The sequence below is a fragment of the Coptis chinensis genome, chromosome 8 (assembly GCF_015680905.1).
Source record: "Coptis chinensis isolate HL-2020 chromosome 8, ASM1568090v1, whole genome shotgun sequence".
Taxonomy (NCBI): domain Eukaryota; kingdom Viridiplantae; phylum Streptophyta; class Magnoliopsida; order Ranunculales; family Ranunculaceae; genus Coptis; species Coptis chinensis.
Window position 1 is genome coordinate 1,318,853 of NC_141463.1, and position 112,586 is coordinate 1,431,438.

General features: G+C 34.7%; 7 protein-coding genes, 2 long non-coding RNA genes, 1 other non-coding gene and 1 pseudogene across 15 annotated transcripts; 8 read left to right on the forward strand and 3 right to left on the reverse strand.

The window, feature by feature from the left end:
• Positions 1 to 784: 784 nt before the first annotated feature.
• Positions 785 to 14,632, forward strand: LOC147479216 (protease Do-like 7). Its single transcript, XM_086578378.1, is given in 25 exon segments — positions 785 to 1,213; positions 1,483 to 1,553; positions 1,627 to 1,761; positions 1,832 to 1,890; positions 2,506 to 2,542; positions 2,771 to 2,896; positions 3,276 to 3,365; positions 3,972 to 4,037; positions 4,253 to 4,309; positions 4,390 to 4,455; positions 4,620 to 4,727; positions 4,922 to 5,002; positions 5,763 to 5,812; positions 6,718 to 6,883; positions 10,055 to 10,540; positions 10,684 to 10,866; positions 10,942 to 11,047; positions 11,486 to 11,656; positions 11,756 to 11,835; positions 11,904 to 12,131; positions 12,878 to 13,093; positions 13,242 to 13,352; positions 13,355 to 13,401; positions 13,910 to 14,021; positions 14,105 to 14,632. Coding segments are annotated over 25 exon segments (3,330 nt in total). The 5' UTR covers positions 785 to 912; the 3' UTR covers positions 14,282 to 14,632.
• LOC147479217 (U1 spliceosomal RNA) lies at positions 6,327 to 6,485 on the forward strand. The gene has a single exon (XR_015207078.1). It is a non-coding gene; the product is annotated as a U1 spliceosomal RNA (small nuclear RNA).
• Positions 14,633 to 14,835: 203 nt separating the features above from the next.
• Positions 14,836 to 20,467, forward strand: LOC147479218 (TPX2 (targeting protein for Xklp2) protein family). The gene is made up of 11 exons (XM_086576416.1): positions 14,836 to 15,121; positions 15,885 to 15,957; positions 16,450 to 17,118; positions 17,489 to 17,599; positions 18,447 to 18,552; positions 18,681 to 18,724; positions 18,797 to 18,893; positions 18,971 to 19,074; positions 19,145 to 19,216; positions 19,434 to 19,547; positions 19,800 to 20,467. Exons 2-11 carry the CDS (start codon positions 15,922 to 15,924, stop codon positions 20,238 to 20,240), a joined length of 1,794 nt encoding a protein of 597 aa, XP_086432542.1. The 5' UTR covers positions 14,836 to 15,121; positions 15,885 to 15,921; the 3' UTR covers positions 20,241 to 20,467.
• A 4,211-nt stretch (positions 20,468 to 24,678) lies between these two features.
• Positions 24,679 to 27,694, forward strand: LOC147479219 (protease Do-like 7; annotated as a pseudogene). The gene is made up of 7 exons (XR_015203982.1): positions 24,679 to 24,901; positions 25,010 to 25,227; positions 25,303 to 25,408; positions 25,848 to 26,017; positions 26,117 to 26,196; positions 26,265 to 26,492; positions 27,170 to 27,694. The product of XR_015203982.1 is annotated as a protease Do-like 7 (transcript).
• Positions 27,695 to 33,992: 6,298 nt separating this feature from the next.
• LOC147479220 (protein FAR1-RELATED SEQUENCE 5-like) lies at positions 33,993 to 35,075 on the forward strand. The gene has a single exon (XM_086576418.1). It carries the CDS (start codon positions 33,993 to 33,995, stop codon positions 35,073 to 35,075), a length of 1,083 nt encoding a protein of 360 aa, XP_086432544.1.
• Positions 35,076 to 35,114: 39 nt separating this feature from the next.
• On the forward strand, positions 35,115 to 36,052 carry LOC147479221 (protein FAR1-RELATED SEQUENCE 5-like). Its single transcript, XM_086576419.1, has 2 exons — positions 35,115 to 35,733; positions 36,018 to 36,052. Exons 1-2 carry the CDS (start codon positions 35,115 to 35,117, stop codon positions 36,050 to 36,052), a joined length of 654 nt encoding a protein of 217 aa, XP_086432545.1.
• Positions 36,053 to 42,549: 6,497 nt separating this feature from the next.
• On the forward strand, positions 42,550 to 43,666 carry LOC147479222 (uncharacterized). Its single transcript, XR_015203512.1, has 3 exons — positions 42,550 to 42,675; positions 43,008 to 43,311; positions 43,529 to 43,666. It is a non-coding gene; the product is annotated as an uncharacterized LOC147479222 (long non-coding RNA).
• A 14,523-nt stretch (positions 43,667 to 58,189) lies between these two features.
• Positions 58,190 to 66,753, reverse strand: SOS4 (pfkB-like carbohydrate kinase family protein). 3 transcript variants are annotated; one of them, XM_086576103.1, is made up of 13 exons: positions 66,612 to 66,753; positions 66,394 to 66,526; positions 65,807 to 65,900; positions 65,547 to 65,651; positions 64,332 to 64,415; positions 63,917 to 63,990; positions 63,188 to 63,252; positions 62,398 to 62,461; positions 61,317 to 61,382; positions 60,270 to 60,326; positions 59,793 to 59,837; positions 59,631 to 59,684; positions 58,190 to 58,590 (listed from the first exon to the last, which is right to left on the reverse strand). In XM_086576103.1, exons 1-13 carry the CDS (start codon positions 66,671 to 66,673, stop codon positions 58,450 to 58,452), a joined length of 1,044 nt encoding a protein of 347 aa, XP_086432229.1. In that variant the 5' UTR covers positions 66,674 to 66,753; the 3' UTR covers positions 58,190 to 58,449. The 3 variants fall into 3 exon arrangements, with proteins under 3 accessions (XP_086432229.1, XP_086432230.1, XP_086432231.1); XM_086576104.1 differs by having other exon boundaries at positions 63,188 to 63,248; positions 63,913 to 63,990; XM_086576105.1 differs by having other exon boundaries at positions 65,752 to 65,900; positions 66,612 to 66,678.
• A 15,631-nt stretch (positions 66,754 to 82,384) lies between these two features.
• Positions 82,385 to 83,157, reverse strand: LOC147479224 (uncharacterized). The gene is made up of 3 exons (XR_015207007.1): positions 83,117 to 83,157; positions 82,928 to 82,960; positions 82,385 to 82,775 (listed from the first exon to the last, which is right to left on the reverse strand). It is a non-coding gene; the product is annotated as an uncharacterized LOC147479224 (long non-coding RNA).
• A 10,343-nt stretch (positions 83,158 to 93,500) lies between these two features.
• LOC147479225 (uncharacterized) lies at positions 93,501 to 99,889 on the reverse strand. 3 transcript variants are annotated; one of them, XM_086580074.1, is made up of 5 exons: positions 99,701 to 99,885; positions 98,112 to 99,453; positions 96,680 to 96,949; positions 95,602 to 95,757; positions 93,501 to 93,928 (listed from the first exon to the last, which is right to left on the reverse strand). In XM_086580074.1, the coding sequence occupies exons 1-5, from the start codon at positions 99,805 to 99,807 to the stop codon at positions 93,809 to 93,811; spliced, it is 1,995 nt and encodes a 664-aa protein (XP_086436200.1). In that variant the 5' UTR covers positions 99,808 to 99,885; the 3' UTR covers positions 93,501 to 93,808. The 3 variants fall into 3 exon arrangements, with proteins under 3 accessions (XP_086436200.1, XP_086436202.1, XP_086436201.1); XM_086580076.1 differs by having other exon boundaries at positions 99,736 to 99,882; XM_086580075.1 differs by lacking the exon at positions 93,501 to 93,928 and adding an exon at positions 94,739 to 95,015 and having other exon boundaries at positions 99,701 to 99,889.
• A 1,368-nt stretch (positions 99,890 to 101,257) lies between these two features.
• LOC147479226 (transcription factor MYB3-like) lies at positions 101,258 to 102,724 on the forward strand. The gene is made up of 3 exons (XM_086576947.1): positions 101,258 to 101,641; positions 101,807 to 101,936; positions 102,104 to 102,724. The coding sequence occupies exons 1-3, from the start codon at positions 101,494 to 101,496 to the stop codon at positions 102,399 to 102,401; spliced, it is 576 nt and encodes a 191-aa protein (XP_086433073.1). The 5' UTR covers positions 101,258 to 101,493; the 3' UTR covers positions 102,402 to 102,724.
• Positions 102,725 to 112,586: the final 9,862 nt, after the last annotated feature.

Below are 112,586 nucleotides of genomic sequence, written 5' to 3' on the forward strand. Positions count from 1 at the left end.
TTATGTAGATATATATAGACATAGTAGTATAAATTAATGACTTAAGTACTTAAGTAGTGAACTTCGTCAGTCCATATTCAATTGTTAGTAGTCAACGCACTATAGTTTTGTGAATTGAATAGGAACATGTCACTTTTGGAAAATGTTATAATATTGGTTATGATATTGGTAAAGCTTCCAATTCAATGGCAAAGTTATTTTGAGCAAGTAGCATGGACTTTAAAAAAACATCATTGAAAGTGATTCCCAATTCGCAATTAATTTTGTAAGTGATAAGTCTTCTTGTGCATGGATGTTTAAAAACTTGTATTGAGTCTAATCCCTCTTTTTTAGGAAGTTAAGTTTATATATGAATGTAGGCAAGCCAATACGGCTGCAGATCTGCTCTCTAGAAGTGCATTACTATATGAATGTAGGCAAGCCAATATGGCTGAAGATCTGCTCTCTAGAAGACCATTACTACCAGGAACTTGTAACCTGTTTTGTCAGTTGATCTTCTGGGGAGGGTTTTCCCCGGAACGGTAAAGCCCACTAGTCATTATTAATAGGAAGTAGAATTTTACCAATAAAATAAAAGCCCAATAATTAAACGCAGTAATCATGTATGTAGCAGTTGTGTATATTTGAAGGCATTGTCCAAGAGTATAATCATGGGTTAGTCCAGACTTTAAAACTGAGATAAAATCAGCAGAGATGAGAGCAGTATAATATAAACCCATAAAAAAAAAAGCCCACTAAAAATACGGCTTTAGAAAAGTCAATCGTCAGATGGTATTTTTTTTTATCTTTTTTTAATACAAGTGGACGATTCAGAACAAGCTGACGTGTACTCCTCCTCCTCCTCAACCAAAACAACTAGCCCAGACCTCAAAACCCATCCAAAACCTCAAAAGATCTAATCTTTACTCAAAAATGAGTGATCCATTAGAAAGATTGGGTGATTCCGGAGTAGTAGAAGTAGAAAAAAGTATGAAAGAAGATGAACTGAGTATGGAAATAGAGCCAGCATCATTTAAATGTAAAGAAGAAAGTATGGCAACAGCTGAAGATTGGAGGAAAGCATTAAGTAAAGTTGTTCCAGCTGTTGTTGTTTTAAGAACTACTGCTTGTCGTGCTTTTGATACTGAATCTGCTGCTGCTAGTTATGCTACTGGCTTTGTTGTTGATAAAATCAGAGGAATTATTCTTACCAATCGACATGTCGTTAAGCCTGGTATAATAAATGATCTTTATTATTATTTTTTGATTGGCAAGCCTGTTTTAAATGAGATCAGTAACTCTTTGATGCTGGCGGGGTTCGAGCCCCAGACCTCTGGTATCATCACCCAAAGATTTTACCGACTTTGCTAGTCGGAACCTGCAAAAATGTGTGGGCAAGCCTGTTTTTAAAGAGATCAGTAACTCAATTGTGTGTAGCGGGGTTTCGAAGCCCAGATTGTGTTGTTTGATTGTACTTGTTTTTTAATGGATTAATTTGTGTAGGGCCTGTTATTGCTGAAGCTATGTTTGTTAATCGAGAGGAAATTCCCATTCATCCCATATATAGAGATCCGGTAAATCAACTGTTCAATTGCAATGTAGCATTTCCTTCCTTATTATGTTGCTAATGGCTAATGTGTTTACTAGGTCCATGATTTTGGATTCTTTCGCTATGATCCTAGTGCTATACAATTTCTAAGCTATGAGGAGATCCCTTTGGCTCCAGAAGCTGCTTGTGTGGGGCTAGAAATCAGAGTTGTTGGTAATGATAGCGGCGAAAAGGTATGATAATCTTTTATCATTCCTCATGATAAATCTGTTCTTGCTGATTTGACAATTTTTGAGTTTGCAGGTTTCAATATTAGCTGGGACTCTTGCTCGTTTGGATAGGGATGCTCCACACTATAAAAAGTATGTCTTATCTGCATCTTTTACTCTTTACTGGTTATGTGATATACACGAAAACCAAGTCATATGTTACGACCTGAATATATCATTTCATTTCATGGATACCATTAGTTTTCATTATGGTTCGACGCCAGTATATGTTAGACATCGTGGGTCGGGTTTGGGATGGCTGATACAAAACCTAGTCCTATCTTGGATTCACTTATACTTTCTATATCTGTCCGGAACTCGAAAGTGTCCCAATATGTTTTGGGCAGGTCGGAAACTCGCCGGGTTGGATAGAATTGCTATCCCTATGTGTGAGTGTCTTTGCGGGTGTGATTACCTGTGTGGATGGGCAAGTACCAGTATCGCAGAATTAATATTAAAGTTTGAAATATTGCTTGGTTCTTGCAGCATCTGTTGTATATGTGAGTTGGCATACCAAACCACACGAGTTACTCTTCCTCAAAAAAGAAAAAAGAAAAAAGAAAAAGAAAAAGTCAGGGGCATAACTCAAGAACATCCTTTCATGAACAGCACCCGATTACACACCTCATCTTGCAAAATGGATCTTGTCTTATCCTATTTTTCCTTTATTGATGTTGACATACTGATAAAAATTGCTATTTTGGACAGGGATGGGTATAATGACTTCAATACATTTTACATGCAAGTAAGTGGTTTATATATAATGTGATTAATGTCTTGATAAATGATTTACTTTTCTCTGTTCTAGTGTCATATATTATTATTCATTTAGTCTGTCTCTATGAGTGGTATTTGCTTTGATGCTTATTGTAAAATCATTATTTTTGTTAATTTCAATCTATGTGAATTTCATTTACAATTCTTTCTTACCAGTTGGCCTTGTTTTGTTCTCTTCTTCTTTTCCTCATGTCAGGCTGCTTCTGGGACTAAAGGAGGTTCAAGTGGTTCTCCTGTCATTGATTGGCAGGGAAGAGCTGTGGCCTTAAATGCTGGGAGCAAATCCTCAAGTGCATCTGCATTTTTTTTCCCCTTAGAACGGGTGGGTTTTCTTATTCTCTTTCTCCATCTCTTTACTGTCTTCTTCTTCTCTTTCTTTTGGTTTCCTTATTTTGTTCAAATAAAAAAATCTTTATGAACTATGAAATAAGTTATGCAGAAATAATGGACAAGCGCGTTACTTAGTACACACTTCCCTGAGAGTTTGTTTTCCTCTGTTTCCCCCGCACATGTGCTTGTGGAGATAGATTCAGCTGGGTTTAGCAAACCATATCCCTTGTCATGTCCACCAAGTGGCTTTCATGCATGTCTATAGATGCTATATTTTTCTTTTTTGGGATTCATAAGACTGTTGGACACGTGACTATGTGAGCCACAAATCAGTTACAAATTCTTAATGCTAAATGTTTAAACTCTGGCAGGTTGTTAGGGCATTAAATTATCTCCAGAAGGGCAAGGATTCTTCTGGAAGTAAATGGGAAGAAGTAGCTATTCCTCGTGGTACGCTTCAGGTTTGTTTGTTCTTATACACGTATCACCTCACATAAATATCACCTAAGTTGAGAACTGCATTAAATGGTCTTTGAATTTCTTGATGAACTCTGCAATGAGACTTGCAAATATTGAATTCCTATAGATGGATCAAATGAAGATACTGGTTTGGCATCTTGAGGTGTACTCTGTGAATTGTATCTCAAGAGGCGAATCTGTTCTATTGGTTATCTAACCAGCAAAAAGCTCTAAGATTCATGTTCAATTTCTTTTGCTACTTGAACAGAATACATATTCCTACTGTGACTTCTAAAGATATTATTAGTTTTAAAAATGTAATTGCTCAAGTATTTCTTGACTAATAAAAATCTTGACTGGATAATTTTCGAGAAATCCAAAACTTCAACTAAATTTGTGATCAGTTATTTAGTGGCTCATATTTTGATTAGGTCCATTCTTCCTCGTCATTTCCTGAAGCTTCAAAACATTTTGTATTTTTGTTGTAAGACTTTTTACGCATAAGAACATCAAATTTGCAGTTTAGAAATGTCTTATATTCAGATCAAAATCTATCTAACACCATTAACGATTCGTTAAAATTTTCCTTGATGTTCTTTACACTACAGGCAACTTTTCTTCATAAGGGATTCGATGAGACGCGTAGGCTTGGTCTCTGCAGTGAAACGGAACAGGTAATTACTGATTCCTTGGAAATTAATTTCAGTATTTAGTTCAACTGTGGTGTTTTTTCACTTAAAACATGTAAACCACTGATACAATATCTCTATTCAATAAATAATAAGTGTTGTTTTTTTTTTCCCCATTTTTAGTTTTGTCCATCCCATAACTGAAGCCTTCCTCAGAATTCTTTTATTTTAATGCAAGACATTTTCTTGTTGTTGACTAGATGGTAAGACATGCATCTCTTGTTGGTGAGACTGGAATGCTTGTTGTTGATTCTGTGGTGAGTTTCTGTACATCCAGGTTTTCAAGTCTGGTTTACATTAATTTTGCAATTAAGTTGTGCTAATGCATTTACTGTAGGTGCCAGGGGGCCCAGCTCATAAGCAGTTGCAGCCCGGCGATATTCTCATCCTTGTAAATGGAGAGGTAAGGCTAACTAAATTTCCTTTTCATAGTTTACCCATGGCAATGTCTTCCCAGGGCTTATGATTTATGCTTTGATAGCTTATTTTCAAAGAATAAACATGAGTGTCTTAATTATTAAGATTCACTTACTGTAGGATCTCTAAATTGTTCACATTCCAGTGCAGGTCATTACTCAGTTTCTGAAACTAGAGACTTTACTTGATGATAGTGTGAACAAGAAGATAAGTTTGCAGATTGAAAGGGGTGGTGCTTCATCAACCGTAGAGTTAACGGTAGAGTTTTTACTATAAATAAGCTCTTCCTTACTATGTGAGGGTAAACTTAGAAATAATAGACAATTTTGGTATCATGCTTTTGGCTGATGTAACGCTTGGCTGATTTTTCCGATAATTCATGTTACATGCATCTAGTCAAGCAGTTTGCTTTATCATCACAAGTTTGACTTCTTTCTTTTGTGATGTCCCAGGTTCAGAATTTGCACTCTATTACGCCTAATTTCTTCTTGGAAGTAAGTGGAGCAGTTATTCAACCCCTTTCCTACCAACAGGTACTTTAATTAAACTTCATAGTTTCTTTGAAACAGTGTCCTTCAGTTGTGTGAAAATGTGCCTTTCCTCGACCTGATGATTTTTCCTTCAATGTCAATGTTTTATTCCATGTGAATAAAAAGGAAAAGCATGCTAATTATTGATAAAATTAAGAATTATCAGTCTGATGATTTATGTCATTTTAGTGAGAATGGGAAAGTTGTTTTAAAATTGTCTGAAGGAGTTCTTATTTATGCCCATGTCTTGGGAGTTGGGACCTGATGATCCAGTTTCCTTCAAATTATTTCAGACATAAGTCTATACTGAGAGACGTATTCATTCAAAATGATGCATGAAAATCATGTTAAATTTGATTGAATATGACTTCTTGCTTCTTTACATGCCATATGAATCTACTTACCTCTGAGAAAAGATATGTGGTTATTTTAGCCTTTTTAGGGAAAACATAAGAAGAAAATAAAACAATGAGTGGAAAAGATGAGACAGGTGGTTCTTGTGGTTTTGGACTTTGCTCATTTTGCAATTGGAAGAACTTGTGCATAACTGTGTTTCAGACATTTAAAAAGATAAAGTTGAATATTCAAGCATACTTTGCAAAACTCATTCATCATTATGTGTTGCTTTCCATTTTATCTGGAATGTAAGGATTAACTGTGTCATTGGGTTTTGTGTTGGGTATCTATTGTTTTATTTCTACTTACCTTTTTGTCATTAAAAGTCCAAACTAGCTTACTCTCTTTCTTTTCTTGTTATTAACAGGCTAGGAATTTTCGGTTTAATTGTGGGGTAGTATATGTTACAGAGCCAGGGTAAGTACAATGAAACTTTTTGTTAATTTTTATGGTTAGTATGTGCCCTTTTAGAAGTTCCAGTCTCTCTGCTGGATTTACTATCACTGATTTTTTCTACCAATGCCAAAGGATTCCAATATCGAAAAGGAGTCAGTGTCCTCTAGAGAGTTAGGCTGTTCAACACCATGAATCTCTAAACATAACCAGCAGTCTTCTGAGTTTTTGCCTATCCACCAGATGTGGATCAACAGTCAATGAACTGTCAACACTCAACCGCATCAATACTAAATCATGGCTATCAACGTTTTGCTTGAAATTTCAAATGTCCTTCATGATTACTTGATCACTCCCATTTATCCATGGAGATGTATCCACTCTTGCAAATTTTGATGTCCTCGAGTTTCAAGAATCTTTTTCATTTTTGGATGCATTTGAAAACATTGATCAATATTCAGAGTATCATACAGTTAAGAAATTTATTTCTCTATTAAGTTTTCCAACATATTTTTCAATAACGCATAGCTACTACTTCTAACCTACCTAGACGGGGTCAATGGGGCGATCAAGAAGGTCCATTGCCTAGGTATAGTGACCTCCATTGCACTTAGGAGGGGTGCTCGCCTAAGTATCTCCAATGTGGGATATAGTTTATGTCATAATTTGTTGTAGGGGGTGTGGTCCCTACCCCCTACCATTTTGTATCCAATAAAAAAAACGCCTAGCTACTACATGCGATTCAAAATTTGTTTTGTTATTCATATTAAGGAAATTGTGAATTATGTATTTTAAGAGTATTTATAGGGAAAAGGAGGAATCGTATGTGAAAGTCCAAGGGTGAATTAGTATTGCCATGTGCAGTTTATCTAGTTGCTTCAAGGCTGAGGCATTTTGGTATACAATAATGCTTGAATTACCAAATGCAGATATATGCTTACTAGAGCAGGAGTTCCGCGCCATGCCATAATAAAGAAATTTGCAGGGGAAGAAATATCACAGTTGAATGATCTAATTATGGTTATGTCTAAGCTTTCTAGGGGTGCTCGAGTGCCTTTAGAGTATGTAAGTTATGTGGATCGTCATCGCAGAAAGGTACATCTATATTAATTTGATCTGTAGCTTTTGGAGGTGTCCTTTGCATTTAAGCTTTTTTTTTTTGCAACTTAATTAGGATTTTAAAGACAATCTTACATGATAGTTCTAACTTGAAAGTTGTTTTGTTTCGTTGTTTTCTTTTGATGAAAATTAAGATGGGGTTAAGACAGATCCCCACCTGTATATAATCAAATCATAAAGGCATAAAGCTTACAAGCTCCCCAGAGTATAATCTTTAAAGGGATCACAACAAAACAAACCAAATAAACATTACAATACCATCTTTTATAGATAGTTAGCTAACCAGTCACCTACAAGGACTAATAACTTTTTGGAGTTATGATAGTTGTTCTTCTTGTTCTCAGGACCCTCTTCCCCCTTCCCCTCTTGTTGTTATCTGCAGCACTCCTTGAAGTCCTAGAGTTACTACCACCCATTGAGGTAACCTGTCCCCCCTGTCCCATGGTGATTATTGGCATATACAGAATCTACTGGCGCGATATGATCATTAAAGAACTCCGTTTCACTCTCCATATTATACCCTTGTGGTACATCTTGGAATTCAGTAGGATTTGGAATTCAGTAGGATTTGTTTCAAGTATCACCTTTTCTGAATCAAAAGGAAGAATCTGATCTGGAACTGGTTCAGTACAAGCACCTCCAATATAACCCAAATAATCGGAGTGGAGGCAACTGAACCAGAGGGGGGTGAAGCAATATACCTATGATTTGCTCTAGATATTGGTGCTCCAACTCCAAGAGCTTGGACACTGGCAGCTCTATGCTGAGCTCTGTTAGCAGAAACAACAAGTGAAGAATGAGCAGTCTCTAAAGGCTCGTGAGTAGGAGGGGGAGCCAAGCTCAGAAACCAATTAGTACAAACAACTGCATCAGAAGTAGTAACTGGGGTGGGTGTTGAGGTAGAAGACACTGCACCTATAGAAGAAGTTGCATTTTGAACCACAGAAATTGGAGCTAAACAATTAGATGCAGCTTGGACCTGTTGTAAAACCATCTCAACAGCTGTATGGCCAGTGACTTTAGTGATATGACCTTGAGAGTTGCTAGCCTGCTGGTTTATATCCATGCCTACAACATGGGAAAAATTCACTCCATTTCTAGCATGAGTTATATCAATAGTTATGGGACCTCTAATATTGCCAATTGCAGAGCTACATTTGATAGTACTGTGGCCAAACCTATTACAGTTAAAACAAACAGATGGCTTCCATGGATACTTAAGTCCAATTTGAACCCTCCTACTACCACATTTGATGTTCATAGTACTCGGGAAATCAAAAGATAGTGGAATTACTACACATGTGCAAAAGGTCTTCTTAGTGGAGGTGGCTTCATCCATACGGTTCCTTAGTTTTAGATTAGTTATGTTCTTAAATCTTAAATCTTTTTTCTCTTTTAGTTCTAATTTGACTCCATAATGGAAGTCTAGACTTGTCGTTAATTTTATGTTCTTGATGTTTATTAGTTAATAGAATTTATAAGTTCAATGATCAAATATGCAAATCTTTGTGAGGATTAACTCTATAATTTACTTTCTTCTAAATTTTTGTTGACTCCATAATGGAAAATGGAAGTCTAGTTTATAATCTTAAAATCTTGTTTGATTGATGTTTTAATCAGTTGTATTTATTTGATGCATCTTATTTAGTTCAAGTAGTATAAAAAAAATCAAAGGTCAAAAACCATAAACTCTTTCTCTCAATCCAAAACAAATTCTCCAAAGATTCAATCCAAATTTGTTTTCTATATTTCTCCACAAGTCTAGAGGTGGGAAAGACACCCTTGCTCAAGCTACAACAACAATCAAAAGAGTAAAATCATGAAAATAGGTTGTGTATTTGTACCTTACGATTTTACTCTCTTGATTGTTGTTGTAGTTTGAGTAGGTGTTTTTCCCACCTCTAGACTTGTGGAACTATGGTTACAAACAACTTGGTTGAGATTTTTGGGGATTTGTTTTGGATTGAGAGAGGATTTAGTTTTAAAACTTTGATTTTACTACTTTAACATGATTCAAACAATTTCAACTAATTAACACATGCATCAAACAAGCAATTAATGATTACACTAGACTTCCATTACGGAGTCGAATTAATCATATTGCAAGACAATTCAATAATTTATAGGAATTTAAAGTGTAAAGTTAATCCTCACAAAGATTTTCATCTTTGGTCATTGAACTTATAAAACTTATTTCTAATAACTAATAGCTATCAAGATAAGAATTAAAGAAGGATTAGAAGAGAAGAGTTTTAAGAATTTAAACTAGAATTGAAGAGCTAAATTTTTGAAGAACAAAATATAAAGAACTTAAAAGCTTTATTATTGGTGGAAAAATGGAAACTAAAAACTTAATTTTCTAAAACTAATTAATTAATTAGTTTTAGACCACTTTGTTAGCGTTAGACCACTTAATTTTCTAAAAACTTAACCGCTACTCTTGTGGAAACATTTCCTTAAGGCAAAGGTTCAAAACCTTTTCTTGCCACATTCTTCCATTAGAGAGAATTTTAGGGTTAGGCTCTCCAGGTGGACTGGATGAAATTGTGAAAAGAATTTTTCAGGTTCCCTAGATGGTTTAATGTAATCTGCACATCTGCACGTGAAAATAATTTCGTAGTGATTTTAGTGGGCAGTTAGGACCTGAAAATATAGGGTATGCAGAGCCCATTTAGGATTTTAATTTTGATTTGGGCACTAAATGAGGAAGGAGAATGCTATTAGCCTTTACAAAAACATACAACTTAGCCATAAAAAATACCTTAGTTATCGTCTATACCTCATGGGTAAGACATTTACTTTGAGCATTTTAATAACATTTGAAGTTACAAAGTCAAGGGTCCAGTGACTCAGTGGCCAAGCTTTGGGAGGCCACCCAAAGTCTTCTGATCGGGAATACCTTCATCGGAGGGGAGGGGAGGGGATTAAACTCAATAAATGTTATAAATTTTTAGAGAATGTATGTATGAAAGGTTCATGTTTTAGTTTTATGTCGGTGATGAAACCTTTAGAGGACTTCTTTCCTAATTTCAAGTGATGAACTAGGACATCTATTATCTTCTACAGTACATGAATATTGGCCTTGAGGCGTCATGATTTACCGTTTCTTTAAACACCGGTTGATTGGTTAATCTGCTGTTTTGACAGTCTGTCTTGGTTACAGTGGATCGGCATGAATGGTATGCCCCTCCACAGATATACACTCGCAATGACGGTACCGGTTTATGGACAATAAGACCTGCATTGCCATCTGGGTCCCTGCTTTTTTCTTCAAAAGTACAATGCGACTTAAATAACACAGCTATTACTGAAGTTAATCACATGGAAATTATGCTTCAAGAAACAAACAGAGATGGTGTAGATGGTTCTACTAGAATGCATACTAATGGTGAACATGTCAGTGAGGAAAGTATTATGGAAGGGTCTAACGTGGAAAACAAGAAACGACGAGTAGATGAGGACTCTGGTGATGGAATTCATACATCTGATCGGACCTTAGATGAGCCTGTCGAAGAGAAGTTGAAAGTTCTTAGAACCTCAGAGAGTACTTTGTATGCAGATGATAGAGGAACAACAGCAGCTAATGCTTCATTAGCTGAACAAGTGATAGAGCCTACTCTTGTGATGTTTGAGGTAATAAACACCACCACAACCCGGATAGTATAGCTTTATTTCAGAACTCAGGAATTAATACAACACATCTGTCTTCCACTTGCCACATTAGTCAACACTTGAGTTTGGCTATAGTCATTCAAGCTGACAAGAGCTGTATACAGGTTCATGTTCCGCCTTCATCCATGCTTGATGGGGTTCACTCGCAGCATTTCTTTGGCACAGGCGTTATAGTATATCATTCTGGAGACATGGGTTTGGTTGCTGTTGACAAGAATACAGTTGCTGTATCTGTTTCTGATGTCATGCTTTCATTTGCTGCATACCCAATTGAAATTCCTGGGGAGGTAAAAGTGCTGACCTGTTGCTAGATTTGCATCTAAGACCTCTATCTGGAGTTATGACTGAGATTTCTTCTATAGGTGGTTTTTCTTCACCCTGTTCACAACTATGCTCTTGTGGCATATGATCCTTCTGCTCTAGGACCTGCTGGTGCCTCTGTTGTCCGCGCCGCAGAACTTCTCCCTGGTAATATCATATACTTCTCTGGTTGCAGATTTATGTTACTGTTACTTTTCTGTAAGGGTCTAGCGCGTGTCTTTTTTATTAGGCAACTTAGTTTATGAGCCAAACTCGGTGCTTGACAAATTCCTGCTGAAAGCTTCTTGTTCCCAAATTTCTTGCTCCAACTGTTCTGGCTTGACATGACTGTCGAGAAAGATCAATATTGTCATTCCAAATTTTTTTCCAACCAGTGTAGTTGTTTCAGTTGGCTGTGATAGCAAGTGAGATAGTGGTGAGAACACTTAAATCAATGACTAGCTTTTTCAAATGTGTATCTTAGTTAAGTTCCCTAGAAAGAGCAAGACCAGGATGTCTCTGTTGTGATTATTTAAAATGAAATGATTCTATGAACCATATCTACTGCTCTGTCTTAATGTGTCTGTAAATCTTTCGGGATGACAGAACCTGCTTTGAGACGAGGAGATTCAGTCTATCTTGTGGGTTTAAGTAGAAGTCTGCAGGCTACATCTAGAAAATCCACTGTAACTAATCCCTGTGCTGCTTTGAACATTGGTTCTGCTGACTGCCCACGTTATAGAGCAACAAACATGGAAGTTATTGAACTTGATACAGGTACTTATATTTCCATGTCTTGGATTTTATCTAGGTGGTTGATTTCCATGTCTTTTCTATGATTAGTTTCAAATTGTTCTTATTTTCTTTTTGTTCCAGATTTCGGTAGTACATTCTCTGGTGTGCTAACTGATGACCGTGGAAGGGTTCAAGCAATTTGGGGAAGCTTTTCGACTCAGGTTTGCCTAGTGCTACTTCTTTTTCTGTGATACTTATTGGTTGGAAGGGCTAACATACCCGATTGCAGCTAAAATACGGTGGTAGTACATCTGAGGATCACCAATTTGTAAGAGGGCTTCCTGTATATGCAATTAGCGAAGTCCTCGACAAGATAATTTCTGGTGGTAAGGGACCTCGACTGCTGATAAATGGAATCAAAAGGCCAATGCCTCTTGTTAGAATATTGGAAGTTGAACTCTATCCGACACTGCTTTCAAAGGCCAGGAGTTTTGGACTGAGCGATGATTGGGTTCAAGTATGTTTTCAACTGTTTCCTTTTCCTTCAGAAATTCATACATATTTCGCAACATTTTTCACCTTTAGTATCGTTTACCAAAAACGCTGATTTATTGGTTCATATGTGGGAGAAAAAGTACTAGGAAGCCAATATGCTCATAGTTCAGGCAGCTAGAACAATCAGGTTCTGAGATACATCAGTGTTTTTGGTAAACCAGATCTTGGCACTGGGTGTTTGATCTTGGCTTAAAATGGAACTACCCTCTAGTAATTCATTCCTTAAACATCGCCTTCCGATAGCTGAGAGTTTTGTTGTTAAGAAGTCATACTTTTTAAGTTTATTTTTGTAATTGGTAATTCACAAGTGTTAAATACAGATGAAGCTCAGGCAGCTTAAGCTTATTGCTTTAGCTGTTCAAGTAGCTGAGTATTTTTCAACTTTAGTCAGTTTTACCAAGAAATCTGATTTATTTGGTTTATCCGCTGAATAAAAACAGTACAAGTAAGCCAATATGCTCCCTGTTCAACCAACCAATTCATACGGGTCCTGATTTTGAGTGGTTACTGTGTGGAACGAGATAGTATTTTGGCGTTATCTTACTTGCACTTTTGTTTTTATTGTTGTTTTGATCAATTACAATATTGTTGTTGCTATGATATCTATAAAACTACAAAGTGGTGTTTAGGTAGTGGATGATTCACATCTTGTTTTATCAGTTGGCCTTCAGAAAGGTGTCATTTGATCTTTAATGGCTTTTCATGTAGGCTCTTGTCAAGAAAGATCCAGTAAGACGTCAGGTTTTACGGGTCAAAGGTTGTTTGGCTGGATCGAAAGCTGAACACCTACTAGAACAGGGTGATATGATCCTGGCGATCAAGAAAGAGCCTATTACATGCTTCCGTGATATAGAACGAGCTTGTCAGGAGTTGGATGTGTCTGAAGAGAGTGCAGGGGAACTTAATATGACAATTTTCCGGCAGGTAGGCTCTTTTGTGTTCTTTCTTCCTTAGAACACACTTCTCTTTTTGTTCTTTAACTCCATCGCAGATTTTTCACGCTACTTGAAAATGGGTTAAGAAAGTAAAACTCGAAAAGATATCATGAATTTATTTGTGTGAGATCTGGCAGGGACAAGAAATTGAACTTGTTGTGGGAACTGATGTTAGAGATGGCAATGGCACAGCAAGAATGGTTAATTGGTGTGGATGTATTGTTCAAGATCCTCACCCAGCAGTGCGAAAGCACTTGGTTTTTCTTCGGAAGAAGGGCATGGTGTGTATGTGGCAAGGTGAGAGTTTCACTGTATTACTGAAGCCTTATTTTTCTTGATTTGAATATCTATAAATTGAATTGCACTCCATTTACATGGTCAGATGACCGTGTTATTTGGTCATACTGTCTATCAGAGGATATATTAGTTTCTCGAATATGTCTTCCTGATTCCTATATTTTTCCCAGTTGGAGAAGTTGTTGAATGATGTGTGATTGCTTTATACATATCTTTGGCACTACTCTTACATAACTAGTGGAAACTGACATTTTTTGTGAACCTTTGCATGAAATGGCACTGTACAGCTCTCTAGATGTGTCGCTTCTTTGTAATTTTTCCTTTTCCAGTAACCAAGGATATTCATTTAGTGATACCTGCAGATGCTCTTGCTTCTTACAAAAATGCGGAGTACTGGGATTTAAATAGATTCAAAATACATAAGTTATAGTTTATTAATCGTTTATGGGAAATCCATATATTGTGGAAGTCCATAACATGCTAATGCCATTTTCTTTTCCAATTACAGATGGTGTCATGGCAGTCCAGCGCACAGATATGGCCTGTATGCTCTGCAATGGATTGTTGAAGTTAATGGGAAGCTCACCCCTGATCTGGATTCCTTTGTTGAAGTTGCCAAGGTGTGTTTACATTTTGGCGTGTCATATGAACCTGACTAGTCTGCCCACTTCCGTCTTCCATAACTAATTATATGACTTGATAGGGACTGGAGCATGAAGAATTCGTCCGTATAAGAACAGTTCACTTGAATGGAAAACCTCGAGTGCTAACTCTGAAGCAGGATCTGCATTATTGGGCTACTTGGGAGTTGAATTTCGACCCAGAGACTGCCATGTGGCGTCGGAGAATTATCAAATCATTGGATGTAAGCACTGCATGAATCGATTGGAATATGGACCGAGTTTTACCTGTAAAAATCCCCGACTAGGCCCCATAGCATACTGTACTATACATTACATATTGCTTGAGGCAGTGCTGGGAGCCAATTGACTTGCAGTGTTCTTGTTACCCTTTCTGGGCAGAACCATTGGTGCCAATCATATATACTGCGATACATCCTTTATCACAAGCTACTACCAGAGCTTCATTATTTTGGACATTGTAAATCTATATATTTAACAACTGAACTTGGTTGTTAACGCAAAGATAAAGTTAATGTCTGCATTTGACGTTTTGAAATGTGATGATAATTAAAAAGTTGATCTGAATGAGATTTTAATTATGAGTTCAATATATTTTTTATGATTTTGTTACACGTGGAACCCAAGTAGAAACGAAAATGACAGATCTCCCACCAAAAACGACACTTCTCTAATCCAACGGTCATCTCAAACCCCAATGATCTCCACAACTAAATCTCAACCCTTCATTTCTCCTCCAATCACCAACGGTTATTTTAACGGAATATAACGAATTTTTTGAAACTGAAACAAAAGACAAAAAAAGGAAACTAGTTTAAGCCCCAATCAAACTGGTAATCATTTCGAATAAAAAAGTGTTCTTTTAAACCATACACGTATAGTAAAGAGATTCTCTGTTTCATTGGTTGAGTGATTAGTTGGGCTTTTTAAGATTCTCCTGATTATTTTTAAGTATAGTAAGACTGCATGGAGTGGTTTTGATCTAGATCTTTTGGGGTGGTGCATTTGGTGAACTTGGCAAACTTCTTTGAGGCCGGGCTTTTTTGTATACATGGGGAGTGTTTCTGCTTCTGGGAAAGGTAAAATTTCACAGTGATTAGAATGCATATGTATAGTTTGTGATTACTGCTTTTGAACTTGTTCTTGAGTATGATCATTTGATTCTGTTGGATCTTATACTTTATTTTGTTTATAAGTGTACAAGGAAATTTTTGCACCAATCAAAATGGTTAGTAGGCCTAGTCATTGTCTTTTGACTGATATATTGCAATGACATTTCACTTAATCACACAATTTGTAACTCATTTTTGCTATAATACAGTTACCCTTTAGCAATAAAATAAGTGACATTTCACTTAACATAGGAAATTGGAAGATCTGAGACTTTGCTCCTAGTTAAATTTTTGTTTTGGTCAGGAAAATTAATCTCAGTAGAATTTGCTTATGTGAGTGTGTGATATCAAGCAACCAATGGTGGAGGGTGTGCAGCGCATTTGGTGCCGAAACGTGTTAGTTTACATGCGTTTAGTTCTTAAATTTTCAAAGAAGTTGAATATATGGCTTATACAAATGATTGTTAGCTTTTGGAAGTGGCGGATGCATAGTGCTACCTTATATTGGATTTGTGACTGTATGTTTAGCTTGATTTGGGATTTGATATAGGTTTCTTTTGTGGTGCTTTTGGGTTTGAATTACTGAAGTAAGCATTATTGCAATTTGCGATATCCACTTGGTATAATCCTTAAGTGGTGATTATTTGCTTGAACCTATTTGATGATTGTGTATGTAGGTTTTTGAATTTAAATATGTTGATTTTCTAATATAAATTTATGATCACTATAGGTTTCTGGGGATGTGATGCTTCTTGATCGGGGTTCTCATGGCTGGAGAAATTGAAGAACCCGGTACCTTTACGGTGAGATTTCATGCTTCTGTAGTAGGGATTGCAGCTCTATAGAGACTAGGGATGTGATGATTCTTCATTGCAGTTAACGGTTGGAGATATCAAAGAGGCCGTTAGCGTTAGATTTGATTTTATGTTCATATTTGTAGGGTCTCAGCTGTTATGAGTGTCTCATGTTGATTATGATTGGCTTTAGTGTGCTTCTTTGCATTGTTATAGCTAATAAAAGAAAAGGAAATTTTTTATATCATTAATGGATTTGGGCGTAGGCTACTTGAACACCTACTTAACTAGAATGTATTTTGAGGTTCTCTCTTGCTGATATAGCAGCATCCGATGCATAAGATGCCTTCTTTTTTCTATAAGGTAGATTTCTAAGAGTTTACCTTATAGGTACTTTCTTCCATGAGATTAATTACTTTAAAAAGGAAGAATTGTGTACTTGGACATTAACTCTTTTTATGAAATTCATTGCTTTAAGTTTATCTCTGATGTGAATGGCAGGCAAGCTCTTTACACTCGGGTTCTATATCTTTTGGAAGGTTTGAATCAGAACCCTTATCTTGGGAAAGAAGGTCCTCTTTCTCACACAATAGGTATCTTGAAGAGGTCGAGAAATACTCAACACCTGGTTCAGTTACTCAGAAGAAAGCTTACTTTGAAGCTCATTTTAAGAAGAAGGCTCTTCTACGTCAGGGTTCAGAATGTGAAAACGGGATGGAAGATCAAACAAGTGAAAATGATAATCCGGACCAGGCAGATTCTGTAGAGGAAAGTGAACAAAATAATGAAGGGAAGCTTTTCACTTGCTATTACGAGAACATGGATGGTTTTGATGATGATGAGGGATATGAAGTAATGGATTGTGCAAAAGAAAGTAATGAAATTTCACCTGATGACTTTCATATGGATACCTCTGTGGTAAGTGCTGTTCCGACAAATTGCGGTGATCTTCAGCAAGTTGAGTGTGGGGAGTTACATCAAACTCACTTTGGAAGTGGCAGTGTGAAATTAGTTAGTGATGAATCCGAATTAGATGAGAAGCAGAAACTTAATGATGTTGCAGAAGGTATTGTTAGATTAGCTGATAGTCGGGATCAATCACTAAAGAGTCAAATGACTGGGAAAGATCGTTTAGTTAGCTTGCGGAAGTCTCAGAAACCTAAAGTTAAGGTGGTATATGTCGTTTACTTTGGTACCCAATTAATTAACTTTTATGGCTCTATGAAGACATTACAAGTGAATTTATGTAATTATGTTTCTATTTTTCATCTTGCTGTTTGGAACTTTGTTCTCCTTAAATCCTTTTTCCTCTATCTGGATCTTTATCGTGGTTTTCTTCTCCAAAGGTCTAAGCTTAAGAGGATTGTAGCCTGTTGGTCATTATAGCTTTGAGTTATGTCCCTATCTCTAGCTTTCACTTCATTGCAGGCTTATTGGATTTCTAGCTAGTACTGTGATTATCATTTTTCAGCTTATATCTTTACCACTAAATAGTTCATGCACTATAAATGAAACTGACTTTTCAAAGCCTTTAATTCAGGTATCTGCTTTGGTCCAGACAAAGATTACAAGTGGTACATCTGAAGATATGAGTAGAGTAGAAAAGGAGGGTATGCGAAAGATTAGGAAAGAAAAACAGTTCCCACAAAAGGTTAGTCCAATCAGGGTTTCTTAATCTATAACTTTAAAGGCTGAGGTAATTGGTTCTCTATATTAGTATATTCATTTACGCCATTTGCAAATTCAATTTTTATATCCATCATCCTCATGGAAATGCATGTGCTCATGTACTTTGCTAAGAGCATTTTATCTTTCTCATTCCTTACTTTGTTACAACAATTCCTGGACTATTGATGTACTTACAATTTAGAGAGATATAAGATACTCCATTTTAGAACAGTGAGCCAGCTGTGGGGATAGACAGCACAAGGCAACTATGGTAAGCATTAAAAGGATTTGCACTATTTTGAAATGGAGAAAGTGACACAGTGCTCTTGTGGGAATTGAAGCAATAGGCTGTTTAGAAAGATTTTTTTTTTCTTAAAGAAGAGAAGATGAACTTTAGAAAGACATATAACTACTATAGTATGCAAATGAACCATGGTGAGAAAAGAAGAAGTTGGTATATTGCTTTGAAGGAATATATATCCTATAAGCCAGGGCATATTATAAACCATTTTATGGCATTCAGGAAATTGTGCAAAAAAAGAGATTACAAGTATTTTCAAGAATCCAAATTGAATAGGGACAGTTGTTGGAATTCAGAAAAGGGTTCCTATTGGACAACCACAAACAAAAAAGGTACAAAAAAAGTATGTTTACCGGTTGACGGTTGTCGAGGTTTAATAATCTAAACATAGTACCAAAATTTCCGACATCAAAGAGGATTCATTTTCTACAAAATATATACATACTACTGCTGAGGGACAAAATACAATTCACTCCTTTCTCAGATAGAGAAAAAACAGACTGTAGTATTATTTTTCCTAACTGAGCAGTACATTCTTTTTACCATCCAAACCCTTCAATGTTACACTGTGATACATGTGTCACAACTGCACTGGAAGATAATACCTATAGTTCAAAATTGTAATAATGGTTGTGGTACTTTGTAAAGCATTTTATGCATGCGGGGTAAGAGTGTGGACTCAGTTTTTGCATATTAGAAAACAATGCTTTTTATAGTTTGCAAATTGCAATTATGTCTTTATTGATTGAATTTCTGTGCACAGGACCCCACAAGCTCGAAGGCCAAACCAAGGCAAGAAAACATAAGGTATTCTTAAAATGTGGTTTCTATATCTGCCATAATCCTCTGTCAACTCATGCACGTTGTATTTAATTCCAGCGTGAAAGATCAAAAAAAAAAAAAAATCAGGACGTGGTTTTCAAACTCATTGTTCTGATAAGACTGAATCTAAATTACAGCACCACTCTGCAAACAGGTATAAATCAACACTCTAATGAGTTTTCCTCATTGATTTCCATCTCTTTTTTCTGACAAAGTTTTGCGATAATGTAGGTCAAGAGGCGATTTCTGATAAAAGTGCAGCTAAGACTAATGTAAATCCCAGCACTCCAGTTTTTAGTTTGAGAAGTGATGACAGAGCAGAGAAGAGGAAAGAGGTATCCTGTTGTCTTGTTCTGTCTATATAACATGTGCTTAACTGTATAAAGCCTAACTCTTATGATTCAGTTCTATATGAAGTTGGAGGAGAAGTTGCATGCTAAAGAAGCTGCGCTAAACCAGATTCAAGCAAAAACACAGGTAAAATAAGCTTAATAAACTTTCATTTATATATATTTCCGGAAGAAGCGATTGTATTATATAAGGTTAATATTTTTCTCCCGTCAAATAAATGGTGTATGTAGGACCATCTATGATAGACCTAGATGCCTGATACTATGAGAATTCTGGTTGAGTTATCTTCGCCGCTCTACTTGTTTTTATTAGGACATTAATTGCTCAGCTTCTGCATTTGCAGGAAGAGGCTGAAGCTCATATCAAACAATTTCGTAGAAGCCTAAACTTCAAAGCAAAGCCTATGCCTTCATTCTATCATGGAGCTTTGTCACCACAAATCTTGGAAACCAGAAAGGTATTATGTCCATTTCCATCTGCAGTTTTGAAATATTATTTAAATTATGTGTGTAACAACGAAACCAAAGTAAGTTATTCTTTTTCGTGAAGAGGTGGTCAGCATAATGATTTTGTAAAGATGATTTTTTAGGAGGGGTAAAGAAGTAGTAATAAAGAAATTAATGATTGGTCAGCATAATGATTTTGTAAAGATGATTTTTTAGGAGGGGTAAAGAAGTAGTAATAAAGAAATTAATTATCTCCTCCTCAGGCTGTTGACAGTCGTGCGAAATCTACCAACCTACGGAGCAAGTCAACTAGTTCTAGGAGTAGTCAATCTTCATCATTTTTGGCACAGGGAAACCATCAAAGCCTATCAGCTAATAAACCTGTAAGAAGAACTGTTCAGTCACATTCTCCGAGCTGTTCAATAGGCCTTCCCTCTGAAGCTGGGAACAGTCTGCTAAGTCCATCAACCACCAAGCAGACTGGAAGAAGAACCAATGCAGCAGGTAAGAAAGAGGAAGAAAAACTCAAGAACAGTGATAGGAGGAATCAGCATGGTTCAGAGAGTATTAGTGTAAAAAAGGGGGAAAAGATTGAAAGAAAGCAAGTAGGAAAAAGTGGCAGTGAAATGATAAAAACGATGAAAGGAATTTCCATTGGTGAAAGTTCAGGGATGAGTTTGTCTTCAGTTGATGTTGCCTCCTGAGTAAACCTTTAGTTACTTTGTATCTACTGATAGTCTTTCTTAGCTTTTCCCATATCCATGTTTATTTTTCGTTATAATGAATGATACAAATTCTTAGTCAAAATGGAAATGTGTAGTGGTAGGGTCTCTACTCAGCCCTTTTTTTTTGTATCACAGTTATCATTGAAACACTTCTTATGTTTTCTATCATATGTTGAATGATTTAATCAGAGAATTTGCTTGCACAATTGAGACTCAAACTTTCTTCATGTAATCTGGTCCTTTATGGAAACACAGAACGCTGGAATGCTACAACGTTTAAGTTATGAAGAGGAAAAATGTTTCTTAAACAAACAAATGGCCCGGTCTGAAGAGAAAACCCTCAAGTGTACTCATTTTTTTTAAGGGTTAACGAGTATTACCTACTAGCTGAGCCAGTTAGGATTGAATTGCCGAATGCCTAATTGGATCACAAAGATTTTGTGAGGGGAATTCTCTAAATCAATAAAATTCTCTCTCAACATAAAATAGAAATATTACATGTTTTTTTAACAACTCAATGTCATTTGTTCTACAAGTTTATTTGGCCTTAAAATAGTATCTACAAACTCATTCGAAAAGATAAACTTGTAATGAGACATTCAGCTCCAGTTGAGGAGGAGCTCCAGATTTTCATTAATATAAATAATATATTGAATTATCCAAGTCGTTTCTTCTTCTAGTTTTTTATAGAATTTGTGCAATTTTAACATAACGCCATACGACATGTGGTGGTTTTAAGATTTGAGAGGAATTAGAATCGTATAGATAAATTTTGAATGCAAATTTTTTCTTCAACACTTCAAACTCTCTTACTACAATACTATTACTTATAACAGTTATAAGAGCCTCCATTGTGTCGTCTTTAAACAAAAGTATGTTTTTTTTTTCCATTCTTGAAAACACTTCAAAATCATCACGAAAGAGGTAGTACAAATAAACCATCATATATTGTAACCTGAAAACATAGTAATCAACAATAGACGCCCGCAAGCTCTATAACAAACAATTCGCTTTTACATGCCTAGGAGCAAGAGTCTTATAAAGCACGTCTCCACCACATATCGTCATCTTTTCAACTATTGATTGACTTTAATTAATAAAATCTAGATAAAGATTTATCATGTTCTCTCTCTATATCATTCAATTATTTTCTTTACAAATTTTTCATTCTATTTTTTTAAAAATCTTTCATTTTTATTTGTTTCAACAACATGAAAAGTCACAAATTAATAAATTTGTTAATTTCAAGTTTAGCACTAACATTAACATCTATCAATATGAAAAACTCTTGAATTTTATATCATTCTTAAAGAGTTTATTAATGTAAATGCAATTACAAATTGCAACTTTATAACAAACAAAAATACTCATAATAATAACTAATGAAGTTAGAATTTGTTATTTTTTTTTAAAACTTTTTCATAATGGTAGTTGAAGTTCTCGCTAAATGTCCCATGGTAGTGCAGCCAAACCTACAAACATAAATGGGTGCATCATTAATATTTATATGTTCTTTTCAATATAGCCAAGTTCAATTCAGTTTACCATAAATGAGATTATTATTCTTGTACTTATAGTATAGTACAAATCCACAAATAACACTGGGAAATACGATTTTATCTTCTCCACAACTCTTTCGTGCGAAAAATGGCTCCTTATCAATTGATTCTCGTGATCAGCGTCATTGACATGAGAGAAAATATTTCTAAAACCTCAAACAATTTCGGGAACATAATTGTTGTGCCATGAACCATGCTAAAATGTTGACCTAATAGCCTCGTCAAGATCATCAATAAGACCATCATGTTCTAGTAGACTGATTGTACTGAGTATAGTGTGTCGCCAACCAGTATAATTACGTAGTTGTCTAAACCAATCAGTTGCATATGTTCTATCAGCAACATGAGTATATCAACTAGTATGAGATTGTACTAGTAACATCTTCAACTGCTTCGGATTGCTAAATAGATGATGAACAAGCAAATTATTTTGATGGCTGAGAATATTTTGGGAGCCCAAGAGCCGGAGCATGCTCTCAAATTCATAATTTCCATGAAAAAAACCTTAGCAGTTATTCTCCACAATTATGTGTTCTATGAGATTTTTAAGTCATACTAGTGATATTACCGACCAAAAAAAAAAAGTTGAAGTTCTCATTTTATTATATGATTTATTTATTTTTTGTTTTTTGTTTAGCTAAAAAGAATGAGAGATTTGTGAAAAGAATGAAATGATTTGAAAGAAAATGACATAAATCTCTAGTTAGATTTTTATTAACTAGTATTAATCAATAGTTGAAAAGTTGTGGATATGCGGTGGATATGTGTTTAGGATACCAATACACGCCCCCTTCTAAAATTCTTGCTACGCTCCTGATTCTTAATAAAAAGATATAACCTCTGTTATAGTACAACTAGAGTGCGCCTGCGCCTTCTATTCCAGTAGATAGCTCTAAACTGTACTTGCACTGTTTGTACAAATCTTTGTTATTTGTTTATATTCTCCTATTCACGTGTATAATAAGATTTAGGAACTTGTAATCTCTATATAAACCATTGTATGAGACCTATAAATCAATCAAGTAAATATTCTCTCAAATCTATCTCTCTCTCTAATTTATCACATTTCTTGCTTCCTATCTTCATGTAATCTCTATGGGAAAGAATCCTCCCCACTTATCATACTACTTATATGATTAAACGGGACAAAAAAAGTTGTTTTTTTTAACTAAACAAAAAAAAAGTTAGTTGATAAGTCAGACTCAAGTGTAAGGACTCAAAAAAAGGGTTAACCCAAGCACTACTTATCATCTAAGGAATGTAAAACTACCAACCGATAGTGTAAGTGTGAAAGAGGGTCCTGCAGGTACTTGTATACCCTAGGCTCATAAGTCATACCCCTTTCTTTGGGTAGCAACAAGTCAGACTGTTAGAGGAAATGCAAGACAGGTTTGGTGGCTTGAGCTTCTCTTATTTGGGGATGAATGTAAATTATATTCCTAAATATTCACCTTCTTTACTGGGTTTTCTTTTAAAAGTATGTACACAAATAGTTTGCACCTATTTACTGTTGGATTTAGTATTTATCAACTTGCCTTTTAAATCCATACCAATTAAACTTCAAAGCAAAAATAGACAACATTTATTGTTGGATTAGTGTATTATTTATCAACTTGCCATTTCTAATACATGTCAATGAGCATAGGAAAGGAAAAGAGAAAAGAAAGAGACAATATTACCTTTTTAATTATTATCGGAAAAAAAAACATTACCTTTTTAATGGAACAATAGAAGAATTGGGATTCCGACGCACCTGGACCAATGCAAAATTACTAGCCAATGACCGGATGGACAACAAAAATGCCTGGCCAATAATTTTGTCACATTACTTGAAGAATAGAAAAGGTCGATTTAAGATTAAAATTCACAGTGATAACAGTTTTGTAATTTAGTTTCAAGTACTCGCTTGATCGATGTCCTTATGAAAGGCATATTGCAACTTGCAACTTGCAACACCGACAATGATTTTGGTTGTTATGAATTATACAATTCTTCGCATTGTTATTGCATTTCAACTATGATTCTATAACTTAACCAAAAAAATCTATAAAAACGATTATATTCAAACGTATTATCAAATTTAATTACTGATACTTAAAACCCCACTATGCAGTTTTTATTTTTTTTGAAAATAAAGTCTTTTTATTTATTTAAAGGGAGGAGTTCTAGGGACATATTTTATCTTGACACGTAAACAAACTCAAAATCGTTAAGACATTTATAAGTTTTGAATTAGACTAATTTTTTGTAGATATGATGATCTCCTAACTATTCTAAATATTGCCACAAATAATCAAAAAAATCAAAAAAATTTAAACTTGCCCAATATAGTATAAAAAATGGTGAAAATGAACGGTCTACAATTAGTCAAATTTTGTAAATTGTTAACTACATTTGGTAAGTTTGGAATTTTTTTTATTTTTTCGATTATTTGTGACAATGTTTAGAATAGTTAAGAGATCATATTTACAAAAAATTAGCCTAATCTAAACTTATAAATATTCTAACGATTTTGAGTTTGTTTACATGTCAACATAAAATATGTCCCTAAAACCCCTCCCTTATTTAAATATGGATAACATCATTACATAGAGACATCCTAATTGAACTTTTGTTTCTTACTTTCTATTGAACTTTTGCCTCCCTAAACAACTTTTGTCATTTTTTTTTTGTTTTCTTTTTAATACAATTTAATATACCCAGCAAAAAAAAACTAATTGAACTTTTACCAATATTATCCTCAAAAAACAAGTTTGTTTAGTTCAGCATTAAAAGTTGCCCCTCCACAGATATACACTCGCAATGACGGTACCGGTTTATGGACAGTAAGGCCTGCATTGCCATCTGAAGTTAATCACATGGAAATTATGCTTCAAGAAACAAACAGAGATGGTGTAGATGGTTCTACTGGAATGCATACTAATGGTGAACATGTCAGTGAGGAAAGTATTATGGAAGGGTCTAACGTGGAAAACAAGAAACGACGAGTAGATGGGGACTCTGGTGATGGAATTCACACATCTGATCGGACCTTAGATGAGCCTGTGGAAGAGAAGTTGAAAGTTCTTAGAACCTCAGAGAGTACTTTGCTGCAGATGATAGAGGAACAACAGCAGCTAATGCTTCATTAGCTGAACAAGTGATAGAGCCTACTCTTGTGTTGCCACATTAGTCAACACTTGAGTTTAGCTATAGTCATTCAAGCTGACAAGAGCTGTATACAGGTTCATGTTCCGCCTTCATCCATGCTTGATGGTGTTCACTCGCAGCATTTTTTTGGCACAGGCGTTATAGTATATCATTCTGGAGACATGGGTTTGGTTGCTGTGGACAAGAATACAGTTGCTGTATCTGTTTCTGATGTCATGCTTTCATTTGCTGCATACCCAATTGAAATTCCTGGGGAGGTAAAAGTGCTGACCTGTTGCTAGATTTGCATCTAAGACCTCTATCTGGAGTTATGACTGAGATTTCTTCTATAGGTGGTTTTTCTTCACCCTGTTCACAACTATGCTCTTGTGGCATATGATCCTTCTGCTCTAGGACCTGCTGGTGCCTCTGTTGTCCGCGCTGCAGAACTTCTCCCTGGTAATATCATATGCCTTTCTGGTTGCAGATTTATGTTGCTGTTACTTTTCTGTAAGGGTCTAGCATGTGTCTTTTTTATTAGGCAACTTAGTTTATAAGCCAAACTCGGTGCTTGACAAATTCCTGCTGAAAGCTTCTTGTCCCAAATTTCTTGCTCCAACTGTTCTGGCTTGACATGACTGTCGAGAAAGATCAATATTGTCATTCCAAATTTTTTTCCAACCAGTGTAGTTGTTTCAGTTGGCTGTGATAGCATGTGAGATAGTGGTGAGAACAGTTAAATCAATGACTAGCTTTTCCAAATGTACATCTTAGTTAAGTTCCCTAGAAAGAGCAAGACCCGGATGTCTCTGTTGTGATTATTTAAAATGAAATGATTCTATGAACCATATCTACTGCTCTGTGTCTTAATGTGTCTGTAAATCTTTCGGGATGACAGAACCTGCTTTTAGACGAGGAGATTCAGTCTATCTTGTGGGTTTAAGTAGAAGTCTGCAGGCTACATCTAGAAAATCCACTGTAACTAATCCCTGTGCTGCTTTGAACATTGGTTCTGCTGACTGCCCACGTTATAGAGCAACAAACATGGAAGTTATTGACTTGATACAGGTACTTATATTTCCATGTCTTGGATTTTATCTAGGTGGTTGATTTCCATGTCTTTTCTATGATTAGTTTCAAATTGTTCTTATTTTTTTTTTGTTCCAGATTTCGGTAGTACATTCTCTGGTGTGCTAACTGATGACCGTGGAAGGGTTCAAGCAATTTGGGGAAGCTTTTCGACTCAGGTTTGTCTAGTGCTACTTCTTTCTCTGTGATACTTATTGGTTGGAAGGGCTAACATACCCGATTGCAGCTAAAATACGGTGGTAGTACATCTGAGGATCACCAATTTGTAAGAGGGCTTCCTGTATATGCAATTAGCGAAGTCCTCGACAAGATAATTTCTGGTGGTAAGGGACCTCGACTGCTGATAAATGGAATCAAAAGGCCAATGCCTCTTGTTAGAATATTGGAAGTTGAACTCTATCCGACACTGCTTTCAAAGGCCAGCAGTTTTGGACTGAGCGATGATTGGGTTCAAGTATGTTTTCAAAAACGCTGATTTATTTGTTCATATGTGGGAGAAAAAGTACAAGGAAGCCAATATGCTCATAGTTCAGGCAGCTAGAACAATCAGGTTCTGAGATAAATCAGTGTTTTTGGTAAACCAGATCTTGGCACTGGGTGTTTGATCTTGGCTTAAAATGGAACTACCCTCTAGTAATTCATTCCTTAAACATTGCCTTCCGATAGCTGAGAGTTTTGTTGTTAAGAAGTCATACTTTTTAAGTTTATTTTTGTAATTGGTAATTCACAAGTGTTAAATACAGATGAAGCTGAGGCAGCTTAAGCTTATTGCTTTAGCTGTTCAAGTAGCCGAGTATTTTTCAACTTTAGTCAGTTTTACCAAGAAATCTGATTTATTTGGTTTATCCACTGAATAAAAACAGTACAAGTAAGCCAATATGCTCCCTGTTCAGCCAACCAATTCATACAGGTCCTGATTTTGAGTGGTTACTGTGTGGAACGAGATAGTATTTTGGCGTTATCTTACTTGCACTTTTGTTTTTATTGTTGTTTTGATCAATTACAATATTGTTGTTGCTATGATATCTATAAAACTACAAAGCGGTGTTTAGGTAGTGGATGATTCACATCTTGTTTTATCAGTTGGCCTTCGGAAAGGTGTCATTTGATCTTTAATGGCTTTTTATGTAGGCTCTTGTCAAGAAAGATCCAGTAAGACGTCAGGTTTTACGCGTCAAAGGTTGTTTGGCTGGATCGAAAGCTGAACACCTACTAGAACAGGGTGATATGATCCTGGCGATCAAGAAAGAGCCTATTACATGCTTCCGTGATATAGAACGAGCTTGTCAGGAGTTGGATGTGTCTGAAGAGAGTGCAGGGGAACTTAATATGACAATTTTCCGGCAGGTAGCACAACAACAAAAGATAGCAACGATAGCTTCTAAAGAAAGCTATGAAAGATCTATAATAGCGTTGTGGTGCAAGCTATTGAAGCTCCTGCTATCTTTGCTGCCAAGTCAAACATAGCATCCCTGACAAGCTATGGCTGCTGAACCACTTATAGCCTAAAGTGCAAGCCATTAATAAGATGACTCCACCGCAGGCTATCACTGAGTTGTTATTTGGGTTTTTTTTGGTCCTGCAGTGGCTTCTGAATTACCCTGTTCACTACAAATATTGGAATTCAAATATTTGCAAAGACAACTTAAACTCAAATTCTAATTGTATTAATCACTAAAACCATAATATATGGTTATACACTCATATGTATATATCCTACAATCATAACAACAACAATAACAACAACAAAAATCGGACTTTCAAATGCTTTTCGGTGCTTGAAAAACAATGTTTAACAGTAGTATTTAGAACAATAACAACAACGTTTTTTTTGCTGGAATACCATTAATCACGTTACAGATACTTAGAGCTTCAGAAGAACACCACATATGATCAAGTGTTGTGGTTCCTTCACACATTTCGAATCTATTACGAGCTGAATATTGAAATGCTGAAAGCATTTTGTGGATTGATTTATTTCAACATGAGTCCTTTCAACTTATCCATCGAATTTTTCAAAGCAGTTTCTCACTCTCACCCTCACCCTCACCAAGCCTGCATTTTGGTTCTCAATTGTCTCATCCATAAGTCAATAACAAAAATTTGCGTTGTCACTCTCGTAATTCTCATTTGTTCCTTGGTTTTCTCTGTGGGACTAGCTATCGATCTTTACTAAATGCCCGAACAGTTTTTGGATGTAGTTTTGCACAAATTTTGAAGTTTCTAACAACCATTTATAAGATGTAGCCCGATCGTCCCGTAAACGCGCAAAAGATTAGGACATCAAATCCTTTTCGGAAACAAAAACGCGGATAGTGTTTACCTATAAATATTGGGTGCGGTACATGCAATACCAAAGTGTTGCATTATTGGCTTTTTCTTCTCTCTTGTTGTCAACTTAAATTTTGATAAGTTTCCTTACGAAGAAGCTACTTGAAAGTGATCATGGAAGAAGTACCACTTGAGTTACCACGTGGGTTTAAATTTGCTCCAACGGATGAAGAGCTTATCGGGTATTTTCTTGCCAAGATACTCGCCAGGGAACCTCTGCCGGAGTTGTTTAATAACATCATTATGCCATGCGAGCTTTATGGAAGCGAAGCATTTGAACCGTGGCAACTTTTCGAAGGGAGACAGGAGAACGAAGTTTATGTGTTTACCTCGATTAAACAGAAGTACGATGGTGGCAAGAAGATCGGAAGAACGGTTGGAAGTGAAGGGTGGGCATGGAGGATCTCACACACTCGGCGCCTTAGATCAAGAGGGAAATAAAATTGGATGCAAGAAGTTTATGAATTATTCAAAGAACAACGGGAAGGTTAAGAGTCCTTGGATGATGTATGAGTTTACAATGAAGGATCACGAAGAGTACGGTCTATGCAGAGTCTTTAGGAAGAACAAAAAAGACGATAACGCTAGTACCAGTGCATCTTCATCCAAGAGGCCAGAGGAGACTGATGATGATCTGTCATATGCGGCCAACAATAAACGTTCCAAGACATCTAATTACTCATCGACATCAACAGCACCAATGACAAGCCAGCCAGTAGACGGTGGTCCTGCGGAAGAATGCCGATCAAGATTTGGATCATCATCACAACCTGATGCATTCGCGTCAACTTCATATGGAGTACGGAGAAACAAACGGATGTATATGGTAATGAAGTCTTGTCATATGGGATGCAAACCGAAGGGTACTTCATTCTTTGAATCTGATCAGTTACACCCTGATCAATATAGTGAAGCTTCGTGTTTTAGCAACTATGCATATCCAGACACACCGTTGCCTCCCATGCAAGGACCAGCAGATGACATACCACAGGAAAGCGGAACAGGATCAACATCATATGTGTTGTCATCGACTTTAACTGATGAGGTATGCAATTGGGAATCAACAAGTTATTTGGATTATTTGGATGTGCCTCCTGAAGGGTCCTACTACGATTATCAGGCTGAAGACGAACCAACACTCCAACAGAACTGGCAGGCGGGGCTGTGTCAACACCCAGTTGGCTCATTACCTTACAATCAAATATGATATATTGTACTAGCTATAGAACTAATTTATTTAAATATGGTAATGCAGTAGTGTAATTTCATGTTGCTCAATCAATGAAATATCCTTTTACATTCGTCAGTTAATTGTATTGTTCTTCGTTCTTTTATTATTGGGGTATTTAGCTTTTGGGCCACATTATAAATGGGTAATATGCAGTTGGTCACCAATTGTTCGTTTATTAGCTATTGGGCCAAAATTGACGGTTGACTGCGTTGACTGTGACTGAACTGTTAGTCTGAAAAATTGATTTTTTGTAATGCCTAAAACACCCCTCGCACGTGTCTATGATGTGAAATTTGAAATCAAACAAAAAAACGGTAAAATTAAGATGGGGTTGATCCAATGGCCCCAATCAATATAGCCGTTAGAACTTAGAAGCTGTCTTCTTCCACTCCCTATAATTTTCATAGTCTCCCTAACAGCTTTCACCTACAATTACACCAAAATTCAACAAATTCATCAGCTAAAATTTCAAAAAAAACCAAAAAAAAAATCTTATTTTTCCACAGATTCATAATTACCTTATCAAATCTCCTTGATTCAAAACTCAATAGACACGACGACTTAAACTCCGAAACTAGATCTCTCTCAACAAATGACCACTCTCTAGTGCCTCGCCGTCTTCCTAGATGCCCAATCATCACTGCCCAAAAACTCAACCAAACAAGGAATCAAATTCCCCAACAAACTCCAACTCAAAACTCCTCCCTTCCCAACAACACTTCCAACCAAAGTCAACAAACCAGCCTTCCCTTAAAAAACTCTCATTCCTTAACAACTTCATCAACTTCATCACACATCTCTCCAACTGAACAACACCGGATCACTACAACTATCAATAGCTTTAGCAAGACATAAAGAACAGCCCATCTGCGGAATGCACTTCTTGTTCAACCGATATCGCTTCCATCAACGGTTTCAAGAAAGCGTAAAACGGAACTTTCAAATATGTAACACCATACTAGAAACTGCATTGATCAATGCAGATCGAACCGATGAATCAGAATCACGCAGTCTTTTTATTATATTACTAAGCATTTTCGTGACAAATGGTGCTAAGTCATTCCCATGCAGTTCGGACATGAAACCAAGTAGGCGTGCACATTGTTTACGTCTTGGAGATTTCGAGATGGATCGAGTGTAGTATATCTGATTAAGGTATATAGAATATGAGTCATGATGACTCAATGATTTAGCTATTGATTCAAGTTCAGTTATAGCTATAGTGTAAGTGTCACGATCAGATAGTTTGTTTCTACATGTTATAACTCTTTGTTTTAAATCACGAGTTTGATGAGTTGATCTAGACATTGATGAAGTGTGAAAATGTGTTAAGTTGGTTCTTAGTGTTTGAAAACAGGTTGTCTGAAATAGGTTTGCTACCCTTGCACACAAACAGGTTGTCTGAAAGAATGATGTAAGTGAAAGAAGTGAGTGTTTTTGGGCGGTTAATTAGTGTTTTTTCCGCTAATAGTGAGAGATTAGGACGCGTGTCACAAATAAACGGTTAGGATAAAACGTTATGGTGGCTGTTGATTTGAAAATAACTTTGATCTTAGCCGTTTATTTCAATCACGTGCAATACACGTGGAAGGGTAAATGTGCCATTTTAGAAAATATGGATGGATCACCGTCAATTTTGGCCCAATAGCTAATAAACGAACAATTGGTGACCAACTGCATATTACCCATTTATAATGTGGCCCAAAAGCTAAATACCCCAAACAAAAACAAACAATAAACAATAAACGGCGCAAGCTTTATAGCTTGGGGATAAACAATTCGCTCTTACACGCCTAGGAGCGAAGAGTCTTATAAGCACGTCTCCACCACATATCGTCATCTTTTAAACTATTGATTGATTTTAATTAATAAAATCTAGATAAAGATTTATCATATTCTCTCTCTAGATCATTCAATTATTTTCTTCACAAATTTTTCATTCTTTTTTTTTTAAATCTTTCACTTTTATTTGTTTCAACAACATGAAAAGTCACAAATTAATAAATGAGGTTTGCTTCCATGCACAGGCATTCCAATGCATTCCAATGTGCACTAATCTCAGCCCCACATCTGATTTTTGTTGAGAAATCCATGATCCAGTACAGACTTGTTAACCGGATAAACTGGTTTGGAAAAAAAACAAATATATGAAATACCAAATTTACCCAAAAACTAATTCAACCTAATAACCATCGTGGAAATTGGAAAGTCAAATAAATACATCGCTATTTACTTCGGGCTGGTTCGAATAAAAAAAAAACAGTTGGCTTCAAACTCTCATACTCTTTTGGGTTCATCTCCACTAAACCGAGTTCATCTCCATTGTTTCCCTTTTTCACTATCTTCTAAGAGAAATCCCTCGCATTTCAAACTCGGATTGGGCATCTCTCAAATACTCCTTCAAGACTCCTTTAGGTTTGGATATGAGTATTTAGTAATTTAGGCTTAGTTTAAGAAATTTTTCTATGGATTGATTAGTGAATTAATATCTAGTTTCAAAATATCTGTTATTTACATACTAGAATATGCCCCGTGTCTTGTGTCTTAAAGACACTCACCGGCATGCCTTCGGCACGTTTCACCTATGCATTAAAGGCCTTCGGCACTGGTTGCAATCATGTTTGGGCATGCATACAATACCTCCATGAGTAAATTCTAAGACAACGAATAGGATGACTTTACTCCAAGATGGTTGCATCGGTGAGTATTTAACACAATCGGTTTGATTGGTAGCCTTTGGAAAAGCTGGTTCCCGAAGTTCGATTCACCCCAACAAAGAATATTTAAAATTTTATGTTGTTGCAATAAACAAAACAAAGCAGAAAATGATGTTAGAGTGACTCGAACTGTTGACCTGTTGGACTTTGCGACACATTTAGTTAATAGCTGCCAACACGTATCTCGGGGAAAATAAGAGCACAGTAGCCGTTTGATGGTTCTAAATTCGATCTGGACCGTCCTTTATTATAGTTTTGTCCTGTAGCGAAAAAAAAAAACCCTATCTTATTAGATAGATGGTGGTGCTTGGTCTTCAATGGCAAACACAAGTTTTTTACATGTATATTTTGGTTCAATGGTTTGCTTTTCTTGCTTGTTTATGACTTTCACACATATATCATGGCTTCCTCTATATAAATGCACTGATGCCATCAGAATCCGCAATTAAATGTGCTAGGCGATAGTACTATCTACTAAGGCTAATGTTGCAATGATCGCTACTAGACTAGACGATGTCTTGGCAATGCCCTAACCCTGCTCTGTTGGCCAACAAAAGCATGTTAGATAAGAAACACTTGTTTTATTGATGAACTTGGCATGTTCAGAAATTTAAGTGTAGTAGTAGTTATCTTATTGCACTAAATTTGTTTGTAAACTCTTGAGATGTGCAGTAGACAAATGGCGGGATTGCAAAATTGAGTTAAAGTAGGTACCAGATTATAATCTAGAATATTTATGTGATTGTGCTAAAGTGTGTACAGTAATAATGTGATCAAGTGAAAAAGAGTTGAGAGATCTGAACCACGATGCTTCATGGCCAAAAATGCGAGGAAATAAATGAGCAAGTGGCTGAGAAAAAAGAATTATTAGTTAGAAATGTGATTCGGCATAGGCATACACAGGAGGGGGAGGGTGGACCAATTAAATAGTGTACTAGTTAAACTAATTTACTTTCATCCTGATAATACTGCTGGCATTGTTAGTCGATCCTATAATTTTAGTGGCACACATGACACATGCAAGAGCATAAACAATCCTTGAGACCAGAGAAACTAAATTGTCACTTTTTCTAGCATAAATGTAAAAAAAAAAATGATGTTGGAATAGTATTACCTCTTTTATAGTTCTGGAATGACATCTTGAAAGAACTATAGTACTATTCAACGTAATAACGAGAGAAGTAGTGATAGTTTATAAATTATAAGTAGATTCCTGGCCTGGCCGGATTGCCAATTATGAAGGTATTTTACTCCTTGAAAATTGAAATTGATCATATTTTCAATTCTAGGATTCAAGACATGTAAATATTGGGCTCCATAGGGGGAGTTTAATCACATATTGAACTTGCTTATCTTCTTATGTCACATAATAAGGAGAGTTTAATTTTACTGCTAGTTTCTTTTTACTTGTTTCCGTTGCTTAAATTATCGTTACGCATTACTCACCTTCACCTTTTGTCCCTTCATGACACAAAGGTGAATCTTTTAATTATTTATTTGTGAACCTAAAATGCTATTGTTTGTTTTATTTTTTATTTTAAAATGAAATTTTAACTTCAAATTAATGTTGCTTCACGTGTATACTCTTTATTTGTTGTTTATTTTATTTTGCACTTATAGTGCAAGAAGTAATGAATGCATATTTATATTATTACCATATTATAGTGATCAAGTGATGGTGGATATCTCTAATGAAGACAGAGATTGGGCTACAAATATGTGTAATGACGCATGTCCGTATGAGGAAAGTGATTCTTCAGACACCGAAATAAATATTGTGGAAGGTTCAACCAATGTGAGTTTGGAAGACGAAGATGAATCAGATGACCATAGTGTTAGTGAAATTGAAGGTTTTGAAGGACAGTCAAATGAAGCAGATGCAAGAAGTGAACAAACTAATGAGAATGATTTCGATCTATTCAGTGGTAAGTTGGGAGGGGAAGATCTAGATGAAAATGCAATCATGTTTTCAATGCGTTTTAAAACCAGCAACGAGGCATTTGAGTTCTACAACGAGTATGCCAAGGTTGTTGGGTTTAGTGTACGCAAGGGTGTTTACCGATTTCATAAAGATATCCCGGTTAAAAGAAATTTTGTGTGCTCGTGCCAAGGTGAGAGAGAGGTGAAATATTTGAATATGGAACACAAAAGGAAACAACGTGAGTTGTCTAGATGCAAGTGTCTTGCGATTTTTGAAGTGATTTTTGATATTAAATGCAATATGTGGGTTGTTAATAAGTTTGTTGCTGAACACACTCATCCACTTGTGCCTTATCCTAGTTCGATATTTGGTCGCTCACATAGAAAGATGGGCAGTGAATATGCGGCTTTGGCAAAGAGTCTAATTGATGTGGGCATTAGACAATGTCAAGTGATGGATTTCCTTGTTTATAGGGCTGGCCAGTTTTGTAAAGTTGGTTACATAAGAAAGGATTTATATAATTATATGACCAGGATGAGAAAAATTTACTATATGAATGGAGATGCTAGCACACTTGTTTCCTGCATGAAAAACAAATCGAAGATTGATCCAGAATTTTACTACTCATACGAGCTGAATGAACTTAGCCAATTGGTCAGATTGTTCTTGGCTGATTCGACGTCTCGTGCAGATTACAACTGTTTTGGTGATGTGTTATTGTTTGATTCAACATATCGGACAAATCAATACAAAATGTCAATTGTCGTATTTGCTGGAGTGAACAATCATAGACAAACTATTGTATTTGGTTTTGCAGTTATGACTAGTGAGTCATAGCAGTTTTACATTTGGGCGTTAGAGCGTTTTCTTACAGCGATGGGCGATAAGGCACCTAAGTCGGTCATAACAGATGGTGATCATGCAATTCGCAAGGCTATTAAAGCTACCTTACCTAGTGCTAGACATCGCTTATGTGCTTGGCACGTTCTGAAAAATTGTATTGACAATGTCCGTGTCTCTGGGTTTCAAAGGGACTTTTGTTCACTCATGTTTATGAAATGTTCAGAAGAAGAGTTTGACCAAATGTGGGAACATTTGTTAGAAGCACACCAGGTCCATGACCATGAGTGGGTGAAGAAGATATACAAAAAGAGGATGAGGTGGGCAGAGGCATATCTTCGAGGCGCATTCTTTGGTGGTTGTAGAACCAACCAACGTTGTGAAAGCATGAACTCTGTTATACGGCTTCATGTAAAGACTGGTTTAAAAATGGTTGAGCTCTATGGAAAAATGGAGCTAGCACTTGAGAAGATCCGGCACCGTGAGCACGAAGAAGAAGTTATTACTCTGACAACCAAGCCGGTAATTGTGACCCACCTGACTGAGTATGAAAATCAGGCAAACTCCATCTATACACGGGTGGCTTTTAATGTGTTTAAGATGCAATTGCAGCAAGAGGCATTGTACATTGTTGATTCAATGAAGGATCATCAAGGTGACAATATTCGTTACTACACTTTGCATCGTCATTTGTATAGGCACTGCAAGTCTATTGTGGAATACAATGTTGTTGATAAAAAAGCGAAGTGTTCTTGTGGTCTATTTGAGTCATTTGGTTTTCCATGCCGACACATCATTTCCGTCTTAAAAAATGAAGACGTCGCTGAAATACCCTCTAGTTGCATTTTATTGAGGTGGACGCGACATGTGAAAATAGTCATTCCTACCGTTATTTCCGGTTAATGTTCATAATGAAGCAACTTCTGCTATTTGTTATAGTGAGCTTATGGGGATTTGCAAGAATATTTGTTTGAAGGCCTCCAAAACTAAAGAAGCTAGTGAAGAGTTCAAAGATTTCCTACATTCTTATCTTATGTAAAAAGAGATCCCATCAACTGCTGAAGAAAATCCTCAAGTTCCCGTTGAGGAGCCATCAGATACTCACGGAGATGCGACCCACTTAGAACTGATACATGATCCACCCCAGGTAGCACCTAAGGGTCGACCAAAAAGACTTAAAGGACACAATGAGACAAGGAAGAAAAGTTGTGGCGAATGTGGTGTTGTTGGGCATACAAAACCCACGTGCCCAGAATTACATCGAGAAATTGGGGGTAACTAGTTATGTTCACCGCTTTAGTTTTTCCAATACAAGTATCTATATTATTGAAGAACTATAATTTTTAAATATGTTGCGTTGCTAGTACTTCTATTTTTTTAATAACTACAATGCTATGTGTGTGTAATAGGGCCAAGTACAAACTCAAAACGTGTGAGAAAATGTGCTCGATCAGCCGATTTGAGCGAAGAAGAGGAGATACATTCTATGAGTGGTAGGTACTGCCATTTGCTCAATTTTGGTTTCCAAAGCTCAATATAATTCTCAATTTTTGTTCTAATATAGGTGTGTATGGTTTTGTTGCTACGGAGAATTCTGATAAAAATAAAGGAAGATCTCGAATCAGCAAGTGTGGAAATTGTAGTGAAACAGGGCATACGAAGACTACGTGTACATGGCCTAAACCTCAATCACAAGGTAGGTACTACATATTGAGTAGTTATATTTGGAAGGTTACAATATCCTGAACTATGTATATACTTATTTAATATTAGTATTTTCAAAGTCTTAGTATTTAATTATTGAATTTATTGCTTGAATTCTTTTCAAACAGCTTCTTCTTCTAAGGTTCCAACAACTCCTCCACCTCTCAGGTAATTACATTTATCTTCTAGGATATATTTTCCCACCAATCGACCATATTTACTAAACGAATGTAAACTCGTATAGGCGTTAAGCGTGTTGTATTAGTTTTTGAGGTGGTGATGAGTGAGATTAGATGTTGTTGGGAAGGTTTTTTGGGGTGATCGGTAGTGGATATTAGCTGCAATCTCATGACCGTAAGTTGATCAGTTGTTTGTCAAAGTTGGCAGTTCTAGCTAATAGGCCTTGTATTGAGTTAGTGGGACAGAAGAAAGTGAATCATCGGTCTACCGCCTATAGAAGTGAAGAAGTACTCAATTGTGAAGAAAGACATTGTCCAGTTCTTGGTCATTGCTACTAGACGATGTCTTGGCAATGCCCTAACCCTCGCTCTGTTGGCAAAGCAAAAGCATGTTAGATAAGAAACACTTGTTTTATTGATGAACTTGGCCTGTTCAGAAATTTAAGTGTAGTAGTAGTTATCTTATTGCACTAAATTTGTTTGTAAACTCTTGAGATTTGAGACAAAAGAGGTTTGAGAATTTCACCATCATGTCATAATAACAATTCTGTTTTAGAAGAAGAAGAAAGAATGGGAGTGTTCACTTTTGTCCGCAAGAGTTCTCGGGAAAGTATGGAGTGGAAAGCAGATTCGGGAGATTTAGAAGCATCAACTTCATCAACTTTTGAGTTGCAGAGGAAACTTGTTCAAGCCGCTCTTTCTCCGACTCATCCGGTGGTGTTTCTTCTTCCTTTTCTCTTGTCACTCCTTCTTCCTGGCTGTCTTCGGGTTATTGTTGGCGGTGGTGGTGGTGGTGGCTTCATTGGAATGTTTTGTTTTAAGTCTTAGTTATGTGTAGATATTTAACCCTTCTTCAATAGTAGATCTAAAAAAAGTAGGTCCATGTAGCAAGATTACTCAAATTTAAGTCCACAAAAAGCCCAAAAATAAAAAAAAAAAAAAAAAAAAAAGAGAAAAGCCCGTGAATCCATATATTGAAAACGTTGACGAAGTTAAACTAACTCAATGTAAACAGACGCTTAGCTGAAAAAGAAACTGGCTGAGGTTATTTTGGAGGTTTTTGAAACTCCCAACCCCCGTTCAAGGTTCAAACCCCCACGCCTCTAGTGCGTTTTTCTTCATTTGTTTCAGCGACTTAACATTTTCGAGGTATACACGATCCATTTCTCGTTGCTTAGAAGTTTTAGCTTTTCATCCATTTCCCGTTGCTTAGAAGTTTTAGCTTTTCATGTTGCAACGCTTTTGTTTCCTACAGTCCGAAATGTTTGATTTGCTACAAAATCACTTTATGGATACATAATTTTATTTTTTAATCGGTGATGTCCTCTTTCTTGGGTAAGCTATCCTATATACATTTCTCGGATCAGTAGGCCAAATTGCTTGTTCAAGAAGGGTTAATAGACTTGTGATTTCTTTTTATTTCCCATTTTGTTTGTTGTATTACCAAGTTCAAGTATGTTAACATTTTAATTTTTTCTCATATTCTAAGCCATGCATCTCTCTCTTAATAAGTCCATTCTCACTTCAAAGAATAGCAACCATGGAGATGAGTGTCATAGTGACTGCATACAGACTAAAGTAAAAACTTAACTCAGCTATTAACGGCTTCACTTTGGTGTATTTGGAATCAGTATAATATTATGTGAGGGATATATAATATAGTTCGACTTGCAATTGCGGGACAAAAATTCGAGCAAGAACGTGATTGAGAATCATAGAGTTTCTATGGAGTCGCTAGGGGCCTCTTTCTCATCTTCCTCTTGTTCATCTTCATTCTCCTCGGTTGAGTGTAACAGATCTGTAGATGAATCTGTTGAGAGGGGATCAATGGGAAGTATAAGGTGTCCGTTGATCCTCCGAATGGCCTCACTAAACTTCAAGAGGCCTCAAGTATTTTCATGATACAAGAGAACCGCCAAGATCATCACCGTGATGAAGTTCGTAAAGAACTTCCTTTTCAGCATTCAAAGGACACCCCTCGGCTCTCTTATGATGGGCGTGAAATACCTCGCTCTTCTTTTGATTCCCGAGACACCTTCAAATCCAACACAAAACTCAGAGAGCTGCCAAGGCTTTCTTTGGATAGCAGGCAAAGTTCTATGAGAGGTTCTAAATCAGACTCCAAATCAAACTCATTTTTGGGGGATTTCCAAAACGGTGGTGGCAATTCGAATAGAACCTCAAATACACATCAAAGGTTGGAAAGTCACAAGCACAATCACAGTGTTGTGGCGAAATTGATGGGCTTGGAAGCTATCCCCAAATCCTTAGCAGCCAATGAAGGCTCAACGAGGCCGACTAGGACCTCTATCTACCCAGGTGGTAATCATGATTCTTTGTCAAAGTCATCAAGAACAACAAGTGATTGCAAGAAAAATTCAATCTCCCCCAGAAATTACCTTAAGGAGTCTGTTTCACCACGATTAAGAAATCCCGATGTTGTCACGAAACCATTGCCAAATTCACGGTTCCCTGTCGAGGCAGATGGATAGTAGTCATCTTGTCCGAAACGCCTTCGTGAGTCGTGATAGCCCTCCTAGGGGAACTAGTGGCTCATCTTCTATGTGCCTGAGATTGAGAAAAGGTTGAAGGAGCTTGAGTTCAAGCAATCGACAAAGATCTTAGAGCTCTTAAGCAGATCTTCGGACTTAATGCATGCCAAAGGGTCATTGGAAACCGAAAAGCAAGAAGATCAACGTTTTGTTTTCGGCGTAAACTATGACAATCTAAAGCAGAATATTCTTGATCGGAATGAAAGATCGGCACGACAAAGTCCGGTAAGTAGATATCATGTTTCTACCACCGCCAAGAGAAATAGTTCACCAAGGACATTCGAAGTCTCCAATTGTGATAATGAAACCAGCCGGACTTCGTTAAAAAGTCCGGCATCCTCGCTTCCTCTGTTATACCTATTGAAGGTATATCGGATCTTCAAAAACTTCGAGAGGGGAAATATGATTGAAAACAAGAAGAGCTCGGTTAACAATCGAATGGCTAAGTACTTGCCTTATAAGCTAAATCCCGAGAGCCCACGCCAAGCACCCTCTTAATTCCGCGATAGGAAAGCGAGTACGGGGAACCTAAGATCAACAAATAGTCCAAAGGTCTTCCACGGTTGCCAAGAGAAAACATGGTAAGCTTAGGAAGAAGCTCACGATCTGTAAGCCCAAGACTGCAAATGAAGAAACTTCGATTTGGAGAAGCGATCTCATCCTCCCACCCCCTACCTCAGATTTAACCAAGCCTAGAAAGTTTGGCGGGGAGTGAAGATTCGCAGCAACTGCTGGAAGGAAGGTCCTTGAGATTGCCGACGCGTCTCATGTAATAGCAGTTCCACCATTGAGGTTTAGAAATATTGGCCTATTTGATGTTCATGTATAGAAATTCGAAAGCAAAAATAGTGATTGTATTCTTGAATGTTGAGTTCAATAAGTAAATCAAGTATATTGATTCAAAAGAATATATCGTAATCTGATTTCTGTCCTTAAGAGTTGCTTTTTCTTCCATGAGGACGACACAATTTCAGAATTTTCAGTTCATTTTGGTTACATTAAACAGGCCAAAATCTGCTATTTAACAATGCTAAAAGTAGGTGTTAAAGTGCTGATTTGGCACAAAACTTGATGAGCCTCATACCATTGCAACTAACATAGATAAACACAGTTACTAGAAAAGCTTTTATCTTTGTCGAGGAATACAACTAGACCAGACTGCCCTATTTTATTCAAACAAGTGTGGATAATCAAAAATTTCGACAAACTACAATTTAATTCCATGATCGGAGATACCCTCGCAAGGCTTACATAAATTGATCTTTAGCTTGCTTTGCCAATACACCGATAACCACACCGTTACTACATCCACACAAATGTTCCAACTTTACTCTTTTTGATGGTTGGACATCCAAATGCATTTTCGGGGCATCTCTAATTTGTGCAGATTTTTTGAACACAGAACCATTGGCAACATTTGCGTTCTTCTTGACTTTGGGCAATGCATCAAAACCATTCCTTTTGGATTTGATGATTTGAGATAGAAGTGATCCCGCCAAGTACCTACAAATTACTTCAATAAGTTTAACTCAAAGCACTCCAACAAGCAGGTCTAATTGCATGATAATATAATCTAAGAGGTAGTTAAAGTAAAATCCATAACCACAAATCTAATTAACATGAATCAAAACATAAAGAACTACCTAAAATTAATTTGATAACAGAACGTGCACCCATTTGTTCTATTGCCTTTTTGCTTCTAGTGGGAGTACCGGTATATGTTTTACCATGAAAATCCAAAGTTGAGATGAACACTGGAATAAGACAATTTGACTGGGTAGTTGTATAAATAGGCATTTTCAAACCAATCTTCACAACAAATTCATTAAGGATGGATTTGCAATAGGTCATATCCTGCAAGAGTGACAAAAACAAATAAAAATATATAACCTAAGAGGAAAAAGTAGAACAAAGTTTAACATAATAGTAAAATAACACACACAAACACACACATACATGCAACACACCTCATCTATTATTGGACATCCTTTGTCTTTGACCTTCTTCAATATAGATTCCAGAGCAACTTTAGCAGCATTCTATTCTGCCTCTTTCTTATGTAGAAATGTCTCAACTGACATATAATTTCCCCCATCAACAGAAACAGAAGATCTAAATTGTGGCACAGTTCCAAAGCATTCAGTAGTATAGGTTGGAAGTGGCAATTTGGATTTCTGAGCATACTCTTGCAATCGGTTCTTATGCATCATGACTTCAATTAGACCATGGGGTGTTCCCAATTAGACAAAAAAATAAAATCCATGTCAACAACTTTTTTGCACTGAGTTAAAAAGTGCAAAAATAAAATTTTAAGTCCGAAGGGAAAAAGCAAAAAACCATTCCGCAGATTTAATCTCTGATACTCATTGTCAGACAAAAAACCATTCCGCAGATTTAATCTATGATACTCATTGTCAGATGTAATGTAATAGGTGAGTTTAAAACCTAATCAGATTATGTCTTTGCATTAATAGGCCATAATTATCCTCAATGATATTTGGTAACTATATAACTCATATATATGAACATGCAAACTATAAACTATAATAGTCAGAGTTTGTATACATGAACCACCTCAAACACAACCAAACTTAACGAAAAAAATCATAAGCTAATCTATCTTATCAAAACAAATATATCTTTCTATGACAGTCAGTCTCATTTAAATCGAAAACCTTGAATTGTAAATAGAATCAAATCTTAGTTAAACGATGAAACCTTCAGAAGAAATCGAAGTGAATGCTGTGAGAGAGAAAAAGTACCTATCAAAGAACTCGTGCCTGCGATTGAGGATGAGAATGAAGAGTGATTTCGTTTTTTTTGTTTTGAGAAATCAGGAATACTCAAATGGACTCTAAGAGATAAACAAGGTAACTGATGAGCTAAACCAAATCTAATCAGTTAGCATTAGATTCGGAGGTTGACAAGGGTTGACAAGGTAAACCGAATCTAAATAGGGTTGACAAGGTAATCAATCTTAAAAAAAAAGAAACTACTGAGGTTATTTCAGAACTCCCAAACCACCCCAACAACAAGGTTCAAACCCCACGTCTCTAGTAGTTTTCTTAAATTGTTTGCTCTACAACGCTCATTACCCTTAGAGGTGACACTTTTATTAGCATTGGTTCATTAAAGGATATCAGTGGACTTCACATTTCCGAGGTATAGACCCATTTCCCGTTGCTTAGAAGTTTTTAGTCTGTCATTTTATTTTTCTTTTTGTTCCTTGGTTTTGTTACTTAGTTTCATTTATGTCTCCCGGTAGTAATTATTGTTTTGTTAGGATAATACCCGTACCTTCTTCCCGAGAAGTAATAGAAGTTCGATTGTTTTCTAAATTTTGCTATGTTAGTTCTCATATATTAGATATCTTGCACCGTCTCGTTTTATGAGTCAAAATGAACATTTAAAGAATGTTAAGGGTCAATTGTTATGCTCAACTAGAGTTATCAATATGTCGTTGAAGCCTCAAATATTAATGCTTATTTATTTAGTTTTGATTTTCAGATACCAATGGAAAAACTACATAAGGAGGTGGTTGGCGTGAAGCTAGATTTAAGTGCAATGAAATCGTATCTTGATGAGAGTTTTAAAGGTTTAGAGTCCCATGCCAACCAAATTGAGGATAGAGTTAAGTTGGAAATGTCAGCAAAGAAATGGGAGAATGATCCTGAGATGAGACGTTTCGAAGCAACTTTAGTGGAACTAGAGAATACTCCTGCGCCAATTATTAGATATAAAGATGCTTTACCTATCACTCCTGAGCTGATGAAGGAGACAATGAAAGCAAAACGGAAGGTAAAATCATGTTATGCTAAGGATTTTATGATTAAGTAGAAACTATAGTAATGAAAAGAAAAATAGTTGCATAGTGAGATGTTGTTGTACCCTTGAAATGGTGTGTGCTAGAGATTCTTTAGACAATACCCCCATTGTAACAACGAAAAAGGTGCATTCACATAATACTCATTTTACTTGTTATAAGTACGAAGATAATCATTTGTTATTGTTTTAGGTTGAGTTTGGTAAGGATATTAGTGATTTCTCCTTCTATCGCTATCTGGATTACTTCCCAGACATTCTACAACCTTTAATTTTGGATATTGAAGATCCAAAGGGTGACGGCAACTGTGGATTTAGGGCCTTGGCCATGGCATTGGGGTATGACAAGGAGGGTCGGGTCCAAACGAAGTTAATCTGATTTCGTGAGAGCGCTTGCAAGTAAGTAAGAAGAGTACATACGGATGTTCGGTCATGAAAACGTGACTCGTTGTGAGGGAAGTCTATTACACTTTAAGGGTGATGCTCCTGAAGAGAAATGGATGTTGCTACCTGAACATGAGTATCTTGCAGCGTCAAAGTATAGCGTTGCGATTGTGTATTTCTCAATGGCAGGTTGTCACACTTTTCTGCCGTTAAAGTCAGCATTCAATGAGAATGACTATAAAGTCATTGGTATTGGGCGTGTTCCAAACCACTTTTTAAAGTTGAATTTGGAAGCAAATTGTCCAATGTCAAAGATCGCGACGTTTTGGGAAAAACATCATCGTGAAATCGCAAATGAGTGGAAATCATATTTCATGTCTCACTTTGATGCATTTCCACTTGTCTCTTGTAGAGATGATCATTTGGGCGACCATGTGATTTCCGAAAGTGATTCAGACCGACTTGGTAGGAGGCTCCTACATTATCGCGATATTTAAAATTTTCTTTTTTTTCATTCTACTTTTGCGATCTAACTTTATGACTTCTTTACACTTATTTTGAACTAATATGGTTTTGTGTAAACATGTAGGAAGATATTTCATATATTATTTTAGGCCATCTCGTAGAAAGGATGGTTCGTCATCCCAAATGACGTGACAAGCATTCTCTTATTGATATTTTCAGTTAGTATTAAGAAAATGTTTTTCGTTATTGAGTAGAAGTGTATGCTTTTGTTTTCTCGGATTAGACTATTGACAAACATTCTCTTGTTGATGTTGTCAGTTAGTGCAACAACATTGAATTTTCTATCTGGTTGTTATTGTGATGTACTTAAGTTAAAATTTTATTATTTCTTATGCCTAAGTTGATATCCTATCAAGTTCTAAATTGATGGTGGTCAAATAATGGTTTTGATAATGAGGGAAGGATATGGTACGGACGTACGGTGCTAGTGCTCCAAGTTTGTCATAACTGTGTTTTACATTGGGTGCAGATAAGTTTCTTTCTTTATTCATTTTTGTGTTTCAATTGCTATTCTGGGGCAAGTGTTTTCCTTCAACTCAATTTGGTCATTTAAATGATCTCTTGTTGCATATGTTGTTGATTTAGTCTGGTCTTTGTATATGGTTATGCTGATGTTACTTTGTAGTCTTGTACTGTAGTGATGTTACATTGGGCTACAGAGCTGTTTCAAAAAAGAACATCATTGATATTACTATCTTGCTCATCACGTTCCTATTAGTGATATGGTGACGACAAGTGTGGAATCTGCAATCAGCCAGGGCATACAAAGCCCACATACCCAGATTTACATCCAAAAGTTGGGGGTAAGTGGTTACATTTACTATCGCATAAATTTTTCCGATACAAGTAACCATATTGCTGAAGAGTTCATATTTGTAAATGTGTTGCACTGGTATAAATTTTGTTTCTTAGTAAGGAAAATGTTATTTGTGTGAATTAGGTTCAAGTGTGGAATCTGCAGTCAACCAGGTCATACTAAGCGTTGGTGTACATCGTTGAATCCTCAAGCACAAGGTTAGTCGCTTCTTTCCAATAATGCTGTTAGGGGATGTAGTTTATCACCGTTGCATCAAGGTTTCTTTTCTCTTTTATGAATCTCTCCCCGGTCATTAACAAAACAAAAATGGTGTGCAACTATTTCTGTGAATAGCTATGCGTGAGCACTTGGAGTGCTAGCCAAGAACTTGGTTATGGTGTTCCCATTGGCGAGACTTTCTACCCAGACACACTTTCTTAAAATGTTGCCAAGTGTGAAACTTCAGTGTTTTCTGAGAATACCGAATAATAAATTTTATTTTGCTTTATTTTGTTTTATGCCCCTGTATTTCAATGTTAATGTCTCGAACTCTGATTGCTCTGTATCACATGTCTTTCTCTTCCTATTCATGGAATCAAAATCAATATTCAAATTTGGTGTTTTTATTTTTAGGTCTTGGGGCTGTATGGAACAAAGCAAAGGTTGAAGCAGGTTCCATTGTGGCTGTATTTGGTCTTGGCACCGTTGGTCTTGCAAGAAGTCAAAACACTTGTTTCATATTACCTTCTAATACTACACAGGCTATAGTTAGTGTTATTTATTCTTTATTTCTTTGTTTGTTTTAATCCAATAGGTTGCGAGAAGGTGCAAAAAAGCGGTGGTGCTTCACGTATCATTGGTGTTGACATTGACAATGACAAAAGTCCGATATTGGTACATCACTACATCTATGACTCTATTTTATCACATTTATCACTGCTTGAAATAATATTCATCCGGAGCTTGATCTGAATAAAAATCCGACTATGATCGTGTCTTTGCAATGAATTTGGCCACCCCTAGAATGCTCATATAACGTAATTGAATACATGCTTTTCAATTTTCAGCTACCTCAACCTGAACATATTTCATTCACAAGACCGTAAACTAGGAGGGAATCTTTGTGTATTGCAGATTACCTTCCTTGTTCACAATCCACAAATATCTTACTTCTTGAACTGTTAAATATCTCCTAACCTCGTTTACACTCGCTACTTTCGGGGTAATTTTAGACACATTATAGAAAGTGAACTGGAGCTGATAATTGAGTACAATGGCTGAGTTGTTCAACATGGTCTGTTTGGTACAGAGATCATTGCATACTTTTATGTTTTTGGAAGGGATTGACGCCCTTCCCTTAACAAAAAACTTATTGCTCCTTTTTGGAAACAAATAAGTTTCCATAAGATGGTTATGGTGGATGACTCGCCCTAGGTTGAACCTTTTGTTTGTTTGTTTGTTTGTTTGTTTGTTTGTTTGTTTTGTTTTGTTTTTTTCAATCCGTAAAGTGAATAATTCCAGTAAAAAAAAACCTTTTATGATTTAAAACGAATAGGATAGGTGGTTGTTACAACAAAAGTAGGTCGAGATTCAAGAAAACCTACGAGTACAACAAAAGTAGGAAAATTGAATATCAGGTGCCTACCTCTGAAGAATGACTATAATGAATAGGATAGGTGTTTTGTTACTTAACGACTCTGTCTCAAAAAACAAGCCCAGACTAAGTGGCGCATTGTGTTGGGGTTGTTGAGTTATGTTGAGCTTTCAATTTTCATTGGTTTCATCGTTGGATTTGTACTAGGTGTTTTATACAAATACAACTTCCATATAATTGAGTGTGTTGCTCATGTGTTAACTTCCATGTAATTGAGGGTGTTGCTCATGTGTTTGCACTTTTGGAATGAGTTTGATGAACTCGTTTTTTCACTTTTTGTTTTGGAACTTGCTTTTTTTAAGTTAAAAATGTAGGTAAATAGATTATTCATGGGAGGGAATACAAACGAACTTGGATAATGTTTTCTCTATATTACAGTGTCCGCATTGTATGCTTTATTGAGTGCTGATAAGAATTGCGATAGGATCTGGTCTTAAGTAATGATACCAATTTGTTGCAACTATTTCCATGTGCAGGAGCCTTTTGTTCTTGTCCCAAGGACACTATCTTGGAGGCTCGAAAGTCTTACTTGGTAATCGACTTGTTAAAACAGGTTGCCGTGAGCAAATTTTATCTCGTTTTTCATTATTTCCATTTATCTAACTCCCCTTTACTGTCTTTTGGTATCTTCATATGTCAGAAATCACCCTGTTTTGATCCATTGCAAACGCGGCAAGGTATGTCCTATTATCATTGTTGGTAGTTATTCTTATTTTTAAGAAGAATATGGTTTCCTTTTTTACCGAATATAAAACAAGTTCATAACCGACTATGTCTTTTACTTTCCTAGGATGAGCACAAGTGTTAATTGCTGTAGGAGTGGCTTTTGGTAATTTCCTCGAGGAGCTAAAGCAAGCAAGGAAGGCTTTTGAATTAGATGAAGAGAAGCTAACTACTACAGCAGATTGAGATTGGAAATTTAGATTCGATTCCTACTCTTGGAGCTCTGTTATGTGCTGACTCATATGTTGATACTTCTTATTTTCAGCATTGTAATTAAGAATATCTAGACATATGTACAAGTGTAATTGCTTCTGTGTATTTTTACCCAGACTTGTTTTTTAACATTGAACAAGTTTCTCTCCAAATTGAGCCTCTGAAATTTTTTATGCTTGCTTTGGAACAAATTGTTGAATATAAGCACACCATCTATGATTCTGCTGAAAACTTATCGCAGGAATTCTTTACCGATCCTTGAAAAGATATCTGGAGAAAAAGAATTGTGAACAGCTCATGCAGGAATTCTTATGAAGTTCGAGTAGCAAGATCTCTCTTTCAATTACAGTGTTCAAGCCTACACTTCTTTGTTCAAGTACCATACTAAAATGAAACACTCCAACTTTAAGAGCTCCATTGTAGCACTACTCATTGGATTGTGCTCTGTCCAGGCACTTTTAAGATACATTTTTTCCTCATTATCACTCTTGCCTTTTCCACTTGATCCCATTTACCTAGTTCAGCATAAATATTGGATAGTAATACATAGTTGCCAGAATTCCACGGCTCGAGATGTATTAGTTTCTTGACTGCGATTACGCAAGTTCTAGATGTCCATGTACTTTCGGCAAGCACCGAAAGCAATTGCACCCCATATAGCAGCATTTGGCATCATTGGCATTCCTTTAATTAACTCTAGAGCCTCCTTTACACACCCGGTCGACCAAGAAGATCAACCATGCATCCATAGTGCTTTCGAAGTCCGGGTTTGATTTTGTACTTCTCTGTCATAAAAAATAACAATTCTAGGCCCTTTGGCACCATTCCTGTGTGGGCACAACACGCAAGAGCACCTACAAATGTTGCATCATTAGGATCCACACTCATCCTCTCAAACATTTCTAACCCAAGCTTGCCCTGTCCATTATAAGTCGGGACGAGATCATGGTATTCCATGATACCACACTTTTCTTAGGCATCTTGTCGAAAGTTCTCCAAGCCATCTCCAAATCACCACACCTGTGATAAAAATCAAGAAGTGAGTTCGTCCAAAAATTGTCCGATTAATCCCGATTAACCCCGACTGATTACACCTACTAAGCTTCTTTTTCATTGTTGGGATAAAGGTCTACTTCTTCACATTTACCACACATGTAAGCATTGATATATAATTCTGTGTACGTGCTAAAGCGTTACACATGTTAATACACGACTGTTGGTTCAAGTACACAATAAAATAACCTTAGCAAAAATATTCATTCAATATTGTTACACTTGCAATAAACTAGACAATGATATACTCTATTTTTCTTAATTTATATGTCTAATTATCAAATAATTAATCAAGTCGTGGAAATAAATAAATAAATAAAATATATTATATTATATATATAAAAAAAAAAAATAGCCAAATAAATGATATACTACGCTCACGCCCCACTGCAATGCAGTATACTAGTTAGAAGTGGATCTAGATGGATTCGAACCATCAGCCTCTCAAATAATGAGCGCTCTTACCCTTTTGAGCTTATGGATCTATTGACAAAGACAAACATTCACCATATGATAAGTAACAAGTTCATATATCATAAGTCATTATTGATCGATATACATACAAAGGGTACATGAAAATCAATTTAAGGGTGATTTGATGAGGGAAAAGGTAGGAGATTCACTTTAAAAGGTTCAAGATAGATATAAGTTATAACATTGCAGCAAGTGAAAATAGACTTCATCAAGGTATGCTTGTATCGCTCACTTTTCAGGGTAATTAGATTGCTCATGTATTCCAAGAGCTTTAGTTTATCCGAGCTTTATTTCGAAGTAAGTAATGCAATTCAAAGTCCTGAAGGAACATTGTTATGTTCCCACCAAATCGAGGAAATAACTTGACACACAGGCAGTTCTTTGTATTGTGCTCTAAAAAACTGAATGTGGGAAAATAACACGCTAAAATGTAGAAAGAGGCATCGCTTCCTTGAACTTTTGAACAGGACTACCCTGCCTTAAAGCATTTTTGTTCAGAGATAGTAGACAATTTGGGGTTATTCAGCACACGGCAGGTCAAAATATGCAAGCTGAGATGCTATTAAACTATTATGCAGAAAGGGGATGGAATAATTGAATCAAGCATATCAAACATCAATTTTTCATCATGACTACTGGCTTGTTGCATATATAACAGAATAGAATAGTACTTGCAATCATAAGTGTTGCATCTCTGTGTAATAAAATGACGTTACATTAAAAAAAAACCATATGCAAGCCAAAATATAACAACTTGTTGAAAATATTAAATATTTCATTAGAACGGTACACAAAGTTAGGAGAAGCCAACCCTTCTATGTATCGTAGTATGGCCAATGATTGGTTGGTTTGCCTCATTTTCATGATCTGGAAGAAGCCTCAAGTCAGTTAAGAAAGGGGTCCGAAGGACCCTACGTGGAACATCGAGGCCACCTTACACGCCAAATATATCGGTATATTCAATTTTATCTAGTTCAACCAACTTCCTCTTGGATGTTGGATGGGCATAGCTTTCCTCGATTCGCGACAAATCTGTAAATAACGAAACAAATTCTAAGGTAAGATCATATCTTTTTCGGCACACCCGGTTTAAAGACTGCATGTCTATGTTGGAACACGGACCGGTCGCGACGATAGCTTCTTAAAAGCAAAAAACTGAAGTAGTTTAAATGATAAGTGTGTAAATAAAAAAAATGAAATCAGAACACGGCTATGAAACCTAAGTGGCATTCTATACATAGTTTCGGAACGAGGACTTTTATCACTCTAACTTTTTACTATAAACATCTCCTTCACAGATAGAACAACTTTCATTCTGATTGTTGTTACCTTAGCTTCGTGAAAAGAACCATTATACCGCTCACCTAGTGACAAGTCCGATGCCCCGAGCCCCAAGGGCCAAAGCAAAGAACATAACCACGCCCATCCACAATACCACCTGCGGCAATGATGGGTATATCTTGACCAGCAATGAGATCAACTACTTTTGGCAATAGCGACGTCAATCCATCCTGAAAAAACAATTAGAATCAATGCTAAAGAGGTGAATAATTTTCCTACATACATCGTAAATTAAAAACATCAAAAGTTAAACACATTGTGTCACTTAGTATCCATGAATCGTGATAATTTTTATGTAACATGGCAAACATATTGTTAAACCTCTTACAAAGGGCAAGTAATAATTTTTCGATATTAATTAACATCATACAAGAGAAAAATAATAACTTGCAACACTTGATAATATAAGTCTCAACTATTATTTCAACCAGGGTTCAAGTAAATGATATACCTCCTTGCATCATGAGGAAGAGCAGTTCGTACATTTTTTGCCATAGGATGTCATAATCCTTCCATCCACGTAAATCCAAAGCTAAGCGTCTTTGAAGGCCTCAAAGATAAGCTTTGTGTCTTTGTGTGTATTTGTGTTTAGGTTATAAGTTCAATATTATCTTCGTTAGATTGGATAGTACCAAGAAAACGAAAATGCAAACAAAACCTATTTGTCAATGAGTAAAGAGAGACGGAGGAGAGAGTTATCGAAAATAGAGACTGGGGAGAGGAGTCTGGGCACGAGTTTCTTGTTACAGACTAATGGGAAACCTAAACAAAATTTCATCCAGTTTTATGCCGGTTTCACCCTTAGTACATTTTCTCATCTTTATGCTAGAAGATGACAGATGTGTGGTCTAGATCTGTGCTCATTGGGATGCATTTAAAGGTATGCGCATTGTAGATTTAGTATTAATAAATTTGTTAATTTCAAGTTCATTCTTTTTTTTTTTTAAATCTTTCACTTTTATTTGTTTCAACAACATGAAAAGTCACAAATTAATAAATTTGTTAATTTCAAGTTTAGCACTAACATTAACATCTATCAATATGAAAAACTCTTGAATTTTATATCATTCTTAAAGAGTTTATTAATGTAAATGCAATTACAAATTACAACTTTATAACAAACAAAAATACACATAATAATAGCTAATGGAGCTAGAATTTGTTACTTTTTTTGGAACTTTTTCATAATGGAAGTTGAAGTTCTCATTTTATTATATGATTTATTTATTTTTTGTTTTTTGTTTAGCTAAAAAAAATGAGAGATTTGTGAAAAGAATGAAATGATTTGAAATAAAATGACATAAATCTCTAGTTATATTTTTATTAACTAGTGTTAATCAATAGTTGAAAAGATTGTGGATATGCAGTAGATATGTGTTTAGGATACCAACACACGCTCACTTCTAAAATTCTTGCTAAGCGCCCCTGATTCTTAATAAAAAGATATAAATTTCTATACCCTCAATTGGATTGTAGGGGTTCACGTGAGGGTATACAAGAAACTCACAATTTGCAAAAGTTGCAATCGGTGCAAAAATTGCAGTTGCAACATTCAAATTATAACAAAGTTCGGGGGTCCGAAAGTTTTGAATATATCTCGTAATAGTAATCAACTCGGCCGCTAGTGCTTTTGAACCAATAATAGTTTGATGTTGTAGCTGGTCTGTGTAGCAATTCCTATTGAAAAATGGTGAAAATAAACGGTTTACAATTAGCCAAATTTTGTAAATTCTTAAATACATTTAATAAGTTTGGAATTTTTTTATTTTTTTTATTATTTGTGACAATGTTTAGAATAGTTACGAGATCATATCTACAAAATATTAGTCTAATCCGAACCTTATAAATGCCCAAACGATCCTAGCTTAGAACCCCTCCGTAATTCCTAAATATTCTCCTTTCTTACTGGGTTTTCTTTTAAAAGTATGTACACAAATAGTTTGCACCTATTTACTATTTTACTGTTCGATTTAGTATTTATCAACTTGCCTTTTAAATCCATACCAATTAAACTTCAAAGCAAAAATAGACAACATTTATTGTTGGATTAGTGTATTATTTATCAACTTGCCATTTCTAATACATGTCAATGAGCATAGAAAAGGAAAAAGAAAAGGAAGAGACAACATTACCTTTTTAATGGAACAATGGAAGAATTGGGATTCCGACCCACCTGGACCAATGCAAAATTACTAGCCAATGACCGGATGGACAACAAAAATGCCTGGCCAATAATTTTGTTACATTACTTGAAGAATAGAAAAGGTCGACGAAGATTAAAATTCACAATGATAACAGTTTTTGTAATTTAGTTTCAAGTACTCGCTTGATGTCCTTATGAAAGGCATATTTGCAACTTGCAACACCGACAATGACTTGGCGTGTTACTGAATTATACAATTCTTCGCATTGTTATTGCATTTCAACTATGATTCTATAACTTAACCAAAAAAAATCTATAAAAACGATTATATTCAAATGTATTATCAAATTTAATTACTGATACTTAAAACCCCACTATGCAGTTTTTTTTTTTTTTTTTTTTTTTTTTTTTGAAAATAAAGTCTTTTTATTTATTTAAATATGGATAACATCATTACATACAGACATCCTAATTGAACTTTTGTTTCTTACTTTCTATTGAACTTTTGCCTCCCTAAACAACTTTTGTCCTTTTTTTTTGTTTTCTTTTTAATACAATTTAATATACCCAGCAAAAAAAAAACTAATTGAAATTTTACCAATAATATCCTCAAAAAACAAGTTTGTTTAGTTCAGCATTAACCAAATCAGTGTCATACATTCCTGTAGGAAATGTGTTAACCAAATTTCTCCTACCTCGCTCTTGGCCAGTTGGCCGGCCTCCTACCTGTTGCATGCTTAAATTTCAATAACTTGTAACTTGTAAGGATATATAGGAGAGATTATGCAAATCCTTGTTCTCTCGCTGTTGTTATTGCATCTTCTTGTAGTGGGTAACATTCGTTGTTAAATGTAATAATACTCTTATATATATGCATGTACAAGAAGGGCTATGAGCCTAAGTTTAATTTGCTTCTCACTAGTTTACCAAATAAAAAGATTTAGGCCACGAGCATTGCCGGCCTCTTGGAGTCTTCTGCTAATACTTCAAGGCATTTATTTTGTGGACATCATATGCATCACCTTCGTGGAAATCCAAAGCCTGTCTCCGTGATCCAAATGTTGTTCCAAGTCCAAACCTATTTCAATAGCTTCGACAATGGCCAATGGTTCAACTCACAGATAGTACCGTATGTAACATTACCACCTAGGCTCCTATGATCGAGTACTCCCATAATTTTGCAATTGCTTTTTCTAAAAAAATTGATATTACTTCGGAAGAGAAATTTGTCTAGAGAAATCTAATATAATTAACAAAAGAAAAATAAACATGTAAGGTTGTTGTCTGCACAATGGAAGGTTCAAGCAGGTTGACAAGTTGAGATGCATTATTCCATTATCTGTAAGTTAGCCTTCAAAAATGAACTCACTAAAAAAATATCCAATTTTTATATGAACATTGATAATCACACTGTTAATCATCCTGATTTAAAGGCCGGGTTGTCTTCTGTAACTTAATCTTGCCCACCGTTGCTATCATATGCATAATGCATGTCATCAGGACAGATATATCCTTCTTGTGGAAGAAATACCGTAATATGTGATTAACTCATAATCTGCGGAAATTTAATCATTTCTTGTTGTCCAGAAAAAGTTGCAAGTAATTAACAGGCCATGTCTGATATGTCATTCAAGATCGTCCTGTTGATTCTCAGAAGTCCAAGTTAAGTTTTCTTTATATATGTTTTTAATCTTATAATAATTAATTTTGGTAATTAATCTGTGTGTGCATGATCGAGATCCATAGCATGGAGGCACTGATTATACATATATAATGAAAAACAACAAATAGCATGTCAATGGCGGTAGGCACAGTAATTTGACACACTACAACACAATGGGAGTTGAAACAGAAACAACAAGCAAGAGATCAACACTGGCCACAACAACACATATAGCATTATTCTAGTGTTTGACACGACGCGACCAAGACATAAGCATCAGTGCCTCTGCTGCATCAACAACTATTTTTTCAGCCCCAGTGCCTGATTCAGCTCTCATCTCCCCTACCCTTTTCTTGTTCTTTCTTCGTCCTACGTAACAAGCATTGCAAAGTGTCTGCCAATAAATTAAAAAAGGGGTTTATAAATCAATCTGAAAAACAATTTTGATCCTAGCTTCAATTAAAAAAAAGGTACGTTGTATATATATAGTTATATACCTTGGGACCTCCTGGTCCCTTTCTCCACATTGGGGTTCTGGTCCGTCCACACTCCGTGCAAGCTTTAACCGCCTTTGAGGCAAGCCTGACAGGGTTTCGCCTGCGTGGATTAATCACATTAGATATTGGGTCACATTCATCATTACTTTCAATGACCTCCTCTAAATGATCTTGTTTCTCATTTTTGGGAAGGCCATTAGCCACACGGAAGAAATGATACACTCGAGGGCGCTCAAGATCACGAGGGGGTGGGTCGAGTTTCATGTGAAACATTTTTTGACTTGCAACAGCAATGGATATATACGAGGCCTAGAAGGAGAAAGAGTGATTGATGTGTGAAGAGCTAGAAGAGAGGGTAGGGCTTATATATTGTACACTTTTGGTAGAAAATGGATACACTTTTGCTGACCTGGACAATGAATCTATGACACCTAAATTATAGGGATTTTATTTGTTGACTCATTGAGAAAAATGGAAAATTACAAATATTCTTTTTCTACCTTTAATTTACATTCTATTTGTAGTTATGGCCAAGATTAGTTCCTCAGTAGTTGGTTAATTAATCTGTAATTTTTTGACCGTTGATGAAGGTATTATTTATCAACTTCTTCTGATTTATTTGACATCATAAGATATTGTTGAACCAAATATAGTTGGTAACTAAACTTTTTTGTGTCCAAATATTTATTACAGAATCTTATTGTATTTATTGGAGATTTCAACTTCTTGTGGTTAGAGGGCAATACGTTTAACAAGGAGAAAAAGGAATTTTTTTGAAAAATAAGTATGCATCAAATCAGGAAAGTTTAATTTGAGAATTATATTGTTCATACAAATAAAATAAAGACATGGAGCAAAACAGTGGAGGAACAAATTCAGGGACTCCCAAATTAAACAACAGTGTGTCCTAATATATATTTCTGTTGTATGAGCGAGCAAGAGCACTTCAGTTGTCTGTTTATTAATTGAAAAACGAGTTTAAGCCTGAGCAATTGACCATTCTATTGAAGTTCGATTGAGAACATTGGTAATTAAACTATCTGGGCCACACGGGTTTGTTGGTTCATGGATTCAATTCTCTGCCTCGCTCAAGTTTGTTAAAATTGCAAATAGTATGGCTTGATCGATTAGAATTTAGAAATTGTTGAAAACTAAATAACCATTGAAGAACAAAATCTCGTCTTTGCGCGTCTGTATGTTTCAGTCTTTTTTGTGTGTAGTCAGGAAATGAATACTTGTCTAGTTGTCTACTTTTATTGCGGAAAATGGTTCAAATATGTACTTCTTTATATATGGTGCCCAGCCCACAACCCTTGACACAACCTCTAAGCAGTGATCGTGGCCCTAAGATCTTTAGAAAATGATTTACTTCATGGCTGGTCGCAAAACATTCGGTTCTATATGTATTAGTTTTAATTTGTGAAGTTCTTCCAGTTTTATTTGTATTTCTTCATTTTGTGGTTAATGAGTCCAAGCAATTAACTTCTTGGCTGCAGCTTCACTAGTGAAGCTTGCTTGCTTGCTTCCTCTCTAGTAACAATTGGATCCTATCGTTTTTAGTTTTTTCACTGTAATTACTTTTTTTTTGCTATTTAATACAATTTACCCAGAAGAATAATTATTACAACAATTATAATTGTAACTATAATCATAATAATTTAATGAAGAGGAAAAATGAAGAAACTAAGAATCAATCCATGCACTATTTTATCATTAGGAATATCAATAACTTCATGAAGACAGACATCTACTGATCTACCACATCACTGCTATCTAGTCACTGATCGACAATAAGCATTCTATTGGTTCTGCCTATAATATTACTGCATGGCTCAACGTACGCATGAATTTAAACAAACTCATCTTGACTTAGACAATAGCAAAAGAGTTGCTGCTGCCTCATTGTCATTTTGAATCTTTCTGGCCGCGATAAGTTCATTTAGCTTTTGCTTTCTTATTCTCATGAAACAGCGATGGCATAGTGACTGCCATATTATCCAAAAAAAAAATTGTTTAGTCATCGTGGAAAATAATGATAAAACTAAGAGATATAGTTAATTAAAATATAGTGATCGGTAGTAGTTGATGAAAACAGTTTAGCTACAACCTTCGGGCCAGCAGGGCCGTCGTGCCATAGTGAGGTATCAGTTGCGTTGCAATTGGTACACTCTTTTATAGCATGTACTGGACTTGAGGCCCTCATCATTTCCTGAATTGATCTGATCTTAGGCATCTTTCTTCTTCCATTCTTGCTACCACTCCCATTGCATGTTCTCTTATTGGAACTCATGAGGGCTTCAGACCAACTCGCAATAAAATTATTTACAGTACCGTTTCTTTGATGTTTTTCCTGATTTTTCAAACCATCAGGATGATCATAGTACTAATCAACGACTAATGGCAGAAGATGGAACAATAATAATGGATAAATGAGATAGGGAGTGAGAGAATCGAAAAAAGATGTGAGCAACTTAGTGTAGTGTTCTGGATTTATATTATGTCTCTTTCTATGTAGCCAAAGGTAATAAGAAGGTTCAAATAGCTGTCCAGTAATTAATTTGATGAGGATATAGTCTATGCCACTTTAATTACAAAGATTTTCTTCCCAGAAAAGATACATGCTAATTAATTTGTTCTCATTGAAACGCTTCCTTAGAGCCAAAATTGGTGAGTCTAAGCTGGATGGTTTTTTTTTTTGTTTTTTTGATAGGAAAGTCTAAGCTGAATAGCTGATCCAACAAATGACTATGACGAACCTGAATGCTGGAGCGGCCTGTTCTCTTCAAGGTGTCGCTCACAAAATTTTCAGTTAGCCCGAGATATTTTAGAGAATTTTACGCGTAATGTGAAGTCTTGCGCACAAAGCCACAAACTCATTTGATACACTTTCAATTTCGGTATATATAGAGTATCTTTTTCGATAACTAATTACTGTATTCTGCATTCCGACTTGGTTACTAAGCAGTAGGACTGGTTCTTGTAAACCTATTCAAGGGACTGGCACCAACCACTAGCTTTTATGGCAGACCTTTGGAGCTATCCTATAGACGCACTGGAATGGGCATGCTGCCAACTGCCAAGGATGGACTGAAGTCTAGATTGAGGAGGATTCTACAGTAGTAGATCGTGAGAAGCAGATGGAGAAAAGCCATGGATTCCTTTGCTTAGTCATGCTATAATCACATCAACACGGGGGAGGTAAGGTTTTCAGCTCACCGTTTGGCAAATCATTGTTGGGTCCTAATGTTGGACTAACTTTGTTAAAGAGCCTCAATTTCCAAGGAATCCAGGATATTACAGTATGAGTAAAACTCAGAAGGCTAACAAACCTCCACACTTTCATGTTTCTGCACCATCACTACATGTCTACGATACTTACACAGCAATATCGAAAAAAGTGACTAGCTACATGGCCACCACATTGAAATATTCCAATGTTTACCTATTAATTTTTTCATTTTCATTCTTTGGATTGTCATTTACACCAACTATTACTCTCCATATATGAAAAAGAATATAACAACCGTAATAGGAAAACAAAACTAAATAAATAAATAACAGAGGAGAGAATAACCTCCATTTTATAAGCTAACACTGATAAGGATTTGCATGTCACTTCTGTATTTATGTAGGTTTTTATAGTGCTTTTCAATTGCATCTATCTGCCTTGTAATTAACTTGAGGGTTTTGAATATCTTCTTTGCTCTGAATCAGTCGAATTTCTAGGCTGCTTGACCGCAGATCAAATCCCACACTTTCATAATCAGCCAATGTTCGGTGTAGTAATGCCTGCAAATGTGACATGTAAATGATTAGTACATGCTACTAGGTAGAGAAGTGGCCACCAAACGAGTTAAAAGCAAACATTTAGAGCAAGGAATGCCTGAGCTTTCTGAAGTTGAGGAAGGGCTGACACTTCGTGAAAACATAAAAATAGATACGTAATTGGGGGAATTTTGCCTTGCTTAAATTGTTAAAAGTTCATGTTTGTGTTGTAGTGATCCCTTGTTAATGAACTCAAACAAGTAAGTTTTACACAAAAAAAGTTCCAGGTCTCATATCTGGTTATCGACTTATAATAATGTGAACAGTGCATGCGGAGTCAGAAGTTCAAAACGTAGGGACAAGGCAGTTACCAGTTTCAGAAATGCAAATCGTCAACTCGGGAATTGAATGACAACACAACAAGGCTACTACAGATTGCAGTAGACAATGTTGTTACGCAACAAAATATTTGTATATCATATATTGCGGCAGGAAGTTTGGCAGACAAAGCTTTCCCTAAGGATCTCAATAAAAGTATAAAACCTCTTTAGAGCAGTTTTACGTAATTGGTGCATGGTTATCCTGTGCCATTAACATACATAGGTGTTTTATATTAATCAGTGGGAACAATAGGATTGCCAAACACTTTTTTTTTTCCCAAATAAAACTTGGGTTTTAGAACTTTAGGCTGACCCCAACATGTACATTACGCATTGATTTTGTCTTACGGCACAGAATTAAGAAAGGGTACCCATCAAGAAAAACAATTGGGATGGATAATTTTATACACATATCCATCTTTGGCTTTAAACTTTGATGTTAGAAGGACTATTAGTACTTCGACTGTAAGATAAAGAACAATTAGTTTAAATCCTAGTGCCCACTAACACACCTATGGCTGGGGGAAGGTGTCTCTAACTCATATAAATTGTATCAATAACCGAAAGCGATAAATAAATTCACTCGGTAAAACAAATTTTTCGAACCAATAAAGGAGTCATTTGTCATAGTGTAAACCAAAACAAACAAACAAAAAACATACAACTAAATGGCACATAAAATACCTGCACACTAGATACTGCAAGCTCTGATGCTGTGTCAAGGTTGTCAGGATATTTCTATAAAACAAAGAACCAACGAACATGAACATCAAAAGATCAAAATTCCAAGTTAAGGACAACAATCACAAATGAGCTTAAGCACATAGGTAAAGGTAAGAGCCTTACATTGCTCCATCCTAATAGTAACGCAGTCATCAGATCTCCCGTTCCCTACAAGTCACATTCAGCCAAGTCTCATTTACAATAAATGATGACATACAGGGCAATTAGGGCAATTAGATTGAAACAGTAGAAAAGGAGCACTGCTACATTAGAGCCACTGCCATATCTCATCCTACCAGTTGAATTAAGGGCTGATATTTTGTAGATCTGATCTCCCCACCATGAATAACATGCCCACAAAATTTCGGATCACTCAAATATGACTAACCTAATCAAATGTTATCATGAAATTGGAATTTTTCTTATATATAAAGTATATATACACTTTGCCAGACACCACTTATAAATTATAAATGAAAACCTAAGTAAATGTTTTATATGCTTTAGCCATTTATCCAACTCTAGAAACCCATGCAAATTTTTTTAGACGTCTGGATAGGATATTGCAAAATGCAGGAATCAATGCCAAAGATTGCATACCGTAAAATATGCAGGTATTTTGGGTATCACAATCTTGAATTGCTCTGGAGGCTGACCCTGCATAAATTAAGTAATCGTCTCGTAAGAAGTATAGAATCAACTAAGATCAGCATCAGTTCCATAATTAGAATCTGAGTTGATGAAAGAGAATGTCATCATGACAAATTTTAAAGACAAATACTGAGTAAAAGGGGTTGGCAAGACTTTACAATAAAAAATAAATATATAAATAACAGTATTTACAATCTTCTATACAAAATTCCTTTCTCATAATTTTTAAATTATTTTTTGGGAATATTGTTTTGCGACTTAAAATGAAGTTTCATACAGAACTCCTTTTACTTTTTCTAATTCACTATATTCCGTCCATTAAGTCCCCCCCAAAAAAAAAAAAAGAAAAAAAATCCTGCCAGAATGAGTTGCATGCACAAATCCTCTCTAAAAGACACTTTATTCTCGAGATCCCCAAAGTAACCAGAAGAATAAGGTGATGGTGAAAGTGGGTATTTTTTTTCTTGTTTTTTTTATCGGTATATAATTATTAATATATATATAACCAATCAAGAGAAAGTGGGATGAAAGGACCTACTATTACGGGGATCGAAAGCTAGAAAGAGAAAAGGTCAAAAGTGAAGACAAACAATAATGAGAGCAATTACTCAAAACATAAGACCACAAAAATGCTAAAATGGTATATCTTGAGTCTCCCCATCCACCTTAGACCAGAATAAAAAAATAAAAAAGGCCTTTGATGAGCATAATGACCTCCTCCATAGTCTTCACCTCACCATCGAAGTGTCCTTAAGAAAGGAAAGTGGTAATTGAAGTTGAAGGTGGTCAGGTGGTTATTGAAGCCATGAAATCATTGAACGTTAAGATATCTAAATGAAAAACGAAGTCCTTAAGAAATGCCGCATAAAGAATACAAATACCTCCATCATACGCTGTCTTGAAACCTAGAACCATGTCAAACGATAATTTAAAAAGAAAATATGAGGCATTACAGAGATATAATGTCAATCTAAAATGTACATTTTCTTTTCTTACCTTTACTTTTAGATGGCTTCCAATAAGACAAAGATTGTCCTTTACATGCATGCTTGTTATCACAACCTGATGTATGGAAATTAATCAATATCCACCCACCGCAAGACAAGCATACAGAAGTAAAGCAGTAGCAAAGTGAACAAAGGTTCACGTGTAGTGCACAAAAGAAGAAGGCAGCCAATGAAATGCAGCTCATGAAAAAAAGTAACTCATCAACCCTAAACCAAATTAAAAAACTTACGCGTAGGTTCTTTAAAAAAATTAGATGAGGAACTCATTGGTCGCAAGAACAAGACTGCATCATACACACACACACAAACAAGACCAAAGAAAAAAAAAAGTAAAAGGCGATGACACTGATAATAGAAGAAGTCATCTACTCATCTACACTACATATAAGATGTGAGTGCAGTCACAGGACGACACTGAAACTATCCAAGTGTACATGCAGCTGGGAAATGAATTGACATTATCTAAGATTGTTTTTGCAGCATCTTTGTATACCTGAACCGCGCAGAGATATTTTTGGAAAATTGATCTGACATCAGGTGAATAGAAAGAGACAGACGAAAAGAATTTAAGGAATGAAAGAGCAATATACAAATATGATACTGATTTATTAACAAGTCCATACATATTCAAAGGCATAACATGTTTCCATACAGTGCGTCAGAATTAACATTTCAACTTCAATGAAGACATCTTCTAAGGATATAAAAGGAGAAAAAAGGGGGGAGGGGCAATTGGCCAATACTATTACTACTATTATCACAACATAATGAATTAAAACCTCGAACTTAACATCTACTTCAACCAGATATGAAAGCAAGCATAAGAACAAGCTAGCTGAATAAAATAAAATAAAAGACCAGAATAGACAAAATCAATATAAAACAAGTTTTCAGGATCACTTGTGAACTAGCCATAGCATCTAATTGGAAATCCAACAGCAGATTAATGTAGCACAGATAAGATGTTTAACATACAGAGAACACAGAGAGAAGCAATCATAGTCATAACAAAATTAATGCCAATCTTGAAGAAATTTTTTATCATTTAATAAGTTGATGAATAAGTAAACCTTTGCAGGCCCAGCAGCATGAAGAATGTTACAAGCTTCCAACCCAGCTTTTTCCGAATCAATCCTGAAATAAGTGACATATAAGAAGTAGCTCTACTCTACAAACACCAAGAAACAAACAGTAAACAATTAAATCGTGCTCTATGCTGCATGACAAAATGCTGTATAGCTAACAAATTGGAGAGATGTTAAAACAAGATATTTAATGAGTTGACAAAAAAACCTATTTTCACTCTTGGTAAAATCAAAGATTATAATGGTCACCTGTTATAGTATAATGTCTTGTGTTTATTGTATAGTACTCAGCACTATATGCAAATCAATCTTTTCCGACATGAATATTCATAAAATATTCATATAAATCAAGTGTGTTTTGGTACAAATTAATGCAACTGAAACAATAAATTTAGCATCCATGTAATTCTTCAACTATGATTTCAGTTCTATTCTAGCACAGAAAAAGGAACAAGCAAAAGGCAATAATAAGAATTATATTTTGGAGTCCCTAAGGAACTAGGTCCTAAACTACTAATAAAAGAGTCCGATATACATTATACATTTAAGGAATTTCCTACTTCCTTAGTAAGTTGCAATGTTTGCTAGATTTATTTCCTTATACAATCACTTTTTAAAACTAATTATTATATTCTCAAGTGATAGCAATCTGCTGAACTGAAAGTATCACAACCTAACACTGAAAAAATAATAATAATAAAAATGAAATGAAAGAGGGGATTACAAACAAACAAGGAAAGGACACCACCACCACCACCAACAACAATACTAGTACCTGAATCCTGCCAACTGTTCTGCTTCAAATTGGTTAGGAGTCAACATTGAAGCCACTGGAACTACCTAAAATGTACCCAACACAAATGATCTTTTGTTAGTCTCTATAACTAAGTGTTAATACCACGTGATGTGCTAAAAAAGAGAATCCCATTCAAACACACTCATAGCTTTGCAGTTCAATGATTGGAAATTAATTTGTATTGACGGCATGAACAATATTTTCCAACCTTTTGATCTGAATACAAAAGAATTCAAGTTTTACGTCCTAGACTATTTGGAAACAAAAAATTCAAATCTGTATGACTCAAAGAAAGAAGAAAAATACAACATCAATATTCTGGGAGATCACAACTTAGTAGCATCCATTTACTTCTTTTTGACATATACTTTCTAAATATTTTCTTTTACCTTTATTTTATTTCTCGCTTGTTCTGTTTGACTCTATGTTACATGGACACACCATATTTCAAAAATAATCTGTGTCAGATACGTATCCACGTGTCCGTATCGGACACACACGGACACATATTGTGTGTGATATACCTAAGTTTTTGATATTTCGCCGTGTCAAACACTCTGTATCCGTGTCGGATATGGACACACGTGTCCGTGTCAATGTAACTTAGGCACTTTGACTCTGTTTTATAATTCAAAAGGAGAGACATTAAATGTGTGCACTTCTGTGTTACAAGGTTAAAATAGTTAAATTACCAGCTTAAACACTAACCTTTTCACGGTATACGGAGACCAACTCTGGAGGGACATAAAGCTTTCCTTCATCGCCCATCACTGGATCGCAAACTAGACAGGCAAATATGCAATTAATACATGATTAAATTCTTACTAAAAGGTTAGTTTCTTCGCAAAATCACAACGAGAACATTATGTTACTATCAAAATAACAGATAACATGTTGGCCTTAATGTAAAAAAACTTCACATTCATTTAAGAATCTCTAAATTTTTCATGAAAGTCACAGTCATGAAGTGCATATTGTAACAGTATCGACTATCTCGATAAGTCCATATTGAATTGAAATGTTTAATGAGAGTTAGAACATAGCTCTATAATGCACAAGGAAAATAATCCGGAAAACTTAGACACAAACTTTGCTCTTCAATCTTCATGGTATATGGACTTACCGTAAGTCAGCTTTGGATTGATACTGCGAAGCTTATCGACAACTTGCAATATAGTGTCCAAAAAAGAAACAGAACCAATATAACCTGCATAGAGATTAATATACAGAATCAAGGAAAATAATACGGAAAAGAAATCCATCCAAGAAAGAGAGGACTAAGGCTGAGTCCAATGGTTTGGTGCGCTAAAACACCAAACCACAATAACACAGTGGATGCAGTTAGCGGGATAGTGGTTATGGACCCAATGGCTTTTCTTCTACCTGCCAGTGGTATGAGAGAAAAAGAAAAAAAATTGACAGCCGCCACTTACAAAGACAAGTAGAATTTCATTTTAAATCCCCTTCCTATTTTGCCCTCTCTCTCTCTCTCTCTCTCAGATAAATATGTACAAAATTGGATAGAAAGGTAATTGGACATACTAAATTCTTGAAATTGAATTTTGGTCAATTCGATGGGACACATTTCCTAGCCGCTATTGTGAGCGGCATGTGGGAAATGTTTTTTCAAATTTTGGCCGCCACTCCGACTGGTGTGTTAGTGGATTTCTTCCACCCGCCATTCCTATTGGCATGCAGAACATACGCTAAAACTGACAGTATAGATAAGTCAAAAGATAGCGATAGCGTTAGCGGGCTAGCAGTTTGACGAACCATTGGATCACAATTTGCATCAAATTTGATGGGATGGCGCACCATTGGACTTAGCCTAAGAAACCAAGGGTAAACAAACTTAGTGAGAAACTAACCATAGTCTGGAGTCTACAATTTGAGGGCGTTTACCATCAACAGGCATGGATCCAAGAAGAATTAGAATTGCAATTATATACAACATTATGGTCAAACTTTAAAAATATCACTAACCATGGTCCCAAACAAACTAAGCATAGACAACTTCCCATGCTACAAATGAAAATAAGTGTGGTTTCCTGTACTTAACAGCTATAACTGGAAAAGACAAGTTGAACGAAATCATTGAATTCAAATGGAGTCAGCAACATGAGAGAGTTTCATGAAACTTGGACGTGAATGGAGGGAGGGTCAGCCAACGTGCATGTCATTAGCATGGCGATGATCTTAACGCAGTTTTTTTTTTTCCTTTTTTATGACAGATAAACAACAAAAAATAAATAATGGTTATCTTAAATAGATAGACATTCATTAAAGCATAACAAATAACATATTTTTTTCTTTCTAAACCACAGTAGCCGATACATACCTGTCAATAAATGAGTGTAGTACAACAAATTATTTGCTTCAAGGCCTTCTATTAGTTCCCACAGCTGTTGCCCATTCAAGACTTGCCCTTTAAATGTTGGGTATCCTGCACAAACCCTCGCTAAATTAGCTCATGACCTGCCTTACATCCAAACAAGGATTTCACGCAGCCATGAATATATACAGGTTGACAGATCATCTCGCACCGTATAGGGCTCTGAGTTTCAGACCGTTGGAAGGAAGTGATGTAAAGCAGCTTGCCTGTGTGGTTAGAGAACTGTACAGAGTTGATCTGATCCACATCATAGCCAAGAAGTTGAAGAGGAAACACAGCAGACTTGTTCCCGACATATCCCTACATAAGACAAATCAATACGCAACCATATCAGTGTGAGGACACAAATACAATAAATTGAAATGGACCATAAACTAACTTCCAACCACACATTTATGTCAAACTAGTTTACCACATGGGAAAAGCATGCCGAACACTTGTAATCATGCTAAATTAATGACATCCTTCATTGCTGAATTAACATTGGACACAATTCAAAGTGGATTCGGCCGCAGAAACGACCCAGAACACCTTTTAAAAGATTACTTGATATGTATAACTTCCAAAGGAATAAATGCCAAACCAAAGCACAACTTTTTAACATATAAACAACAAATGGTAAACCAAAATCAAACAAATTTTATTGCCAGCCACCAAGTTAAACAGGTGACAACAAGCAGTCAATTCTTTTACTTCCAAACAACAATATAGTTTAAAAAGTTATAATCTTTACACATGCATGCAACTATTTTACCAGCCACAAAACTGAATCTAATCTAATAAAAAAAAGTACCTGAACAGTGTGAGATTGAATACTGAGAACACGACCAGTTTCAGAAGGAAGAGCTAATGAAAGAATCGGTGGTGGCGCCATTGAACAAGAAAAAGAAGATGTTTTTAACAAACTTCTTCTTCTTCTTCTGGACCTGAAATGAATGAATGAATGAGTTTATATAGAAAGAAGGAGAGAGAGAGAAAAGTCAAAAAAAGAGGATAGAGAAATATATATACTTTGGAGTTGAAAGTGAAGAGCTTAGATTTGCAGCAATCCAAGATGATGATGATGATGACATGCCCCAGTTGGAAGACACATATGTTTTTGTTGTTTTGTTTTATACCACTTTTCAGTTCTCACACAACAAGTACTGTGAACGATCGTGCGGATGCACGTGATATTATTATATTTTGACAGTTGGCATGTCGATATGTGCTGGTAATATTTCATTGTTTGGCATTTTGATGTGTTGAAGTTACTAGTAGTCTAGTAGTATATTGGTATGCATTGGGGATGTGAGCGGAGAGAGAGATGAAGAGAAGATGTGAGCGCAGAGGAAGAGAGAGATGAGCACGGATAAACAGCCTGAAACCAACCAAATGATTTTTTGTTCACATACTCCCTCTCGAGTCCTCGACCTTCGCTCCACACACTTGATGAACAGGGCCGGTTCAACCATATAGCGAAATAAACCCAAAGGGCCCCAATATATTTTAGTCTATTATTGTCTTTTCCCTTTTTTTAACCTTTAAGATAAAAATTTATAATAGGAACTATGAAAATACAATATTAGACCCTTCGTTCCCCTCGTCTTCTCTATATTTTTCTCGATTTCTCCAACAAAAGCTCCTCACTATCCATAACTAGTCAAAATTCTTCACCTAATCACCTTTTAACAGATAACATAAAAGATTAAAAGCTACATCAAATCTTACCTCCATCATCTATACTGGTCTTATGTAGTTTTTCTCCATAATCCTTATTTCTTTCTATACTTTTGGTGTATAATTATTGATCTTCTCTTACTCTATTCTCTATTTGCAATTCTCAAGTTTGTTAGTTTGAAAATATTATTCAAACAAGAAAAACAAAAAAGTTAGGATCAAATTTCTACTCTAATTGTTATTTTCTAATTTGATATTTTGAACTTTGTTATTAAAAGTAGAAAGCCTCTATCTGAACTTTGGTTAGGGCCTCAATTATCTTCAGCGCCCCTGTTTTTTTTTTTGGTATGCAACAGATATATATATCTATATATTTAAGGAACTGATAGTTCATTGGTTACAGTCAGTGTATCGTCCTCAAGATATTGAGTTAGCCAACAAGGTGGCCTTGACAACCATTCAGTACTGGAAAGTAAAACATGACCAAAGAAGCTAATTTAACGGGCTACACAGTTGGCAGATCTATTGATCCACTTGATATTTACATTTTCAAAAGTAGCAAGCTCTTCTAAAACATCCTCAAAAGTATAGGCTTTGAGTGCCAGGAGATGCTTGTTGGTTTATTTAGCAAAAAGTTGCAGACTTCTTTCACATCCAAGCTCTACTCCATTATCTGATGAGTGAACTTTAGACACCATTGTAATCCTTTAAGTGCCCCTCTACATTTGCCTCTTCAAATTTGTTAGTTTATTCTAAACAAGAAAAACAAATGAAACATCCATTAGAATCTCTAATTACATAACCACTGCCAATTGGATAGTAATTGTTACTCTTAAAACTTGTAACAATGTTCAATTTTACCCAACCTAATCTTGGTGGTTTCCATGTCTCAATTTGAGTGGTCAAAGAACTAGCCGGCCACGACGTCTTTGGTCAAATTCACATAGAGAGATTTGATTAACAAGGTTACTCTGCCTTGCTATGGCGCTGTTTCTTCTTTAGTTCAATCGTATAATTATAGTATTATATATATACTATGTATGACAACAATAATGCAACAGGTTCACAGGTGAATAAATGAAGATGACTAAGTGGCGATGTGCCCATAGGCCATAGCATGCAATTGCAGATGTATAAACTAATCAAAATTGCACATACAACTTCAACAACTCCTCGTACTCTTGTAGCACAATGTATGTAGTACAGAAAGGGCATAAGGTTCTTCCTAGTCGGTCTAAAAAAATCATGACTGTTCATGGTCGGTCTAAATAATACGTTTTTTTTATGTAAAGAGGGTCCTTTTAGCTGGGAAGGAACAGTATTACTAGAATTGTCACTAACTACGGAACGAGTTTAAATTTGAAAAAAACTTAGTTCATGTGTTTAAATGGAACGTTTCGGAAAAAAAAAAAACGGAAAAAAAAAACGTAAAAAAACGTGGGGCATAAAAAACGGGTTTAAAACGTATAATACATAAAAAAAAAAAATGTAAAAACCGATGATAAAAAAATATAATAGATAAGGAGTTTGATTTTTTATAAGAGTAGAAAAAAAATAGACACATAAAATAAAACTAGCTTTCGACCCCTTCCTACGAACGGGTGTCGTTATATTAAATTATTGTAAAAAATATTAGCAACTATGCATAGCTATGAGATATGAAAATTATATTAATTAGTCATTCAAATTTTTTGCATAACTCTCTATAAAAAGAAAGCATCAAACCTTGATAAAACTCATCGACTTCGAGGTGTGACTCTTCGATCTTCGAGGTGTGACGCACTCTCAACTCCCAAAAACTCATAAACAGTTTAAATATGCGGATAATTAAAAACCAATAAAAATTTTATATTAAACAAAAGTTCTCTTCATTACAAAAATTTACAAATAAGATTAGGTTACAAATCTCTTTTCAATAACTCTTTATTTAAATTTACAAATGAAAATACAAATAACATTGTCTCAACTGAAAATATATATCACCTCAAAGGAAAACAAAGCCTATCTTGAAATGCGACGCTAACGCAAACCACAAGCAGCAACCAACCTTCTTCAACACTAAACCTGTCAAGACTTATCAACTACGTTCATTTAATGAACACACCCGATAAGCAAACATGCAAATCGGGTCAGCATTATAAAAATGCTGGTGTGAGTAGCTCTAAAATACAACATATACTTATACATATACATACACAATCTATAAGGCAATTAGTTCCTCTATCGAGGCGCCTTAACTTCCAACAACTAATACAACATCCTTAAGTACCATAATTAAGGCAGGTAGTTCCTCCACTGAGGCGCCTTAGCTTTCCGACAATAATACAAAGGCATTTAGTTCCTCCACGAGGCGCCTTAGGTTCTAACTAAACTAATAACCAACCAAGCATATTCTATATTTACCGCATTTCATGCTCAATTACAGAGTGGGTCATCTCTGCACAAGTAATTAGTTTGACCCACCCTTATGCAAAACCATATACAATTATCTATCTAAAGATACATCATTAACCAACACATTACCATAATTATATTAATTAAGACTTTATTTGCGTGTCCCTAAAATCACGTCGTATCTATGTCTTACCTAGTTTCCCTGGCTACCACAATCGCTTCCCAATGCCGAACATGTATATCCACATGCCTCCCCTCACATAATGAACCACTCCATACGTAACTAACTACCCGGCGGGATGCCGCGACACCGTAACCCTCACACGAAAAGCCATTATGCAAATCGCGCCACTATTAGGCATAAAATATCGCGATCTCGCGTTCTAATTTTCTTTAACGGAATAATCAAGCCACCATTCGCTATTACACTGTAAGGGTCATTCAACTTCACGAAACGCCCGGAAGGGCCATTCAGATTCACTGAAACGCCCAAAGGGCCAATCATATCACTTACGCCCGTCACAAAGGCAAATCACATGAGTTGTGGTAGCTAGGTTATAGGATTTTCGTTACGTAATTTATTCAAGTGTCAGACATTTATATCTCATAATCATTTCATTATATCACGTGCATGTCAAATACATTATTGCACTAAGCCCAATATATGTATAATTATTTCAATACATCTCATAACCGCTTTCATTCTTTCACGTACCAATATATTATTGCACTAAGCCACAATCCCGTGGAAAATATCCACAAATACTATACTACCTCCTAGTAGCATCTCACAGATAAAATAATAGAGCATTTATACATTTATTTCTCCAAGAATATTGTATTTAATATATATATCTCAACATATTATATAATGTCACAATTGCTTCAAACGTATCGCATAACATTTTTATAGCGTTTTAGGAATATTATATCTCCTAAAATTTTACTCTTGTCACAGGTCAAAAATATAAACTATCCACGTCACATCTGTCTTAGATAATGACAACCAAGTTTATACAGGCTTCCACTACAACATTCTATCATTTGATTTGTCCATATAATTTCGACAACATTTTATTACTACATTTGTCCATATTCTTAAATATGTGAAAATCTATAAAAAGTCAACATTCCACAGTCAACGGTCAACGGTCGACTGTCAATGGTCAACAGTCAAAGTCAAACTGTCATTTCCATGTTCAACAGGTTCAGGGTCATAGCCCTGGTTTATGGCTAAGGGCAAAGGTGCATGGCTCATGACTAAGGAAGCGGTTTGGACCCAACTAGCCGAGCCCAAACCCCAAACCTTAGAACCCAAAAGTCTAGATGTGGAAAGACCCATTTGGATCTCTATTAAGTCCTATGGACTGGCCCCAAACCATATTAGAAATTGGCCCCAAACACTTAAACTAACTGGCCCAACAACTTAAACTAATGTGGACCGGCCCAAACAAAACAATCTAATGTTGGCCCAAACAACTAAAACAAAACCGGGCCCAAACAACTAAAAACTAAAGTCCAAAAACTGAAACCGGCCCAAGGCCCAGCCGGTCATCTTCCTCAGCTCCAGCAGCCACCAAAACGGCCACCATCAATTCCGATCGCCACCACTCCCAACATATATACTCGAAAATGAAGAGGGTAAAAACCCCTACCACTTTAATAAATGCAAAAACCTCAATTCTAGAATTCAACATCTTCAACCAAAACTAGATCTAAGACAAATTTCTGGCTGCCATTAATGGCTTCTACAACCTCCGACAGCCCCCACCCAATCCAGCAATCACTCAAACCTCAACAACCAACAATCCTAACATCACCACAAAAAGTTCAATCAAATCAACAGCTCGAAAAGTTTTGCTGGAGGATGTCTGGGCATGCCGCCATTAACGAGTCTTGGGAGCTTCCAACAGCTCTTCTGTCGACCCCCAACCACACCACATACTCAAATCCATAACCCGACCACCGTATTCCATCCCACAACAACACATAAGAAAAACCAAAAGCCATGAGTACTCAAGTGCTCAGCTAACAAAGCTGTAGTTGTCGCTCGTCGGTTCTTGCTTGCCAATATAATGCAAAAATCTTGTGGTTGTATCAATAGCAACCTAGGAATTGATAACTGAGACAATCTACAGGCTGATAAAATTAGGCATTTAGGACTGCCTACAATGCCATGTCATTGTCAGCACTTCCAAAGAGTGAAGCTAGCTAGATCGTATTGTCAAATAGCAAAACAACATAACTGACATTGGCAGCACTCGTGTTAAGAATACCACACACCACAATACGTCATCTAAATATATATCACCATAATCATTAAAATGCAACACAACAACCAAATAACTACTCACCTTTATTAACAGCTCGACGAATCTCTCCTAGTCCGAATCGTTGCGCTCCAACGCTCTAGCAATCCAGCTTCTATCTCTGCCTCAATTTTTTATTATTTTATTATCTAAGAACCCTATTCTCCAGAACAATACGAATATATACTTGGGTTTGAAATCCAAGCCTAACACAGACTCGGGCCCAGAAACCAGGCCTACATATCCCAAATCCAATCCAGCGAATTTTTAAATAAATAATTAAATTAATTAATAAATAGATAAATACATATTTTAAATACGGGCGTTACATTTTCAATTTCCCGTTAATTACTCTTTGAGCTCAGTTATGTATTTGAATCCAGTTTTCGATTTCCTTTTAATTATCCAATGTGGTGTGTAATACCAATTCTTCTACTAATCCATTTGTAGTGTCCTTGCAAACATGACATAAAAAATAATTATATTTGATTTACTATGTTGAATCACCAAAGATTATCCAGTTCCCGATTTTCAGTTAATTATTCTTTAAATTATGCATGACTCACTATGTGGAATCTACAAAGATTATCTATGAACGGGTATTATTATATTAATTATTCTAAAAAATATTTGCAAATATGCATAACTATTATATATTAATATTATATTGATCACTCATCCAAATTTCTTATAACGTGAAAACCTCACTTTCCATTCAAAAAAAAACTCACATTTGATAAAACCATCCAACTTTATTTTATTGTTTAATAATAGAAGTTTGATTGAAATTTTGTGAGATTGCTTAATAAGGCGAAGTTCATATATATTGACGCTACTTGAATAGCAAGGAGTTACCAATCATACTGAAAAAGAAAAGATAAACACAATTCTAAATGCAAAACTATACTTATTGAGACACTCTCACAACATATAATCCAACGATATTTTGAGGTTAGTTCAATGCATTTGCATTCAGTTTCTGATTTTCCGTTATTTATATTTTGAGGTTAGTTCAATGCAGTTGAATCCAATTTTCGATTCCCGTTATTTTTTTTTAGGTTAGTTCAATGCGGTTGCATCTAGTTTTCAATTTCTCATTAATTATTCTTTGCAGTTAGTTCAATGTATTTGCATCCAATTTCTGATTTCCCGTTAATTATTTTGTGAGATTAGTTTAATGCATTTGCATACAGTTTCCGATTTCTCGTTTATTATTTGATAAGGTTGCATTTGCATATAGTTTTCGATTTCCTGTTAATTATTGTTTGAGGTTAATTCAATGAATTTCCATCCAATTTCTCATTTTCCGTTAATTATTTATTGAGGTTAGTTCAATACATTTGCATCCAGTTTATTTTTAAATATTAGTTCAGTGCAGTTGCATCCAATTTCCGATTTACCGTTAATTATTCTTTAAGATTAGTTACACGCATTTGCATCATGTTTCCAATTTATAATTAATTTATCTTTGAGGTTAGTTCAATACAATTGCTTCTAGTTTTCGATTTCCCGTTAATTTAATATTTGAGGGTTAGTTCAATGCATTTGCATCCAGTTTCCAATTTCCCAACAATTATTTTTTTATATTAGTTTGATGTATTTGAATCCAAGTTTTGATTTACCGTTAATTATTCTTTGAGGTTAGTTTAATGCAGTTGTATCCATATTCCGATTTTTTATTAATTACTTTTTAAGATTAGTTTAATGCTTACATTTGCATCCAGTTTCCGATTTCCCGTTAAATATTATTTGAGGTTAGTTCGATGCATTTGCATCCAGTTTTCGGTTCCCCATTAATTGTTCTTTGACGTTAGTTTCATTCAGTATTATATATGTTTTACAATATTTGTCATTATTATTTTGTCGTTATTTTTTGTATAATTTAATTTTCCACATGTAATTTGTTTTGGTTTGATATATAATTTATTTAAGCCCAACGTCCACTTTAATTGAATCTCGTTATATATATATATATATATATATATAACACAAAAATTACTATTCTGACCATAATAATTACGACATATTTCAATTAAAAATTTATAAATTTTTAATTGAAATATGTCGTAATTATTGTGGTAAGAATAGTGATTTTTGGAATCCTTGACTATGAATAAATATTTAAATCCCATTGTGGATGACGTATCAAATCGAAAGGGTTTTAGGAAAATCGTTTTCGGTGAAAACTATTAGTTTTAGCAATTTAGTTTTTTGTCTCATATTTTTTTTCGTAATTAGCTATATTGTTTAGGGAAAGTTGGATACTCGGTGAAACTCTATATGAGATTATTTTTGTGTAGTTAGTTATAGTATTTAGGAAAAGTTAGAGACTCTCTGAAACTTTAGATGAAATTGTTTTCTTATTTATATAATTATATTCTACTTTTTTATAAGTAGTAATAGAGTTTAGAAAAAATTGGAGTCCCTGCAAGTGTTCCAAAAAATAGACTGGTGAGAGTATAACTATAATATAGATATAAGGAATTGAAAAACGTCGTAATTATTATGGCCGTAATTGTGATTTTTTAAATCCTTAACTGAATAAATGTCTAAATCACACATTAGATGGTGCATCAAATCGAAAGGGTTTTAGAAAAATTGTTTTCGGTGGAAGTTATTGTTTTTAACAATTTAGTTTTTTGTTTCTTATTTTTTTTTCGTAATTAGCTATATTGTTTAGGAAAAGTTGGAGATTCAGTGAAATTCTTGATGGGATAGTTTTTTCGTAATTAGTTATAGTGTTAAGGAAAAGTTGGAGAGTCTGTGAAACTATTGATGGGATTGTTTCCTTATTTATATCTTACTTTTTTATATTTAGTAATAGAGTTTAGAAAATATTAGAATCTTTATAAGGGTATAACTATAATATATATATAAGGATAAAGATAAATATTTGTTTCCTATTTTATCTTCTACTTTTTCTTAATTAGCTATGACACGTGGACACTCTAAAAACACTTTCTCAATTGAAGAGGGTAGAGCTATAATATATATAGTAGCTTTCGACCCCGTCCTACGAACAGGTGTCGTTATATTAAATTATTGTAAAAAATATTAGCAACTATGCATAGCTATGAGATATGAAAACTATATTAATTAGTCATTCAAATTTTTTGCACCTCTCTATAAAAAGGAAACATCAAATCTTGATAAAACTCATCGACTTCTTTTTGTTGTTAGGTTTAATAATAGAAATTTAATTGAAGTTTTGTGAGAATGTCCAATGTGACGAAGATAATATTGAACCTACTTGAATAGCATGACATTCTTAATTATAATAAAAAAAATATATAATAAACACTTCTTAAAATGCAAAACTATATTTGTCGAGACATTTATTCTCCCTACATATAATACAAACATGTTTTAGGGTTATTATTTCAATGCATTTGCATCAAGTTTCTGATTTTCCATTAATTATTCTTTGGGGTTAGTTCAATGTAGTACATTGCATTCGGGCCCAATTTCTCATTAATTATTCTTTGATGTTAGTTCAATGCAGGTTCCATCAAGTTTCGATTTCCCATTAATTATTATTTGAAGTTAGTTGGTGAAATTGCATCCACTTTATAATTTTCCGTTAGTTATTTATTAAGGTTAATTCAGTACAGTTGCATCCAGTTTTCGATGTTTCGTTAATTAGTCTTTGATATTAGTTCAATGCATTTGCATCCAGGTTCCAATTCCCCGTTAATTACTCTTCGAGATTAGTTCAATACATCTGCATCCAGTTTTTGATTTTCCGTTATTTATATTTTGAAGTTAGTTGAATGCACTTGCATCCCATTTCCGATTCCCATTGTTTAGGTTAGTTCAATGCAGTTGCCTTCAGTTTCCGATTTCTCGTTAATTATTACTTGCGGTTATTTCAATACATTTGCATCCAATTTTAAATTCAACGTTAATTGTTCTTTAAGGTCAGCTCAATGTATTTACATCCAGTTTCCGATTTTTTGTTAATTATTCTGTGAGATTAGTTTAATGCATTTGCATCCATTTTCCGATTTCTCGTTTATTATTTGATAGGATTGCATTTGCATCTAGTTTCCGATTCCCAATTAATTATTGTTTGAGCTTATTTCAATGAATTTACATCCAATTTCCGATTTCCTGTTAATTATTTCTTGAGGTTAGTTCAATGCATTTACATCCAATTTATTATTTATGTTTTGAGGTTAGTTCGATGCAATTACATCCGGTTTCTGATTTCCCATTAACTATTCTTTGAGGATATTTCAATACATATTTGCATTTAGTTTCTGATTTCCCACCAATTATTTTATGAGGTTAGTTCAATGCAGTTGCATTCGGTTTTTGATTTTCTGTTAATTATTTTTTGAGTTTAGTTCAATGCATTTGCATCCAGTTCCTGCTTTTCCATTAATTATTATTTGAGGTTTGTTTGATGTATTTGCATACTGTTTACGATTTCCCATTAAATATTTTTCAAGGATTTGCATCCAATTTCTAATTTTATGTTCGTTATTCTATGACGTTAGTTTAATGCAATTGCATCCAGTTTCCGATTTATAGTTAATTACTTTTTGAGTTTAGTTTATTGCATTTGCATAAAGTTTTCAATTTCCCGTTAATTACTCTTTGAGTTCAGTTATGTATTTGAATCCAGTTTTCGATTTCCTTTTAATTATCCAATGTGGTGTGTAATACCAACTTCTATTAATCCATATGTAGTGTCCTTGCAAACATGACATAAAAAATAATTATATTTGATTTACTATGTTGGATCATCAAAGATTATCCAGTTCCCGATTTTCCGTTAATTATTCTTTAAATTATGCATGACTCACTATGTAGAATCTGCAAATATTATTTATGAACGGGTATTGTTATATTAATTATTCTAAAAAATATTTGCAAATATACATAACTATTATATATTAATATTATATTTATCACTCATCCAAATTTCTTATAACGTGAAAACCTCACTCTCCATTAAAAAAAACCTCACATTTGATAATAGAAGTTCATTTCTTATAACGTCAAACTTCATTTTGTTGTTTAATAATAGAACTTTGATTGAAATTTTGTGAGATTGCCTAATAAGGCGAAGTTCATATATATTGACGCTACTTGAATAGCAAAGAGTTACCAATCATACGGAAATTGATAAGATAAACACAATTCTAAATGCAAAAATATACTTATTGAGACATTCTCACAACATATAATCCAACTATGTTTTGAGGTTAGTTCAATGCATTTGCATCCAATTTCTGATTTTTCGTTATTTATATTTTGAGGTTAGTTCAATGTAGTGGAATCCAATTTTCGATTCTCGTTGTTTTTTTTTAGGTTAGTTCAATGCGCCTGCATCTAGTTTTCGATTTCTCGTTAATTATTCTTTACAGTTAGTTCAATGCATTTGCATCCAATTTCCAATTTCCAATTCCCTGTTAATTGTTCTTTGAAGTCAGCTCAATGCATTTGCATTCATTTTCTGATTTCCCGTTAATTATTCTGTGATATTAGTTTAATGCATTTGCATATAGTTTTCGATTTCTCGTTTATTATTTAATAAGGTTGCATTTGCATATAGTTTTCGATTTCCTGTTAATTATTGTTTGAGGTTAATTCAATGAATTTGCATCCAGTTTCCAATTTCCCGTTAATTATTTATTGAAGTTAGTTCAATACATTTGCATCCAATTTATTTTTCAAGATTACTTCAGTGCAGTTGCATCCGGTTTCCGATTTTCCGTTAATTATTCTTTAAGATTAGTTACACGCATTTGCATCATGTTTCCAATTTATAATTACTTTATCTTTGAGGTTAGTTCAATGCAATTGCATCTAGTTTTCGATTTCCCGTTAATTCAATATTTGAAGGTTAGTTCAATACATTTGCATCCAGTTTCCAATTTCTCAACAATTATTTTTTGACATTAGTTTGATGTATTTGCATCCAAGTTTTGATTTACTGTTAATTATTCTTTGAGGTTAGTTTAATGCAGTTATATCCATATTCCGATTTTCTATTAATTACTTTTTAAGATTAGTTTAATGCTTGCATTTGCATCCAATTTTCGATTTTCCGTTAAATATTATTTGAGGTTAGTTCGATGCATTTGCATTCAGTTTTCAGTTCCCCATTAATTGTTCTTTGACGTTAGTTTCATTCAGTATTATATATGTTTTACAATATTTGTCATTATTATTTTTTTTTTTTTTTTTTTTTTTTCATTTTCTATTATATATTTTGTGATGTTATTTTTTGTATTTTAATTTTCCACATGTAATTTGTTTTAGTTTGGTATGTAATTTGTTTTAGTTTGGTATATATATAGTATTGAAAATTTATAAATTTAATTGGAATATGTCGTAATTATTGTGGTCAGAATAGTAATTTTTGGAATCCTTGATTATGAATAAATGTTTAAATCCCATTGTGGATGACACATCAAATCGAAAGGGCTTTAGGAAAATTGTTTTCGGTAAAAACTATTATTTTTAGCAATTTAGTTTTTTGTTTCATATTTTTTTTTTCGTAATTAGCTTTATTGTTTAGGAAAAGTTTGAGACTATGTGAAACTCTATATGAGATTATTTTTCTGTAATTAGTTATAGTATTTATGAAAAGTTAGAGACTCTCTGAAGTTTTAGATGGGATTGTTTTTTTATTTATATCCTACTTTTTTATAAGTAGTAATAGAGTTTAGAAAAAACTAAAGTCCCTGCGAGTGTTTCAAAAAATAGATTGGTGAGAGTATAACTATAATATAGATCTAAGGAATTGAAATACGTCGTAATTATTGTGGCCGTAATTGTGATTTTTTAAATCCTTAATTGAATAAATGTCTAAATCACACAGTGGATGGTGCATCAAATTAAAAAGGGTTTTAGAAAAATCGTTTTCGGTGGAAGTTATTGTTTTTAACAATTTAGTTTTTTGTCTCATATTTTTTTTTTCTTAATTAGCTATATTGTTTAGGAAAAGTTGGAGATTTGGTGAAATTCTAGATGAGATAGTTTTTTCGTAATTAGCTATAGTATTTAGGAAAAGTTGGAGAGTCTGTGAAACTATTGATGGGATTGTTTATTTATTTATATCATACTTTTTTATATTTAGTAATAGAGTTTAGAAAAAATTGAAACTTCTATAAGGGTATAACTAATATATATATATATATATATATATATATATTATATAAAGAATAATAATAATACAAATAAAAAAAATCAAATACATGAAAATATTAAATTATCATTAATTATCAAAATACTATAAGTTTTAGATTCAGTACCAAAACACGACTCTAAATAAGATATTACTAATTACCAACTATAATGGCATAATAAAGTACTACAAATAAATTAATAACTTTAAAATTTCCAATTATTAATAGTCCAAAGCAAAATAGAATTGTCTCAATAAGTCAATCTAACGCCCACTCTTCAAAAAGGTAAACTCCAAAACCTTTTTTTCTTCTCGTGTTTTCTTTTAGATTATTAATAGATTTTGGACCCGGGCATACGCCCGGGATCTATTAAATATTTTGTGTGCTGAAAAGGCTTTACAAAATGTCTCACACAAATTTTTGAATCAGAATATATTTTTATTGAAAATAAACCGAAATACGTTAATGAGCATCGATTATGGTGCATAAGTACTTGGAAACTAAGGAATCAAATTGAGATAGCCTATTCACTTTGTGGTTTAGGATATTAATCCATAATTTTCAAATAAAATTATCTTAAACTCGATCTAGCTTGTATAATAGTTTTCTTATATTTATGGTGATTTAGCAGCAAATTTTCGAATCATAATATATTTTTATTGAAAATAAACTGAAATACGATAATGAGTAGCGATTATGGTGCATAAGTACTTGGAAACTAAGGGATCAAATTGAGATAGCATCTTCACTTTGTGATTTAGGATATTAATAATCCGTAATTTTCAAATAGAATTATCTTAAACTCGATATAACTTGTATAATAGTTTTCTTAGATTTATGGTGATTTAGCGGCAAATTTTCAAATCATAATATATTTTTATTGAAAATAAACCGAAATACGTTAATGAGTAGCGATTATGGTGCATAAGTACTTAGAAACTAATGGATCAAATTGAGATAGCCTCTTCACTTTGTGGTTTAGGATATTAATCCGTAATTTTCAAATGAAATTATCTTAAACTCGTTCTAGCTTAGTTTGTATAATAATTTTATTAGATTTATGGTGATTTAGCGGTAAATCATCACCGCTCGATTTACGTACTAATGTGTACAAATCACTAAAATAGATTGATTGTTTTCATATCCTCAAAGAATATACTACTCCCACTTGAAAAGATTTATCACATGAACGTGTCCTACGAATGGGTGTCATTATATTAAATTATTCTAAAAAATATTAGCAACTATACATAGCTATGAGATATGAAAATTATATTAATTACTCATTTAAATTTCTTGCACCACTCTCTATAAAAAGGAAACATCAAACCTTGATAAAACTCATCGACTTCTTTTTATTGTTAGCTTTAACAATAGAAGTTTGATTGAAGTTTTGTGAGAATGCCTAATGTGGTGAAGATAATATTAAAGCTCCTTGAATAGCAAGACATTCTCAATCACAATAAAAGAATTGTGATAAACACTACTTAAAATGCAAAACTATATTTGTCGAGACATTTATTCCCCCTATATATAATACAAAAATATTTTAGGGTTATTAGTTCAATGCATTTGCATCAAGTTTCTGATTTTCTATTAATTATTTTTTGAGTTTAGTTTAATGTAGTACGTTGCATCCAGTTTTCAATTTCTCACTAATTATTCTTTGAGGTTAGTTTAATACAGTTGCATCAAGTTTTCGATTTTCCGTTAATTATTGTTTGAGGTTAGTTCAGTGCAATTGCATCCACTTTGTGATTTCCCGTTAGTTATTCATTAAAGTTAATTCAGTACAGTTGCATCCAGTTTTTTATGTTTTGTTAATTAGTATTTGAGATTAGTTCATTGCATTTGTATCCAGGTTCCAATATCCCGTTAATTACTCTTTGAGGTTAGTTCAATACATCTGCATCCAGTTTCTGATGTCACATTAATTGTTTTTCTAGGTTAGCTCGATAGTTTATAATTTCTATACAGTTTGCATACATGTAAGAGTCTGTTTTTATAAACTCACTTTCGTTTTGGGTTCCTAATTACTCATGTGAGAAGACTAAAAAAGCGGATATTTATGCTTTGAGGTCAGTGCGATATAGTTATATCCGACTTCCGATTTCCAGTTAACTATTTTTTTTAGGTTATTTCAATGCATTTGGATCCAATTTCTGATTTCCCGTTAGTTAATCCCTAATTTTAGTTTAATGCAGTTGCATCTAGTTTTTAGTTTTTCATTAATTATTCTTGGAGGTTAGTTCAATGCAGTTGCATCCAATTTCCGATTTTATGTTAATTGTTATTTGAGGTTAGTTCAATGCATTTGCATCAAGTTTTCAATTTCCCATTAATTATTTTTTGAGGTTAGTTCAATGCAGTTACATCAAATTTATAATTCTCCGTTAATTATTCATTTAGGTTAGTTCAGTGCAGTTTTATCCATTTTTTAATGTTTCGTTAATTAGTCTTTGAGATTAGTTCGTTACATTTGGATCCAGTTTCTGATTTTCCGTTAATAACTTTTTAAGGTTAGTTCAATACATTTGCATCTAGTTTCTGATTATTTATGCTTTGAGGTTAGCTCAATGCAATTATATCCGATTTTTTATTTTCCGTTAATTATCATTCACTACAAAAAGAACGACTTTACCCGGCCCGACTATGGTCGCCGCGAAAGGTATTACCCATTGCACCAAAATCGCCGCAAAAAGCCGTCGGAAAATGCTTTCGGTCGGCATAGGCTTTCGGCGGTTTTATTGGTCAAAATAGGCCGTCGGGGTTGAAGATCTTTGCCGACGGACATTCCCTCGCATTAATAAGCGGCCGGATATGCGGCATCCAAAACCGCCGGATAGTTGCCGTTGTCAAAGACCGCCGGATATTCCTGGCCGCTAAAAAACCGTCGGATATTCCTCTTTGTTAAAACCGTTGGATAGTTCTCATTTATGAACAAATCGGTTAGACCAATTATCACCAACCATCGGATATGCCACTACTAGCCGTCGGGTAGTTTGCTATTAGACGCGATTTTATCCGTCGGTATTAGTTCTTTATTTAAAAAAAAAAAAAATCTTATAATAATTGTTTCAGGTATCCCAACATTACATTCTTTCCTGCACCAATTACATTCTTGCAAGTTCCTACTCAAATGCTACAAACGCTAATGTATTCATAAAGAAACAATGTGTTCATAAAAAAAACAAGAATAAGACATGTCGTTCACTAAGTATACATATTACTTCCTTCAGAAACCAAAAATCAGCACCACCATCTGTCTAGCAACACCAATTGTTTAGCAACCTGCTGAAATTCAAAATTAGGACTGGTCAGCTCTAAAGCACATAGTAACGCCACCATTGAATGTCTAACCAGCTTGGATCTCTGACATGGGCCACTAGATCACTTGACTATCACAAGATTACTAGTAACGTCTCCTGGGAGAGGTATTTGATATGCCTCTAATAGAAATCTACCTACTGATCATGGAAGGAAACATAATTTCTTATGAATGAAAGTAAATTGACTAGAAATCGCCTTTCCTGTTGAGCCTTGCCTAATATGCCATTTCTTCAATCCATCTGGCAATGCTCAATCTTCAACACATGACACAGGATTGCAATGATGAGCACCATGAAAGGTGGAAAATCAAACTTCCACAGAAGAGCGAGCAACATGAAACCAAACTGTCAAATGAAAATCATGGTGAGAAGGCAAGAACTGTACAACTTGATGATATAAATCTAAAAAGACTCCTATCTAGTATGCCTACTCTTTTTCCATATTATAGTACTCAAATGATGCAAGTGAATAACCTTAAGACTACTAGGAAGCTTACCACAATATGAATTGTGATGGAAACTGCATATATCTGCAACCACCAAAAACGTTATCAAGAAAAGAAAACACAAAACATGATCTAGTTTTCATTTCATTTACTATAAAAAACGGCAATCAAATTGCAGTTAAAGGATAAATGTAAAGTATAGCTAATCCATACTAGACCATGAACAAAATAAAAAATCACCGTATAGTTTTTCATCCTCCGAAAGATTGCTCTCATGGTCAATACAACACCGATGATGACACTTAGGCCGGTTCGTCGGGACAATGTCGAAGCACTACGAAAGCGTCGGTTGAATCGAATTGATTGCTATTCCAATGTTAGCCTTCTTAAGGGCGGGGAGCATCATTCACTCCATCACCGATCATTCCACATATATGTTTCCTCGCTTGCAAGCGTTTCACAATCTCATATTTGTGCTCTAAAACAATAAAACGCAATGAGACAAACTTTAAGCCCCATAAGACAATTTGACACCTTATACGATGATAGTGAACCATACCAGGGAAGACACCAGCAAAACCATCACTTTCTCTATTAGATCATCAATAGGCAAGGCTGCAATTGATTCATCCTTGTTCGACCTAGTAGAGCAGATGAAGGGTACATATTCGTTCCCATTCCTAGATGGGCACTGTTTCCTTTGCTATTGCCAATGATCACCCGACACAAGTCAAAAAAGAACAAAAAAATAAATAAAATCAAGTAATTGATCCAGATAGCGAAGAAAATCACAAAATCAAAGAGTCACAAAATCACAAAATCAAAAAATAACAATATAGAGCCAAAATAAATGCGTAGGTAGACGAATTTACCTGCTCAGAGGAATTTACAAATGCATCAAACTAACCTCAAAGAATAATTAACGGGTAATCGGAAACAACATGAAACTGCATCAAATTAACCCCAAAGAAAAATTAACAAAAAATCGGAAAGTGGATGCAATTGTATCAAACTAACCTCAAAGAATAATTAACGAAAAATTGAAAACTGGATGCAACTGCAAGGAAATAACTTTAAAGAATAATTAACAGGAAATCAGAAACTAAATGCAAATGAATGGAACTAACCTCAAGGAATAATTAACGACAAATCAGAAACAAGATGCCAATGCATGAAACTAATCTCAAAGAATCATTTAGGTGTAATCGAAAACTGGATGCGAATACATCAAACTAACATCAAAGAATAATTAACTGAAAATCGAAAACTAGATGCAAATGCATTAAACTAACCTAAAAAATAATTAACGGAAAATCGAAAACTGGATGCAAATGCATTGAACTAATTAAACTCAAATGATAATTAACTTGAAATAAGAAACTAGATGCAAATGCATTGATCTAACCTCATAGAGTTATTAATACGCAATCCAAAACTAAGTGCAAATTCATAGAACTAACCTCAAAAAATAATTAACAAAAATTGAAAAATGGGAAATCAGAAACTGGATGTAATTGCATTGAACTAACCTCAAAGATGAATTAACAGAAAATCAAAAACTTGATACAAATACAATGAACTGATCTCAAAAAATATTTAACGGAAAATCAAAAATTAAATGCTAATGCATTGAACTAACCTCAAAACATTGTTGTTTTATGTGTAGTGGAAATGTCTCAACAAGTATATGATTGGGAATGACTTGCTATTCAAGCATATTCAATATGAATTTCGCCTCATTGGGCATTCTCACAAAATTTTTATCAAACTTTTATTATTAAACAACAAAAAGAACTCGAAGGGTTTTTATAAAAGTGCGTTATTATTATCATTATTTTCTGGAGTGTGATTTTCATGTTGTAAGAAATTTGGATAAGTGACCAATGTAATATTCATATCTCATAAGTGGATCTATCGACATAGTTCAAATATTTTTTAGAATAATTTAATATAACGGTACCCGTTCGTAAGACGGGTTCGAAAGCTAGTATATATATTATAGCTCTACCCTCTTCAATTGAGGAAGCGTTTCTAAAGTGTCCACGTGTCAAGGCTAATTAAGAAAAAATATGAGATAAAATAGGAAACAAATATTTATCTTTATCCTTAGATATATATTATAACTATACCCTCACAAAGACTCCAATTTTTTTTAAACTCTATTACTAAATATAAAAAAGTTGGATATAAATAAATAAACAATCCCATCTAGAGTTTTACATACTCTCTCTCTCTCTCTCTCTCTCTCTCTCTCTCTCTCTCTCTCTCTCTCTCTCTCTCTCTACTCTCTCTCTCTCTCTCTCTCTCTCTCTCTCTCTATCTCTCTCTCTCTCTCTCTCTCATATATATATATATATATATATATATATATAAAAAAAAGTAACTACTTAAGTTAACTTAAAATAAAATCTAACGTAAAAGTTCACCTACAAAATGAATTCAAACCTAATTTTTTGTGGTTATGAAACACTCACTATAATGATTATCTTCCCAAAATTTCAGTTAATTTGGGAAGATAATTCGACGGAATAATGAGATTCAGTTAAAATTAGCAAAGACTTTGTTCTCTTCAAAGCTTTACATGCAAATACAAAAAAAAAATCCTCTACCGTGAGAAACATTAAAAGGTTCAAACAACACCACCATTCAATAACATGACACTATGATGGGTATCATCGGGACTCTAAAATTATTACATTCAAGAGAAACCATTGAACACTTAAAATTTCAACATATATAAGCAAGTTTACAAAGAAAATGCAACATTTGATGAAGGTTAATGATGGCATGATATGCATAAATATGATTTCCAAAGATATAGAACCCGGATAATACCTTACACAAATAGCAATGATGATCATTAGATTGGAAAGCATGTTTTTTTTTTTTTTTTTGGTCTTCTAGCTTTTCCTTCCTTCATCGAATTGATACTCTACACACCGCACACACAACGACAACAAAATAATCTATCAAGCTAAGAAAGAACTTGAAAATGTGAAAAGATTAATTTACCAAGCTATTCTAGAAGGCCTTAAAATACTTTTAGAAACAAAAGCACCCTTCTACAAACCTAGGACTACCCAAAAAAAATTCTCTTGCAACAAGCGTGTACTAACAAGCCAATGTACCCAACATAACCCTAAAAAAGCAGGTCGGGAACAAAAGAAAGTTTGAAGCAGGTTGACCTACTTGTACTAAAGAAAATCCCCAGATAATATATGTAAAGTATGCATTCCACCTTCTTCCAGAGGGACTATATGTTTGTACTAGTGCAAGCAGAATGAAACATAACGTATGTGTCTATGCCTGACCTTGCTTGGGATTTGCTTACAAAGCTTTGTACTCTTACTACATTTGACGGCAATAAAGACTTGTCATAAAATGATAAGAATCTCAAAGATGCATAAATTCATCAGAGTTATACCACACAAAAGACAAAGGATTCTTTAACTAGTAAGCTATATTACCTTGAATTCTTCCCTTTGAAACCAATCACAAATAAACACCCCCTTTGTCTTGTTTCAATCACTATAATGGTCTCGTCGTGCCACTCCATTTTTGGAACTCTCTGGTGTGAGTTGAAAGGACACCTGAAACTCATATATAGGAATTTTATAGGGTGTGCAAAAATCATCAGCTAGATAAAAGAGTTCTTTAAGCAGAAAAAAACTACAGTAAAATGCAAGCCAGATTGACGAATACATACTACAAGGAAGTAACTTATACATTCCCATAGAAAATTATACTATGCCCAAGTACATAGTCTAATCCTAAACAATTACGATATTGGCTAACAATGACCACAGATGGACTTGACATGTAAAAAATAAATTTAAGTGGCTATTTCAAGTCTAAACATTAAGATTTTGCAAATAATCTATAACTATCATGTGATCACGACTAAAGCAATCGGGCTTCGGTATAATGTTTTATAACTATACATTAGATAGCTTAGGCATGCACAACTACAATCCTTGGAAGTTTTATACATGTGAGTCAAGAAACTTCAACGATTTAATCGAGAGGGACCCTACATAAAGTGGCTAGCTATTGACAATACAAACACATTAAAGCAGCTAGTGGCCTAGTGCATTAACTCACAAATGTGAACGAGTATGCCGAGAACTATGCAAATCACAAAAAAAGACAACACGTTAATACTTAATAAGTTAATATGCACCTTCTAGTCCATCTTAGCACACGCCTCCTTAGAATATTTTTTGGGTGTTCAAAGTTAGCATGTCAGAGTGACGTCAAATTCTTTTTAGTGTCAAATAATCAGACGGAAAATCTGTATAAGATGCACTCAGGGATTGATAACTCTAATGTATAGTTTACCTACGAAATGAACTACGAATCCAAAACGTAAGTAAACTAGAACTAATCTTTTACGTGTCTATTATCAAAGCTTCTACTCTCAATGCGAATTGCACTAAATGGAGTACGAAGTTCGTTCCACTCCTAGTTCCCTAGCATGGATTGTTTTCTAAGTCTAACTAGTCACTCTTAAGTCAATGAGAGCTTTACGAAATATTATACTACGGTACTTAATTAAGATGATTACTAGAAATTAACTACAAATGCTATGGAAATACTATTGTTGACTCTAGATAAAGAGATTAGAGGGGAATTGAATCCACCTCGAATCCAACTTAACAACCTAGCGTAGAATGTTGTATCTCAATTCTCACGTTCTCACGGCAAGAATTCCGAGTCTAATCCCTAGTGTTCATGGCATTTCTACCAAGTACTAACTAGCATGTGAGGTCGCCCACCCATTCTCATTCTAAAACGACCTTCTAGAGTGGAATAGATGCTACAACGTTTCTATACTAAACAACTAAGGTTTCATCAAGGCTTCATCAACCCCTCTAATGGAGGTTTAGCCTTGAGTCATCAATCTAACATTTACCATTGAATCTAAACTAAACATAATGTGAGAAATTGAGAATTACTTAATTTAGCAATAATGAATCTAATTTAATGGCTGGAATAAAACAATGACAAGAATTGAATTTAGATCTAAAATGGAAATGACAAATTCGAACTTGATAAAAATACTACTTTATTTATCTAATCAATCAAGAACAATGATTCAGAGATTTAATCTAAAACAAGAATTTAAATGGAACTAAAACTTAATTTAATTAATAAAACTAGATCTATAATTCTATATCTTAATTTAGGTCTAACTAGCTACCATTAACAAAGAGCTAAGCTTTTGTTTTTATACATCCAGATCCAAAATTCGTGCATGGGCTTGGAGCCATGGGTTGGGCGGAGAATCGGGCCCAAAACCCAATACTTTCGATCAAAAGGCCTCTTCAGCTGCAGTTAGCTTCCACAGACTTTTCGTCCACTTCTGCTCCTCTGATTGGGTCAAGGCTTGGACCATTGCAAAGCTCTTTTCGAGCCGGTCGTTTTGACATATAAGGTAGGCCTCAATCCGAGGTCTGAGTCCAAAGATATGGCATTAGGAAGTTCTGCGACTTTTGCTCCTTTATCTCGCTAAAAGTGGCACATTTAGCATAATGGACTTTGAAGCGCGAAATGCATAAAACACGTAATCAGTATTAACTCTTACTTATTATTCACATAATTGGTCTAACAGTATGATTATTAAGGGGTTAAAACTACAGTTTTGGGCTCTTATCAGGGATCCTGGTATAACCCCCATCTTAAAAAAATTGCACAATGTATGACGTCTCCATACAGATGGGGAATAAAGAAATGAGAGTTAGCAATTTAGAATTTGCCCATAATATTATAGCCTGTATAAACTAATACACTGTAAATCCCCTTACCATTACTATAGGGGTGATAAAGTGGACCATCCTCTATCCTCACAGTTCCAGTTCTATCTAAATCAGATCATAATATCTCAAAAGACATCATTACCCGAACATTATTTTCATCTAAGAAGTCTAATGATTGGACTAAGTCAAGAAAAAATAACACTACATCAATTATAACATTAATAAAGTATCAAACCCATAGAACCTCTTACTTGACATACATAAATGCAATTCATATAACAATGTAATTTCCCAAATATTCATCATTTATTGTACAAGTGAATATTCATTCATAATCCATGACGCGCTAATACATTTATACTTCAATTCAATTACTTTTTCCAACCCCAAATATTACTTCTTATTAGAATAACTAACAAGCTAGTTCTAAGCTTACACCACAAAACAAAGAAAAAATTAACGAATCTGAAAGCGAAATAGTTATACCTTCATAAGGAGACCGAGTTGGCCCCAAAATCATGACATTAAAATACTACATAGTTTCTTTGAATGTGAAGCACTAATTCGGGGAGCATGCCTACCACTATCTACGCCATAACCGGTGCAGCCTCCCACCTGATCAACCTCACATCACTGTCATCAACAAACTCATGGAATAGACCCGTAACATTAGAACCTCCACCAACCACGGGCAACTAGCACACCAGGGTTTTCCACCCCATTTCTCACTAGCCTATTTCCTAGTTTTTTTTGTCGATCTTTGCATGGAACTCTCTCACCATCATGGGATATGGATGTGGACTGCAACCGACCCCGAGAATATAATGAGTTGACTCTAGTACTCTACATTAGTTACCCAATCCCTTATAGCCTTTGATGTTGCACCCTTCAGTGTGGCTGTTCCCGAATGGACTACTCTAACCTGCTCATGAAAATATCTAGAATATTCACATTTGGCAACAAAACAACTAACTAACAACACAAACAAATAATCACCAATAGATATCAAAAACAATAACAACAAACCTCGGTCTTTGAGAAGTCGCATTCTAAAACATTGCCGATGCCTCTCCATATCTTGAGCCCCAAATAGATAATGCACTCCAATCTGAACCTAGCACAAAGCGATGCGATTTTGCAACTCCATGTTGACCAGCTCCAGGTCTCTGCAATGATTCGTTTCTTCCCCAACCTCTTAGCCAACAATGCTTGAGCAACAACATTGTTAATCTTATGAGCTCCAAGATGGTTCAAATCTTCTCTTTTTCGGATAAATATCCGGACCCTCACTATTGGGTCCCTTATAATCTTTCGGTCGGTCTCTCCAAGAAAGTATAACAGGACTCTCTACCAACATAGTCAATCTTACAAAGATATTTTACAAAATTTCAAAAAGATCACTTTTTTTTTATTAAATACCAACTCTAACATTTTCACTATTTCAATACCCATATCACCATTAACAAAAAAAAAAGTTTACCTGGTTCACTTATGAGCTGCTGCTTTTCTTGATCAATCACAAAAAAACGATTAGATAAAAAGAAATTGAAGGATGGATCGAGAAAAGAATTAAAGAAAACAAACCTTGCGGATTCTTCGTGGTAGATTGTTGTTCGTCATTGAAATCTTAGAGAGAGAGAGACGAGGTGGGGGTAAGCAAGGAGACGGTCTGTTTTTGGGAGTGGGGAGTGGGGATGTGTTTTGGACTTTTGGTTTTTAGGTTTCGAGAACGCGACATCTCAATTTTTTTATTTTGATTTTTTCAATAGCGCGGCAACTGTTTAGTAGTGGGAAGAGATATGCAGACCGTTAACAACTCTAGTAGAACCGTCGGGTGCCCAGGGAGATTACCCAACAGTTGGTCAGATTATACCCGACGAACAAAATGTGTTGGGAACTTCCTATAGATAGAATCCGTCGGTATTCTTTATGTCGTATGTCAGGTAAACTCGTTTTTTTGGTAGTGATTTGAGATTATTTCAATACATTTGTATTTAGTTTCTGATTTCCCACCAATTATTTTATGAGGTTAGTTCAATGCAGTTGCATTCGGTTTTTTATTTTATGTTAATTATTTTTTGAGTTTAGTTTAATGCATTTGCATCCAGTTTTTGGCTTTCCATTAATTAATTATCTGAGGTTTGTTTGATGTATTTGCATACCGTTTCCAATTTTCCGTTAAATATTTTTTAAGGATTTGCATCCAATTTATAATTTTATGTTAGTTATTATCTGACGTTAGTTTAATGCAATTGCATCCAGTTTTCGATTTCTAGTTAATTACTTTTTGAGTTTAGTTTATTGCATTTGCATAAAATTTCCGATTTCTCATTAATTACTTTTTGAGCTCAGTTATGTATTTGAATCCAGTTTCCGATTTTCTTTTAATTATCCAATGTGGTGTGTAATACCAACTTCTACTGATCCATCTGTAGTGTCATTGCAAACATGATATAAAAAATAAATTATGTTTGATTTACTATGTGGGATCATCGAAGATTATCCAGTTCCTGATTTTCCATTAATTATTCTTTAAATTATGCATGACTCACTATGTGGAATCTTCAAAGATTATCTACGAACGGGTGTTGTTATATTAATTATTCTTAAAAATATTTGCAAATATGCTGAACTATTATATATTAATATTATATTGATCACTCAACCAAATTTCTTATAACGTGAAAACCTCACTCTTCATTAAAAAAAAAACTCACCTTTGATAAAACCCTTCAACTTCATTTTGTTGTTTAATAATTGAAGTTTGATTGAAATTTTGTAAGATTGCTTAATAAGGTGAAGTTCATATATATTGAAGCTACTTGAATATCAAGGAGTTCCCAATCATACGGAAAGAGATAAAATATACATTATTTTAAATACAAAATTATACTTATCGAGACATTCCCACAACATATAACCCAACTATGTTTTGTGGCCGGTTAGTTCAATGCATTTGCTTATAGTTTATGATTTTTCATTATTTATATTTTGAGGTTAGTTCAATGTAGTTGCATCCAATTTCCAATTCCCATTATTTATTTTTTGAGATCAGTTCTATGCAATTGCATCCAGTTAGTTTATGATTTCTCGTTGATTATTCTTTTCGGTTAGTTCAATACATTTGCATCTAATTTCCAATTTCATGTTAATTGTTCTTTGAGGTAAGTTCAATGCATTTGCATCTAGTTTCTGATTTCCCGTTAATTATTCTGTGAGATTAGTTTAATGCATTTGCATCCAGTTTTCGATTTCTCATTTATTATTTGATAAAGTTGCATTTGCATCTAGTATTCGATTTCTCGTTAATTATTGTTTGAGGTGGTTAGTTCAATACATTTGCATCCAGTTTTCGATTTACCGTTAATAATTTATAGAGGTTAGTTTAATGTATTTGCATCCAGTTTATTTTTTGAGATTAGTTCAGTGCAATTGCATCCGGTTTCAGATTTTCCGTTAATTATTTTTTAAGATTAGTTCCACGCATTTGCATCATGTTTCCAATTTATAATTAATCTTTCTTTGAAGTTAGTTCAATGCAGTTGCATATAGTTTTTTATTTTCCGTTAATTTAATCTTTGAGGGTTAGCTCAATGCATTTCTATCCAGTTTCTGATTTTCCAACAATTTTTTTTTTTTTTTTTTTTTTTTTTTTTATGTTAGTTTGATGTATTTGCATCCAAATTTTGATTTTCCGTTAATTTTGATGTTAGTTTAATACAGTTGTATCCATATTTCAATTTTATATTAATTAATTTTTAAGATTAGTTTAATGCTTGCATTTGCATTCAGTTTTCGATTTCCCGTTAAATATTATTTGAGGTTAGTTCGATGCATTTGCATCCAGTTTTCGGTTCCCCATTAATTGTTTTTTGACGTTAGTTTCATTCAGTATTATATATGTTTTAAAATATTTGTCATTATTGCTTTGCCGTTATTTTTTTCTATTTTCTATTATATATTTTGTGAGGCCGTGTTAAGGATATATTCGAAATAAGTCGGTGCTTTATAATAGACACTAAAATTGTATGATTTGTAATAGAGAATTAGTTTATACAAATCACGTATTTTTTAGCAATTTTTTTTTTATTTGATCAAATATATAAGAATTGAGACACTAAAAGTGTTTGATTCGTAAGAGGAAATTACCTTTTACAAATCACCTATTTTTTAGCCATTTTTTTTATTTGATAAAATATATAAGAATTGGAAATACACTCAAGCTCTCCAAATATAAGAATTATAAATACACTCAAACTCTCCAAAGAGGTTCCATGTATATGAGATTGTAGGTTATTAGAAAAGACTATTTTTCATATTAGAGTGCCACATAAGAAATATAAAAAACTAACTCTCATATTAGAATAGCCACATAGGAGAGAGAAAATATTTTATTAGAAGTCTCTACTTTAGTATATAGATAGTAGATTAAAATAAATAAATAATAATAATAAAATTTTAAACGGGAAATTTTCAAAATCTCGGGTTTTAAACGTTTTTTAAATTTAAAACGTTTGAAACGCGTTTTTTAAAAAAACCCGGGTTTTAAACTAGAAGAAGACGCCTTGCCAATATCTCAGATTTTAAATGTATTTTTTCAAAAAAACGCCGAATTTGGTGACAATATTCACCACTAGTAAGTGAACTCAACCACTTTCCCTACACGCTGTACCACAATGAGGCTGTGAAGAAAACTACTGATTTCTCAAGCTATGTTCAACTTATTGTGGATTCTGCTACTTCAAAAAAACTGAATGATAAATACTCCAGCTTAGGTAATCTCGTAAAATTTATCTTTAAAAACATAAATATTTCTGCTGTGATCACGAAACAGATTTCATTTAGAAACATAACTAAATAACTAAATAGAGATCTCAAATAAATAACCTTTACTCTTTTCAGTAATCCTCCCACTTGTTTACAAACTTTCACAGAGATAGTATTCGTAATGAGAGAAAAAATTAGTTCAAAATGCTTGTGCCAAACCATATGAATAGAGTTCATTTACTAGAGGTACTCTTGCACTCAAAATTGCCTCTTTCCATTTACATTTGAATTTTAATACTAAAGAGAATTACTTTGTCAAAACTGTATGTTCAAAAAGAACATTCGGCAAATACAGGAAAATCTTCTAATTGTCAAAATTCTTTGTGAGATATATCACACATTGCACCGCTTATGGGGCCATGACTCCAAAAATTGTATATTCCAGAGATTCAATCCAACTGGCTTTAAATAACAGCGACTGCAGTTTTTTCATGATATCGTAGTCTGGATCAAGCTTCTGTTGCCACCCCTACATCAGAGAAGAAAAAAAATCGGTTACAAAGCAGGAAATTTGGATGTTCTCACTTTCCCCTCAAAAAAGGAATATTTTCTTTCTCCTTGAAAAAACACATTATTTTTAATCAAATTAGTGGGATAAACGGGTGACTTCAGACGAAATTTCATTCCTGCTCATAAGAATGTTAGATAGGTCATAATCACAGACAATTTATCTTTTTCGCTTTATTTCTTTCTGTGCACGTCTGTGTAACCATGCACATGTTCTCCCCAAAAGAACTCTCTAAAATGATAACAGTAGTAGATTTTGTTGAACTACAGCAACAACAGTTTTTCTTTTCATTTCAAGAAATTTTGTTTGTGATTACTGATTAGTGTGTATTCCAAGAAAAGATCCCAATTTTGTACTTGGAACCAAAAGCAAACAGCATTTAAATAAAACAAAATCGGCAAAACAAAAGATTTGGATTTGCATTATCATGTGGCAATCATGTGATCAATATATGCACCGCATCACAACCCCCCGAGCTGAGAAAAGGCAGACCGCGGAGCTAAAGAAATGAGTACCAGTAGTAGGAAGCAAAAACACGACTTTTCATGTTTCAATCCAGCAGATGCAGAAACGGTTTCAGCCGGCACTGCAGATGCATTTCTCTTTGCTTCTGTGGCAAGCAAAGAGAGGAACTGGGAGTTGTTGAGAGTATTTTCATATTTGAACACATAGATACATGAGTCTAACTTCTAGATTTCTATCATAATCAGACTTTCAAAATTGAATTTCTGTAACCCATTCAATTACCTTCCAACCTTCTGCTCATCAGCATACATAAAGCCAAGATGGAATTCTTATGGTAATTCTTACATCATTCCCCAATCCCCCTTATGAAGATTGTAACACTCATTCTGTTTATAAGTTTTGCTAATTATTTCTAAACAAGAAAAACAAAAAGTTTAGAGCTGTATCTTTAACATCCTTCCCAAAAGATATAAAGCGAGGTTTAGGTATTAAGGTTAAAATAGAATCCATGCTCCTTCTCTGTCCTACACCACATCCTATGTAAGAAAGAATACGAGACCCGTACTAAAACTTTGCACCCATTCTGCAGATGAAAACAAGAAAAGCTTCCATGTACAAGATAGCAGTAAAGTGCAAAATTGATGCAAAGACCACACACCCCACAAAAAGCTCCAAGAGGAGTCCTATTCATGTTATTATATATGAAAATCAACTGTAAAGAAGGGTGTAGATGAATGCCAAATTTTACATGCATTTCTTTTCATATCAATAAATTTATTCACGTCGATCATTTTGATCAACTTTTTTGACTTAGGTACACAGTAAATATCATTTAGTTCCAGATATAATTTAAAACAAATAGTTTAACTAGCTCAATTTAAGAAAAAAAGAAATTTGAAGCACATTTTAATGAATGAGAAAAAGCATACAAAATAAGTAAAATGAAAAACCATTACACATGTCATGAGTGGGAAAGAATAACACATATGTCAGCAAATAGAACATGGGCAAAGTAGTTATTCTAGGGCAAAAGGCAGGGGCAGAACTGTCATAAAGTGGACAAAGGGAGGGCAGTTTTTAATATTTTCTTCCACTGCAGGTCACATCAGGATATTTTAACTAGTAAAGATGAATTCATTTTGTTGATAAAGATGTAAAGAACTTGTTACCTCAAGAACACATATGGTCACCATCACAGTAGTAACATTGCCGTCAACGTTAACCTTGTGACGCCGAACTTTTTCAAGCAATTGGTGCATGCATTCAGCAGGATGGACGACATCACCTTCTTTGGTACCCCAGAAAGTAAATGACTTTTCTACTTCCTGATAAGCAGCACAATATTAAAACATATACGTTCGGAAGGACACCTAGAAGACTCTTCCCTAATAATACTAAGCCAACCACTATGTGCCTTTGTTAAGGGAAGAACGAACGCCTAAGAAACAAATAGTTAGTTACTATTCTTGATAACAAACACATAAGAGGTTGCAACTAAGGATTCAATAGGAGTGTAAGACAAGAACGAGCTGAGCTCAAAATGTCTGTATACTGCATACTGCGGTACTACTTATTTTATTCATAGTAAACTAGGTCCATGAAATGGAAATCCAAAAATATAAATTGATGAGACATAAAACATATAGGAAACCAATGCAGTGTATGATAGGAGTTTGGTTGTTCTTAATTCAGGGGCAATCGAGGTGTATTCACTAATGGACCCATGTAAAGTATCTCATTTTGAAAACTGGTAAGTGGAAATGTCTACTTGAGCGCCAAGCAACCTGGTTCTACAAAACGATGTCTTTTATGTGACTACGTGTAATAGGAACATGACAATTTGTGTAGAGAATATTTCTCTACATATTTCCTTCTTCTGCTTCTCCCTTAAACAACTCTGTTTAGTTGCTTTGATTCAGTCCCTTCCTGTGTCTTCCTATTTCATGCGCATTTTCATCTTTCCTTGTCGTAGAAATAATTGAAAAGAGGAAAAATAGGTAGGGGCAACCTACAGTAGAGAGACTCCAATAGTGAAGTATAATTCATGGCTAAAAAGGTCGGAACAGTATATTTTATTCACTTTTTCTTAGTTTGGATATTTTTCTTGGTATTGCAAATCACAACGAATTAACTTCGCAACTTGCACTTATAAATGAAAGCACACAGCAGTGTAATACCCATCAGAGGACACCTTAAAACTAGCCTAAAATGTAGATTAAAACGCAGAATCATCAAAAAGCATATTACCTCAATGAAGGCATTAGGATCTGGACAGTTCTGTTTCTTTGAAAATCTCAGAGTGCACTCTGCAGCAGAACGGCCATCTCGTATGGCAACAGCCTTGAAGAACTCCACTAAATTACCTCGATCATTACTTGAAAGCTCAGCAGTCATGCCTACATCAAGGAAAATGAGATGAGGCTTGGATTTAAAGAACCCTTTTAGTTTAGGCTTTTCTTGAGCTACTCGAACGAGGATATTTCCAGGATGCATGTCAGCATGTATAAAATTGTCCTCCTGAGAAAATAATATATCATATAACCAATCACTGGAAATTATTATCATGCCAGAATATTGTAATGCATTTCAAAATGGATGGGATATTAATGCAATCTAAGGAGTATTTAAATCAAGTCCCACTGAAATAAGCAATTCCTAAGCAAACACCTAAAACCTTTCTAACGTTGGGCAGATTCAACAGATCTCAGCCCCTATAGGTCATTTAGCCTCATCTCTGAATATGGTGCTTCTTTACTTGTTTATCAACCACACCCACACACAAACCCCCTCCCTTTTTCCTTCCCTCTGCTTTCTGCGCTCTTATTTCCACTATTCTGTACTAGATAAACAGCAATTTGTCGCAGAGTGACACAATATTGAAATTCAAGAGAACAGACTATATATCTATTATGATCTTATTTAAAGTTCTCTAAGTCTAAGAGACATGATATATGACTTTCCTAATCAAATAATAAAAAATATACATGACTTTTCTAATAGCAGTTTTACCCAAGTGCTGAACACAAAAGGTCCACAATAACCCTAAAAGGTGTGATTAGAAAATGGTGTCCAAGAAGACGAATGTCGGTTCTCTCGGATTAGTCAAGTGTGTGTGTGTGTGTGTTTTTCACAACAAAGAACTTTGACTTGTGCAATAATATCAGTCTGTAGCTTGTACTAATAGAAGTTCCATGCTTAATTCGGTAATCAGAACTTTACGTAAGGTCAGAGGCACAACAAATTACTAGGAAGGCAACAGGTAGGAGTTTCTGTTGCCTAATATCTTTTCTTCTTTAGCTGATAGGAGGTATTACCAGAACAAATTTCTTATACCGAAAGCAATTACATAGGTTAGTAAGTAATATGCTGGCATGCATGCATGTAGAACAGGAAAAATTCAAATATTTAAAAAAAAATAGTTTCAGAAACCGGAGATATGCCATTCACTTAGGAAAGATTACTGTAGGTCCCATAAGGAGATGATCATGGTCCTTATAAGCCAAGTGAAGGTTTGACATTAATACAAATTGCATATGCTACAATGGCTACACCGATATTGCTTGTTAATTTTCTTTTAAGATATGAAGGTGGACTGGGGATGGGATCATGCAAATTCTAGCGTCACAATTCATATGGTAACGAAATAGCAGCACTCAAAGTAAAGCATCAGTTATCGTACCAAAAGCATCTTTAGAAGTGCATCAGTCCCAATATGAGCAAGAGCTCGTTTGGTTCGATCGTCTCCTACCAGCACATCACCATCATCAATATAGCGTGAAACACTTTCTCCTTTCTCATAAGTCTCGACCAAAACAGCAGGATGGACCAGAGGATACAGAGGCTTCGGGAAAGACAAATTCTTCCAGTATCGAAAATTATAATTAAAACGCATCAAGTGGGCAGCTTCCCTAGAAAGATCAACTTGAGACATCATGAAAACGGCAAACTGTTGTACACTTTCATCAAGCCTCAACCACTTCAAAGTAGGGATGAAGTTTGAGATCCTGGCAATAATATGAATAATCACAAAATCCCTCCTAATTGATTCACTAACACCGGGATGCCTAACTTTTACAGCAACTACCATTGGCTTGACTTTTTTCCCAGGGTATCGATACTTCAATGTAGCTCGGTGGACTTGGGCAACACTTCCTGATGCTAGAGGTGCCTCTTCAAAATCATCAAACACTTCGAGAAGCTTGCGACCAAATGCCTTCTCAATAGTTTTCTTCGTGTAGGAAAAGCTATGTTCCGGCGCCGCAGAATGAAGCTTTGAAAGCTCAATGCATAAATCTCTAGGGAAGAGATCCGGTCTTGTAGCTGCCCATTGACCCCATTTTATGAATGCAGGGCCTGCCTTTTCCAGGGTAACATGGACAAAGTGAAGCCATGTTTTCCTAAACTGAACACCAAAAGAATCTGCAAACGGTGCCATTGCTATGGTTGGCAAAAACAAAATACTCAGATAGACAGCTCTAGCAAACAAAACAAAACCCTCCAACACTAAAAACATGAATGAGGAAAAACTAATGTGCGCATCTTGCGCCTGCATGTAGAGACTATTCCTTGTCGGAAGATATTCCGCAGCATCTGCCAAAGTCCTCTGACTCCCTGCTACTTTTCCAACAAGGAACGAGAATACTCCAAGAGTGACGAGGCGCGACCTATTCAAAACCAAACTTACAGAACGAGCTATCCTACTTATTGGAGGGGGGGAAAGTCCCTTATAAGAACCCCTTTGGTGAAGCCTTTTCCAAGCAATCTGAGCAAGCTGTGTCATAGTTTTACGTCTTGAGAGAGCAGGAAAATTATGTGCACATGTAGTGTATAAATTCTGTTTTGCCTTAGAAATTGGAAAAAAAGCATGTCTTTTACTGGAGAATCTGTACAATGAATATAATCTGTAAAAGCAGGAAGCTGGTCTAACAATAACATGTGGCCCATTCCTCTTTGCCCCTTCTGAATAATGGTTACCCACAAAGAAACTTCTAGCTCTCCTAATGTTTCCAACTACGAAATACCTGCAAATATAAAGAGTTACAAAATAAGAAAGCAATGTCTAAATACCATAAAACTATTCAGAGGAAAAAAAAACACATGATGACATATAACAAAACTTTTCCTAAACTAAATTTCCCTAGAAAACTAGAACTCTACTGTCACCTCACCTAAAGATGATGTTTTTAATTCTTAAGTGGGGCCTAACTGCATCCTAAACCACCAGTCCTAGGCAAGAAATGCTAGACAAAATTTTCAATAAAAAATTACCAACGCTGAAGAATAAGAGAGAGTGTGCAACTCACGTGAACATGGTTGCGGCGGTTAATGGTTGTGTCTAGAAAACGCAGGGGGTGAAGAGTTGTTAGCAAATGCATTTTTTCATGCAGTAAACCATTGATTTTTTTGTTTGGTTAATTTGGTCTTTTTAATTTTGACCTTCTTCAAGAGAGAAGGGAAAGAAAGTCAAATGGCGGTGATCTTTCTTATTTCTCAAGGACCAATGTGGGCCTCGTAAGTCCATTGGGTATTGGCATCCAATGAACCATTTGAATAGGGTTGTCAACGGGCCGGATTTGAAAATGACTCATCTGTGTCCAAGTCTCGTCTAAATTATATTTACATTTAGAAGGTCTAAATCCAATGAGATTATATGGAAATAGTGTATTTTTTTTATTATTTTTCTAAAAAAAACTAAAATAGAGTGTAGTAAGACTCAAACTCAAGCCTTATATGTGGCACTACAACATTAATCCATCAAGTCTTTTAATATTTTATGTATATTTATAGTTATAAATTTAATAGTATTTATTTGAAAAACTAAAAAAATAATCTTAGTTTTCGGGCCGGGCTGTTATCGGGTCAGACGGAGTATATCCATAACTAGCCCAATAGTCTTATCAGAAAACAATTAACTTTTAAGTCTCTATTTTATCAGTTCGGATTCAATCGGGCTTTGAGCCTGGCCCGCGCATTGACAGCCCTAAATTTTAATGATATCAACTTTAATTTCATGTGGGGGAGTCAATATAAATGTGTTCGATAGGAGTCAATAGGGGAAGTTAAGTTTATCTGTTCATGACTTTGCGTATGTTATTGGATGAAAGCTAGCTGATTTATTATTATTCTCAGAATGGTTACTTATGTACGAATTGAAAGCTAACTAACCATCCTCTTCATCACCAAAGTAAGATTCTAATCATAATAATTCTGAGCAATGATTGCAAGCTGATTTTAATCAATCAAGAGGAATATTTACTATCACCACTTCACATCGTTAGCAATAATAATATATGACACACGCTTGACACTTTGGAGCCCTAGACCAGCTAATTGCTGACCCAGGGGCTGCTCTGAGGACAGTCAGGGGAGCAGCTGGGGCCTTTCAAAGTTGGCTCAAAATTAGGCCCATCCTTCTAGAACAATGTATTGTATATTAACTTAGTAAACAAAAGAGTAAAACACAAAATAACTCAGTTGGTAGTAAAATTGACATGTAAGTGATGTAACTTGCAGTTCATGAGTTCAAACCTGCTCATGGTCAACTGGATTTTGGCTTGGGCCCCCAACGTCTCAAGGCCGCCCCTGATTGCTGATCTGCCTTGTCCGTTTATGGTAAACTGCGGGAGCTATGAAGCTATCAGTCAAGGTCAAAGTGGATAACATGTGATTCATCCAACTTCTGCTGAGAAGCAGGATGCATGCTTAGAATTTCCTTTGTCAATTTGAACCTAGGAAGCACAAGACACATGTGCTGGCCAGCAACTAACAACCTCCATACGTACAATTCAAACATCTTCTATCTTATCACATCTATCCTCTCACGTACCCACAAACTAGCCTAACCCGCCAGTCCAAGTCAATAATAATCAAGTTGCCCTACTCATGAAGCATGCATATATATAACTGAAACCTGCAGCACTAATTTTCACTATCCGATCCTGTGGTTCGTGGCAGGCCGAGTGCAGTGGGTAGTTCTCCTCGTCTACTAAACATTACCTTCTCTTGCCTTAATTTCTGTCCTTGTCATTATATATCTGTTACAAGTTCTAACTATTTGAGAAATGAGAGGTACAAACTCAATGAGGAAGTCTTATTGTGCTAAACAAGATAAGATGAAAGGAGCTTGGTCTGAGCAAGAAGACCAGACACTCATCGATTACATTAACGCTCACGGTGAAGGTTGCTGGCGCACACTGCCTCTGGCCGCAGGTATCAATTTAAACAGATCGAAAAAAACAGCCACTGCACTGCTCGATCACTCTTAAACTAATTTTCTCTGTGGTTAAAATTATATAGTTTAATTATTTAGGGATAGTAGTACATTTGCTCATTTAGTCTTAATTTAATTTGTTGTTCATATATTGTCTTGGCCAGGGTTACGTCGATGCCATAAAAGTTGTAGGTTGAGATGGATAAATTATTTAAGGCCGGACCTTAAACGCGGAAACTTTGCTGAAGATGAAGAAGACCTAATCATTAAGCTCCATGCACTCTTGGGCAATAGGTGCGACATCTTACAAATGACCAAATGGATCTAGGTTCATATATATGTGACTGAACTTGCTTAGTTTTCAGTTGACAAAATGCATGCAGTTGGTGTTATTATATTATTAATTACCACATTGCTAACCGATTAATTGTAGTCTGTACTGTGCCTGATGTATGCGACAGGTGGTCATTGATAGCAGGGAGATTACCAGGACGTACAGATAATGAGGTGAAGAACTATTGGAAGTCCCATTTGAAGAGAAAGCTTATTAATATGGGTATTGATCCAAACAATCATCGTTTGTCGTCCCAACAGCTGACCCAAAACCAAATTCACCGTCAAGTCACTGGTTGTGTCGCATCGTCTGAGTCAAAAACCGAAACAAGTCATGGCAACAATGATTCGGTGCCTGATGTTGCAAGTAGCATTGAAGATGTTACATGCACCTTACCGGACTTGAACTTTGATCCTAAACCTTGATCTTACAGTAACCAGTGGCTCTCTTTGGTCTCCTTCACTCACTAGGACAGAATTAGACCATGTACGTTGACTCAAAAACATAATACTTATAAATTGAATGTTCTCCCAAACTTCTTCTCTTTAGGTGATTAAACAGTGTTCTTATTACTAATAAGCTATGCTGAATTATGACTAACTTTTTATATGATGCACAGTAGAGTTTTGGGTTGATTATTGTTGGCTTGGAGATACGTTTCACTGTATCATGCGCGCATATTCATCACAATATTCGTCATTTGTGGATAAATGATATTCATCTTGTGTTTGGGATGGATGATTTGATATATTGATGTGATTATTACCAAAACTCTGACGTAACACTTTTGTATTAAGAAATTAACACATAGCACGCACCATGACTCTCGGTGTAACATTCTTTATAATATTTATTTATATTTATTTATTATACCATCCTATGCAATAATATATATCTTAGCTGTACGTGTGGAAAAAATAATTGATATTGATGTGATTATTACCAAAAGAAAATGATATTAACGATCGAGCTAGGTTTTCCTTAAAGCTCATTTCCCATCGACCTGTTTCCATTGTAAAAGTGTTTTTATACCCCATACATGGACTTATATTTCAGCTGTAAAAAGTCGAGGTTTGTCGATCTATACATATACATTTGTGCAAGTTCAATTTTGTGGTGGCCAAATGGAAAAACCTCTTGAAGGATGATCGAACAATAATTGATATGAGAACCAAGTGTGCATAAATGTGTAGAACATCAGGAGGTATTTCTCAATTATTTTTAAGGGCAAATGTTAAATATGAAAATTTGATAATATCTCATACGATGAAATAGAATTCTAATCAATTTCATGCATCAATTGGTTGTTTAAAACAAACCGCCCATGAAACAAATGTGAAGCTAATTTTGGAAAGGAGAGTTCATTAGAGCTAGAACAATAGCCGAGCTAGCAAAAAAAATTAAGTTCTATATAATACCAAACTATTAGCATAAACTAGACTTCTAAGTGTTGACTAACATTATAACATCCGTATTTTTATTTTTGCTATAAAAAAGAATAAACAATATTAATAGGGTTATAATAGTAATGTTTTTAAAAAAATGAATAAAAATGAAATAGAAATAGAGAAAATAGGGGGAGAGAGAGTGGGTAAATTAAACCCATTTCTATTTTTGGGGGTTTTGAGATACAAAAGAAAAGAAGAAAATAGAGACGTACGCTAGGCTTGAGAGGGTGGGATAGAAAAAGAAAAAGAAAAAAATGGGAGAAGATGGCTCGATCACTTAACGTGCCGACGGTCGACTTTTTTTTTGAATTCTTTTGTTTTCGTATTTTATCGGTTCGATTAACACAGTGAGTAGCCTAAACTCTAAGCCGTATTATTTTTATCTTGATATTGATTATAATATATTTTTATTAACAAATTGGTTCTTTGATTTTACTGGAAATCTATCAAAACAAGAATGTTAGTTATTTGGATCGCCATAAAGGGCATGCGTTATTGATGTTGATGAACTTTTGTCACCAAATTTTTGTTTATATATATTTGATTTGTTGGGTAAAGGACATATTAGTTGTTAACAGTTAGTCAGTCATAGACTTGAAGTTTTGAATTAGAAGTGTTTCTTATATAACTTAGATTTTTGGAATTTAGCAAAGATGGCTAGTAAAGACTATGTATGGGTTAGAAATTTAACTTAGATACTACTATTTCGATGGTATTATTGTTAAGAAGGTGATATATATTGGCACCAAGGCTTTTTGTTTTATGTGTAGGTACGTTTCCATGGCTAGGCATGCGCAGTTAACTATTGGTCTTTGGTTGATTTGAATTGGTCTGACTTTATATGTCAGAATTTGGGCGGGCTTTTATGTCATAATGAAGTTATAAGCTTAAGCTTAAGGTTCAATAGCTTCAAGCATTTTTTTTCAGACACCAATGATATTTGATATATTGGTAGCTTCAAGACTTTTATGTGGTTGAGGATATTAGATACTTGGTATTGTTTGATTTACTTGATAGCTACAGGTGGAATAACATACTATTCAAATGATGAAAAGTGAGCATAAATGGAAATGCTTGATTGTTAATCTGTTATACATCAATATATTTCCCTCTGTTGTCTTATTTGAATTGACATAAAAGATGATGCTAGTGAAAGGTGATAACGTGTGATTGGAATACTCTATCGAGAATTTGTTTTGCTGTGATATTCATGCATACCTATTTATTTACCCGTGTACTTCTTAGTGGATAATTGAAGATGTTATATCTTATTAGCTAGAAAATTATATTGTCGTTTGTGTAATTACACGTGTCACCCATATCTTTATAACTCTCCATGCCTCCTAGTTGAAATAAAAAAAGAAATGCTTAATTCTAACTAGTGAGGTCATGTAGGAAACCGCCCTAGAGAGGAACTAAGGTATTCGCCTTGTGGGTTGGTTATATTCCTTGAATATACGGGAATTACATGTTAGTGTTGTGCCCATAAGAGGCTTGGTTTTATGAGCATTAAAAGCTCAGAGATAGTTGTGACTCACAAGTACGAGTTTACAAGAGGGATATATGATATTTATGCGAGACAAATAAGTGTAAGAACTACGAAGGCTTGATTCTAATCTTGAAAGATTGGATACGTAAGCAGCTTTGAGTAAAAGTGCAGTCACCATATTACATATTATATATTAGTTTTAGTGATAACTATATGTGTACAATGTTAATATTAAATTGTGTACGTGATAGTAATTATTTAAAATATATTCATTAAATGTGTCATGAATGACCTGTTGGTGTTATGATGGGTATTCCTTGAATGTGGCGAGAATGACCCAAGGTATTCATGGAATGTGCCATGAATGACCTGTTGGTATTATGATGGGTATTATTTAAATGTGGCGGGAATGACCCAATCAGGTATTTATTGAATGTGTTATGAATGACCTATTAGTGTAATGATAAGTGATATTTCCTAATATGCGGGACGAACTATGTGGTATCAATTAGACTTCAATGTCTTAAATGAGGTTTTGATTATGAATGGAAATTTGACTGGTTGAGATAAATCATTTTATTGTGATGTCTAACTCTATTTTTGCAGGAGGGTGGGATCCGTTAATCTTGTATGCAGGGACGTAAATATCATACATTAAAACGACGTGCTGGCTTAAAAGTAAAGTGTATCAAACTCATATTTAAATAAGTTATCATATGTGTATTTAATAAGTGAAATGTAAGTGATATTTATATTGTGAGTTAATTTGGAAAATGAGAATATTAAGTACAGTTATATGAGTTTATTGGAAATGTATATAAAGATTTAAATCTTACCTGAGAATAAACTACATGCCGTTTTGAGAAAACGGAACTAACTTGTCTTCCAAGTTGAAATTATTGAAATATTTTTATTTGCGAATGAAGAGTTGTTCATTTTGTTTTCATTTGTTTTCAGTTTTTTTTTTCTATATCGTGTTTAATAACAGGGTATTAGGTTTTGTTTCATCTTGGGTGTTCTCGATGATTACATATCATTATTATTTTTTTGTTTTTTTTTTTTATCTAAAAATTTGGGGTGTGACAAATATATAGTTAGTTTGGTGGTTTCGAGGATATGTTTTGAACTTGTAAATATTTATTTGCAGAGGATCGTTTAGAACTGAGGGGAAGGATCATGAATCTTGCTTGCTTATTTTTTTTTTAATTTTATTGTTATTATTGTTATTTTACTACTATAATTGCTAACAGTACGTAGGAGAGTATAACACCCTTTTTTTTTTATATATATATTTAGTAGTACAATAAAAAGAATAATAATAACAATAATAATATATAAAATAAAAATGATAAATATTATAAAGAGATAGGGTAAAGAAGATAAACCTCATTCCCTATTTTCGGGGGTTTTCAAAAAAAAGGGAAACATGTAGAGTAGTTTACACGGAGAGTTTTACACATAGGAAGAAAATAGAGTTTTACTGAGGGAGGAAAAGTGAGGGTTCTTACTGAAGATACTGATAGAGTGTATAACCAGTGAGTAGATATTTTTATCTTTTCACTAAACTCATAGATTTTCTTCGTTACTAACAGTCTTTTTAAATTTTTACGAACTTCTGTCACTGCTCATAATTTTTATGCTCGTTCTATGCCGTTCTATGCATACTCTGTAAACTTGTTTGTGATATGTATGTGCAGTGATTGAACAACAACAAAATTGTCTGCACATTGATTGAACAAAGTGTATCTATAATAATTCGAATTATTGACTATAATCACATGGTTACATACTGTCGATTTTTTTAATATTATTGTGATTTAGTTTTTCGCATGTTTTATACTGCTGGTTGTTTTGGTTGTGAGAACCAACCCTTTTTGGTTGGTTGAAGGGGTTGTTAGCTGATGTCGAGTGATGGGTAAAGGTTGGTGGTTTGTTTGGAGTACTGTGTGAAGTCGTCGGACAGTGGTTAATGACGTCGAAACGGTTTTAGAGAAGTGGGGGATTTGAGTTTTGTTTATACCAAAAGGTTGGGTTTTTTATGGGGAGCAAAACCGAACCTTTTGGTGGTGTTTGGAGTGAGATTGGTGGTGGCTGATTCGGTGGTGATGTTGGCTATTGAGGAGGAAGAAGGAGGTAGAAGACGACCTCTTAATTGGTTGGGCTTTAATTTCTTTTAATTGGGCTTGGGCCGGAATTTTAGCGTTTGTTTCTTTAGGCAAGTCTTCATTTTAAGTGGGCTGGGCTTTAGTTTCTTTTAGTTGGGTTTTGGGTCTTAGTTCCTAAATTGTGGGCTTAGAGTTGTGAGGGTTGGATCAGTTTATAAAAACTATTTTTAGTTGGGCTTAATCTGTTTATGGGTTGGGTTAAGATTTAAGTTATTTAATTGGGTCAGACTAGCCAAGTCAGTTTAGGACTTATGAGTCACTGTTTAGTTAATGGGTTATGGGATGAGTTTTGGATTAACTGATTTTGGGGAATAACCCTTTGATTGTTGACTGTTGGGCTTGACTGTTGACTTTTTGAATATTGACTTTTTAGACCTTTGACATATTGAATTTTGTGGACAAATCCAATAATAGAATATTGTCGAAACTTGTATAAATATGTTTGTGATTATTTAATTAATAAAGATTTGACGTGGTATTATGTAAATATATATATTGTCACTGATGAATTTTGATTTTGACTATGTGGCTGATAAGAACTACGAAGGCTTGATTCCAATATTGAAATATTTGGATACGTAGGCAGCTTTGAGCAAAAGTGCAGCCACTACACTATATGTACTATATTATTTATTATATATTAGTTATTGTGATAACTATATGTGAACAATGTTATTACTTAATTTTGTACGTGATTATAGTTGTTTAAAAGGTATTCATGAGGCATTTAATTAACATGTTACTCATAATTGAGAATTTTGATATCTATGATTTATATAATTGATAATGAGGTGAGTTGATTGGTTATTGTGTTTGGAATATTTAGTAATAATTCTATTGCTTGAGATGATATTTAGTTATGATAAAAATATTATAATAAATGAGAACTCTTGAGTGTTGAAATCCGGTGTAAAAGTGTCAAGTGAAAATTTTAATGTGTCGCCCACATTTTTAGATCTCTTCACGCCTATTTGATGGGAAAAAAAAAATGAAATTAAATGTTTATGACTAATGATGTCATGTGAAAAAGTCGCCTTAGAGAGGAACTAAAGCGTTCGCTCTGCGGGTTGACTGTATTCCTTGAATGTACGAGAATGTAGATATGTATTCCTTGAATGTGACGGGAATGACCTAAGGTATTCATTGAATATGTCATGAATGACCTGTTAGTGTTATGATGGGTATTTATTGATTGTGGTGAGAATGACATAAGGTATTCATTGAATGTGTCATGAATGACATGTTAGTATTATGATGGGTATTATTTGAATGTGGTGGGAATGACTCCAAGATATTCATTGAATGTGTCATGAATGACCTGACATTTTGTTATGCCCAAAAGAGGCTTTGTGATTATGTGTATGAAAAGCCCAAAGATAGTTGTGACTCACAAGTTACGAGTTTACAAAATAGAAATATATTTCCTGGAGGCAATATCCCCGCTTAGGACATATGCCTTGTAGTGGTACTCGGAGTGAGTGAGGCACACAGATATATGTTATTTGGTAAATGTGTGAAGTGTAAATCGTGAAGTAGGAACTAAAGGTTGGGTTGTGTCTTTTAATAAATGAGTCAACGAGATAATTAATAAGCAAAGTAAAATATTGATTTTACGTGTGCTGGAGTTATTGCATATGAATATTTATGTATTATGATATACATGATTTCTTATGAGAAATATATACGTGATTTGTGTGAGTTGATACTCACAAGAGATGAATGTACTATTTGGTTGTGACGTTTTCTCTGTTCTCATAAATAGACGAGTGGTTTAAGTAAAATATTGGCTTTATATATGAGTGAGTAGTTAGATATGATTGATTGTGTATTATTATATGATACATATATTTTCTTATGAAGGAACGTGACATGAATATTAATATTGACGATATATTATGCCAGATTGTGTATTCTCATGGTTGTTGTGAGAGTGAAATAGAGGTATGAATTAAATGTTTATGTTTAAAAAATCTAACTTTGTTTTGCAAAAGGGTAAGACTTATTAACATCTTATGCAGGGACGTTATCTTACCCTATCACGTAAGCGGATATAGGTAAGGTGTTAATTAAATTAATTTATTAGATAATAATGGAATTGAAATCTTACTTGGGAAGAAACTATACGCCGTTTTGAAAAACGGAATTATCTTATCTTCCAAGTTGAAATTGTTAGTAATATAATGTTATATCTATTTATTTGAAAGATTGAATGTAGTACTGTATATGTTATTTTAGTATTTCTCATACCAGCAAATTCAATTTGTTGACCCATGTTTGCTTTGTTTTGCAACGTGAATTTGTTATTGGAAACATATATAGTAGAATGCAGTGGATGACAACGTTTGATTTTGATTTGCCTTTGGAGCCTTACTGATTTAAGTTTTTCTGAAGTGGAAAGTTTTGATTTTAAACAGATGCAATAGAGTTGGTTAGTAATTTTTATTTGTGAATGAAGAGTTTTTTATTTATTTATTTTTTTTTTTTTTATTTTTTTTAATTTGATCTCATTTTTCTATATCGTGTTTAGTAATGGGTTATTAAAGTTTTGTTTCATTATGGGTTTTCAGAATATGGAATAGGGTGACGATTGAGATAATTATATTTTGGATAATTTACTATTTTAATTTTTTGAAAATTTGGAGTGTGACAGAGAGCGAGCGGAGAATGAGAGTGAGAGAGGGAGAGGGAAGGTGAGGGTGGTGGTGTCTAGAATGCTATCCAACTGGTTTCTGTCTAGTTGTCCGCAAATACCTCTTCAGTTGGTTTCCGTCTAGTTGTCTGCAAATACCTTTTCAATTGGTTTCCGTCTAATTGTCTGCAAATACCTCTTTTTCCCCTTCACATTCTAGACACCACCACCCCACCCTCACATTCCATCTCCCTTTCTCACTCTCATGATGTTCTACATATTCATGCACACATGGTTCTCATATCAATTATTGCTCAATCATCCCTCGAGAGGTTTTCCCATTTAGCTAGCTTCCGCAAAATTAAACTTACACAAATGTACATATCGACGACAAACCTTGACTTTTTTACAGTTATGTACAGGGTATCAAAAACACTTTTACAACGGAAATAGGTCGATAGGAAATGAGCTTTAAGGAAAACCCAGCTCGTTAATATCATTTTCTTTTGGTAATAATCACATCAATATCAATTATTTTTTCCATGCAACTAAGATATATATTATTGTATAGGATGGTATAATAAATAAATATTATAAAGAATGTTAGACCGAGAGATAAGTTAATTTGATGTATTTGGGGGTAGGGCTGGCAATGGGTCGGTAAGAACCGATACCCAATCCGGTCCGAACCAATAAAAGCGGGTCTGGGACAGGTAGTTAGCATATTAGACCGGTTCTGGGTCTTGAAAATCAGAACCGGACTCTTATTGGATTGGTTCTGGATTAAGTATGTACCGAACCGTTATGGGCCTAATCCAATTAAAAATTTTAGTCTTATTCTTTCTAATTTTCCTCCACCATATATTTCTATTATCTTATACAATATTGCAATATTTAAAGTTTCAAAATAAGATATGCAAAATACATATGTAATATTACGATATTTTTTTACATAATAAAAATATGGTTTCTATTACAAGTTTGGATTTCAAATCATTCATTATACCTTTTTTATTTGTATATCTTGTTTTTGTGTTTAGCAAAAAAAAAATTATTTAATATTTATATAACGAAAATTAGGATCCAATTATTAAAAACTCGGTTCACCGGGTTGAAATTTAGCTTATTGGTTCGGAATGGATCGGATCCGAATAAAAAAAAAAGTTTTCGGTTCGGTTCTAATTCTCTAACTCAAATATCCGTTCGGATCGGGTCCGATTCTGGGTTTGTATTATTGAAAAGCGGATCGGTTTTGGATTTACCTATATCCAGACCGATCCAACCCATTGCCAGCCCTATTTGGGGTGCCCATCCAACACAAAACATGTTTTTAGGTCAATGACAAATTTTTAATATAATATTTTTTTCCAACACGAAATGGAAAGTGCCAGTAGAAAGTTTTATTTAACCCTCGCAAAAATAAAATCTCAAAAGAGAGGGGGGTTTAGTTAGGAAATTGGGTAATGTAATCCGTAATAACAAATACACAATTAATTCCGTTATCCTAAAGTTTTCCATGGCATAAAATGGCACAACCGTACAATAAAAGCCCTTTGCTTCTCTAACTTACAAAATAGAAAAACGTAAGTAGTCGTCCTTGTTTAGCTAGAGCATCCAAAATGGTGTTCCCTTCATATAAATTGCACGCGCATTGAAAATGCATCTCCAAGTAATTTCTGTACGCATCTCAAACTCGATCTCACCCATCAAACCAGCCTACTACGATACTAGATTTCTTATTTTAAAAAATTGGTGCTCAAATGACTAGCATTATGCAGAAAACCTTGTAATACGTACTTACGTAGTACATATCAGATGTCGTAATTACACCCAGTAGCTTTAGACGCCCATGGATATTGCTGCATTGTAAGAATGACTGATATGTGTGTTATACCAAATTACCAATTGTCCAGTTAATTACTCCCATCACCTTGAATAATAGCTCAACCAACTGCTCCACCACCATCACTTAGTCTTCACTTCAAAGTGATCTTTGCCATGGATTAGTAGTTTTGAACTCTTGGTTGTCGAAGAGCTGCTAATAATTCCATCAGACACATGAAAAAACGAAAATAAAAAATCAATGGCACATAGGATGGTAGGTAGTTTGCTTATACTATTTTGACAAACAAAAAAACTAAATTTTTTAACCAAAAAAAAAAAATCACATTGACTTAGAATAAAACGTGGTTTTATAAACGAGTTTTTCAAAACTTACATTTTAGGATGGTAGGTAGTTTGCACATCAACTTTCTTATTTACTTTTCTACATGCGGTTTAGAAAATTTTTAGGAGACAAACAAAAAAAACACTAAATTTTTTAACCAAATCAAAAAAACACCAACCAACTTCAGAATAGACATTAAATATTTGACATCAAATGACGAAATTTGGTTTTTAGATAAACAAAAATCAAGGTTTTGGAAAACCTAACCAAACAATATGGAGTCCATGTGGTTTTTCAAAAACGCGCAGATAATCTGAAACCCATTTTAGAAGCCCAAGCCTAAGCATTTGGCGGTAACGGTAAAATCTTTGTGTTGTGTTTGCACATCAACTTTCTTATTTATTTTATTTTAGTTAATTTAGATTTTGCGGTTTTGAGCAAAATTGGTGATTGAAGTGGAAAACGATTTAGTAATCCCCAAGCTAAATGGGTTTTATATGATGCGGTAAAAGAAAAAAACGGTTTTTCTAATACCGCATGAACTTGGGCTTCTAAATGGGTTTATATGATGCAATTTTGTCAAAACCACGTAAGAGATTTGGAAAAAAAATAAATAAGAAAGTTCATGTGTGACACATTGCGCGATTTTCGATTTTTCTAACACCGCATAGACTTGGGCTTCTAAGTGGGATTTTATGACGCAATTTTGTCA

What these genes read in the sequence shown, in the direction of transcription:
- LOC147479226 (XM_086576947.1), top strand. Translation starts at nt 101,494, where the DNA reads ATGAGAGGTACAAACTCAATGAGGAAGTCTTATTGTGCTAAACAAGAT. An exon ending in CACACTGCCTCTGGCCGCAG is followed by an intron (nt 101,642 to 101,806) that starts GTATCAATTTAA and finishes TGTCTTGGCCAG; the next exon opens with GGTTACGTCGATGCCATAAA. An exon ending in CATGCACTCTTGGGCAATAG is followed by an intron (nt 101,937 to 102,103) that starts GTGCGACATCTT and finishes TGTATGCGACAG; the next exon opens with GTGGTCATTGATAGCAGGGA.
- LOC147479218 (XM_086576416.1), top strand. Translation starts at nt 15,922, where the DNA reads ATGGCTGGAGAAATTGAAGAACCCGGTACCTTTACG. An exon ending in AAATTGTAATAATGGTTGTG is followed by an intron (nt 18,553 to 18,680) that starts GTACTTTGTAAA and finishes TTCTGTGCACAG; the next exon opens with GACCCCACAAGCTCGAAGGC. An exon ending in CCAAGGCAAGAAAACATAAG is followed by an intron (nt 18,725 to 18,796) that starts GTATTCTTAAAA and finishes ATTTAATTCCAG; the next exon opens with CGTGAAAGATCAAAAAAAAA.
- LOC147479220 (XM_086576418.1), top strand. Translation starts at nt 33,993, where the DNA reads ATGGTGGATATCTCTAATGAAGACAGAGATTGGGCTACAAATATGTGT.
- LOC147479225 (XM_086580074.1), bottom strand. Translation starts at nt 99,807, where the DNA reads ATGCATTTGCTAACAACTCTTCACCCCCTGCGTTTTCTAGACACAACC. An exon ending in TCTCTTATTCTTCAGCGTTG is followed by an intron (nt 99,454 to 99,700) that starts GTAATTTTTTAT and finishes TTATATTTGCAG; the next exon opens with GTATTTCGTAGTTGGAAACA. An exon ending in CACTTCTAAAGATGCTTTTG is followed by an intron (nt 96,950 to 98,111) that starts GTACGATAACTG and finishes TTATTTTCTCAG; the next exon opens with GAGGACAATTTTATACATGC.
- SOS4 (XM_086576103.1), bottom strand. Translation starts at nt 66,673, where the DNA reads ATGTCATCATCATCATCATCTTGGATTGCTGCAAATCTAAGCTCTTCA. An exon ending in TCTCCGTATACCGTGAAAAG is followed by an intron (nt 63,253 to 63,916) that starts GTTAGTGTTTAA and finishes GGTACATTTTAG; the next exon opens with GTAGTTCCAGTGGCTTCAAT. An exon ending in GAACAGTTGGCAGGATTCAG is followed by an intron (nt 62,462 to 63,187) that starts GTACTAGTATTG and finishes CACTTATTTCAG; the next exon opens with GATTGATTCGGAAAAAGCTG.
- LOC147479221 (XM_086576419.1), top strand. Translation starts at nt 35,115, where the DNA reads ATGGGCGATAAGGCACCTAAGTCGGTCATAACAGATGGTGATCATGCA. An exon ending in TTCAATGAAGGATCATCAAG is followed by an intron (nt 35,734 to 36,017) that starts GTGACAATATTC and finishes TATTTGTTATAG; the next exon opens with TGAGCTTATGGGGATTTGCA.